Genomic DNA, 132,579 nt, shown 5'->3' on the forward strand with positions numbered 1-132,579 from the left:
ACGAGCTGTCTCACGGGACAGTGGCGCTACCTCCCTGCCAGCGTTATTTCCTGGACAGATTGCAGACTTATTGCATTTTGACCTGTTTTGCAGCCCCGTATTGATTTCTCAAGCATTACGGCAATATAAGGATGAAGGGTGTGGTGCGAGGGGTTCACTGTAATAAGCTCGCTTCGTCCCCTTTCCTTCCAGTCTTCTTGTGTCTTCCTCTCTGTTTGTTTCTGCTTCTCTATGGTCGATAAAAATATATTTGGCTTTGAAAGTCTCAGAAAATATTGCCTCACGCAACATGGCTTCTTATGTGGGAATAGAACATTAATCAAATAACAAGAATCTCATTTCAAGCGTGCGTCACTCTGTATCTCCCCCTAGACAAAAGCTCAGAGTCGATTTTTAGCATGGACCTGTTGCCTGTTTATCAGGTAAAAAACCTGCTGTCGACTTGTGTGCCTCCTCTGTCGATTCCTCCACTGCCCTTTTTGCTCATTCACTCCGTTTCAGTCGTCTGTGGGTAACACAATTGCCCCTAGACACGAGGGGCACAAATTGGTGTCTGTCTCCATGGTGCATTAGTTGGTCTCTAGCATGTATTATTGATCTGACTTTCCTAATCACCTTCTCCACTGTTACGAGCCTAATGTGGCCCTACAAAGTGGTGGAGATTACATTCGGTTGTCTTTGACTGAACGGCCTTTCAGAGAAGCCTGCTGGCAAACTGCTAAGCAAATTTTTGCTTTTAGGAATAAAGGAATAACACTTTTTTTGAATACACGGTTTTACTTTAAGTTTAAAGCAATAACACTTACAAGCATTACTTTTTTATATCACTCAAGCCAAATAATACTCAAATAAAACCCAAATAAAAACGTTGAAACACATTACAGTAGATATATTGCAAGAGCCAACAGGCAATTTCATTATTATTTCATCCCAGTCAGCTAGCTAAGTGGAAAACAGACAAACATTATTTTCCACAAAACAGTATGTGTTTGCAAATATGTGTAAATTAATAGCTACATGTTTTGTTTGTGCCATGGTATGATGTCTATGATCACTAGGTTAATGATTTCCATGGTGTAAGTTAGCTGGGTCTGACAGTGTGGTCACTAACCAACTGATCTGATTACCAGCCAGCCTGGCCAGGTCACGCAAGCAACCATTTTCCCAACAATTCAAACCAATAGAATCAGATGACTCTGTCTGTATCTTCGCCATGGCATATATGCTACAAATAACATAAGCCTTCTGCTTTATCATCCTTATTGTTGTCATCGCGTAATTATCACCACCAAAACAATCCTGCTCTCAGATCAGTATAACTTACAGTTTGGCCAGCAGTAGTAGCTATCTGCGCGCAATATCACATCAAAAGTAAAAGCTGTTTCTTTAGTTTAGTTTGGCTTTAGTATCACTGGGTAAACAGGGGGCGAGAGAGGACGTCAGTACTTGAGAGTTGAAGTGATCTGAAAAGCAGACAGGGTGGACGAGCTTGTGGTGCTGTGGGGCTTTAGTCTCAACAGGGCACGTTCCTGTGGAGGTGGGTTGAGTGGGTGATGCCATACATGCGTGATGTAAGATCTCATGACATCACCTTGCCCAGCTGGTCCTCTCCGGCACTAAGCGCTCAGTGAGTCACTGCGAGCCGAAGATCAATAGTCCTGTTAATCACTGCAGATGATGCGTCTTTTTATGGCAGTTCAAGAACATATATCCTCACTCACTCATCTGCTATGACAAGAGAGTTTCAAAAGTGCCCCTTCTCAAGGGAGGAGACATCAAAATGTTATCCAACACACAGGCTAGGTGCTGTAGCAGTGGAACCGACGCACAGGCTAGGTGCTGTAGCAGTGGAACCGACGCACAGGCTAGGTGCTGTAGCAGTGGACCCGACGCACAGGCTAGGTGGTATAGCAGTGGAACCGACAGGCTCCTGAAGTTCTGAGTGAACCTGTCATTACCAAACTCTTTTACGAAAGCTTCGCAAACCGCACATTCTCTGCCCATTGAACTCAGTGCGTTTTTTTTTTGGTGAGTTGCCGGAGATTGTGGGTTCTTTCAAATGCTTCCATGCTGATTCAATGATTCAAGGATGGAGACAGAGGTTCATACAACCAAGGTTATACTTTTTGTCTCATAAAGAAATGAAAAGAGACAGTTTGTTTTGTTCCTGATAGGAAAAAAAATTGGCATTCAACTATAAATTGAAAAGAATTTCAAGAGTAGGTATCCGAGGTCTAGTCTTGACGTTTAACAGCCAAAGTGAAGAAAGTGAGTTGTATGTGATGTGATGAGATGAGATGTGGGTGAGTTGAGGATATGGTCAGGGATGGAGGGTTCAAACAAGGCAAGCGAGTTGAGGGTATTAAGCACAGTAAAGAGCAGATGGCATATGGTTTGGGAAGCTGATGCAGTTAGCAGTTAATTAAGCAATTAATTCAGTGAAGAAATTCAGTTTTAGCTAGTCCATGCTTAGATGTGTTTTAAATTCCTGCAAAGGAACACATTTGCAAATCAGGATCACAAACGAGCCATGAACACCTCCAAAATGGCAATCAATTGCTGTCCCTATATGTAGTCTTTTGTAATAAACAAAAACTGTTTGAAATCCTTTCAGCAGGACCGGTACATGTTTACCAGTAAATCAGCTGCATGCTGACCAACCATCCTGCCCATTATATACCCACACATGTCTGCCAGCACGCAGTTGAAGTCCTCTACAGAGTCGTGACATTACAGTATTTTCGTGTGTTTTTTTAATAATTGTGGTTTGGCTTTTTCCGATGCTCTCTATGCTGGTGTTGTTGTTGTGAAGTAAAGTAAATTAAGTAACAGTTGACTGCGACAGAGAAGGGACTGCTGAGACTGGAGACACTCAGTATCTGGACTTGGAGATTGTCTGGTGAGTGTCACTATATGTATTTTTACAGAGTTATTTATAAAGTCTCCCCAACACTTTATGGACTAACATAACCTGAGCGGCCCGCCGGCATGTCGGAAGGAGCAGAGCTATTCAGCAGCAGCCGACACCTGAGCCGCAGTGAGATGAGAGCTTAATAAACTGTGTGAATGGTGACATGGCTTGGTGTCTTATGAGAGGGTCACACAACAGGAAGTAAAAATACTGACATAATATAAAATGAATCATTATCCGGCAGAAACAGCTGCGATTCAGTCCACACACCATTCATTATCTGGGGGCTGCTCTGCAGCCAGGAGGCGACCTGGGTGGACGCCTGTGCCCTTAGTATGTCTTATTATAGTCCGCGGGTCTCACGGATGTGGCTCATCTAGGCTATTTGTTCACTTGTTGACAGGGACCTACCCGCCCCAATGCAATCTCATTTCATTAACATTGCAGGTGACGAGTCTGCCACGGCCCTATTATAATATTCATGAGAAAGTCTTATGGCTACATTAACATTTTACAACCAATAAATTACAATGTGGTGTGTGTGTGTGTGTGCGTGTGTGCGTGTGTGTGTGTGCAAGACCCATGCAGTCTTCATAGGCTAGCCACCTGCTATAGTCATCATGAGGGTTGTCTCTGGCGATATGGTGATTGCACACAGAGCGCACAGTAGAGTTTGTAAGTTTTGCCTCTTTTAAACGACTTCTTGAATGAAAACCCAAAGACATCAAACATGCACGCCTGAACCACGAGAGTTACTGGGAGACTAAGACCTAATTATCGGCGTGCTATGGCTCTCCTCCAGCACCAGCCGGTACAACCAGAAATTACACCATCTCTCCATGTAGGCTTAATTAATGTGACTAGATGAATCAAGAGTTTTTCTTCACAGCCTCGCAAAAACTCACAGACTGGCCTCTGCTCTTTTGCAAAGATGCGATCCATTACCTCTCTATAAACAGCATCAAAAAACCTGCGCCTCGCCGAGTGCATCTCCCACACTTGCTGCTTTGAGGGGTCTTGGAAGCGCAAGGAGGAGGGTTTGCACACAAACAAACTGAGATTAAAAAGACAAGCGGCAGTTACCAGTGAGCCGGCGGAACAAAGGAGCGTTGAAAACACTGGTGGGCACAGAGGCTGCTGCCGCAGAGCCATTTGAACTCGGTCAGCTTGTGGGCCAATCTGTGGCGCGCGGCCTGGCCGGATGACAGAGCTCTCGGCTGCGAAGGAGCAGCTTTTCCAAGTGACTCACTGGATGACAGGACAGCAGCCTTATGCCACGGTGAGTCTGGTGCGACAATAGCACCAGCCAATTACCGAGAAAAACTCCATGTGATGGCTGTGGTCACTTTTTTTCCCCCCCGAATCTAGGCATGTGGATAAGAGCAGGACAGAAATGGCTTGCAGAGTTTCTTTTGATATTCAGCCTAATTACCCACAATTTCCACCTTTAATGGCCACCCAGGACCCTGTTCCTTTCTTAAAGATTAACTGTTGTACCTGTAATTACTTTTAAATGGCACACACATTCTTATCCACAGAGAGCTTGAATACACCGAAGTGGAAAGGTGACTCGGTGAGACATTTAAGTGCTGGAGGAACAGTTATGCTAATTGAATGAAAGAACAAATGTCCCTTGGGGAAAATTTGCTTCATTTAATCATTTAATGCAAGACCAATAACATCCTCTTGAAAATAAATGTAGGTAATGATTTGAAAGTAAAATATAAGAGCACCCCACCATTTAATCCTCACAATATGTGTGGTCAAACAGAGGTCTTAAATCCCCCAGAATCATTTGTCAGAATAGATAGATAGATAGATAGATGGATACTTTATTAATCCCGAGGGAAATTTAGGTCATCCAGTAGTTTATACACTTATGCAACTCACAGACATACATACATAAATCACATACACATAGGGAGAACATGAGAATAGCTATGCTATGATAAAAAAACGTTTCCCCACAAACAAATAAATGAAAATGTGTTTAACAAAAAGACCCACATGATATATCTGCCAAAACAAAATACTGAACAATGGGCAAATCCAGTCCCAGGAGATTAAGAAACGGTGAGGTTTGACAACGAGGTCATAAACAATAACCATGATCAAGGCTGTCAGAGAAGGCAGCACTAAACACCCAAAGGCCTTACTAATTACTTACTCATTAACAAAGAAGGCCTTTTAGGTTCATGCAAAAGGTCAGATAACCTGTTTTCTAAGGTAATCCATTCCAAAACACACCTGGATAACCTCTGCGCTGACCTCTAGACCACTACCTGCAATAAATGCAATGTCTGAATAACTTACAAGAGAGAGGTGCAATGAACATCATATGCTATCTAACATCCGGACATGACATCTTGATCTAAAACTTGACCCCAAACGAAACTATCCAAATTAAAACCAGAGCACATTCTTGGTGAGGGCATGGGAGGGCATGCGTTCTAATATGGCAGTAATAATAGCCAATGAGAGTGGAACTAATGGATTCTCACAGTGCTGACCCTCTAGACCTCAGATGTGTAGGTAGATATCCAGAGGCTTAGGGACTTTCCACACTTAAAAAGCAAAACTTTAAGCAAAGTTGAGGGCAAATCTTTGACAGAACATCTGCTCACCAAACTTTGGGTACCGCTGAAACAGACCCAGATATGGACAGTCACTCTATGCTGCCCAGTGTTAAATATGCCGACCTAAAGCTTTAGGCAACCATGATCAACACCCATGGCTTTGCCCATGATCAACACTCATGGCTTTGCCCACGATCAACACCCATGGCTTTGCCCACGGTCAACACTCATGGCCTTTGCCCACGATCAACACCAATGGCCTTGCCCACGGTCAACACTCATGGCCTTGTCCACGGTCAACACTCATGGCCTTGCCCATGATCAACACCAATGGCCTTGCCCATGATCAACACCCATGGCTTTTCCCACGGTCCACACTCATGGCCTTGCCCATGATCAACACCAATGGCTTTGCCCATGCTCAACACCAATGGCTTTGCCCATGCTCAACACCAATGGCTTTGCCTTAGAAGCAACATTTGGGTAGCAAGTGGAAAACTGGTGTTGGAAAAACAGCATTGCTTTAATAACTAATTACCTGTGATTCAATGTAATGATACTATGTTCTATTTATTGTCTCTACTGGCATATAAACTGGACATGTTTTGGTGTATATGCCGCTGCTCGCCGCTGCTCACTGAGAGCTGACAAGGTCCTTTGGAGACAGTAAATACTCTATTCTACACTTACACACACTCACTGAATTATAAAATGAAAGAAAGCAAAAGTTCAAAATGAAGATGCAAAGCCTTCTGTCAAAGGGTCAATCTTTTCACTTCACACATTCCACCATAAATAATAAAAATAAAAAAATAGCTAGTCACAAGACTTACAGCCCTGGATTTCAGCCTTGTGGTTGGAAAGCCTATCTTCCCCACGTTCAAGGGTCCAGGATAAAACATAATACAATAAAGGTTAACACATTTGCACCAAACTGAGATTTATGTTTTTGATAACAGAACCTAGGACAATCCTAGTGTTTGCTTTGCCTCACTACATCTTTTACAGAGACAGTTATGTGTGAAGACAAAATAGTTGCAGTATTTTTTTAAGGCAGGTTTAAACCACCAAGGAGAACACTGATCCTGAAAGTGTCAATGCCATGCGATGGAAAGTTACCAGAACAGCTGGGGCTGCAGAACACAGCATCCAAGTGAGAAAATCATAAGCATGTGGAACATGGAAGATGTGTTGTGTGCCGTGTTTTATGTTGAAAACTGTAAGCCAACAAGAGCGGAGTTGATATTAATACGCTGGAAAGACTACTTCAGGATTGCCTTCATGAAACTTCAAAACCAGTGTCACTGCAGGTACACCTCTATGTGAAATTCTGCATCTTATGCCCTATCTTATAGCCAATTAAATCTCTTTGATGATTGATAGTATCTTGCAAGGACCTAATTGTTTGAAAACTTATTTTCATTTCAATGTGTCTGCTAGGTTACACAAAATCCACTTCCAGCTAGCTCCATACAGCTTTATGCAAACAGTCAACTTCAGAGGAAATCATAACAGAGTTAGCACAGTTGAAAATCAATCAAGTGCTACCGAATGAAGTGTTTGAAAATAATATGTACACAGAAAGATTCCCCTGGTTTCCATTTTCCATATATTTGCGCGTTAGGTATTGAAAAAAGAAACCACATTCGACTTATCCCAGTTGAAGGCATTGACAAACAACGGATGAGAATGCCTAGGTCAGTAGACAATAACGAGACGATTGGAATAAATTGCTCTGATGTATACAAATGAATGCCACCATATGATATTGCAGATGTGTTCCGTTCCCCTGCTCTGCTCCAGAATAATCCCTTTCTCACGCCAATGTGCGTGATAAACCCGCGTCATCGGAGGCGCCGCGCACCTCTGGCAACAGGCCTATATTTTCATGAAGCTTCACTGCCCTCTACTGGCTTTATACCGCACAGAGTTAGGGCAGACGTGTGCTTGAACCGAAGATTTCTTCGGACACCGAAGTATAATTAATTACGTGAGATTCTCCACATCCCCAAAATGAATGAATACAAGAACAAGGTTTGGTTTTGCCCTAAAGAACTAAAGATTAATACAAATGGCGCACCATGGTCTAAATATAGTATCAAAAGGGATGAGAGATAACTGTGGCTGATGAAATAATTGGCTATGCGTGGTTTTTATGTGCATTATTCATATATAATTGTTCATATATATATTCATATATAATTGCCTTACACATCTTTAGAGATAAAAACTTAAAATTGTCTGTCAGCTTCGAACTATATATATAGCTATATATATATTCATAGGCCCATGTATTGCGTAGGTGTTTTGCTTGTCTCTCCATATGGAAATATAATACAGCTGGAATAACAGGATCCCTCTGAAATACTCCTTCTTTCCGAAAAATAAAAAAACTAAAAAACATCGGTATGACACCATGGTCCAGTGTAGTGAGACTTCCATAACATGGCCGTCATACATTATCTCACCACTGACTGACTGTTTTACCTCATCAGCTGAGACTAACAGGCTAATCAATGTATTTATAGGTCGAGATGTCCCATTGAGTAGGCTACTCTGAGAGAAATTAAGTCAGGCTCAATATAATTTCCTCTTGCCGAGAACCAGAATAACTTAAAGTGTGTCTCACTCACCCCCCTCTCTGTCCAGTGACAGGCGATGCCACAGTGTAGGCTATGGCGGAAACGCAGGAAATTGCGTTTCCCCCTTCTGAGATATGTCTTCCATTGCACCCTATAGGCCTGTCCATAGACATATATATGTCTATGGGCCTGTCTGTTACAGTCCCATCAGTTCACCCCCCCCCCCAAATCAATCAAGTTGAGCATGATACACGTCATTATTTAACCCTGCTAGCTAAAGTGTTTTCATTGTGCGCCCGGTAGGATAGACTACAATAGAAAATTACAATGAAGACATTACTTCATTCAGTGCCCAACATCAGATAATAGGCGATTAACAAAAGTATACACACTAGATGCTGAAATGCAATGTAATCTGACCATTAACAACCTGTTATGGCCGGAACAAATGAACTGTAACATATAAAGAATAGCGGAAAGTCGTAATAATTGCAGATGTCTCGCAACAAGGCGGGGCGGGGGTGTTTGTGAGTGGGGGGCGGGTGAAGTTTAATCACTCTAAACTACAGGCTACAAGACCTAGCCTACTGTTTTTTTTTTTAGAAAGGGGTGGGAGGGGGAGATGGGTGCACCCCTGCAGTAGAGTTTTCGTGCGCCACTAAACTTCCTTAAAGTTAGTTGGAGTTTCAAGCTGTTTTGATGGGCTCAGTGTCCGCTTGAATCTCCTACATTTGGATTAGTGTATTGCCATTTTAACTTTTTCCGAACTATTTCAAACTCTTTTTTAGCGAAGATGAAAAAACACACTTACTGTGGAATACAATGCTTTGCCTTCTGTTTTATGTCAGCCTTTACTTTAATTAATGCATCTCCGTCCAGCTTATTTCAGGGCAGCGCTTACTCAGGCGCAGTTCACAGGCACAGGAATAAGTAAGTAATGGGTATTTTCTTCGTTTTAAACATTTTCTATGTTTGTTTACGCACACATACAGCTCACAACCAAATTATTGTCTCTGAGGCTCAGTCGGGGTACATTTCAGATGGTGATATTTATAGGGTGATTATCTCCCTCACCGCCATAAGCTCAAGAAAACAAGGGGGTCAGATAAGCGCTTGATAACACCATGTGGAGTGGGATTGCTTCTTTTGCATGCATTGGTCACAGTCGTAGTGTCATTAAATTAGTTTAAATTATGGTCCGTTAAAGTCAGTGATTTGGCAGGCATTGTTCTGTGCCAGACACACTCCACGTTTACCTATCATGTGTCTTTTTAATGGAGGACCTGATAGCATCACGGGAATGTTGGAATGTGACATTTAATCAAAGCACAGGACTAGAGAGATTCATCGTAGGCACTACAGATGAACAAACGCCATTGTCTGACACAAGCAAATCCGATGAAATGGCAGGTTAATTGAAAGTTTTTTTCTGCACGTTCCTCACCTTGGTCTTTTTCACATGCTTACCTTGTCTCCGAACGCTCTACAGAAACTGGTGTGCCTTTATTGTGCAAAAGAATGTGAGCTGCGCAGTCCAGGGAGGCGTTGGGAGCATCCAAGAGCCTGGGGTGGCGCCCTGTCCACCGCATCAGCCGGACTGTGAGCAACAAGTGATGTAAGTACCCCAAGAGACCAGTGGGTGGAGGGCGCAAAAGTAACGTCCAAACTATGCAAATGTCACCTACCGCCTGATAATACATAGGACTCGGCAAAGATATTACAGAGTAACAACTGATTGACTGATTGGACAACAACCGATTCGAATCGGATGGTAGAATGTGATGGTTATCCATTGACCTATCAGGTGTAGTGCTAGCTATCAGAAGTTTCGAAGGCAGACTAGAATTGGTAAGGAGCAAAACAAGGTAATGTGTGGGTGAATAGAAATATGAGCCATTCAATACACATGCAGACATTGCTAATAGAGAACAATCATTGTATGTTGAAACGATATGGTAATAGAGAAAAGGCCAAATACTTCTTAGAACTAGACGAATTGGCCTACTCTGCTTGTATGGTTCTATGCATTGCACATAGTTACAGACATGAGAAGAGCACAGTGTGGGATCTAATTAATCCATTCTTTGCACATAGGCCCATAGATGAGCCTATAAGAGGAAAATCACATCAGGATGTACTTACAAATAAGAGGATGGGGGCATCCAAAGTTGTGATTTATTTAGTGTTGATGACAGACTCTGATGACAGAGTGGGAGTGCTCTTTCCAAGAGGAATGCCAGTGAATCATCCTAACATAAATGTTACTGCTCCAGATTTACAGTGTCCCAAGGCTTGAGTAGCAATTCTTCCGTCCCCCCCTGTATTTCCTAGTTGGTTTAGCGGTCAGCTGAGGTATAACACCTTTAGATAGACTAGAAAGGTTCAGCTTGGTATGATTCATTAAATAAAGAAGAGCCCATTTTTTCAGGGCTTTGCATAGAAATATTTTGTTTCTGGGTATGATCTCAGTGCTACAACTATTTGGAGGGCCTTATTAGGAAACAAATAGTTTTCCCCAAGAAATTGGCTCTATTCGTATTAATGGAAAATCTGATATCTTTTGTCTGGAACTGTATCGAGAACAGTGTACTATTATGCGATGAGTTCCAAACCTTGTGTAGTCATGTTTCCTTTGAAATATCGACCTCATGAACAAATGTTTGGTGATATCTGGTAGGGATTAAGTACGGCCAACTGGTGGTTGTTTTCAAACCTAATCTAAGCCACAGATGTGACAGATGAGGCCTGCCACTAAGGAAATGACGCCATATATTGTTCTCCTCTGAGAATGGGGTGGCATGATTCCCATTGAGTAGGAACACATGTTTTCAGATCTGATATACTGCAACACATCAAAAGTTGTCATCCCTGTCTATCTATTCTAAAAAGTCAGTTGATATTTCATATTGGCTTCAGCAGTAGAAACGTGTTATAATTCTGTTAACAATCGTGCCACTGTCTGCCATCATCAACAGAACATGAATACCATGTCTCGGATCTTCATGTCTATAATAAGTACTGCATTAAATATTTAACATGCTATATTCAACAATTCAGGCAGCATAATCAGATCACCGTGGCAAAAATTCAGTTGGCACTATGGGTATTTAAATATATCATGAATTTAAACATATCATGGCCAATGCATGGCAAATGATGACAAAGACATTCAGGAAATTTACCGTGAGCCCAATGGACAAGAATGTTCATATTTTAGTACCTGTGCGATTGACATGAAAAGAGAAAAACATCAGCATAGCTCTCATATTCAGCAGTAGTGATTTCATTTGAGTTAACGCTTATGCCACATATGAGTGAAGTACTCCATTACGATGTTATCACCAGAGAAAAAAAAGCTTTTACGTAAGCTGCGTTTACATTAGCAATCATTAACTGAAGATTGAGCTCAAAGGAGGAAACATGTAGCCAATGCACTGTGTTACTGAAGTTAAAGGAGGAAACATGTAGCCAATGCACTGTGCTACTGAAGTTAAAGGAGGAAACATGTATCCAATGATCTGTGTTACTGAAGTTAAAGGAGGAAACATGTATCCAATGCTCTGTGTTACTGAAGTTAAAGGAGGAAACATGTAGCCAATGCACTGTGCTACTGAAGTTAAAGGAGGAAACATGTAGCCAATGCTCTGTGTTACTGAAGTTAAAGGAGGATACATGTAGCCAATGCTCTGTGTTACTGAAGTTAAAGGAGGAAACATGTAGCCAATGTTCTGTGTTACTGAAGTTAAAGGAGGAAACATGTAGCCAATGCACTGTGTTACTGAAGTTAAAACGGATGCCTCTCAGAAGCTCTCAGAGGCTCAATTACATCAGTAAATCCATGGGTCCATGCAGATCATGGTGGGCACTGCACTATGGTTTAATCAGTGAACCACTGTTCACCAATCAAATTACACAGGTCCCCCATAGCATATAGCAATTGGTTAAATAGTTTGTACTGCACACAAAGAAGCAGGCAGAACAGTAATGAAGCATGTGGCCTGAAACCATTGATCTTCATATTTGTACAAAGACGTCTCAACATAGAATTTAACTTTATGGCCATGGAAGGTACACAACTAGGAGATTAATACCGCACATTTATAACCAGCAAGTAGTTCTGTTTTGTGTCCCACATCACATATCTTAACTCTCACTCCTTCCTCTTAGGTACCACACCCGATTCCGGCCCACATACAGGCTTGCGTATAAGACGGTCACTGGGCTTGAGTGGAGATGCTGTCCAGGTTTCCAGGGCCCAGACTGCAAAGAGGTCAAAGGCTCTCCAAACAGACAAACTATTCTGGAGCCTCAAGCTGACCGACAAGCTCAACCTGATTTCAGAAGATATGCTCAAAGTAAGCGGAAAAAAAAGCTGTAGTCCAAAACTAATGGTTGGCTGCATAATCAGTAATGACAGTGTTTTGACAAAGACAGTGTTTCAAGTTGTAAATAGGGAACTTATATATATTGTATATATATTTTATATTATTTTATATTTTTTCATTTTGCAACAGCAGGTTCTTATCCATGTCTCTCTATCCATGTCTTATCACAGGACCAGAACGAAGAGACTTACCCTCCCATGACGTGAGGCGCGCGGGTGTGGATAAGGCCCGGCTGCTGGAAGGAGAGGTCCAGAAGCTTTCTCAGGCAGTGCAGGACCTGCAGGCAGCGATGGCAGGCATGAGTGACCACCTGCGCACCAACCTGCAGGAGGACACCAGCAAGATGCTCATCACGCTCCTCAACAACATGCGGTCTCCAGACAGCGCCAGGTCAGGTGGCACGGAGGAGAGCCCAGGGCTCCTGGACGGGCACCTGGCTGTGAGAGGCCACGTTGAAGAGCAGAGGGGCATCGAGGAGGTGATGGCGAGACTGGATGGTGTGACGGACGCGTTGAAGAGTAAAGATGAAGCCCTGGAGGAACTGCGTGGGTCCGTGTCGGGGCACAGCGACCAGATCCGTATGCTCATGGACACTTCCCAGGGGCCTCCCGTTGGAGGTGCGTCGTCTCCCGACCTGGACGTGCTGCAGTCATACATCGACAAAAAGTTTGACAAGCTGACAAAGGAGCTCATGGACAACATCGAAGACAAAATGACGCGACTGAAAATCAACGACAGGATTACCTCTGTGGAGAAGTCATGCCATGAAGAGCACCAGAACATCTACACTACCTTGACGGAGATGATGGACAACAAGCACGACGACCTGAAGAGGGAGATCAGCTCGCTGCGTCTGGACATTGGCGTGGCAGACGGACCCATCCTCTTCAACCGAGACGCGTCGGCTCCGCGGCAGGACGACGACGACCACAACGGCCTGCGCCTAGAAATACAGCGGGTGGCAGATGCCCACCGCATGCTCAATGCTCGGATGGACAACGAGCTGGAGCACCTATCCATGCTCCAGCTGGAGGACGTGTTCGGCCCACGCATAGAGGAGCTGGAGGACAGGATGAACGTGACCGAGAGGAACGCGGAGCTGCACTGCCTGTTCGTCGAGGAGAAGCTGAACAAGACCATCGCCGACGAGGTGGCAGCCCTTCGTCTGCTCATGGAGGAACGGCTGAATGGCATGGAGGACCAGTTCACGACCATGCTGGTGGAGATGAGCAACAACTCCTTCCCTGGGATGTTCAGCGACTCCATGGACGCCCTGCAAACTGAGATCACCTCTAACAAGCTCCTCATCCAGACCTTGGATGATAAGATTAATGCCGTGGGAGGGTTATGCCAGACAAAGGACTGCAAGCCCAGCTTGGGAGGTTTGGATGGAATATTGAGAGACGTGCGACGCTCCAAGAACGATCTGGAGGTTCTGAGCACGGATGTCTCCGAAAATGCTGACAAGATCAGACAACTGGAAGGGGCTGTGGATAGGCTGTCAGCACGGAATCAGGTCCTCATGAAGAATGCACAGGATCTCCAGAACAGGGTCAACACCTCCACGGACAGTGCCGATCATCTGACGACTTCTGTTGCAGAGTTGAAGGACTCCATGAGTAAAATCAAGCAAGACTACCAAAGTCTGAATGCCACCTGCTGTAGACAAGGGCAAACTCTAGCACCGGGCCCCAGCGTCCACCTGGAACCTCCAAATGGAGCCAGCGGACAACAAATAGAGGAACTGAGGAGCGGGTTAGCGAGACTAAACTCACACGTGACAGCAGAGCTCAGTCGCTGTAATGACAGCAAGGCCCGCACAAATGAAGCCGTGGCTGACATGAACGGCCGGGTGTCCAAGCTGGAGAAGATCTGTGGAAAGGAGGATGGTGTTCTGGGCGCGAGGGATGGTCTGCAGAGACCCACGCTTGGCTTGTTGGATCCAGTCCGGCAGCTGAACAGCACTGTGAAAGCTCACACGCTGGACATCAGAAACCTGCAGAGCTCCCTGCACAACGTCCAAACGCAGCTTTCAAGCCTAGCGAAGCACATCGTCAAAGACGCCACAGCTAAAGAACAAGGTTAGTGCAGTGGCTTACATGGTTTGTGGATGTGAAAGGCGAAAAAATCTGAACCAATGCAAATTGAGCGTATGTGATGCAAACAATATAATCAGAATCTCGGGGTAATTGCACGGTAAATATACAGTAGTTGCCTACATAGTTACGCATTGGATGTCTTATCTTGTTGCTGGGCCCTGATACCCTCTTGTAGGCCACCAAGATGAAAGACTAGGGAATCAGGCAGTCGGGGATGAGTTGTGTTGGTCAACTCAGTGACAGTGGAGGAAGATGAAAGCAGCTCACTGCAGTATACGTGCCGTGAAAGACAACGATTCATAAGGTTATGTTGACCAATCCCCCCCCCCCCCCCCCCCCCCAATCCCTATGACACTGACCTTTCCGGTCTTGTCATACAATGAAGAGATCCAATTATCCCGTGACCCCCCCGGAGGCTTTCGCAGGGTGTATGTGAATCGAGTTGCCCTCCTGTGGTTCTGGGGTCATCATGCCCTACTTTCCCTGAGCGTTCATAATGTGGGCCCTGGAGACGGGGAGCGTTTGCAGAGCAGCGTGCGCGGGCGGGCGGGCGGGCGGGCGGGTCTGGTCCTCATTACGCTCCTGAGTCACTGCTGGGGCCCCTGGAGGTGGAGCGCTGTGCTGTGAGCAAGAGAGTCGGGGCCCCACACCCATCAGCAGATGTTCGACCTGTGACCGTAATCTGTGATGTCACACATGCTCGCAGATTTCCTAGGAGCCTCCCATTCATGCGGTGATGTCATCCAGTTTAGGGTGGGGGGTTTACGTCTCTCGTCTGTTCAAACTCCCTAAAGCCGTTTTAATGTACACAAGCCCCACAGCCTGGTCTACACAGGGGGGGGAGTAACATGTTTTTACACTCAAAACCTCTGTGTAAGACCCTAGAACACATTTCACTACATTTTTCTGTTTGCCATAAAATATTCCTCATTTTGTCTTGTTTTGTTTTGACACATTTTTTTAACTAATTGGAGTAACATTTGTAAAGACCACTTTTTGAACTTCTCCAGGTTAGGCTGAAAGGTATGATATATATACAGTATCCCAGAGAAACCAGTAAACAACTTTTCATCCTTCTTGCCAGGGGTGTGGTGAGAACACTGTCAAAGCTTTGCAGTCTGTGTCCGGACTGAGTTTGTCTTTGCCGTTAAACGGGGGCCTCGGGATCTTGGAACAGACGGGGTGTTGTAACAACGCAACAGCAAGCTCAAACCCTGAATAGTTATGCTGTTACTCATGTATTCTGGCTGATGAGTGTGGTCCAGATGCATTTCACAATACTGAAAGCTGCTCTCTCCACAGTGACAAAGCCTTTCAGAGTAACCACTTTAGAGGTTCCATTTAACATTCTCATCATTCACGCTAATGGCAGTCCATTTTAATCTTTAAGTCTTGAATTATTGACATCCTCTGGAGAGCAGGACAATAGTAACCTTTTCCAGGTTCTATGGATTGGTTTGCAATAATGCTAGGCTGACCTTTCTCATTTAAAGCCTTGTGGTTTTACCGGTCTGAGTTTCCTCTGAATGGAATTTTGCGTGGGGTATTTGATCCTCCTTTTCCTCCTTTAATACCCCTTATCTACCGTATCTCACCTCCTCTCTCCCACACTCTCTCTCCCCTTCTCTCCTTTCCTTTCTCCCCACTGATTGGAATCTCACTGGCTCTGTCTCCGTGTCCATGTGCATTCTGAACTCAGACAACCCCCCAGAGGACATTAGCTGGATCATATCAGAGACTTGGGACTCCACCTTGGAGAGGAGTTCAACAGATTTCCAAAGTGGAAAATTTGGATGTGACCTTCTCTCGGGTTTTGGCCCGAAGGTTTAGATTCAAGACTCAAAAAAGCATCTGGAAGTCCTCAGAGTGTGCAAGGCCCAAAGCAAGGCTCCTCACTCAAGCATACGGCAATTACAGTGAAGAGCAAGATGGCACTCATTAATCAACAGAAAGAGGGTGCATCTGTTAGTATTTGTGTGTTTACATTTGTCTTACAATCATTTACAATAATGCAACATATCCAGTTTTATTTAGAGGATAATTCATGTTGTGCATATTCATTTATTTTCTTGTCAGGTATGTGATCTCAGAGTATGTAAAGAGCTGTTCCCGGAAATCCTGGTGCCACATTTCGCACCTGCCCACATTTTATGTTAAGTTTTTATTTCCGTCTCTTATTTCTGTCTCTACATGAGGTGTTGGGGTGATAACGAGTGTTCCCCCAGGAGAACCCTCCCCTCCCCTGCTGTGGCCCTTGTTAGCGGTTTGTGACTCTCTCTACTTCCTGCTCCTCCACGGGCGTAGTGACGCTCTGGGCGTCCCCCAAGGATGCTCTCCGCGGCGGGAGAGGCTGCACGGAGGCGTGTGACTCAGTCATGGTTAGACAACACATCTGTGTGCGGCAGTGCTCTGACACGCCACTGTGAGTCTGTGCGGTTCATTCTCACTGTGAGAAAAAAACACAGGGCCAAGGGCTTGTGGGAAACCAGTCCCCCCCCCCAATCCCAGGGAGGACGTCAATGGGCCTTTTGTTTGTGTTTAATTTGATACACCAACGTGTGTAGGGCCCATGGCTTCCTTGGAGATGCTGCTGATGCGTGCAAATCATCTGATTTGCACTGATTGATTGGATATCTGGAGTGGCTCAGGGTTATGTGCTGTGATTCATGATCAGCTGACCCTGAGGTCATGTGAAGAGGGGATTATGGTGTGAGCCCTCTGTCAGCGCTGATGCAAATCATAGGGCAATGTAACCACAAGGTGTATAGAATCTCTTTTTTTTTTCTTTTTTCTTTTTTTTAACAAAACCTGAGGTTGATGGAGGAGCGTACGCCTCCACAAGAGTCAAAGGGAAATTTGAGGATATGCCCTAATTCCCTCTGAGACTCTCCGTGAATGACCTGAACCGAGCTGCTAAAATAGGGGACACTCAAGGTGTGTTTGCTGGTTCGGTCGTGCGTCTGAGCAAAGCTTGGGTTTTAAAAGTGTGACGGGGAAAAAAAATCTGATGGAATGGTGTGCGAGTGTTCTGGGTGTTACGTCAGCTTGAGTCATGTGCTCCGTGGAGACGCTCAGGGTCAGACTCCTTCACCTCAGACGTCATTGTCTCTCGCAGTCTCAGAATCCATACACACATCCACCCAAAGCATGAAAAGCCCTGCGCTCCTCTTTTAAACCTTGGCTTTTAAACCTGTTTTATTGAGTGAGATAATGGAAGTGGATGAAAGCAGAGCCTAGAACCTTCCAAGGTTTGTTTGGACCAACATACTGTATATGAATTTAACTGCCTTCGTGAAAATGAAGTGTGGATCTGGTGTAGAGAGAGAGAGAGAGAGGTTTATAGGTGGGTTGTAAAGATAAGGCACATAGACAATCACATACTGGTTGGTTTATTTTTTCATTCTTTTAATGTACTGTATGTAGAAATACATTTGTTTATTATTGGAGACGTTGGATGTATTCAAGTGGTTTTCATTTTGCTCCATTACCTCTGCTGCCAGCTTGCTTTTCCAGATAGACTGCCAAACTTCCCTTCATCCGAGCTTCAGTTGTTCATCCCTTTCACTTCCTCTTCCTCTCCGCAGTGCCTCTAAGGCCTCAGAGACCTGTGGATCCGTCCATCCAGATCCCTCCGCGTCCGCCTCAAATCAATCAGATCTTCACCATCCCCATGCGCATACCGATCCAGCCACGGCAGCCCGCCGTACCCCAGCAGCCGGGTCAGCCCCGACAGCCTCAGCAGCCAGGTGTACCCCGACAGCCATCGATGCGGCAGCCCTCGAGTCCCCTCCACCCCAACCAGCCTCCGGTGCCCCGCAGACCGGTGCTGGAGACAGGCGAGGCCGGACCCCCTGGGTATCAGCGCAGGGTGACCGTTAGGAGAGACCAGGACTCAGGAACTTCACAAAAGCCTGTCGTAGGATTTGCAGGTCGCCCAGGTGAGTAACGGACACATCAGAAGAATCCACGTCTACCACTATTAGATAATAGATGCCATGCAAAACTTCATCAGAGAATACTTAAAAGCTCCATGTTGTGTGTGTGCTCCAGTACGAGGAAGAGCCTTGGGGCTTCTTTAAGAATTTTCCCATAAAAGCTATATATACGAACACTTTCCTCTAAGAATGATGATTCAGATGATAGTGATGTACTGATGTGTCACAATCGTGAATACAATTCACACGCTGTTACTGTATTGTCGCTTAAAATAGAAATGTAAATGCAATTATTTTATGACAATATGTGATTTAGTAGAGCAGGGACTTATTGAGGCTATATTGATGAATGCTAACTAAAGTTTAATTTCATGTAATCATAGGGTACCAGCCAGTAAATCCTGTGGCCTTCAAGACAAATCCCTTAGCAGGTATATTTCACTCTGGCACATGGAGTTCACAGTTTTGACACAACAATCATCAAAGTCGTCACATAATTTACATACATCGTACACTATTAATAGATAATACCAAGGTTAATTTGATCTGCTTCTTTTTGCAGTGTCTCAGATGCCATATAAGCCTGCCGCACACATTCCATTTGTAACACCAGGTAAGCCTGTCCACAATCCAGAGACAGTCACCATTTTAAGAAACCTTCACAATGTACTGTTCTCCTGACATCTTCTTCCTGATGCCCTTACAGTTGCGGCACAGAGCCACAGTCCTGGAGACTCTCTCTCCTTCTCAGCTGGACTCACCAGCCAGCCGTTCTCAGGGGACTTCAGCGTCGTCCGCTTCAACAGGGTGCTGGTCAATGACGGAGGTCACTACAACCCCAACACAGGTAAATGTATTCTGAAGAGCAGTCAGCTGATGTTGGAATTTTCCATTTGTGTATGCATCTCTTATGAGCACTGCATGAAAACATGAAAGGGGCTATTGAAGGGTGAAAGTGTTTCATACTGTGAGATTATTAATCCTCTCAATAGGATGACTGGCTTTTTTTTTTTTTTTTTTTTACTTTTCACAAGTGAAAAGTATTTGCTGTGGCTCTCTGTATCTCTCATATAGCACTACCTCCTGCAAAGCTTTACACACATTCCACTAACGAAGTGATACATTTAGAACATATAGCACTCCCTCCTGCAAAGCTTTAAACACATTCCACTAACGAAGTGATACATTTAGAATATATAGCACTCCCTCCTGCAAAGCTTTACACACATTCTACTAATGGAGTGATACATTTAGAACATATAGCACTCCCTCCTGCAAAGCTTTACACACATTCCACTAACGGAGTGATTCATTTAGAACATATAGCACTCCCTCCTGCAAAGCTTTACACACATTCCACTAACGGAGTGATACATTTATTGTTTGATTGCTGTGGACCATATGCTGGAGGACATTTTACAGACTGCTATTTACTGAAGAAAAGAAATGCACTTTACAGACTGCTATTTACTGAAGAAAAGAAATGCACAAAGCTCCTTTGATACTTAATGCCAGCTTGTGTTCAGCCTCGTGCTTGGCATGGTAAAAGCATATTTGGAGATTTTACCCATCAAAACAAGCTCAGAGGGGATGGGGAGCGGGGGGAATGCCTGCACACCTGTGGTTCAGCATCAACAGCTTAAATGTTTTTATGGAGTAGTCCACCACCTGTTTCTAATTAGGAATCGCTCTACCTCTGACTCCACAGGGATTTTCACAGTACCCATGGATGGTCGTTACCTAGTCACTGCTGTGCTGACGGCCCAGCGCGGGGAGCGGGTGGAGGCGGTGCTCTCCGTGTCCAATCGCAGTGTGCAGAAGCTGGAGACGGCAGGGCAGGGCGACCTCCCCAAGACGGGCACAGACAAGGACAGATGCACGTGCGGTGGCTCTGCATCCTTCAGCGTCGTGCTTCCACTCCGAAAAGGCGACCGTGTGGCTGTGGTGCGAACCGCTGGAAAGCTGGCCGTCTCCGAGTCCAGGGAGATCCTCTCCACCTTCAGCGGCATTTTCCTCTACTCGCCTCAATCCAGCAGATAGCCCCGTCAGACAGCCAAGACCCCGTCAAGGCCCGTTCATCAGGCCAGGGCTATTCAGTTCAACTCCCTAATCAGACTGAAGTCCATCGTCAGGCTGGGAACAATGCAATAAATCCAGCTTGGCCTCACAAAATGGTCAATACAGCCAACCTCCTAAATTGAACAATGTGTTGACACTCAGCTTTTATTGCTTTGCTTTCACATGAATGTGCGCCAAAATGGTTTAGTATTTTGATGTTCATGTATTTTTTTCTTCATTAGAGATCACTTATCTCCCTATTTTTACAATGTAAAAAGTGGGATTATATTTTAACAACTTAAATTAACCTATATTTTAATGGTGTCTTGTCTGGACTGTAAAATTCATTATCTGAGCGATTCTGACCACACTATAGTCATTAAGTTTGTGGTTGTAGGCAATTTCATATCTGTAAAAACTATGGTTTTACAGTGTGGCAAAAAGAGATTGCAAAAGGACATCAGACCCAAGTAATATCCTTGTCAATTATTCACCATTTCTTGCAAAAGTATGTTGTGGATCAGTGAAACGAAACCACAACCCATTACAGAAAACACGCAAGCAGCTCCTTCGCGATCTTTCCAGGAACAGGGTGTGGACAGCATTTCCCTAACCCTTCCCCAAGGAGATCAGATCCATTATTTCCACACACACTCACACACACTTACACACACTCACACACCATAAATGGCCACTTCTTGGAATACTGCATCATATCCATTTGGACCTTTTCTACGGCAGTGTGAAGTCATCTGAACGTAATGCAACCACAGCCTCATCTGCCAGGTAAATGGTTGGGAAAAGACGGTGTGTATAACAGCCTGGTATCAGTGCAATGACGCACAGACAGTGAAGCACCGAAGCAAGTGGTCCCAAAGGCATTCTGTTGACATTTGGTTCTCAGAAAAGAAATTGAAATGACAATAAAATAGTTATTTTTAAAAGGCACTGAAAAAGCTTCTTCTATTTAAATGCTGATTTATTACCAAGTCAACCAAAGGACATGCTTCTGACTATCAGTGAGTCTCGTTCAAAGAAGAGAGATGATCCAGTACATATGTTGATGGAATACATTTTTATTAGATGTTGTTCCATAAAACCTTCAAACTCAAAGTATTGGTCAATATACTCTATACATCAAATATTGCCTAGACATTTAAAAGTCTGGTTACTTGCAAGCTTTTACATCATAACAGAAAGACAACCATCCTCCAAACAGAAGACAAAATGTAAAGAAATGTACACAAAAGGCATCAAGACAAAACCATGAGGGAGAAAAACCACCAATTTGTGTTTAGCATTTAAATCACAAACTGAAAAGAAACGGCATTTTAAAAAGGTAGAAAATGCCACATATCTCAGATTCATACCAGTTGAGTGTGTTCGTCCCACACATAGAGGTATTACTTTCATAGAAAGAATGGGATGGTTTTTGTTTACACACAGCAAACACAGAAAGACTGCTGACATACAGCAAAGATAGAAAGCACACACACACAGATCAAGCAAACCATAAGAGCCTACATTCTCTATGAAATAAGGATGGGGATTTTACACACAAACAATAAATATATTTCAACTATGTTGTGCTTTCAGTATATATATATTTATATATATATATATATATATATAAACTGAAAGCACAATAACTAAATATATATTTGTGATGTTTAAGAAATAACTTATGCGTAGCACAGATTCCTGTAAAATGCAAGCAGGCCGATACAAAGAGTCATATGAGAGCTTACAAAATGGCATCCCCTGTGGGCACAGATTGCTTTAGGAGCCGTTTTGTCCTTCAGATGATCAAGTTCTGGTGCTTCAGTCACACTTGAAACACACACACACACACACACACACACACTGGTGCCAAACGTCCCCCTGGTGGAAGACTAGAGCACCCCACTGAGTGTCTCTCCTGATCGCGGTGAACACCCTGCTTCCCCTTCAGGCCGTGTCTACGGCCTCCTCCTCCTGACACTCTTAACAGCAGCAATACAGACGCGCCACACACATCAACAACTGCTGTCACCAGAGCTTCGCTCTTCACAGATGCATATCTTGGTATATTGGTCAGGACAAGTAATGCTGGAATTTTTGCATCTCCAGGGGTGTACTGGAAGTCTGCACATCTGCCCAGCAGTGAACAAGGCATTCCGTCAAATAATTAATGACAGAATTAGTATACTAGCAGACATGTTGTTCTGGCTACTAAACTGATGTTATAAATGGGGTAGGAAGGGATCAGTCTGTATTAGTAACACTAGGATCGGGAATTAAACAGCATTGCCTGGACCCGACAGATGGGGTGGGGTGTGTGGGGAGGGGGGGGGGGTAGCGAGCACGTCAGCTCCAGCGTCATGCCAATACTGCACAGTTTGTTCTGTCTTAGTCACACTGCTCAACATACTTCTTCATAATGTTCTAAGTGCAAAAATATCTGTATTTCGTTTCCTTACAACCCTTGTTCAAAGTGCGTTCAGTAAGGCCTTATGAAGCCGCCGCGCTCCGGAGCGAAGGCCATAGAGTGTGCTGGGCCTGCTTCAGTACACCAGAGTCCTCTCTGAGGAGGTTCATCCTGGTTGGGTGTGGAGACGCTGCCGGTTCAGAGCACAAGGCTCCGACAGACACCAGGGGCTGAATGATTACACAGCTGGTCAGTGGGGCCCACACCCAACCAGCACCACCACACACACACACACACACACACACACACACACACACACACACACACACACACACACACTAACCTGGGGCCTTACACTGGAACCAGCACACTGCATTAGAACGGCATCTCCTTCCACACTACACAAAGGCAGCCGATACTGTTTATGCAAATGAATAAATTAAAATAAACAATAATTAAGACATATATGCCAATTTTTTTTTTTCAAAAATATGTTCTGAGAACTCCTTACAAAATACAATTATGTTAATTTTCACTCACTATTCAGCTGCACTGTACACAGGTGAGAACAGATTCACACTGCATTATGAAAATGAACACAAGAAATGGAAATCAAGCCATTGCTGTCAAAAAAGGAAAAGAAAGTCAATACTCTTACAATTACCACTAGCCACACGAACCACCGCTCACACACACTCTAGCTACCTAGCTGCGCTCTCCAGGGCCAGGCAGCGCCTGAGAGGTCTGCGGCAGCCAGGGTCTTTTTTAGCAGCGGAGACGGAATCACACCACACGGGTTCTAGGTGATTGGTTCATTGCTCTGTAACTGAACGCTGAGAGACACCAGTCAGCTGCCAGAACACTACAGGCTCGGCCCAAACGCCCGCTAATGGCGTGGAGGAGCCGTGGCACACCACAACCCGCCGCCAGGGGCCCCTGGGCCTTCACACGGGGGGCCACGGTGCAGCGCTCAGTCTCTTACTGCCTCTTACTGGTGGGTGAGCGAGTGAATGACTGCCGGGTTTTGAGTGGTGGAGCACATATCTCAAGGGTCCACTTAAACGTGCTGTCAGATGAGTGACGTTGTGTTCCCCCTTTTGCTTAGCAGCGACTCCTCTGAGGCTTTGGCTATGGAATGGATGTGGCTCTCTGCTGAGAGCAGCAGGGATTGGGTGTGGTCATGGTAACGCGGCGGCGGCCTATGAGAGCAGTTCTTCGGGGTTGATGTCGGGCAGGGGCTGTCTCCAGAAGCAGAAGGAGCTGAATTCTGGGAAAATGAAGGCGGAGCTTTGTTCTTTGCTCAGCAGGGGGAAAACGTGCTCCACCAGTTCACTCAGCCTGCTGTACCTAAAACAGTGGTGGAGAGAGAGGTGAGCGTTAGCAGGCAGAAGTGCAGTTTGTTGTTACTACAAAGAGCTGTTGTTGTTGTTGTTGTTGTTGTTGTCACTCACGAGGACTTGTTGCCTTTGGTCTGCTCCTGGATGAGTTCACCCTTGGGATTCACGGTGAAGATCCTGCACACCGGCACTCCCACCTCCTTGTAGGCAAAAACATCCTGCCGGGACAAATAACCACGGCGATAAACATAAACCATGGAAACAACACAGCTACAACAACAACACCTCCCTCCCAAAATCAGTGACTACGCAAACACTGAACAGAAACTTTCCCACTGAATGACGTTACTCGGGAGAGAATGCTTTTATGGTTACGAACACAGACACCCACTGATGAGGGAGGCTTCACTCCACCCTGCCACAGTTATGAACTCAGCTGAGCACCGCCTGTCTGTCTGTCTGTCTGCCCGGCCCGCTGGCCCGGTCCCTCTGGCTGCCGTCATTGGCAGTACTAGCAGGCCGCAGGCACTGGTGCTGGTGCTGGTGCTGGGTCAACAGTCTGATCAGGGTGAGGGTTCAGGGGATCACGCCACCCCCCCCCCCCCAGCATCCATCCCTACTGTTAGCCCCAGCCTCTCAGCCAAAAACATACACCTCCTATTGGGAGTGGTGTGCGGACACGACACCCTTCATAAATAGAACAGGTTAAGAACACAGAGGGTCTCACTCACGTTGGTCCTGTTTCCGAAGGCGGCGTAGAAGGGGTGCTTATTGTGCTGAAACAGGTTCTTGATGTCCGTAAGGCATTCGATCTTAAAGATCTCAGGCTTCTTCTCAATCACCTCCCTGCAGGAGCAATGGAAAGGCAGTTAGTTTCCTCAGAGTTCCTCAAGCATTTTTTTTTTTTCAGAACCATTTTGGGTTGAGGCGAGTTGAGGTGTTTGTAAAACTCCTTGAGTGAGCAGAAAGATAATGTCTCTCCTGAGGATAGTGTAGTCAGAATTCTTACAGCAGGATTTTATCTTTTTTTATTTGCCGTCTTTGGAGGGCTGATTTTAAGGCTAAGGCAGGAGCGTGAGGAACTGATCAACAAAAGGACAATCAATTGTATGTGGGGGGGGGTGTTTGTGTGTGTGCGTGTGTGTGTGTGTGTGTGTGTGTGTGTGTGTGTGCTGAGGAGGAAGGGTGGTTCATGCCTGTGGAAGGCTGAGAAGAGGCTGCTGGGGGAGAGCATGAGGGGCCCTCGAGGCAGGATGGTGCCCCCGTCGTTCACCCACTGCAGGTACCCCCGCGTCATGTCCGCCATGCCGATGGCCCGCGCCGAGCAGTACAGGAACTTGTACCCGTTCCTGCAGGGCAGCCGAGAGAGATGGGATACAGAAGATTACGACAAGCGTCTCAGTTCCGCTGGCCAGGTGCCGGCAAAGTCTGGTGTTTACACTGAGAAGGCGAGAAGGGAGCTGGCAGAGGTAAATGAAAATGCTATGTATGCTTTTGGAATCCTGCTAAAAGGTTAGGTGTGCTTTAGGATCTTAGATGATCTGCTGATGCACTAAGCTGTGTATTGATGAAATGCCAGTTAGGACATGTGAGAGAGCACTGTGTGGGTCTGCGTGTGGGTGTGGAGGAGAATAGACTTCTGGCTTTAAAGACTAACTAAGATCAACTCACTCCGCCACAGAATGGTACAGCTTGGCGATGCCCTGGTGAGTCCAGTCTTTTCCCAGCTGTGGCAAGATCTGTCCAAAGACGTCCGACCTGGGAGGAAACACATACAAACACCAAAATGAACTTAACCATGAAGGTAGAAGCACAATTGTAACCGAATCTGATAGCAGTATCAAACCGGCCACAGTAAATCCCTGCCCACACTCCCACCCGAACCGTTATATGTGGAAACCGTGCCGCAGTCTCGAGCACTAAATTAGCAGCCAAAAAGGCGATCGCAAGGATTGTTCGGCAGCATTTTACGGGGATTAAGTGAGGCCAGTCTCCCTCTAATGAGGATCCTTATGCGTGGCAGGGGCCGTTTCATCTTCCCCCGCAGCGCCGGCTAACACAGCATATCTCCTTCCCTTGGCACAATTAAACTGCCTCGTTACACCGACATCTTCCTGGCGACTGCACCCCCCACCCCCACCCACCTTCGGCCCTGTGCGGCCCTCACCGCCGGTCCCACATCACAGCCGTCTCTGCACTGGCACCGCTGCACCGGCTGGCTGGGTCAGACAGATAATAAGCGACCAGTCACTCTGCCTAGCGTTTGATGTCCCTACTGCGAATGGCCACCCAAACCCCAAAAGAAGCGTTTTTCTCCTGTGCTAATGTGACACAGCCAGCTTTGAAGGGAGTGAAAGTTTCTTTAAAAAGAAAAAAGAAAAGAAAAAGTGGGGGAGGAAAGAAAAATAAAGATGAGGCCGTGGTACTAAATTTAAGGACATGGATTCAATTTGGATGCACGTTTCATGTGATTTGGGAGAAACTACTAAGTTTGTGCTGCTCATGCGTCATGGTTGTTTTATTGTTGGTGTTTGCATTTTTACTAATGATTCGTTCTTTGGGCTTGGTTTGCTGTGACGGCTGAATGGGCGTACTGCTATCTAGAGAGCGGATAAATGAATCACTGTGCCTGCTGTTTTTTTGCCACTCCCAAGAATTGTCTGGCTCGAGTTTATAAATACTTGAAGTGTGTCACTTTGACAACACATGCCAATTGCTATACAGTGAGCATCCAAACCCTCCTGCAGCTTTTTCCTAAAATACTTCTGTGGTCACATTTCAAAGCTGGAATGGTGCGATGTGTGGCGTCATCCAGCAATGACACACCCAAATCTGCATCCGACTCTCAAGGAGCTCCTGTTAAGCAGGTCATCTAAGAAAGGTTCTTAAGAGGACAGTGGATAACACTCACAAAAGGGTTCTCACACAGGCAAGTTGTCTAAGTGCTCAAAATTAAGAGCTCATAAAGCGTTGCCCAATTCACTGACTAATACATCCAATTGAAATGAATGTATCCACCAGTCTGCTTCTACCTAATTACAAACACCTGACTACCTAACTATTGACTACAAACCTGACAGCCACAGACAACTGCTGACACAGCGGAACATACTTGGTGATGGTGCCATCGATGTCGGAGATGATGACTTTGTCATCCCAGTTCCACAGGTAGATGGTGCCCTCACAGCGGCATGTGCCCTGGTACTGCGTGGTGATACTGAAGGTCACATCGTTGGGACCCTCCTTCAACTTCAGACTGGCCTGTGGGTTTGTCAACACACACACACACACACACACACACACGTGTATGCAAAGACACACAAACACACACACATGGTCTGTGACTAGTCCTTAAAATCAGTCGTTGTCCTTCACATTAATCATGTCTCTGAAATATGTTGCCAGGAGTCAACTCAATTACCATACCATGCTGAGAGTAAAACCACACTCACAAATGATCAATTAACAGTTACCCATGGGCTGAACATCAGATTTCTACCCCCGTTTTTGGAATATTAATTTCCCCCTTATACTGACGTCGATTCAAATGCTAGTCTCATGCCTTGGTGTGAAACCCAACCCTTTGGCCGTTCATCTTCCCTAGGAACACAGTGTTCCAGCGCCCATCCAACTCATAGGTCATTTAATGAAACTGCGCCAGCCCCATCCAAGACTTATGGTCATGAGGCTCTGGAGGCCGGGGGCCCGCCTCAGTCTCGCAGGCTCTCCAGCCACCAGCGGGGGGCGCTGCTCCCTCATGTGGGACTGTTCATTAAAGTCTTGCCTCTGGCTGCTCTGCATAACGAAACACAACTTATGGAGTGACATTTTCGTCATTAATTCTACTACGGTTCTCTCTGAGTGAGTAGGGCACAGCAATCGGCCTGAGGCTTAAAAAGACCTCGAGCATCTAGGGATTAACAGGAATCAAGGTTACTAGAAGGGGTTAGCGCACAGCCCCCTCAGGCTAGCCTCTACACATGCTTTCAATAGCAACATGAGGGCATTGTTGTGAGTAGAGTGACCTAATGACACGAGACAAAGGAAGGCCCTTACGATCTGCTTGGAGGAGAGGCGGAGGGACTTCTTGTAGGAATGTGCCACGGGGTGTCCCGAGGCGTCTGACTGGGAACTCCGCTCCAGAGAGGCCGCTGCAGTGGCCGTCAGCTCCTTGGCCTCCTCGTCACTGGATGAGTCCCGCTCCTGCGACCTACGGAGGAGACACAAGCCGATGTCACATCATGGCACTCCTGTTCCTTCACTCGCTGTGTACGTATGTGTATGTGTAAGTGTATGTATATGTGATTTATGTATGTATGTCGGTGAGGTGTATATGTGTATAAGCTACTGGATGACCTAAATTTCCCTCGGGATTAATAAAGTATCCATCTATCTATCTATCTGTTATAAAGACGCAACTCGGACATTAGCTGTTCGGTTACACTGTGACAACAACATATCAGCTATTATTATGATCACTTGGCAAGGTGTTGATTTGATATATCACACCTTACAGCCTCTCGATTAATGCAGTAATGATGGCGTTTGTATGAGTAACGCAGACTTCATTACAGACTTCTGAAGGCTTCTAACGACCCGTGTGGAATATTTAGAGTGGTGCTCAAAGGGCTTTACCGCCTCAGTGCACCTGCTTTAAAAAGAAAGTTAGTTCTTCGTGACAAAGCTTTGAGCCCCGGCTCCTGGGGGAAGTGGACAGGCAGCGTTCCAGAATAAACAGCCTTCTTTTAGACTCGTGCAGTCAGGTGACGTGACAGGCAGTGACGCTCACTCACTGTAGGGCTGGGCTATCCTGGGAGGGTCCAACGTCTTCAAGCTGAGAGTCCTTCAATTCCAGCTTGCCTGAGCTCTCCGACTAGACACACGAAGACAGAGAGAGAGAGAGAGAGAGAGAGAGAGAGAGACACAGACAGACAGACAGAGAGAGAGGGACAGACAGAGAGAGAGAGAGAGAGAGAGAGAGAGAGAAAAGGAGTGGGGGGGGGGGGCAAGACAGAGAGAGAGAGACAGTCCAAATGAATACTTGGTGGTTAATTCTTCTTTGTAATTGACCAGACCTTGTCTATTTGCTTTTCCTTTGCTGCAGGGGAAAGCGCTGACCGAGGCCCATCCATGGCTCAGCCGCCGTGACAACACCGGCTTTAATTACCGCTCATTAAGGGACGGGCAGTGAGAGATTGAGCACTTATTAGGGCCCTAATGATGTGTCCGCATCCTCACGTCGGAATTGCCTTGACACATGACGCTGATGAAGGGCCCCCCGGGAGAGGAGCCGCGGCGCTCTGCGCGTCCCTGTCAGCTAGCGCTCGTGGGGCTGCTCGTGAAACACTGCCGCTCCCCTCCCCTCCATCACTGCCTCATTACACAACCGCAGGTGGGGGGAGAGGAATGAGCCTGGTATATGACGTGCGATGCGGACAAGCGGGAGGACTGTAGAACATCTGTGTGTGTGTGTGTGTGTGTGTGTGTGTGTGTGTGAGACAGGCAGCATCCTCTCCCCCTCCAAAGGTAGAAATCCTTTACATTGATTCCAGTCGATTGTGCAAATGCTTCCTCCGTGATGAAAAATGCAAGAGAAAGAGACACCAAGGCTCACTTAAGCCAAAGCCAAACAGGGCAATCAATGCGAGCAAAGCATTCCTGGAACACAGAGTGGGTGTTGAAGAGGTGTGGTGAAGCTCCTGCGAGCAGATATGGATTTCTTTCCATCGAGCTATTTTAATTCGGCGTGTGGACTCCTCTCACCGTTTTGATGGTGCTGTCGGCTCGCTTGCGCCAGAACCACCAGCGACCAGACTTCTTTGGCATCCTCTCCTTCACCCAAGCCTCCTCTGTGGCCTACGGCACGCAACAACAAAAATCAAAGTTACACAAGATAGATGCAACAGTAAAAAGACATTGACATTCGGCTAAGGAAATAGTAGTGCAATGTTTTCATTCTGAGGCGCAATCTCTCTCTCTCTCTCTCTCTCTCTCTCTCTCTCTCTCTCTCTCTCTCTCTCTCTCTCTCTCTCTCTCTCTCTCTCTCTCTCTCTCTCTCTCTCTCTCTCTCTCTCTCTCTCTCTCTCTCTCTCTCTCTCTCTCTCTCTCTCTCATGTTTATTTCCAGTGAGATGCTGTAGTTGTTATCAGACTGTATATGTTTGACTACCTTGGGCAGCGTTTTCTGAAAAGCCTGCAAACTCAGAATCAAGGGAGCAGCTAAAGTCCAGTTGTAGTATCTGAAAGACATTAAAAAAAATGATCAAATGTTAAATGATCAAATGTTATAACATTTCTGTAGATACCACTGTTGATTTTCGCTATTAAAAAAATTATAAGATGCTTACCTGTTAGCAATTTTTACAACCAGGTTTGGATTGTCTATTATGGCAGGATTTTCTGCAAATTCACTGTAGGTGATAATATGCTCCATAAACTTTTCTAGAAACATAAGGTAAAGAGAGGTAAAAAAAAAAAAAAACAAGCTGTAAGTAATATCCTTCAAGCATTTCTGAAGACTACTTCCATAACTTTCCTGGGAGTCCCTTTGAATACAAGTGTAAATGCTTTCAAAACAAAATGAATTATTATCTTATTATATATTATTATCTGACCCTACAAAATGCTAACTGGGGCGGATCGAAGCCCAAACCATTCCCACGGCACCTTAATGTACACATGGCCTACAACACAGACAGGTTGCCATTTAAACAGATTATCTGCTTGCCTCCTTGTTTGTTGGCTTAGTTGATTAAATACAAACACACACACAAAAAGAACAAGAAGAAGCTGTTAGCGGCTTCCCACAGCTGGCTCCTAGGCCCTAAGGCCCAGTGCTTTACCTTTGGATATCTCTGCGTTCTCGCTGAGCCCCCCGCACAGGGACAGGGTGACATCGGGCAAATCGCCGGCTGAGTCAGAGAGGCACTCGGTGCCACTGTCAGCCGCCGCGCTGCCCACCGACTGGGGCGACTGGGAACCGGAGCACATCTCGGAGTCAATCCAGTGCTTAGAGCCTGGGTCTGACTCACTGTAAACAGACACACACACACACACACAGACACAGACACACACACACACATACATTTCAGTTAAAATAAACCAGTAAAACATCATGAAAGGTGAATGAATAGCACGGTAGATATATTTCTCAAAACCAAATGACATCAGAGTTTCAGCCCCTCTTACTGTTTACCTAAAGCTCTTAACAGCCATTAATGTATCAATACCAAAGGTTATTGAAGACATTCCCTAACTAATCAATCGTTTTCAGGCACTGACCTCTTGGGAAAGTAGCGAGCAACAGCATCTGCATCAAGTACATTCAAGTCGTCCAGGTAGATATCTTCAGGTCCCTGGTGTTGACTCCTCTTTGGGACTCCTGTTCGAAGAGAAACAGAAAACGAAATACTGCAATGAGTGCACTATACAAGGACTTCAGGGACTGTATTCACAAAGCATTTGATCCTGCCACATGGAGTACATAAGTACATAAGTCGCACTAAAGGTTCCTGGCTAAAGGTTTTCTGAGAGCAAAGGTTTTTTTCTGAGACCAACTTTTACTAAGAAAAAGCAAGAACTCTGACGTCAAGCCTCAAGCACGAGCTTGCTTTCAAAGACCTCAGTGATTGGTTGTTGAGTGACAGGTCTGTGCTGGTGAGCAGGCATGCACTACATAGCCTACGGCAAAGAAGAGAAATTAATAAATATGACATGCTACCCGTAGACAGAGTATCTGCTCACAGTTTGATGGATCTGTACGATGACATGTTTGTGTAGACAGGAACATTACATTTAATTCAATTTCAGCACTGAATGGGTTGTTTTGGTTGGTTGGTGACATTTCATCCCTTACAAGCTCTATAATTATTCCCTTGTGATGGAGGAGGCATCTTTTCAGTAATTCTACATCTCCACTCCACTGCAACATGGAATGATAGAAATGGCCTTTTTGTTGGTGTTGGTGTTTGTGAGTTAGGGCTTCTCTCAACTACCTCGTAGTTCTCCCAGACTTAGGTGCTACTTCTAGTGCTAAGGGCATTGATGATTTACTCTTAGTACAAAAGATTAATCCCAAAATTAGGAATGACATCCCCATCCCCATGCCCATGCGTTTCTTATAAATTGGCAAGTTAGGAGCTAGTTTTAGCCTTAAGATGCTTTGAGAAGGCACACCTTTTTTCTTGGAAGGTGAGTCAGTCTTGGAGGTGTCGGCCATGTCCCCGGCCATTTGGGCAGCGGCGGCGGCAGCAGCTTGAGCATCTGTGGGGGTGGAGGTGCTCATGTCGTGCTCAGAGACCTCCTCAAGCTCCGCGGGGGTCATGGCGTTGTCGGGGGTCAGGGCGTTGTCGGGGGTCAGGGCGCTGTCGGGGGCCAGGGCGCTGTCGGGGGCCAGGGCGCTGTCGGGGGCCAGGGAGCTGTCGGGGGCCAGGGAGCTGTCGGGGGTCAGGGCGCTGTCGGGCGCCACGGTGACCACAGGAGCCACGGTGACCACGGGGGCCACAGGTGTGCGGGGCTGGGGCTTGACGATGGCACACACCGGGGCCTGGTCCTCCTGCCTGCCACCCCTGGCACCATCCTGCTCCTCAGCCTCGGTGTCCATGGCCTCTGAGCTCAGGATGACCCGGAAGTGCGTGTTCTCCGAGGGCGTGATGGTGACCATTTTGGGCAGCTCGGTTTTCTCCTTTTTGGGAGCCTGGAGAAAAAGCTGCTGTGATGAGTGACTTATCAATGTGTACAGACACGCACTTAAGCTGTAAGACTGACAATTCTTTTAACTCTAAAATCTCAATGTCATGTTTCACTTCAACAGTGAATGATCTACTACACAACACATGTACAGATTTAATGTGAGGTCAAACTATGAAAACTGAACCCCCTTCATGCCACTATGTGAATGGGCAAGCACGTCTGTGTGGGTGCGGGGCACGGATCGGTCCTCACCCGTGTTGGTTCGGGTAACTCCCCCCAGGTCCACTGCATGTGCGACTCCGCTCTGAGCATGCTCTCTGAGGCCCGCACCATCAGCTCCGAGTCACTCTTCGGAGAGAAGGCCTGGGATAGGCCATGACTGAACACATAACAAACCAAAACCACCAGATCAGCAGGAGAAATGTGAAAGTGAGATATGGTAAGGGGATTCTTTTTTTTTTAGATCAAGAGATGTTCTTGGTCTTGGTATTTAGAGAGCAAATACCTGTCTGAGGTAGTCCAATCTCCGTCGGAATAGGGGTAGTTGTCCAAAGAATGGTGTGCAGGGTATTTTTGCTCCACCTCACGTATAACGCTAATTGAAGAAGACCTGCACGACAGGACAACAATTAGACAACCATTAAGGATTAGGTGGACATTCTGCAAATACAAACATCATCCAGCAGCAGCAGCGGTGTCCCCCGCTCACCTGGCGCTGTGGGCTGCGAGGGTCTCCTCGTCGGAGCTCAGGTCCATCTCAAAGATCTCCTCACTGGGCTGGACGTTGGCAACGGAGGCCGGCGGGGTCAGCTCCTCGCGCCTGGGGTCACCCTTGTGCTTCTTCCTCCTCTTCCTCTTCTTCTTCACCGAGACGGTGCTGCTGACAGGAGCCTCCGGGGGGTCGTCCACCTCCTCGGGATCGTCCTCCATGCCCGGGGGCAACATGCGGCCTTCGCCCATCCAGAACATGAGCCCCTCGGTGGGGATGGGCGAGGTGGCCAGGTGGGCCGGAATGACTTCCTATAGAGGGGAAACACGACTGCGTTCAATTACACTCTTTCAGTACAGTACAGTACAACGACTCACAATGGTTCTCACTGCACTGAATGCACAAAAACAAGAAAAAAGTAAAGGAAGGAAATCTTAAAAAGAACCAAAATCACAGATTTTTGTCCAAACAGTTGAAATCTCATGGGCCTGTTCATTTAATGTTGTCATTGGCTGATTAATTGGGAGTAAGCACTTGCTAGTTTCACTCAGAACTACACATCGGTAGTATAATATCGGTAGTATAATATATATAGATTATTATTTTTATTTAATTTTTTTTTCAGTTAAGCCTGAAACGAATACCCGGAGGAGGCAAAGTAATTACTGTGAGTCATAATGAAGGTAGTTCAAAAGAATGGAATGCATTAAAGTTCAGTCGTGCCTTTGAGTGTGGTCACAAGCTACCTTAAGGAGCAATCTCTGCGCTCGTTGCCAAGTGTAATTGAATCAAGCTCATAGATCTCACAGGCATCTGATCATTGAAAACAACATGGGAGTCCATTTCACAGGCTCCTCATACATCTGAGCATAACCCTTTCCAGATCAGTGCTTAGGGAGACTGACATGAGGCAATGAGAGGGAGCGGATTCACTGATTGGCATTCAGTACTTGGCTAATAGCCTGCTGTGATGGATGCTTCGTGAGCAATAACAGATGTAGCGGTGTTAGTGCTCACGTTCCGCTCCTCCGTTTCCTGCACGAAGAAGGCCTCCCCGTTGTCGCCCAGCTTCATGTGCAACTCCACCGGCTCGCCATTGACCTCGATGTCGATCTGTGAAAACACGCGTGGGTGAAAAAACAGCTTTAAAATCAGGACCCATATTGGCAGCCTTAAATAAAACCACATGGCAGCGAGATAGTTATTTTCACCCGGCCTCCTCCTGATTATCACGCTTTCTGACCTTTATCCAAGGGAACCTCGAGAAAAGCTTTCAGGTGAAGCCGGGCCCCCCCATGGTTCCTTTGCACGCTGCCTGAGGTTGTATCTCCAGACAGGCCCGGCCCTCTTAGCGGGCCCCAAACCCAATTAGCCGACGAGACGCCTGCTGCGCGGCAGCCTGCTAACTGGGCTCCGCGGAGGGCTGTGTTATTTAGCGATACCGATACTGCCGCCGCATCGGGCTGCGGTGTGTGTGTGGGGCCTCGGGCGTTTGCATGGAGCTCATTTCATGCGGGAGGCCCCCCGAGGAAGCGAGAGGCGTCTGCTCGCACTGCTGAAGGGAGTGCCGGCAAGCTACCGTCTTAAACGACACACATTCAACACCATCCCTCAGTCTCTCTCATGTACTTTTTTCACCTCCCATCCAGTGAAAAAAAAAACTCTTACATTCAAACACATCCTGTACTCTTTTCGCTCTTCTCCTTCTCCCCTCTCCAAGCTGGCAGCTTGTTTGGTTAATTTGCTAGGTTGCTCAGTGATTTATGTTGGGAGAGAGCGGTGGGCTAGAATCTTAATGACAGGAGCGAGGATCAGGGGGTGAACCTCCTGCGCTGCTCTCCAGCATACAGAGCGGCCCCGGAGCCCGACACGCTCCCCGGCCGCGTGCATAAGCAGGGGTAGACTGTGCCAGCCCTGCTCACCGACAACATACATTACTCCTCGAAAACAGTCTGCTTCATGTCACGTTCACAGGGCACGCACACTTGTTTGAAAAGATTACCCACGGAACAGAGGGTGCATGGGGGGGGGGGGGGGGGGGGGGGGGTGGTAGTTGTACAACAGCAGGGCAGCTTGTTGAGAGTCACTCACATATAATTAGGTTGAACACACTACAAAACAGCCTTTGCCAAGGCGCAGAGGAGTCGTGTCCACTTGACAAGCTCAACACGAGCTGCGGGCAGTCCTTCGAGCCTGTGAGCCGTACCCAACACACCTTTAGTGCTGTGTTTGTTCAAGTTTCTGTCTTCGTTATGGATTGCTGTGGCCCACGAGACAAAGAAGAAAAAGGATGTCTCAACGCCCACAGGTATGCAGAAGTCTACGCGCAAGAAGAGTTACAAAGGATTCAGACATCCCCTCATCTCACAGGCAACCTTGATAAGACAATCCCTCCCACCTCCTTTTTAACGCCGGGCTTGACTCTGAGAAACCTGTTGCCATAGCGACTGCGCCTCTTTTCTCTCCTCTCTACACCTCTCAACAATCCTCTCCTCTGCACAGATGGTAGAAAAAGCACACCCTTCCCCCCGCCGCAAATGTTGTCCCTGCGTTAAGGCTCTCTGCTGCTGTGGCAGTCGCCCACACAGTAGAGTGTTGAACAACACTAAGGTCATTGTGAAATGTGACCAGCATTATTTTGGTGACAATTAAGCCCAAAAGCTACAGCCACAGCACTCCTTCTGCTGTGGGCGTAAGCCACCGAGTCGTTGATCAGAGCCAATGGGGCTTTCTCTGCTAATGAGAACAACACACAGTGCTGGGATTTTGTTTTTCCTGAATAAACAACATTCAGTCAGTGGGGTAAGGGGCAGCCCTCACTAACTAGGGGATGCGGGGCCACAGAGCCAACTGATAAAGGTCATTCATTTCGCAAGCCAGCACCGTGCCAAGATGAGCTCACACACACACACACGCCATGTGACTCTATAAAAAACTGATTGTTTATGCTCAGCTGTGAACATTCTTTCAGTGGAGTTTTCTCATGGAGAGATGGCGAGAACTAACACCAACTCAGAGATGTTTACAAGATAAGGGCTAACATAATGTACAGTCAATCAGCCTTTGCTTCTTAAAAGGAATGCACTGTTAATCCAAGGGGATGGATAAATTAGACCTATAAAAATTTAAATTGTGATCCCACCAGGATCTTGCCAGTGATTGCTGTGATTGTTGAGGTCTAAAGTGGGATTTGCTGCAGGGATTTTCATAAATTGAATTGAATTGAATTGTTTTTGACAATAGACTGTCAATTCAAGTGGGAACTGTATCAAGCTGCAGAAATTCACAAAACAACAGCGGATAATAACAAAGTTAGTTCCATCATGCCTTTTCCAAAACTTTCAATGAATTTACTGAATATCATGAGTTTTACAGGCCTGGAAAACTTCCATGACTTTTACAGACCGTTTCATGACTGTATGAACCCTGTTTAAAAGCCCAAAAAGTTATAAATTATGCATAAACGTGAGACAATGACTTTGTCTCAAATCACACCTCAGATTGCAGACTCAAATTTCCTTCACATAAAACTGGCCTCCTTAACAGGCCTCATTCTCACCTTACCACTCTAATAAACACTGGTGTCTGTTTACATTCACCCTGTCACCCAAAGCCTGCCCCCCTCACGGTGTCAATCTCACAGCCCGTCTGGAGGCACCGCGCTCCCCTCTGGCACTCACCACTTTCTCCTTGGAGCGCAGCACACCCAGCTTTCCAAAGCGCACGTGGAAGGGCGAGCACTGGTAGGTGCCATCCCTCTGCCGCACCACCACCACGTCGATGCAGCCAGAGAGGGTGGCCTGGTTGATGCCCTTGTACAGCTCCTTCACCGTCACCAGCACCTGGCCTGCCAGCTGGCCCACATAGTTCATGGTGTCCGCCTGAGAACAAAGGATTAAAAAAGCATTAGCCATCATGGTATCTTATGGTAATCTCAAAAAGTTCCTTCTCTAGTGAATATGTAATTATTCCTCATTTCCTATTGCTCCATCCTCCCAGTCATATCTTTGCTTCTCACTTCTGAGTCAGCCAAACGAGGCCCTTGTTAGCCACTCATACAGCACTGCTGTGTCTCTTTCACACAAATTCAGTTTTGGCTTGCACTGGCCACCTGCTCCCTGAAGCCCCTTATCTCACTCTGCAGACACAGACCGACCGCTGTGCAGCAGAGAGGTGGACGCTACGTAAGAGCAGAGGCCGATCCGGGAGGCAAGGGAACAGGCGTAAGGACAGACACTCAAGAGCAGAGGCCGATCCAGGAGGCATGGGAACAGGCCTAAGGACAGAGACACTCAGGAACCCTGCTAGCCTGTCCTCTGGCTGCCCCACACATCCTGTTTACATGCTGACCTTGAGTTCATTTACCAACCACAACAACTGCTGGAAAAAAAGTTAACTCTGGGGCAAAGGTGCCATGTGCTGTTTTTGTACTCTTGGAGATGAACTTCCACTTTGGCCCCAACCTATGATAAACAACTTAGCACAAATGACAGCACAAGGATTGGACATACAAGGCAACAGGAAAAAAAAGTTTTGAGTGTTGCAAACTTAGTACACAGCCGGTCACGAAATAGGGATTTGAAACGACACTTTGTGACCTCTGGGCGCTCACAGCATGGGGAATTTGGTTGTTTTGGTTTAACACGCCAATACTGGCCATCTGACTCAAACCAGAATTGATTTCAACAAAATGAAATCTCAAAGCCACAGAATGTACAGTGAAGCCCTGCGGGATATATGAGCATCTTGCAGAGCCTCACAGCGAGTGTGAACATACAACCGAATATCATCTTGCTCAATACTGTGCCATTTTGGAACACACAAACGAATATCATCTTGTTCAATATAGTGCCATTTGGGAACATACAAACGAATATCATCTTGTTCAATATAGTGCCATTTGGGAAATCTAATAACTGTTGTCCTGGCTAACGTCCTCAGACAGGACAGGAATCCACACAGAGACACTCGTCAGATATCTGAACAGTCAGAAAGGCAATAAAGGGCTCAGGCCTGGAAGGCCCTCATTGATGTAAGCTAACCTCGAAGCACGAAGGCCCTCATAGACATAAGCTAAACCAAACTAGTCTAAACCTAAACACTGAGTGGATTTCTTCAAGCAGCTGCACACACTAATACATACTGCTTTAATGCTGCTCCAGTGTTTTAAATGCGAGGTGCAATCTGACAGAGAAAATAATAATTAGCCTATGTGACATGAGCGAAGAGAAAAGCGTTTTAATCATAAGCTTATGTTACTCAATTGCAGCAGCCCCTTACAAACAACCTAAAGAAGCTGTACATAGATACAGTAATAACGGATGTAATCATTTCTGTGGTGCAATGTTGACTGGATATACTGTAGCCCATGATTGATTATGTTTACATTTTCCATCACCCAAACCAACAGAAGATTCCACTAAAGTCTTAAATTTGTGCTTTGTTTTTTTAATCAAACGAGCAGTTTCTCAAGTAAAAAGCGAACCGGTTTTAGCGTTCGAACCTAACCTTTCTGGACCGATTTACAAAAAATAGGGCCCATATCGGAAAATCCTAAAGTTTCCTTTTAACTGACATGTTGAATGTTGTTTCATGAACAAATTACTCAACTCATATATTTTTTTCTTTCATTAATCATAAAAATCTCAGGGGGTTGTATTACGGCTCAAAAGTAGTACTCACCTTTGAGAGGGATTGGGCACCCATTGTTACTGTTTGTGCTTTTTAAGTAATTGTGCTGTAATTATGCTCAGAAATGGTTTTGTTTCCTCGTAAATCCACAAATGGCTAACCTGGCATGGAGCCCACAGGTAAGGATGACTCACAAGACTGTTCTTAAGGGCCTCATAAAATGCTCCATCCTCAAGCAAGCAGACTTTGAACCACGGACCACACCTGATTATGAAAGCGGCCACCGCCTATAGGCTAAGGCTTGGAACCAAAGAGCACACCTTATCATTGTTACATGATAAAGGTTTATGATGTAAACGACATCACATGGCAAAAAAGGAATTCCATTCATAAAATAATTGAAAAAGAACATGCCATGCTTCTGTGATCCATACACAAACCTCAAAACAAGACACCTCATTAAATTTGGAAAGTGGCATGATGGGTTGCACTGGTGCTGATGTGAAACGTGCATTAATGAGACCAGGTTCGATGCTGCTCTTAGGAAGGAGTATCCTGGAATCCTTTGAACACTTTTCAAAGGCCATTCCTCTCACTCACCAAGGACCAGGAGGGCCTGAGGAATGGAGACTCATCCTGCTCGCTCGTGTCTTCCTCAGTCTGGCTGTCCAGAGAGTGTAATCTCTTCATCTCCACCTCTCGGTATCCAACTCAGTCCACAGTAATCTGCCTCTCACCAGCAGCCCATCTTTCTCCGTCATCCTCATCTCAATCTCAATCTCAAACAGTTGACTCCTCCCTTCCTGATCTTCAACTGACCCTCAACAGGTAGCCTAGGTATTGACAATAACAACTGATCACAGCGTGGAACCTCTTGACACTTAAATAACACTGTCCAATGTGCTACTCGTTTACTGTCCTTTGAGGTAATGGGTTCAAACAACATATCACCCCTCAACAAACTGCGCACAAGAGGCCACCTTGAGTTCAACCAATGAGGCAGCAGCATATGGACGGAGTCTCTGGAGCTGATAAGGAGGCCGTTTCCTGTAAAGGGTCTCCAGCGTTTTCACTTGATAAGGGGGTTGAGTCTGGAAATGAGCCAGTCCAGCATGCTGTTACATGTGACAAACTGTTCCTCTTGGCACATCACAGATGATGTACACTGCCAACGGTAGTTAATGATTTTACTGAGAGAACTCCCATGCCTCTGTGCTCAAGAGTAAACCAGACCGCTGCCAACAGTAGATGAACTCGTACTGAGTCATACCCATTCAAATGAGATGAGCCTGATGATGTTTGGCTACAAATTGTGGGATACAACGGGTGCTTTTTCACATGAGCTGAAACCTAAGGCTTGAAATACTTTCAGCTTTTTGCTTGCCAGCACTCTGTCCCTCCTGGGGCATTCAAACAGGCCACCATGTGGAGAAAAAGTGCCAAAATAAACTTCGTAACACTCAAACCTACTAAAATAAACTTCGTAACACTCAAACCTACTAAAATGTGTCGTTACAGGTCACGTTTGTTCACATGTAGAGCCCATGTGAATGCTTTAAAGGTGATCCATTGGTTTCGTTTTACAGATAAGCAGAGCCGTTAACATTTAAACATCAGATTTATTTTCAGCCCAGCCCAGTCTCCCTACCCTGTTGCCTTCTGATAGGTGAAAATCACATCAATGTTTTGTTTGACTAGCTGTCTGGTAGTGACATAAAATGCTGCACGTGTACCCAAAGCACACCTTATCAGCTTAGTTCTTTACGCACAACAATCATCAAAACATTTTCAAGGCTGATGTTTCTGTACAGGTCTTATACTAAGAACTGCTGGATATTGATTAACCTTCTGCCAACATCAGCCTGCCTTTTTTTTCAGATATGTGTAACATTAGCCCACAAAAGGAAACATTTGGTTTCGTCTGAAAATAAACCAACCGGTTTAGTTTCCAGGCGAGTACTTCTTTCTTTGGCATAATGGCAGTTGCTTGGTTAAAATTGAGCCTGAATCCTTGCTAACGTTAATGCCACCTGTTTCTAATTCTGTGTGGGCTAGCTTGCCAGCTTGTTAGTTCTCCAGATAACAAAGTAATTTAACCATGGAATGTATTGTTTTATCGAGTTCATACCACTTGTCATATTGAGAGAATACGTTTATTTTGTCAATTAATTTGCCTAAAAACATTCACTGTGCCATTGTGCCATTTACTATCCTTGTTATAGCTACTATTTGAACTTTCCAGATTAAACATTTCAACCGGATCTCCTTCATGTCTTGATATACACTATGACAAGAACTGAATGACATAACCAATCACAAAAGAAATAGTATCTTTGATGCTATTCGGCACGTGTGGAGGCGGACCCAGCATGGTTTGACCTGCTCAGAAGAGGGCCCAAAGCAAGCGGGGCACATTTTGGCGCCGTTCTTGTAATGGAAATGCAAATGACGTTTGCACAGCCCAGCTCGGCAGGAGCAAAGTTTCCACTTATAATAGGTGAGGGACAGGAGATCCGCCCCACATCAGCAGAGACTTTGCCAGGTGCCAAACCCTGATGATTCATGTATGCAACTACCGCAGTGTTGTCTTTGTACACCAGCACATGAGTGCCCCTCAGATATGACCATGAGAGAAGCACCATATACAACTTGAATACGTACATGTGAAACTGACTCTAGGCTGTTGACCATGTGGGTTACTCTGTTGACTGTTCGTCCCCTTGTCGACCCAACCTGCTAATGATGAGTCCATTTTTACAACCTTGCACATTACAAGCAAGCCCATCCCCACCTGTAGTGAGGAAATCAAAGTACTTGTGTGAGGGTGCAAAGTACTCGTCTCTGAAAGCCCCTCATGCGCAGCATGCCAAGGGGAATCGTACCACCAAGGCCATGAGACCGAGGAGGGGAAGACAAGTCACATAAACAAACTTTGCGGGGCCTTCGGAAAAGAGACAGACAGGAAACAAAGGTCTGGACTCTTTCCTCTGTCAGGTAAGCTCTGTAGGGGATTCTGTAGGGGACAGGGAGTCCTACAGACAAGCGGCTAGCACAAGGCAGAAGGGAAGGGACTGATATTCGTACGTCACCCCTTCAGAAAGAAAACCATACAGACACAATTTTGTCATGCCGTAGGGTTAGCCAACCTGCTTTAGCATGTTGAAGAAAAGCAGTTACTACGATGCCCCAGAGGAGTGTAGACTCCGAAAGTCGTAATTACATGAAGTTCTGGTAAGTAAGCTAATATAGAAAATCAGCGACGACGATGGGCAGTGGGTTATATAGCTTTGACAATGGCGGAGTTCGGCTCCTCCCCTGCCCAGTCGTTGCCTGCCTCAAGGCTTGATTGTAAGTGTGTCAGCGACTATTCTAGTTCCCCTGTGCGAGCTGTGGCTCACAAAGTAACAGAAAGAGAACTCCTCCATCCTGGTCAAAAAGGCGAGACACATCATGAAGGATGCCTCCCACCCTAACCATGGACTTTTCACACTTCTCTTATTTGGAGGCGCTACAGGGGCCTCCACTTCTGTGCTTCTGAGCTTCTTTCCTGAGGCTGGGACCCTGCTAAACTCCACACCACCACCCTAATAGCATCATTGCACTCATTTCTGCACTGTACTTTAACAAATGTGTTAGTTGCACTATTCCACCTACACTGTACATATAACCAACTGTACATACAACTGTACAAAACCTATGTTGTTTATACTCTGCATACATCAAATACATGCTATGTACATACAACCTTTCATCTGCTCTCTATTCTGTAACTCTGTCCCCTTCACATCTGTATATTTAAAATATTTACATATATGATATTTGTTTATTGTAACTCTCCACTGTCCATCACTGTACATATTGTAAGATACAGGCTAGTACATCACTTATGCTGTAGTAACGTTACTTACTTACTAAATAATATTTCTGCACTTCTGGTTAGATGCTAAGTGCATTTAATTGGCATTGGCTTCATCTAAACAGCCAGCTCACAGTCGAGCTCTGGCTAACTTGGCTAGCATTAGTTTCTCAAGCGAATGGTTTAACAGTTGTTCACTAACGTCCACTAACGTTCGTGGCGTTTGTCTTTATACACGTAAAGCATGGTCAGCCTACTATGAACATTGCTGTTGCTAATTAGCTGGGTAATTATCGCGTAATAGCACCAAATGACACCTACGAGGATGCACTGCTAATGTTAGGCCAATGATCAGTAGCCTATGTAGCTAACTATTTGCTTGCTGGCTAAGCAGCATATGCTACAGGCTAGCCAACCTCAGCTAGCCTACTGAACTAGCATTAGGATGTGTTTCAGATTCAGAAACAAACTCACCCGCTAAGAGCAACAACATGATTTACAATCACAACGTCACAAAACAACCGACTTACATAATCATTTAGATAACATAGGATATGTTAGCTATGTAAGTAGCAACTGCAATGTTCCCCACGCTAACTCAATTCCATTATACTACGGTTAGTTTATTATGGAGCAGCATCCAGCTGTCGTTGGCTAAGAAGCCGGTGAAACATCAGTGATGGTAAATTCATTTACCTGGGTCTGACAGTTGAAAAATAAATGTAAACAAACCTAAATCAACTAGATACATGCGAGCAGTCAACTTTATACAACTAATGTTAGTTGTAGACATAGACTTATAAGGAAAGGACTCCTGGCTTACTCGTTTAAGTTAGCCATCGTGGCTATCGTGTTTACCTTATATCTGGTTAGCTCCGTGTCAAGATGACGAAAACGTTGTTGTGGTGTCTTCTTTCCTGCTCCGCTATCCCAGTCTTTTCTCAATTACTCGTCATTTTTGAACAACCACTGTTCTCTCTCGCGAATTTCGTAACCGACTTTCTGACCCTACCATTGGGTGGTAAATAACCCTTCAAGATTAAATACAATGTCTAGCCAAGTCTGTGACACCCTTTCACCGAGACCATGACCGGTCAGTCAGAGGCAAACTCACTGTGAATGAGAAATTCCTCACGTGATCCAAAGTCACTTCTGGTTCTGTTATTTCTGTAGGCTGTCGGCCTAGAAGTTTCCATAGTTTCACTTTAAATGTTGTGAAGGGTGTGGTGGTGGTGGTGGTCTTTTGTTGTTGTTGTAATAATCATGATAATAATTAGGCGTACCGAATATGACCACCGCATTGAGATTGAGAGAATGAGCAAGAACTGAGTTTAAAATTGAGACTAAAAAGTTTGTTGTATATCTTATTGAGTGAAAATTTTAAGAATGAACGGTATAGTAAGCGGATGTGGTGGCTGAACGCTGATAGGGTGTGAAGTATGCTACCTGTAGCCTACATAATGGGGTGTGACTTTATAATTTACATACGGTATAGGCTATACATAAGCAACAATAGGAGCTTCATTGTTCAATTGTACCATTTACTGACAACATTATAAAAAATATATGCATTTAAGCCTATGTAGGATTATTAGTTGAAGGCAATACTATAATTGAATATAATATTAAATGTAGAGAAAATGCTACATATAGGCCTAGTATCAACATTTGTAACAAGACAGGGGTATGTATTATCATAATAAGTTTAAATATCGATCATCGGGGTCCAAGCAGTTTGTGCAAACTGCCCCAAGTAGCGAAAGGCTAAATTATTTGTCTGCTTCAACAGGTGAAAGAGGAACATTTGAATTTTGTAAATGTTATCTAAGGATTTAAAGACTAAATTAATTTTGATGATAGAAAATTCATTTTGAGGATAGACCAAATCATGTCAGAGGAACAGAGGGAAATGTGTTGTAGCTGGTTGTAGTGACATCTTAAAGCAACATTAAGTAATCATTTTATCTTAAAACAGCTTAAAAATCATTTTGGTGGTACACTGACTTGTAATACGGAGAACGGCGTCTGTGCCACTGCCACAGCATGTCTGGTGCACCTGGTATTGCACTGTAACTTTGGGGTACAGGGCAGCATGCCATTATGAATGAGTCTCCAAAATGTCATTAAAATTGGCCATTCAAACAGGCATGTATTGGCTGCAAATTTTGATCGTCCGTTGGTGGTGGTCATTTTGTTGAGTGAGTCGAATGGGAGATGTTAGGAAATGTAAGCAAATGTTGGCAAGTATAAGCATACCAAATTTCAAAATTTTAGCTTCAGTGGTTCTTGAGATATTGAAATGTGTCAGTTGCAGCTCCCCCTATGGAAAACCCAATCACATAATTTGCCACACATCCAAATGATGTGATAATGATGCAGAGTGTCACATTTCATGAAGTTTGAACCTTTACATCACAAGATAGGCTAGTGAAGTGCTACATTTTTGCTTTGAACATTATTCCCTAGGTGGCACCACTCCATAAATTAATTTGAATGAGTTAAGGTAACGCGCCACCTCCTAGAAGCCAGCTTGCCATAAACTATTGTGGCAAAACGTTTTTTGAGCTACTGCCCAAAAAGTGCTTAGACCCTACCCCAAGGGCATCAAGGGCAAAACACATCTAGGGCCACAAACCTTATATCCGTATCAGACATGTGGGGCTACAAGCATACCAAGTTTCATGTGGATTGGTGAAGTCTAAGTATATAATATCGACAAATATAAATTGGTGGAAAAAAAGCAGAAGAAAGAAAAACTTGACAAACACTACACAGCCGCGTGCCTGCGTGCATTGGCAGTCATAATTATAGATAAATAGAAAATGCGTGATTCTGGAGGCATGGTAGTATTTCCTTATAAAGCCTAAATGTTTATTTTGCGCATCTAAATGTTTATTTTTCTGCCTCTTGTTTGTCTACTGCCGGCCTTAATTGCATCTGGATACATTTTCTGTGCAAGATACATTGACAAAGTCTACTTATTACACAAGTCTTTAAAGTAAGATTATTCTTCAGAATTGTAATAATCATTCAGTTAATCTTCAGAATAAAGTGAGACGCTGAGGCCAAACAGAGAGGCTAAGAAGCATGGGATGTTTAATTAGTACAGTACATCCTATATCATAACAGAACAGCTTTAAACGTATTGATGTTAACCCATTTCTGTAGCCCATTGCAACTAGCAGTTATGTAGCAAGTGTTCCCCACACCAGTGTTCTGATACGACAGGAGAACTAATCTCATTTCATGTGTACTGAGCATATGACCTTTCCATGAAAGTAACAGGCCAACACTCAGAGCACAGTTCACAGAGATCTATGAAAGCTGTAGGCTACCTCTTCAAAGTAGTGAAAGAAAAAGGGTGCCAAGAGAAACATGCTGTGTGAACTGTATGGTTGGATTGCTTACAGCTGTTCATTTACCTTGAATGAATTACACTGCGATAACTTGGGATCAACACAAATACCTTAGGATACACCAACCGAATCAAACAATATTCAGAAGCAGACAACACTGACGACACATACAAGCACACAGGCAAGTAAGAGTAAACACACAACCCCACCAAAGAGGAAATTAGTAGATTGAACAAACAGGGAGGAAGCGAATTTCATACACTTGACTGCTTGGGCTAATGAAACTATCTTGTATCATTCTTATCTTCCTCTTCCTTTTGAGATGCTGTGTTCATCCAATTTATCCTCTGTGTCTTGGTTGGGCACAACAACACAGACTACACATAAGACAATGTATACAGCTAATGCAGGTGATACAAATGATGTATGCTTCAGATGAGGGCAACACTCAAAGCATTGTAACATAGAGCATGTCTTATCAGCTGCAATTGGGCTATTTTAGATGTATAATCTAACTTCACAAAATCTCAAGATTTTATGAGTTAGTCATGGCATGATTTCAAATTCAGTTGAATCTCTGAATTAGAGACCATGTGTAAAGTTCACCATGCCCATAAACACCACATAGATTCCTTCAGTGTGGGTTTCTTTATTTCTTTATTATATTAAGACATGCTGAGGGCTAGAATACTTTGAGAGTTTGGTCATGTCTTAGCCCCTCCTTCCATTTTTACTCTCAATGGCATTACTTTTTTTCCACCTTCTTCCTGTCTGCCTCGTCTTCTGGGAAGTAGACGCTGACGGTGAACGGCATTGCCTCTGTGCCGTATTTGTTCTTCACCTGCAGTGCGTATTTGCCAGAGTCGGCTGTGTTCACTGCTGCGATGGTGATGCTGGCAAACTTGCCGTGCTCGAACTTCAGAGTGTAATGCTCATCAGACACCAGCTCTCTGTCGTTCTTCAACCAGGTCACCTCAGGTGCCGGATCTCCCCATACATTACCAGTGAGGTTAAGAGACTGAGGAAAGTGGGAAAAGTTTAATTAGGTGGCCAAGACCTGCCCTTTAAAATCAGACTATGAATGTTGCTATAAAAGTTCATGAGAAACAATAAAACATTCGCCTCCAGTCACCAAACTGTGTGACAATGCAAATTTAAGGACACAGCTCTGTACATGGGCAATGGAATGGAGTCAGTGAAACAGTACACACATTCAGTACATTTCACTATAATTCATGTAATAACAAGAGAGTATTGGTGATATTTGCGTCGAACCGCTGTGAGCAATGTTAGCATTCATCTCTTCTGAAGCCCACTAATTGGTTTATATATTTGTGCCAAGTTGAACTCTTTAGTTGCAGAGCCCCAGATAGTAGTAATATTTTACTACCAGAGGCTTGTAAAAGAAGTTGTCAATTATGCTGGCTTTAATGAATCAACTCTATATCTCAGGCATATGAAAATAGGGTACAATATATCCTTAACAGTGATGAAGTGACTGGGAGATGCACACACAGTAGAATGAAGTGCTACAGTACATGTGAGAAGGACATCCAATAACAGTCTGAGAGGGAATTGAAGAGTGCTGAGAGAGAGGGATATTACCTTGCCCTCCTGGATAGTGACCACATCTGGCAGACCTCCAACAACACGAGCGCGGTCTGGAGGATGAGATAAGAAAACCAAGGTCAACGTTGTAACAGAAAAATGTTACTTTCCTTTTCCCTTTACTTCAGATCAATGATATATCAGCCAACTAAAAACATAACTCATATGGATGAATTAATTATTGCACTGATAAATAATGTATTTTATTGAAAGGTTTCCATTTCAGTGCAGGAGACGAATGGCTGCTATAGTAACATCTATTCATACGTCACTTGAAGTGAGATGCATTTTCACAGGTGGGCGCAGTGATAATAAAGTCACTTACTTCTTTCTGCAATAGCTGCAGCCCTGCAAAGGGAAGAGAGGAAAGACAAACAAAGAATAACATCAGTTAGCATCTGCAAATAGAATCAGAGACGGTGCGGTTTATCTAGGCTACTTCCACACTTCAATACCAGGAAGGGTTTCAGGATGGGTCTTTGTGCTGTGACGCACTAAGGTCAACAGTCTATTTTTGGATCTTTGTGTGGGGGTTACATAAATTACTTTCCAAACATAAACAAATATTTCAGTGCATTTGGGTATGGTTGTGTGTCTAAAAATGAGATCCTGCTCTAGCCAGATTTGACTAAATGGCGATCAATGCTTCAGCTATTGTTCAGCCAAGACTTGCACAAAAGCAAGCATAGACACATTCATCTGTGTATGTGGGGCTTAGGCGCATGGATTAAAAAGTGACTTACTTAAGTCTTTTGAACTCCTCGAACGCATCCTCCCATGCTGTAAGAAAACAAACATAAAAGATGTAAATCAGCTGAACTCTTTAGCACTCCTCTTTCAGTCAATAGAAATCTGAAATTACATATTAAGTATGTGGTAGACTACGGGCCGCCAGCAACACCAGTATAACACCGAAACATCCCTCAGTGATTGGGATTCTAGTCTCACAAAAGTCTGCCAAAACCCTTGAGCCCCCACCTTGTCCAGACAGGTCAAAGGCCCTCTTGACGCCACTCTGGCCGTCAAAGATGTCCATGGCATACTTCCCCTTGTCTTTCTCTGTGGGCTCATTGATCTTGAGCCACAGCTGCTCCCCAGTCACACCGCACTGCACTCTCTCCGAGTGGGAGATCTTAGACTCTCTGTAGGAGAGAGAGGGGAGGTCGTAACAAGGGTTATAAACAGAGAAATCACACCACTGAGACTCATTGGGACTAGATGTCCCCTCCTGGGGAGGTAAGATAGCATGCTAGGGGTCAGCAGAATGATGGATGGATGGATGGTTAGAGAGATAGGCACGCATACAAGAAGAGGGAAAGACAGACAAATAGATGGAGATGGATGGATACAAAAATAAACAGACTTATCTGTAGATAGAGAGAGAGAGATAGAGAGAGAGAGTAAGAGTGACCGACATATAGGCTTGGATATATGAGAATGGAACATACTTGAGCAGCCAGCCAACACGAAGTTCCTCAGTGTGATACACAACGAAAGAGTAAAGTATGATGCCGTGTTCTGTGCTCATAATACTGATTTCCGTGGAGGAGTTTGCTATGAGGAGGAAGACAAGAACAAATGAACACTGCTGGAGAGGAACCAGTACTCTCACATGGTGGGATTGTTTACACATTTACACAGTGCACAGACCTACCCACCTTCCCCCGTATAAAAACACATGAAATTGTGTACACAAAGGAAATTTGATACAGAAAAAGAACTCACCGATGACTCTGAACACCTCGTTCATGACCGCCTCATAACCTGTAAGGGGACAGCACAGCAAAGTCATTTTCATTGTCGAGCGGCCTTACAGCAAGCCGTGATGAATCACAGGGCACGGCTGACTAACCTGCGCCTGTCAGATCGAACTTGCTGTGGTCCTTTCCTCTCTCATCCTTCAGTTTGACCTCATAGGTACCAGCATCCTTCTTTGAAATCTAAACAGGAGATTGAGGGGAGGATATTGAGAGACACACTGGAGACCTCTATCAATAAAATAACGGTATCAGAATGGCTTCACACAGACAGGTAAAACAAATCACAGAGAGAACATAAATCCTGAAAAGGCAAGCTTTTCTCCTGCGCTACATGCTGCAGTTTGGACAGAAGACGACACATAGATAAGGAGAAATAGAGAGATGAGGACATGACGAGAGAACACGTATGGTGGCAACTTAGAGAGAAAAAAGCAGCTCCAGACTTTAGGCATCTTGGGGGCATCCTCAGCAGCGGGTTTCTTTTTTTCCTCTCTGTCTTTTTTAAACACACTCTGTGAATTAGACAGATAAGCCCATTAATCCCAAGCGCCCGCTGCAGGATCGGCGTGGGAGATTCGCCTCTCCTGATCACAAGCATGCCGCTCCTCTCTCTTCAGCCAATTACAGTGGGGACCCCGGCTCACCAGGGGCGGCATCTCAACTCTCATGGAGTTCAGTCCAACTGGGACGGGATGATGGGGTCTAACGCCACTTCAAAATAACACGGCCATCATTCTCACCCTGAGCTATAGTAGAGGTTTTACTTTCAATCAAATCATACCGTTCGTGTTTCAAATATTATGTGTGCGAGGGGCCATACCAGCACAGTTGGACTCAGATGCTTATTGTATTTGATATATTAAATCTTAACATTTACTTAACTTAACATTTTAATTGGTATGGACACAGTTCTGAATGTAATCGAACCTAGGCTACGGTACTTTATGTGACATGCAATATGTGTACGGTATGGACATTTTGTCTTAGGAATATGTTCCTACTGTGCACATCATCCGAATACATGTTTGAAATAGATAAGCATACATGTATTCATGTAATAGAGTACATGGCTGCCCTTGACATCTCATCATTTATGGAACCAAGGAAGAGAGAGGGAGATTAGCATCTAGTGCAGCTAGCAGCATGGCAGCTTTAGTAGAAGCAAATTTCTACTTCACACACATCTGCTTAAAATGCCCCGCCATTACATCGCTCATGACCCACGTCGACTTCTGACCTTGGCAATATCGAAGGTCAGCACCGCGTCTTCAGTGCTGATTTTCTGTGCCTCCTCATCGTCCTCCTGAATCTCGTGACTATCCTTAAACCAGGTGATCTCGGTCTCTGCTTTGATGTTTCCAATCTGCAGAGGGAGGCACACAGGATGACAGGGGGCACAGGGGTCATACAATCCTGATCAGGCTTGTCACGCCGAGAGAAGCCACATCAGAGTAAAATATCGCACGTACTGAAATTCGTTTTTTTTTTTTCAATTTGTTCAGTGGGCTTTTCCTTCAGCGCTGCGCTCTTACCTTGCATTTCAAATGCACATTGCATTCTGGGGTCACCTCGAAGCCAAGATACTCCACAAAGTGAGGGCCTATGAGAGATAACAGTGTCAGACTTCAACCCACCTCTCAAAGACTATGTAAGTTCACATTTCACTGGATATAAAGTAAAGAGAATTTTTAATAAGGCTGTACCTTGTCTTCTGACCCATTCTGCCCTCTCGAACTCTGACTTCTTCTGTAGAACAGCAAATTCTAGGAAAATAGGCATGATTTCAAGTAACTGAGCGGTTTCTATTCAGTAATATGTTTCTGATGTTAGCACCAAATTGTTAACACTGCCAAACATACACATAATGCACTTATTTCTTTCATTAATTATAAATATTTAGCTGTTGGCAATTGTTCAGAAAAATAGAACTACACATAATAAAACCCACTTTCTCCTCTCACAGAGATGCATTAGTCACTACAGACCCTGGGAAATTCATACAAGATGCCCAGTACATGGTCCTAGACTGCCCCCTGGTGGCCTTCTAGTGCCACTGTAGGGTTGAGGAACCTGATGCTGGGTGACATCAATTAAATTGGGGTGCTGAGGCCAACCTACCCTCTCCAATCAACACAAGGCTGGTGCGGCCCTTCGCTTTTCCATCGACCAGGTCGAAGGTGTAGGTTCCTTCATCAGTGACCTCCAGCGAGTCCATGTACATCTCAATGATGCCTGCGCTCTTGTCAAAGTTCACCGTGTATTTCTGATGAGGCAAACGTAACTGATTTGTAACAAAAAATGTAAGGCAGAGACAGATCCATGTATGAGAGTGTGAACGTCTGTTGTTTCAACCCAGAACGTCAGGTGGCATACCTTTCCCTGGGTGACGGTGGTGTCATTGAACACATATTCCACTTGGCAGTTTTCTGTAAACTTAGCCACTTGAGCCCAGAAGCGAACCCTGCCCTTCTCCTGCAGCTCAATAGCCATCTCAGACTTGAAGGGTATAACTGCAGATCAGACATGATGATGGTGAACACACAGATTTCACTGAATGAAGGAATAGAATGTTAATTGTGATCCGAGTTTGTTCAGTTTGTTGTTTTAAAGATGAACTCACCGGGGAATTTGTGGTCAAAGCTCATATCAAGCAGGCGCTTCAGTACTATAAGAGGGGGAAAAAACATCACCAATAAATGCTCTTTTTCTCTTTTCTAAAAGCCCTCTCTTTTTCCTCAAGTGACCTCCTCAGCTATTTTAACTGCTATAGACACATACTCTGTGACAAATGTCAACCAACATACTCCTTTAAAGTGACTGTTAATGAATCGAGTCCAGCTCTGTCCTTGAGGTTTCATGATGAAGGCCATCAATGAGGAATATGACTTGGCCTCCCCTTTGACTGTGCCAAGCTAAAAGCAGACATGACGCACCCGTTTCAGTCAACACCACATCGCCATCTTTCTTCTCCAGTTAAACTGAAGGACACTTGTCACCTCTGCAGTCCAACATGTCCCCCCCCCCTCCACCCCCACCTACACACCCTTTGTCCGGACTGGAGCGTCTCAGTGTCCCTATGAATGGAGCCCGGCTGACTCACACTCCTCACTGAGTGTATAGCTGGCTGACTCACCCTCCTCAGTGAGTGTGTAGCTGGCTGAGACGCCATCCGTGTTGGTGACCTTGCATGAGTAGATGGCCAGGTCCTCCACAGATGCGTTGTTGAAGATGGCCCTGGACCTGGAGGATGGTAGAGACATCAAATTGCAGACGCTTTAATATCTGAAAATGGCTATTCAGTGTGTTCTGATCATTGAAACATTTTGCAAACCATAGCGGTTCTTGTTGACAAAGCATGTTTTCTTTTTTATTTCTGTATTATGTTTATATATAACATACGTGATAAATATACAAACCATATATTCATCATTAAATGTCTTGAAATAACTGGGTTAAAAAAATGGAAAGACATAAAAACAGAAACTCACCTGCCCCCAGACGTCTCAATGGTGAGGCGAGAGGTGTCTGTGAGCTCCTTGTAGTTCTTGGACCATATGAACTCTGAACCCTCGCCCATTGCAGAGCACTCAAAGATCATAGAGATAACGCCGTCATCATCCACATCCATAATGATCTCGTTGGTGCCTGTGGAGAGGTGAGGCGAATCCGAACACGTCAAAACAAATGGCGATAAGCCATATTCTTAGTTCGATATCCAACAAGTATATTATCAAAACAGGCATGAAGCATGCAAGCTGCTGCTTACCAGGGCGTGTCTCTGCAACAACAGGACCGAGCCCCTTGGTAGGCTTGCCAACGCCAACCACGTTTCGAGCACTGACGCGAAGATGGTAGGCTGTACCAGCCTTCAGACCAGTGATCTGAGGGAGGGAGAGCGACAGGTAGTCTTCAGTCCTCAGCTGTCACTAACATACAATAATATAATATATATACAATAATACATACAATAATATATAATATAAACCCCCTTCAAATGCCAAGGTCTAAATGCTGCTTGGTGGCACCAAACCGTGTCACTGAAGACTGTCATGTGACTGGACAATTATCATCTTTCATAAGCCTTCTTGCTGGTCCTACTTCAGGTCCCAGTGATCTCACTTCTATAAATAGATGCGCGTCTTAAATACCTACTGGTGTGAGATAACCGACCGAACAGGCCGTGACAAACGGCATTTCCTGACCTTCTTGTACTTGAGCTTGATGGACCGATCGTGGACACACTTCCAGGAGTTATCATCAGCCGCGGCCTCTTTGATGTCCACGTAGTAGCCGTCGATTGGACTGCGTCCGTTGAATGTGGGGGGTTCCCACAGCAGCACCAGGGAGGTCTTACGCACCTCCAGCACATGGAGGCCACAGGGAGGCCCTGAACACACAGCCAGGGGGACAGAGAGCGACAACATCAACAAGAAACTCTGAAATCTTCTGACAGACATAGAAAAATGTACCAGCTACTATGATTGGGCACCATTATTCCATTTCCATGAGTGTAATATAAAGCCCTTGCCACCCACTACCATGACAACCACTATAAGAATGCCTTATTTACGGCTTCTAGGGTAAAACCTACTAGGTTTTTCAAGGATACAAACATTTTTCATGTCCAACAAATGGAACTCCATGACTGGGTGAAAATGTTTCAGAATAAGGATTAGTTACCTGGCACTGCCACGGTCCATTCTTTGCACTCCAGTCCCACACTGGGCAAGGAGGCTCCACTAACGCCTGCCATGTTGCCGGCACGAACTTGGAATTGATAAAAGACATTCTCCTTCAGGTTCTCCGCCTAGGTAAAGCAAAATAGACTTTGAGTCTAAGAACAACATAACTGTGCTGTGTGAAATTACAGGATCATTTGACAATAACAATGCCACGGTAATCCATGGTGATTGCTATGGTAGCGCACGCACTCACACACACACACACACACACACACACACACACACACACACACACACACACACACACACATGGAATTAAAGAATTAAAGAATTGTTGATGTAATGTAACTGCATACTCAGCTGAATAAGTAAAATCACAGGGAACGATCATTCAGTCATACTGAAGTGTTTACCAACACAGGCTCTCTTGACTCACTTTATATGAGGTTCCAGTGACCGCCTGAGTGTTCAGCTCATGCCACTGGCCGGTGACGCCTCCCTTGACTGTCCTGTAGTCCACATAGTAACCCACGATGTCTGCCCCGCCGCTCTTAGCTGGAGGCTGCCAGCTAATCACCATGTAGTCGCGCAGGCGCTCCGCCATCTTGACGCCGCTGGGAGGCCCAGAGATGGCTGCAGGCGGAGTGGCAGAGGACACACAGGTTAGCGACACGCCGCTAGCCCTCACTTCACCACGTATCCCCCCGGAGGGGTTTGAGCTTTTCTGAGCAACTAGTTCATTTTATCTTTTCACATCCTAGTATTGTCCAGTGGCTGGCATATTTTGGTGACTTTTCATTTGGTGTTTGGTTTGAGGTCTTAATGAATATCTAAGGACATTGATATAGTTGTTATTAATACGTGATGTCGGCAAATAGTTGCTGATGGATGCAATGGCTTTCAAGATCAAGCAACTATGACCAAACAGTCCTATAACAATGCAGACAGTAGTTTGTTTACATGCACAGGGAACGGAGAAATCTGATACTGCAGGCTATTTGCACAGCATTCAGAAACCTGGGTAAGGTGTATACATGCACCAGCATTCTGGTTTCTTTTGGAGTACTTCAGCTAGCATGTTCGGCTTTCTTAAAATCGGGATTAGGGCTTATCCAGGTTTCTGAAATAGGGATTGTCCAAACAACAAAACCGGATACTTGGAAAACCGATCAGAACTGGGTTACTTATGTCCATATAAAACACACACAGTGTCACACACATTACTATCCCATGAAGCAAAGCCCATGAACCTCTCACTAGAACTAGTCATGCAATGTTAATCACACAGTACCTCACAGCAGTCCCACAGTATTGGTTTCTCAGGTTGCTGTTTTTGACCTCTGGCCCAAACTGTAATATTCTGAGCTCTTACTCTTGTATCGTTTCCATCCTCTCCGCTCTTTCTCCCTCTCTTGGCTCTGCCTCGGCACTGAAGCATTCTTTTACAGTCCACATGCTTTTTCTCTCACTCACGTCATGCACTGCCTACAGAAATGGACAAAACGCGGCAGACAATTCAAGCATGCAGAGACGCACAGCAGCATCAACATTTAAGGCTTAGGGATATTATACTAAGATAATTATTTGACAAGAAAACATCTAGACTCTATGCTGATGGCATTAGTTTTAACTGTTAGTTTATATTTTCAATGGCAATACAGGGGCAACAGACATTTTCAGTAAAAGCACAAAGCTCATGCTCACTAACTACATAGCACTAATTACATAGCCGGGGAAAAATGACCAATAATTCACGTTCCCACATTTGAAATGTCCGTCAAAATGTCAAACAGAATGGGGCAAAAAGAGCTGGGAGGTATGTCAATTATAAACGTGACTTAAATAATTCAATGGTGAGTCAGATAAAAATGAAGAAAAACATTGTAAATTATTGTTATTTTCTACCATAGGGTCCTGGCCAATAATGACTATCCAGTCATATCAATGACCAGCTATAAATGAAAATGAATGGTGGTTTACTTTTGTTTTTATTAACAGCACAAACCAAAAAAAAATCCATCAAATTTACATTTAGTACTTTAATGATCAACACCCACTGAATTTTAATAGCGCTTCTGCACGTCATGATAAAATCTTATGCCTACTTACCAACACTGGCTTTCACAATAACAGCCTCAGAGAGAGCAGAGTGGGTGCTGTATCCTGAAGCGTTCACTGCCTTAACCCTGAACACCAGCTTGTCCCCAGTGTTCAGTCCATGGCAGACAAACCTGCACCACAAGATGTATAGACCTCAAAGATGTGACTTCGATTAGATTAGATTCAACTTTATTGCCATTGCACAGAGTATAAGTACTGAGACAACGAAATGCAGTTTAGCATTCAACCAGAAGTGCTAAAAAGCAGAAAAGTGCAGAGTATGTATATATGTAAGGTAGTAATATATAGATAAATAAGATGATACAGTATGAAGTATGACTTAGCTGTTCTGTCCCACTATACTTCCCAATCATAAAACACTCCACAGTAACGATGTTCAGTGGTTCACTCTGACCCTAATCAATGGCACCACATTCTTCTACACTAAATGGCCACACTTGACAGTAACAGTCCATCAAGTCTTGCAGCATGCCAGTGTGATTGGTGGTACCTTGTGCACTTGACTGGCTTGTTATTGCAGGGCACCCACACATTGCTGCCCTCCACGCTGGTCTCGATGTAATAGCCCACGAGGTGTTTCACGTCCTTGCTCTTGCCCCAGCTCACCACCACAGACGAGGCAGTGTTCCTAATGGCCACCACGGCACCTGGAGCTGAGGGGAGGTCTGTCAAGGAAACAAACATGTCAGTACGACAAAAATACACTGCCTGAGCCACAAAGGCACACACATAAACATTCACACTGCACACACACACAAAGTCTTTGTTTGGGTCCATAATTACAAAATAAATAAAAAGGGGCTCACATTTTTATGATTACATTAATTTTCCTGACATGCATTAAATCCCACATCTTAGGCGTAAACACAGCATCTTTTCCTCATAGTGTGGCACCATGCATTTATTGATGAGACCAAACTATTCTTTGCTTAGTCTAGTTTGGCATCTTCCAAACATGAATCATAAGAAGAATCTGATCCAAGTCTCGTGATGCCCCTAGTCAATACACGCGTCAGAACACACAAATACACAGATACACACACACAGAAACACTTTCTCTCCCCATCTACAACCCCCTACACACACACACACACACACTGGTCTGGTCAGCCCCTGACCTCTCACACAAACAGAACACTAGAAAACAACAGCTTTGTAAAAACTCCCCAAATCCCAAACCAGTGTCAATGCACTTTCAGAAACTGGTATGGCAAAAAAAAACCTGCACAGTGTCAGTAACTTAGAAAACCTCCTCACCAAGTTTGTCTCCCACAGTGGTGGCATCGGTAGGGGCGGAGGCCTCCCCGACACCAGCGGAGTTGGAGCAGCGGACGCGGAAGTTGTAGGACTTGCCCTCTGCCAGGTCAAACACGGCAAAGCGTGGGGACTTGGACGGCATGCCCGAGTTCACCCTTTGCCAGTTATCTGAACCGCTAACGCACTGTGAAAGAGCAGACCGTTGGTGTGTTTGTGTAATGGTTTTGAGCATAGAGCAAACACACACATAAACAAGGCACACTCATGAAGAGTAGAGTTCTTTGGATAAAACATTGTTATACAATATGCTGTTAATAATATCCTCACTGGCAAAAAAACAACACACAAACAACTATGTCATGTCACCTAATCACTATCATACACTTTGTATGACATGATGAAACCATATGAAACAATAAACACACACACACACACACACACACACACACACACACACACACACACACACACACACACACACACACACACCCCTACTCGTCTGACATGAATGCAAGTTCCTTGCAATAGCTAATTAGCACACTGCACAGAGTTTACACATTCTCCTCAGCATCTCCGAGTTGCTCATGGGAATCTGATGCCCCCCCTCTCCTCACCTTCTCGATGTAGTACATGACCCCCTCATGACCCCTCTGCGCTGGAGGCTTCCAGCTCAGCACCACGTAGCTCTTGGTGGCCTCAATGACCGCCAGATGGGTGGGTTCACCGGGGACCACTCCCCCTGCAAGGGGAAACAGAACGTCAACAGAGAGGCCGTGCGCACTACCAGTGACACCGAGAGACCAACACAGTCAGACACGTCAGAAAAGACTCTCTACTCTCGTTTGTTGGCCTCAGGGGTTCCTGTTTGATCCCTACCTGTGGGCTCCTCCTCAGTGAACTTGATCATCCCAGTCCAGGGAGCGGAGGGACCAGCTTCACCGAAGAAAGGAGAAGGGAGAGAGATTTCGCATCAACGCCATGGCTAATACCTGACAAACATATCTTCATAACATTTAAAAAAATAGTAGTGGAAGTGCTGCCGAATGGGTTGGAATTCCTATTTTAAGCCTAGCAATGCCTTAACTCACTGAATCATATAGCACTAAATCAGAAAACAACATGCACTTCTTTTCACATGGCAGATGACAATCACTTGGTCATCCAGGAATACAATGAGACCCAAGGGGCTTACCTCTCTGACGGGAGCGGTCGGAGGGATCCATGGCAACCACGGTGTCAGAGACGCGTGAGGGTCGGCTCGCGCCAGCCTTGCTGATGGCGCGCACCCTGAAGGTGTAGGAGCGGCCCTCCACCAAGCCCGTCACTGGGAAGCGGGCATACTTCACCGGAGTCTCGTTGCACTGAGCCCAATGGGTTGTGCCAATCTCACACCTGCATTACACAGGGGGGGAAACACAGGTTGTCATTATACTCACTTTTCAATATTTACTCTTGATTCCGCACAGCCCAGAAGGACTTGAAATATGTGTGATTCATTTCGTTTTTGTTGAAAACGGAAAGATGGCCGCAGTCCAAATGCAAATTAGAGGCCGACAGTGGGGAGGCTCACCCATAATTTATAATGCTGTCATTACGCAGTACATTATTCTTCTTCCCTAAATAGGGATCATATTTCAATATGTCAGGGCTAATAACCCTATTGTAAGTACTTAGAATACATTTTAATCCAGTGGGGTAAAAGATGTTGTCTGTGTCGATTTTTCTAATGTCCTTAGCACACTTATTTCTACAGCACAGAAGGAGAGGCGGGATTGCTGCACCAAGGGGAGATGAAGTGACCTGTCAATGAAGTAGCCCACGATAGGACTACTGCCCTCCACGGCTGGCTGCTTCCAGGTCACCACCACGTAGTCTTTATTGGCATCGTGGCATCTCACATCCAGAGGAGCAACAGGGGCACCTTCCACCTCCACATCAGCATCTGACACACACACACACACACACACACACACACACACACACACACACACACACACACACACACACACACACACACACACACACAAACACGCACGCACACATTAGAAGTGACATTGGCGGTTATTTCAATACAGAGGCCCACTCTTAACACACTGCTCTGCTTCTCTTAACTAAACTCCACTGAATTCATACTCTGCTTATTAACATGCAAGTCCACCTAAAGGCCCATGTAATATTGGTATTGAGCTCTGAATGAACTCCAGATCTCTTTAACAGCAGTTTAAAGGAGTAATGTTAACATGCACCCTTTCTGAGCAGCCTTCGGTGATGTGGGGTCCAGATATAGACACAGCATTCCCAGGGAGTAATTTAATAGGAGGGGGGAGATGTCACTTAAAGACACAGCACCCACAGAAAACCTGTCAGTGTGGGTTTTAGTTCGTTAGTTTAGTTTGTTAAGCTCCCCTTTGTTGTTTTCTTTGGTGCATTGGTTCATTTTTCACAAGATAAGTGGCCAAGATAATCAGCGACACAAACACCAATGTGTGAAAAAAGACTGTGAAAACACGTCCCCAAACTGTTTAACAAATAGAGATACAATCGAATGTGCAAAAAGCTGTTAATGAGCAGCGCGCTATCGCCGGTTAATAAGAGGAGACGCGTTTCTATGGACGACCTCTTCGGTTCAGTCACCTCACCTTTAACATAGACGTAAGAAGAGTAGGTCTCAAAGCCAGACTTGGTGTTGATACGCAAGGTGTAGAGGCCCTCGTCTTCCTTGTTGAGGTGGGCCAGGGTCAGCGTGGCCTTCTCTCCACTCCAGTGCATGTGCACCCATTTAGAGGGCTTCAGGAGAACACCTGACCAGACGACATGAGCAGCAGAGTCAAGCCAAAGACAGAAAAGTACATACTAACAAACACATACCGAAAGTACAATTCAGAGTCAAGCCAAAGTCGGACAAGTAGATACTAACAAACACATACTGAAAGTACAATTCAGAGTCAAGCCAAGACGGACAAGTAGATACTAACAAACACATACTGAAAGTACAATTCAGAGTCAAGCCAAGACGGACAAGTAGATACTAACAAACACATACTGAAAGTACAATTCAGAGTCATGACAAGATATGATGATGACGACAAATTCAAAGCCACTGCACACTAAGAAGACGTTTGATGTGTACGCACTATCTCTGTACCACAGCACTTCAGGCGTGTAGCGCTTGACGGTTGGGTAGACGATCACAGTGCAGCCCAGGCTCAGGGTCTCGCCCTCATGGCCAAAGGCCACCGCAAACTTATCAATGATAGTGGTCCTGAAGGTGACTCCGAACTCGTCAGAGAAGCCATCTGGAAAAACAACAGCTGATTCATTCTTCCACACAACGACAGCAAGGGTGCGGATGCAATTGTTTAGCACATTAATGCAGAATGTTACTATGGGGATTTTTGTGGAGGTGGTAACAACTGTTTGACTTACGTGGTTTGGCAACAACCTTTTCGCCCTCTTGGTATCCTTGAGAGATAATAAGATAATTAGTATATGTCCGATCGTTAAGCACATACAAAATGCTTTCTTTCAGGCATATGACATCCGTATCTGCTTTATGTTCCGCAAAAACATATCTATTTAATCATGTACTGGAATGAAGTACATAACAATTACAACGTATTTTTTTCTTTTTTAATGAACCAATATTGGAAACATGAGAAAAGAGACAAGACAGGGATTGTGCATGATTCACACACAAAAAACACACACAAGCATATGACCTTTAACTCTGGGAAACTAAAAGACCCTAAAATAGACTGCTGGGGAAGAGGCCACTGGCCACCAACCTTAGACTAAAGAGCTTAACACTTATTGAAGCTGCTCCTGTCAGTTAACAGCTACACAAGGAGCCTTAAAAACAACACTTAACCGCCTGTATGATGTGTATAGCAACAACACAATAACAAGATACTGATTCATTTATCAGTGTTATGTGTTCAAGCAATTAAAAATGTTCAACACTGACTGTGTTCAAGCAATTAAAAGTTTCAAATAAATATTTCAATACATTTATAAATGTATATGTTTTTTTTGTGCACCGTGTAGTGGCTGTTTTAAAAAGTAATTGAAATGTAAATACAGCAGACATACAAGAAACATTCTGGAACTTACTTTTTACAACAACATGGGCGAAGGAGGAACTCTCCCCCTTAATGTTAAGGCCTGACACACGATACTCAGCAGTGTCATTGAAATCACAGCTGGGAACACAAGTGGAGAGAGGTCAGAGGTCAGGAAAGGCATGACAGACACTACTGTAGTTACCGGATGGTAGTCCTCTACCGGATGGTAGTCCCGCACATCGCGCATGCTCAGACACAAACGGTTTACGGCAGAAGGCTCAACGTCAACATATGGGGTTGTCTTAACGCATAATGTGGGTATATTTAATGTAATATTTAATTATTAAAAGTGTGAAGACGGAGTAAGGGTAAAAGGCAAATAGTTTGTATTATGAAGAAGTGAGAAAATATAGCAGTAGGTAAAACAAATAAAGCATTGATGTGATAGCCAATATAACTTGACAGGGAGAACAAAATGAGAATGAGATGATGTACCTTTGAATCTTCAGAGAGTGCATGTTGTAATTGCTCTCTGCGGTGTACTTGTCAGGGTGAGCCTTGGCGTCGATGGGAACATTGTTCTTGTACCTGAGGAAGATTAAAAAGACACATTATACAAAACTGCATATTAATTCTAAAAACAACTGGGTGGTATGCAGTCAGTGATAACATAGTTGACCCGCAAAACAGATCTATTTGCCAACAGTTGGCCGGCAAATCATTCCATCGGTGATCATGGGTTGGGTAACTACAAGTGTGAGTGACGATTGAGTGGGTGAGTGAGTGAGTGGGTGAGTGAGTGAATGAGTGGGTGAGTGGGTGAGTGGGTGGGTGCATGAATGAGTGAGTGGGTGAGTGAGTCCATGAATGGGTGAGTGAGTGAGCTAGTGAGTGAGTGAGTGAGTGAGTGAGTGAGTGAGTGAGAATGCGTTTGTGTCAATGTGGGATCCTCACCAGGCCACGCGTGGTTTAGGCCACCCGGCCAAGGTGCAGTGCAGTGTCACGCTCTTCCCCTCCCACACGGTCTGGCCCTTGGGCTTCACCATGAACTCAGGGGGGTGGGTGAGGCTGTCCGCATTCATCTTCTTCGTGAACTCCTGCTTCTCATGAATCTGAGGGCAGACAAAGCATTGAGGGACACAGCTGTCAAGATCAGATGCTTTATTATGCCTGTGGTGTTTCTTTCAATTGTGCAACAAAGGTATTCCAGTTAATTGCTATTTCACTCTCACACAGACTGAACACTCAGGATTTCCCTAAAGGGGGAAGCCGTGCAGGATTTGCATCCCATGACCAAATTAACACTGCCACTACCGGCGACAGTGAGGAGTGGTGTCCCTTGCCACTCAGAGATGTTTCCGGGCGAAAGCCTTAAGACCTAAATCAAAGCAGTAGTCTCCACTAACCTTTTTGCCCAAAGTCAGGAGGTCAGCAGACTCCCTAATGGTCGTCTTTCTGGTCTTCGTCTCCACCTTCATCTTAAAGTCTTCTTCTTTGGAGAAGAGGTTCTTCATGACCACATAGCCGATCCCTTCCTCCTTGACCTCCTCCTGGGCCTCTGCCAGGTCTCTGGCCACTAAGTGACTGTAACAGACCCAAACGTACACATGAGGAAGACTGAAGAACGTGGCTGTTTAAAGCATAATAGTTGGCACGTTTACAGCAAGTCTTCCCAATTAGGGGTTTGCTAAGGCCAAGGGGTTTTTGCTAGGGGTTTGCTCAAACGTCACTTAAAATCTCATTTTAGAACAAATGAATATTGTTTTTTAAAGGGTGTTGAACGAGCAAACAGCTTGGTAACCACAGGTTTTGGTTTGGCCTGTTGTATTGCTATGCTAGTCCAAAAGGTCCTTAAGGGGTAGCCTTTTCAATAAAGTTACCTGCTTCTGAAGACAGGTACCACATATCCTATGACGTGACTGTCGGTGTCAACCGCCAGGTAGTTGCGTTTGGCTTTCTTGGATAGCGTGGTCAGAGTTTCCTCTGCCTTTTCTGCTACCGCAGTGGCTTTCACAGTGCTTCAGAGTGATAGAATGGGGAAAACAAACAAACACAGACAGTACAATAACAACATGCGACTGTAGTACATACACACATGGAAACAAAACCCTTTAGGTAAGCAACTATCAGAACACTATATACTCAATACCATTGTAAAATGCCATTGTATTGAATGCCTTTGGTAAGTGTAAAAGCTGGAGTACCACCACAGCTTTGGAGGATCAAAGGCTAAATCCAACATTGCCGTTCAGGCTCCAGTTTGAGCTCCACAGACAAATCTTTTAACTTGACCACCATGAAGGAGATAATCCTTGAAACACATACTGGCCCCTGACACACATTCAGGGCCCTCGGACGAATCCCATTGTCTAGTGGAGTTAAAAATAGAGTACAGTGTCCCATAAGTGACCAATAGCCCCAGCACTCATCATGTGTGATATCCAGCTTTCCACCAATCAGCCCTTCCCCTTACCACTGAACAACCCACTTCCTCTCAGGACTCATAAGTGGCAAAGCTGAATCTACCCACCAGGGAACAGGGACTATGGATGTAAATGACACACAGTACTAGACCTGATCTAAAGGATACACTGATTTTATTATATTTCATTGGACTATTTGGTTGGTCTTGTCCTGTGTTCTACTCTAGTCAAAAGGTATATTCAAGCATCAAAATCTCCCACTGTCTTCCTTCAGTTCATAAAACCAGCTAAATGTATGCTCACATTTAAAGTCCATTCGAAGTCCCAGCTCAGAGGCCACTTTACAGTTACAGTTCTGCAGGCAGCACTTCCATGATGTGATGCCCCAGCTACCAGAAATAGCTTCTCAGACCAATAATAACTCTTGGCACTTTTCCACAGAGGCTCAGATTCATGTCCCTCACCGTGGCACAGTGTAATGTGTGGAAGATGCCTAAAACCTCATCTCCGTTGTGTCCAGAACAAAAGCTGTATGACTGCCACTTATCCATTCACACTTTGAAGGTCGCGGCTGCATAACCCAGATGTGAATTGCGGACCTATCACATATCATTGCCACCCGGCAGGATGAGGCAGTGACATGTAATAATTGCATTCAACTGATTTGTATGCCGTGTTATCCCTTTCCCACTTCACCGAGACAGATAAGACATCTAGAACTTCACTCTGAATTAGTTTTCTTCCCCTCGCAGAATGACTAATTATGTACTTTATAAATAATTAATCATTTCATTATTCCAATGATGAGGTCATGTCATATTATTGCAAACAAAAGTTTAGGCGTTTCATCTTAGCTAATGACCAAAACAAACGAGATTTGCCAGCCCCAGTACTTTACATTCTCAGACATATCTGCTGCTGAAGACTATAGAGAACACATTCGATCACACTCAAGAACAACCAACACAAAATTGAGGGAGCTAGGAAAAGGCCTTGGCAACAATCCCATTAAAATTACATATTTCAACTTTATTTGAGCTCAAAAACAACTTCACTGTGGTAGCTTCAACTACCACAACATGATCCCTACATCCCAAAGTGACTAACCCATCTCAAACGGCATCATAGATGTCAAGCCCCATGAAATGAGTGATGGACAATGTCGGAACTCATCCATCTGTGCCATGGCAGTGATGTTGCAGCTTCTGAGCAGGAGCAGAACAATACGCTTTACTAAAACATTGTTCACGTCAGTCAGTGGTGTCAGTCAGTGTAGTCCCATCATATGGACATCGATCGAGCCTGTCGAGTAATTGCCTTTAACGGCCACAGATTTGTAAATCTATTTGGATGGCCTGAACAATTCTGTCTGATACATCACCAGTTAACAGTTGGTGCAGACTGCAGATGTCCAAGCTGTTATTGTAGGCCTATACATTCAAACAATTCTGATCATTCTGAGAAATGTATGACTACCCTATTGGTATATGCTGCGGAGAAAAGACAACTACCCTATTGGTATATGCTGCGGAGAAAAGACAACTACCCTATTGGTATATGCTGCGGAAAAAAGACAACTGCCCTATTGGTATATGCTGCGGACAAAAGACAACTACCCTATTGGTATATGCTGCGGACAAAAGACAACTACCCTATTGGTATATGCTGCGGACAAAAGACAACTACCCTATTGGTATATGCTGCGGAGAAAAGACAAATAGAAAATCTGCTGCTCAGCTAGAGTAGCAATAAGATGAAGTGGTAGAGACAGACCAACAGCAGAGTAGATATCAGACACCTATACAAGAAAACATAACAGATGTCAAGTCCATGTATTTACAGGTATTTATGAAATCAATGCTGTATATAGATAAGCGACTATATAAACATGGATCTAAAAGGAGTCTCTCCTGCATGGCTGGTGTTTAGGCCTGTAAAGTTTTTTAGCATCTCTCAACAGTGCCTTGCCTCCCCATCTCAGAGAACAAGGGGCCCTCTTTTCCCGTGAGCTCTTACCGGCGGATGCTCCTCTTCACGGTGTGACTCTGAGTCACGGACTTCTCCAAATGGCTGGTTTGTTTGTGGCTGCTCTCATGGTGGCTGTGATGCTGCTTGTGCAAGGATCCGGACATCCTGAAGCACTTTCGGTCAGACCGTCCTGTTGGGTCCCCTGATCCTCTTGATATGCTGCTTTAAACACACAAGTCATTTCATATCAAATGAATTACTTTGTCTGTACATTAACAAATAGTGCTGTGGGCTTAACATATGTTTACTGAAGTTTAGTGAAATAGGATTAAGGACATCTGTCATTACTTGGCGTATGGTGGTGCCACATTTACACCATTTTGGCATCAAATTCAAATTGCTGAAACTATATAAGGACCACCATTTGTTGCAGTGGAGAGATACGGGAATAGATGGCAGTTTAAAACTGGCACCTTTGTAACCGGTCTACTGAGGCTTCAGGGAGGTGCTGTATTCTAATACTGTATCTTGTAAACTGAGCATCTCCCACTGATTCTCTGTGTAGTTAAACTGTGTTGGCGCTCCATTGTCCCATGCTGCTTATGTCATGCATGATATCTGGTTGGTGAAATTTCCACCTGTGACATCAGGGCGGCAGTGGTACAGGAGGTAAAGAAGTCGGTTAGTAATCAGAAGGTTGCTAGTTCGATTCCCTGTCGAAGTGTCCTTGAGCAAGACACTGAACCCCTAATTGCTCCTGATGTGCAGTGTGCCATCAGTGTAAATGTAAAATGTGTATACTATGTAAGTCGCTTTGGATAAAAGCGTCTGCTAAATGACTAAATGTAAATCAGGCCATACGCCTGTCGATATCCATGCACTTCCCATTTCCTACTAATGTTGGTGATCATTCCTGACACAACTTAGGCCTGGTGTTCCTTTGCCCTAATAAGGCGCAAACACAGCAATGGGCTCATGTACTGTTGGAACATTTGGAAGTAAAATCAATGCAGATGACCAAGATGAATGGACATAAAATATTATTTGACCACACAAACACACGTAGGCATTAGTAGCAATACAAACATTAAAGAATTTAAGATTAAGTACAACAGGAGGTTAAACCTTCATATGCAAGAAAGTGACAGCAAGAACAGTAAAAGCAGAGTGAAAGCACCAAGAAACTCCATAGTGTTTCTGGTATATATTAATTTTAAATGTGTTTGTTTATTTAGGCAAAAGTGATTCATAAAAACTGCACTATCACAAAACATGGTAATTAAATAATGTTCACCATAGTGAAACTCATTCATCACCACATGGCCATACTCACCCAAACAAAGCGTTGGTAGCGGAAAGTAACAGAAAAGCGGCGCAAGTCCAAAAGTAGAAAAGCTAGTCCGAATACAGGCAAAGCTGCAGCAATGGGCAGCCAACAAGACGAGGGTTCACAGAACAAAAATAATGCTGCTGCTCGGCAGAATGTATCCCACAGTCACGACCTTGTATGGCCAGCAGGGCTGTTAAATATAGCTCCATAGAGAAAGGCCGTCTCAACGTGTCTGCGCGGATGAAGCGTAGGTCTTGTGGGTTGGTTTACGCAAATTGTAGCGTACGCCCGATGCAAAATTACTGAGAGTCAATTACCTTTTGTTATGGTTATATTTGGCTAATATTTACTCTGTGTGGAATTCTTTCGATTCTTTTTTTTCCAACAGACACGGTTTATTTCATTCAACGTTTTTTTTTGTAGAACTGTTATGTTTCTGGAAGTTTTAGGCCTAATGGCTAAAGCTTGACTACACTGAACGGAGAACTTCCAGTAACTGCAATTTTACACCAATGGTCTACAACCCAAAACGAACAGTCAGATTTACATACATTGCCTCCTACCCTCCTTCACTCCTTCCATCTTTCCACCAAGAAGGAATTTACTTGGCTGAACAGAACAATACATATTTCACTGAGCACTGAGCAAGTCAGAATTGATCATATCACTGTATCATCTGGCAAACCATAGGAGAACACTACATTATCTATTAATGACTCCTTCAGTTTCGAACGTTAGGCACACCTGATTGTTTTGACAGTCAGGGCCGTCAGGGTCAGATTGAGACAAGTAGAGGAAGATCCGGTCTGCAGACAGAAATTCTTGTCGCACTGTTGCTACCAGGCAAGATATATTTTCTCTCCTCATCTCTATTTTAACATTGCCTATAAATCACGCGCCTCAAATGACTAGAGAGCATCCATTGTTATTTACAGCATACCTTTGCACTGATTTGACACATGCCACATTTCCACTCAGCAGTAGCCTGGCCTAGGCAATAGCATTGGTGTGGCGGTCATTATGAAGAATAGGCTGTATGCTGGGAAAATGAGCAATATTTTCAAGAAAGGTTCCTGCGGCAATCATGCAGGTTCAGTAGGTTACAGCATGGCAAGAAATTATTTCAGTGTTGCAATACTGTTCTCTGCTGGTGGAAATAAGAAATTACATCAAGTCAAAGTAAAGCCTGAGAAGTTGTCTTTAAACATTTTATTCATTTGCAAATCACAAAGAAATCACAAGTTGGATGAAGATGATATGAGTATGGCACTAGATTGCCAAAATTGGATGGAGATTGGATTGATAGATAGATAGATAGATTGATTGATTGATTGATTTTATAATACACCTGCGACAGAATTTAAAAGCGTGCAAATAGCTGAAGCCTTAACTTTTTGCCTTGGCGATTAAACTGATAGGCCTGATGTCATAGTGTTCACACAAAGGGGGGCGTTGTTGAAACCGACCACTCAGAGGACTACAAAACTGGTAGCTGTGAACTGTAGTTTTTAAAAAATATATCCATCAAGAGATAGCATACACATGTCAAGTTTGTCGCGAAAGAAGGTGGAGATCACTACCCTGCTTGATACATATATCCCGCCCTCTTCAAATGTAAGCATTATGATTGGTCAAAAAGAGTTAATGCATAACCATGATTGGCTCAGTCATTCATGACATCTGTTTTGCCCTACCCCGGACGACTGGGTTCACGGGCAAGATGGCAATGGCGGCGCTCACAGCAGTACGGTGTTCCCGTGGGTTGCTGAATGGCTTTAAAGTTTCATTTCAGACCTTGACACAAGCAAAGAATGGGACAGCTGCAGCTATCAGGTCAGACCTCTTGCGCCATTCAAGATGTTATTCTGTCGCTCATCTCTCGGTTCAAGAGCGCATCGAAAAGAAACGAAGCGCAGCGCTTGTTGGAGGAGGTCAGATGAGAATTGATGCACAACACAAAAGGGCAAGTTAAACTTTTGTCAGAAATGCTAAATTTACTCTTGCAATATTTGCAGCGTAACCTGAATGGAACGGTTTAAGTAGCCTATTAACATCATTGGCACGTCTTTTGCTTTCCCAACAGGGTAAATTGACAGCAAGAGAGAGAGTTGAACTACTGCTAGATAAGGACTCTTTCGTCGAATATGATATGTTTGTCGAACACAGATGCTCAGATTTCGGGATGGAGGCAGATAACAATAAGGTTTGACTCTTCAACTGTAGACCTGCATGCTTTGTTCACCTGCTACATTGAAAAATGTCTGTGTCTTGTTTCATATCTCTAGTGAAGCCTATCAGAGAATGTCATCAGAGCAACTTGTATGTGTTTTGTTGTGGATGACATCGGCAGGAACACAATGCTTTCTAGATGAAATCGGGAATACCCACATTTAAAACGAACCTTACATGCACACTGAGGTCTAAATACATCACATTTCCTTCATCTTGACTGTTATTGGAGAAAAGTTTGGAGCTTAGGCCTAATTGTTTGGGCTGTCAAGGGACCGGGATCAAGGGGAGTCTGTAGATTGTTCTGACCTCATTTTGATTCAATGTGTCTTCCCCTTAATAACAACACACACACACACACACAATGTGGTGGCCAGTTTGTCTGAACTGTTGATGAACCCTTCCTTCATCTTCTGTGCAGTACCCCGGGGACAGTGTCGTGACGGGACAGGGTAGGATCAATGGCAGGCTGGTGTATGTATTCAGTCAGGTAAGTTCAAAATGGCGTGGACACGTGTTGATTTCTGTATGTGTATATGTCTCTGCTTAGTTCTTCATGTGTCTCATTGTATTGCTGTCTTCACTGACAGGATTTCACGGTTTTTGGAGGAAGTCTCTCAGGAGCTCATGCCCAGAAGATCTGTAAGGTGACTGCTGTCAAAAGATTTGAGTGCTTTCATGGTGTTGTTGAATCACTGTGGTGTCAAGGGACCTTCGGCTATGGTCCACGTTGGAAGATTTCTGTTTGCCTATACTAAGGTCATTACAGACACGTGAAACTGTGACTGAAGGCTGTTCTTGCTTTCTAAATCTTCCTTGTTCTGTTGTCATAGGTCATGGACCAGGCGATGATGGTGGGGGCCCCTGTGATCGGCCTCAATGACTCAGGTGGCGCCCGCATTCAGGAGGGAGTGGAGTCTCTGGCTGGATATGCAGATATCTTCCTGGTAAAGTGTTTCAAGGGCAGCTGGATTTGAAGTCATTAAAGGTTCAAAGTGTTCATCTGTTGCCACTGAGAATTTACTTCTAACCTCTCTCTCTCTCTCTCTCTCTCTCTCTCTCTCTCTCTCTCTCTCTCTCTCATATAGAGGAATGTAATGGCTTCAGGCGTAGTCCCTCAGATCTCCCTCATCATGGGTCCTTGTGCTGGAGGAGCTGTCTATTCACCTGCATTGACCGACTTCACTTTCATGGTGAAGGTGAGAATCTGCCTAAAGAAACCGAGAGTGTAGATACTGAGTAGATCCTCCGTATGTAATGTCCACTGTTCTGAGCATTTGAGTAAAGTCACTCTGACCACAGGATCACCAGGACCAGACTGATCAGTTTTGTCTTTGCTCTGATCCAGGACACGTCGTATCTGTTCATTACGGGGCCGGATGTAGTGAAGTCTGTGACCAATGAGGACGTGACGCAGGAGGAGCTTGGAGGGGCGAAGACTCACACTGCTGTGTCCGGTGGGTGTCTCAGACCACGGCCCACTGGACTTACAGTTGGGGGCCTTTTTTAAAAAAAATGGGTTCTGCCAAAACTGAAGTGAAGAAACATTGATTGTTGCCATTGAATTCAAAGGGCTCCATTCATATGTGTGAACCCACATCATGAGTGAGTGTGGTATTGTTCTTGTGGCTACAGCTGTACTCGCCCTGCCATCTGCTCACTGTTTTGCTTGCTTGGTTACACCTGAGAATAACACATCCATATGCTGTGACATTTCCAGGTGTCGCTCACAAGGCCTTTGAGAATGATATCGATGCACTGCTGAACCTCAGGGAGTTCTTTAACTTCCTCCCATTGAGCAATAAGGACGCTTCTCCCGTCATGGAATGCCACGACCCCAGGTATTTCTGCTCTCATGTTGTGTTCTTAGAATTTACCAGTCAGATCCTGTACCTTTTAGAAAAATGGCATTAGGATTATCAGTATAGGAACAAAATGCTTTTTTTTGTTACAAATGAATACCGTTTGCCAAGAAGTATTTTCCGCTTTCTCCAGTGATCGTCTTGTCCCTGGCCTTGATACAGTTGTTCCCTCTGAAACCACTAAAGCCTATGACATGCTGGACATCATTCAGGCAGTATGTATTGCTTTAACACTGAAAAGTGCAGACCAGCTTTGCCCCAAAGGATGGCACTGACAACTCTTTGTTTGTTTTCTGTTTAGACTGTGGATGAAAGGGAATTTTTTGAAATCATGCCAAACTACGCCAAAAACATTGTTGTGGGGTTTGCCAGGATGAATGGACGCACCGTGGGTATTGTAGGCAACCAGCCTAAGGTGGCCTCAGGTTTGTCATCAATGAGAATGAACATTTCCTGCAGTAATATACTGCGATTATTATGTTTAATATTTACCACAGTGATATTGATGCTGGTGTAGTCTCATTGTCTCTTGCTCTACATTTGTGTGACTGGCCACTGGTTCTGCATCCAAACCTCAGGCTGTCTGGATATCAACTCTTCAGTGAAAGGGGCTCGCTTTGTGCGCTTCTGTGATGCCTTCAACATTCCAATTATCACCTTTGTGGATGTGCCTGGATTTTTGCCAGGTATTTGCAGGGTCATTCATCCTTGCTATTTTATGTATTTATTTATTTATTTGTGTTGGTTTGTTTATTTATGTTTGTATTCTGTTTGTTGTGAATTATTTACTGTGCATTGGTGTCCTGTACAGTCATACTTTTTTTGTTATGTCAGAAATATAGATGCATACTGATGCATGCTGTGATTTCACAGGCACATCTCAGGAATACGGAGGCATCATCAGACATGGAGCAAAACTGCTCTTTGCATTCGCAGAGGCAACTGTTCCCAAAATCACCATCATCACCAGAAAGGTGTGTTGAGCGTGAATAAAAGCTTGTCACTGACGAGCCTGATGTCCTGGTGTGATGTGACTGATGTCCTTGTGTTGTGTGTTGACTGAAGGCCTATGGAGGTGCGTATGATGTCATGAGCTCCAAACATCTCCGAGGAGACGTGAACTACGCCTGGCCATCTGCTGAAGTAGCAGTGATGGGTGCCAAGGTAACGGAGGCGGCTCAAAACAGTGAATGTGTACTGCGCTGCTGTAGTTCAATAGATAGAGCAAAGAATAAACAAACATCTTTGTTATTCAAAATAAATTCAAAACACACCTTTCAGCACACTGTGTTTACTTTCAGCTCATATCCTGTCATACTGAGCATAGCTCTACAGTATTTCAAAAAGAAAATCTGGTGTTGTTCCACAATCTTATCTCAAAAGCCATTGTCGTGGTATCTGTTTAGGGTGCTGTGCAGATCATCTTCAGGGGAAAGGCGAACCAGGCGGAGGCTGAAGCCGAATATGTGGAGAAGTTTGCCAACCCTTTCCCTGCAGCTGTCAGAGGTACTGTTTACACCACCCCAAAGCCTCACTCGTTACACCACCCCAGAGCCTTGCTGTTTACACCACCCCAAAGCCTCACTGTCCCATGATATCTATGCTCTTATGGCTATGGCAGTAATGCTCTCCTCTTTTAATCATTTTTTTTCTTTTGTTTCTCAGGTTTTGTTGACGACATCATTCAGCCCTCAACCACCAGAAAGAGGATCTGCCGAGACCTGGAGGTCTTGGCCAGTAAGAAGCAAAGCAACCCATGGAAAAAACATGCCAACATTCCCTTGTAAAGCTGTCTGTCTGGTCTAATTGTTTATGTGTGTGTGCAGTTTTGTTCTTTTAGATAAAGTAGGATTAAGATCTATAATGTTATACCAGTTATCCAAAGATAACTGTGCCTTACCTTCAGAAGAACTTTTCTACACGGTGTTGAAATTAGGAAATCTAGTTCGCCCACAGTCCTGTGTAGTGTGACCCTTTGGGTTTATTGATTGAGAATAAACACAACACTAAAAAAAAAATATGATTATATGTTTTATTAAAAAAGTGACTTTCTATTAGTCCACAGAAAAAAAAAATCAGAACAGTTTCCATTAAAAGGGAAAGTGATACATCAGCTCTAAGTTGTACAAAAAAAACACTTTTTATATTGAAAATGTACAATTTACAGGGTTACTAGCAAAACCAATCAGGGAGCACAAGGGATAGAAAAAAGGAGGTCGACATGGAACACCTGGGAGGTATGATATGACACCGACAGTAAGTTTCTCTTTAATATAGGACCATAAAGCACTTAGACAATGTGGCAACTGATGAGCTTCAACCATGCTTTAATTATTGTAGCCTTTCACTTTTGAATTCCACTTAGTAAGTCTCCACAACATACTTTTTTTTTCTTTTTTTTTTTTTGCCTTTGTAGCAACCCAGTCCTGTTTCTGATATGGGTATGACATGAAGGTTGTCCACAATTTGGCAACAATGTACATCCAAACAGACCTGTACAAACATCTGACAAAACTCACTAAAATTCAAAAATTCATACTAAAAGCTACAGATTCAAAATATTGTTTTTAGGCATCATATGTTTTTTTTCTCTATAAGGTTTTAAAAAGCCAAAATACATGATTTGTGGTGGTATTTGGACATCCTCAGGCTGTTATCGAAGGCCTGAGTTTTTGGAATGAATTTATCCGGGTGGAGTTTCCAATACTGACTGCTGATTTTGCTTAGTTATCACCCTCACTGACTTCGATGCTGGCCAGTACAGTGAGTGCCTATGCCAAAAACCAGCCTTGTGTATGATCTGTAGACCTCCATGGTGGCCTGAAGATAGCTGTGTTATCTGTCTGAAGCATACGGTCAAAGAAAATGGAGAGAATGGCTAAGAAAGATTTCCCATTAGATTCAGTTCCATGAAGAGCCATGGATGCCTGTGACCTGATAGAAAACCACACCACAGTTAACTGTACAGTGTGCCTACACAGTGAGGAGCTAAAACATAAATATGTACATCTTTAAAATGTGGGACCATACATTCCTATGAGATAAAAGCGTACCACAATGTAAACCCAATCCAGTGTGAATCACCTTAGCTGAGAGTGTGATGGTGCGACCAGGCAGGATCTCAAAGTGACCCCCAGATACGTCCCCCCACCCCCCTTTACCATTCTTTTCAGATTTAGTTTTGTCACATAGTTTGAAATCCCCTATTTAGCAATAACACTCTTCCGGTATACTGTTCATAGGAAATGAGGCACCGTCATTCTGAAACGGTAACATCTTGGCACCACACAAGTCTCTATTCCCCCCCCTTCCTCCTCCTCCTCCACTTCCTCCACTTCCTCCTCGCCCGTCACTGGATGAACAGGCACCATCTGGATCTTTGACAAGTGCAGGGTCCCTGGGGATTCCAAAGGGGTTTCATTTTCTGCCGTCTCCTCATCTCGGCGCGTGGCACTTCAGAACATGGGCATCGTGAAACCCTAGAGGGAGAGGTTTGAGGTTTTCAATATTTGTTCGCTTACCGTTCGCGAGTCATGCAGCCGCGTTAAAACATGTTAATAGAGTTAGGAACATTAAGGCTTTTCCGGTAATCAGTAATTTAGTATCGGATATCAGGATTAGTTGCTTACTGATTCATCCTCAATCATAGCCGCTGAGTCGAAGAAGTCTGGTCTCAACTCTGCGCGTTCACGTCTGTTCCTCGATGGAGGCTGAAGCGAAAGGGAATAAAAGGGTTATTTCAGCCCAAATCAGATTGAAGAGGATGATTCATTCAAGGCCGTTTCAGTCTTCCCTACACAACTTCAGCTCTTTCACCTTAACTTTGAGAAGCTCAAAAAAACACGTTATGCAAGCGCACACTTGCTGGCTTTGTTGAGAGCTTTTGTTGACGTGATTCGCTAAGGGTTGAATCCTTGGGATAGGGGCATCTATTTTCTGATGCAAATGCATACGCAAGAGCGGTGCTTTAAAACATAATACCCACCAAGTCAATGACCATAGTGTCCTCGAACTCCTCGTTCATGTCCTCCAGCTGCCCACGCGATGACATCATGACGTCCTCAAAAATGGGCTCGGCGTCATCCTCCATGAGGCCGCGTCTGTCGGGTGAAGAACGCAAACACGACCCTCTCACAAACAAGCGTATTCAACACGTCAAGTGGCCATCATCGACATCAGCAAACACTTGCTATCTTTCTTTTGTTAATTTGCTAGACAGCAGATCGTTATCACCTCAGTGTATTAACAAGAGATGAAGAGATCTGTGTGGAATTTGCCACAGCAATACTGTCCTGTGCTGACATTTATTCATTTAACGAACACCTTTATCCAAAAACGACTCATGATATAATACAGACACACGGTATGATGAGCACGTGTGCTCCCTGGACATCCAACACATGACCTTGGTGATGGGCTCCCTGCGCTGACAGCTGAGCTCCAGGATCATGATGGGCTGCTACACCTGTTTTGTAGAGCTGTTTTGTGTGAAGGCGGTGACTTACACTGTCTGCCGTACCCCTCCGCTGCGGGCCTTCATGTAGTTCATGGCCGTGCGGTCCTTCCTGCCCACCTCCTCCAGCTTCTGCTGGCCCAGCCACGACATCTGCATCTGAGGACTAGTACACACACACACACACACACACACACACACACTCATTAACAGGAGCTTTACGCATTACTTTATGCTTTAGGGAATTCTAAGTTCTACGCCCCACTGGACTGAGTATGGTGGTTCAGGTATGTGGCCCTTACTTGTGGACGAAGTCTGATTCGGAGCCGGGCTCGGAGTCCTGGTCGGGCATGTGCTCGGCGGCCTGCCGCGGGTTCTCCCTCAGCACGGTGGAGGTGAGCTGGGGCGTCTGCAGCGCCCCGGGGGTCTGCAGCGAGTCGTTGCGCAACATCCACGAGCCTTCCATGCTCTCCTCTGGAACAACCCACAGGAGGGATCATCATCATCATCATCATCATCATCAGCACGCAACAGCTCATTACAACACCAAACGACTGAGTCAAAGAGTACACGGTACAAGTAACAAATACAAAATGGTCGAATTTGGGTATAACTTCAAGTTGCAAGTGATAGTGATAAGGTGACATTTGTTTGTGATAAAGATAAAAAAAATGAAGTGATCAGATCTGGAGATAATCCTTCTGTCTTTGCTTCCCTCTTTCCCTATCCATCTCCCCAGCTCACCCTCGATGCGTTTCTTGTTGATCGCCGGCCGGCCCTTCTTGCTTCGTATGGAGCCGGCCTTGCTGCTGCTGCTCCCGCTGGTGACGGACATGCGGTCCTCGTCTCCGCCCGTCAGCAGCGAGTTACGATAGGAGATGAGCGGCAGCCACACGTCCTCGCGCCTCTCCATCATCTGCTCCGTCAGGAACTTCTCCAGGTACGAGTGTCTACGGAGAGACCGGAGGGACAAAATTCACACACACAGTCCTCTCTCCCAGAGTGCAAATATACCACAGTTACACATTCAAGTCAACCATAAGGATGGGATAATACACACACACACACACACACACACACACACACACACACACACACACACACACACACACACACACACACACACACACACACACACACACACACACACACACACACACATCAGAAGAATGCGGTAAATACATACACTGTTTTCTTGTCTTGTCGAAGCAGCTTAGAAGAGAATTCACTCAGCACTTCTAGGAAAGCCAGATTAGTAGGGGGGCACTCTGCCCCTTTGGGATTCTGGTACTTGAAGGCAAACTCTATTCCATCCCTGTGAACAGAAGCACCCCAGAAGCATCCATCAGACCACATGCAATCCATCTCACAGTGAACCATTCCAATGGCCAACTCCAGAACGGGCCTCGCTCGCTCAGAACCAAAAGTTTGCTCGTCTTACTTGTGCAGCGTGGCCACGGCCTCGCGGGTCTTGATCTGGTCCAGGCCGAAGGTGAGGGCGAAGCGGCGGGCCAGCTCCTTGATGCCGCTGACGTGGGATGACGTCCGGTCCAGGTTGGGGCCCTGGTCCTGGAGGAGCTCATTAAAGAGCTGGAGAACAGGGGCAAACGAGCTAGTTAACACTCACCCCCCCCCAGAGAGAAGGGCAAGAAGGCATCTAACCGACCTGACCTAAACAGCCAGCATGTACACAGTAGAAGCTGTGCAAAAGGATCATGTGGATTGATTGGAGATATAATTTGCTACTGGTGAACTGGAGGTTAGGGTCAGAGGTCGGAAGTCATCTCATTATATTTTCCGTAAAGAGAACCCCTTCGAGGGCACTGACCTGCTGCAGGCTGAGGATGAGGGTCTTTGCACACTGGATCTTATCCGTCTGCCTGGTCTTGCTCAGAGTCTCCTTAATGATGTCACCGTAGTCGTTATAATACTGCAAAAGAACAGACATGGTTTCTGAGCCTTTAGTATGGCCAGTGGACGCTATGAGCAATCTTTTACATTTTCCTCTGATTGTTTGGCTCTCTTTTCATAGCTAGTGCCGTGTACCTTCATATAGTGTTTGAAGATATCTGCCGCTGCAGGCATGTCTACTATGTCAAAGATGATGAGTTTGCTGAAAGCAGCCAGCAAGTTCCTCCTCTTGTGTAAGGCCTCAATCTTATTCGCTTCATCCTCTTCATCACCCTCTGAACATTGCAGAATAACAGATAATCAAGCCAGGGATGATTTATGACAGTGTGACACTTTAAACCAGTGGGAGTTGGTTTATGCCATGTATTACATGTTTTTGTGATTATGTAATGTCATTGCACAAAAAGTAGGTGTAATTAGGCTAAGTTACATAAAATAAATGGATGGTTATTTAAAATGATTTTTTAAATTTTATCCTTCATGTACTGTAAGTTTTTAAATATATTTGAAATGATTTTTAAGAAACTGTTAAGAAAATAATGTTACTAGACCAAAGTCAACCAGAGACTACATTTTAACGTAATCTGACCCAACCCTGTTAGCCATATGATTCTGTGAAAATAAGTGAAGTGATTTAGTCTATCTATTTAATCTAGTGAAGTGATTTAGTCTATCTATTTAGTCGAGTGTAGTGATTTAGGATACATCTGAGATTGGAGCTTAGTGTTGCTCCTGGAGCGGCTGTAGGCCACGCTCCGCGCAGGGGAAGCAGGGGAGCGTACCCATGCTCTGGTTCTCGTCGTCCTGGTCGATGAAGACGTGGTCCAGCACGAAGTTGAGCAGCTCGTTCTGCAGGTTGCTGTCGGGGTTGAACACCAGCGGCTGCAGCGCCTCCCGGCTGCCCGAGGTCAGCTGGTGGCTGAAGATCATCAGCAGGTCACAGAGCAGCATGAACGCCTGAGCGAGAGGAGGGGAGATATCAGCAGACAAGTCTGACAGACAACATGGATGTCCTAAAAAACAAATATACTCACACACACACACACACAAACACAAAGACAAACACAGACAAACAAACAAACACACAAAGACAGCTGTGGAGGATAGAAAAAACTTAATTCTGCACATATTTGGCAGATGTTTTACCTGCTCCCGGACTGGAGTGTTGACATTGGATAAACACTGCTGGCAAACTGCCAGGAAGGACTTGCACACTCTCCTCAGGGCAACCAGATCATCCTGCACGCACGAAACACGGATCAGGATATTTCACACGTAACACAACCTTCTCCCACTTTCACCTTTAGCCAGCCCACTAGAGACAGCACAGCAGGCCTTAAGGGGAGGGGCCTCTATCCCTCTGTGTCGTGAAAACACACCGATACAGAGCACTGGACTGTGGCCAAGTTTGTTTGTGTTTGCAATGCTTCACACCTTGGAAGGAGAGCCATCTGTGATCTTCACCAGCTGCCAGAGGATGGAGTAATGGGAGCACTGCAACGCCTGCACGGCAATCTGGGGGAGCAAAAGAAAACGTTGACATCAGATCGGCACACAAGTGACGGCGTCGTATTTACAGATAGCGCTAATGATGAGGCCGCTGTCTCTCGCTCGGCTGCCAAAGCTAGCAGGAACCTCGGGCGATCTCATCAGTCTCTGCCCGGACGAGAGAGACACGAGCTGGCAGAGGCCAATGGAGAAACAGCGTGGCAGGCACACTGAATCATACCTAATGATGATGGCGCCAGGCTGCATGAATATGCTGCTGCTGCTGAGAGTTTTTTTTTTTTGAAGTGCAGAACAAGGACACGAGACGTTGTTCATCTCTCCCCTCACCTGCTCTGGCATGGAGCCCTGTTCGATGCCGGTCTTCAGCAGTCTGTAGCAGTTCCCAAACAGATCCCATCTGGTCAAGTCATGGGCACTGAAGCAAACCAATAGGAAAGGTTATTATTCTGGGGACACATGGACTAGATTGATGGGGGGGGGGGGGGGGGGGGCAAAGGAGAAGGAGGGGAGAGGTTCTTATTCTGGCGACACATGGACTGGACTGATTGGGGGGGGGAGTGGGGTGACCAGAGGAGAAAGGAGGGCAGAGGTTCTTACTTGTGAAAGGCTGTGAGTCTTTTGAGTGTGGAGAGCACATTGTAGATGTCATCGTCATCTGCCTCCTCCCCCTGAAACCGACACACAGCTTGAGTTTGGTGAGTCACACTCATACTTATACAGACAATACAGGGGGGGGGGGTAGGACAAACAGCACACGAGTAAAAAAAAACAAAGCAAAAACATGTGTGAGGAGTAAGGGGTGTGAATGATTCAGGCCCGATGACTCATTCTGCACCACATGCTCAAGTGTGCCCGTTCTTTTATTCATAAACTGCTGCCTTTGATGCCCATTCGCAGCGTCACGTCTCCACACAAACACAGCACCCCTGTGCACAGACACTTTCATGCATTGACGTTTATAGAGGCTGGCATTTGAAAGGATCAATACTGCCTGCTATTGCAGTAGAGGGAAAGAGAGTGCGTGCCGAGTTTGCCCTTAAAAGGATGAAAGGGTTCTGCTGTACGCCCGCATCATGTTAAATGAAATCTCTGGCCTGTCTGGGCAGCAGAGCCGCCGCTCATGAAAGACTGTTTACACACCGGAGAGCTTTCACTCTACAAGCTGCTCACTTTTGTTGCTTCAGAACTTTTATCGAACAGCAGATAATTCTCATTGACATTCTTTTGACGAAGCCCAGTGGCATAGCCACATTGCTATTGTATATATTATGGTCCTGTCCACCTTCCAGTTAACCCCACTTGCACATTTCACTCGGTGAGAGTACAATCTACGTGCATAACATTGTATTCCATGATTAGAACAAACATGCAAGTCAGTGTTATGAATCGTGTTACACGGAGATACCAGATCCATGTTCTGATGCGATTTGACTCGATGACTAAAAAACTAAAAATCCATCCAATGTCAAAACAATTCTGCTCCCCCAATCTACAGATTAACATATTTAACACCATATCTGTTGCTTCAGTTAGTGAGCCCTGTATTAACTTAGGGTGTGATGTCATGATGTGAGTGATAGGCATGGCTTGTTCCCCACACATTCCCTGCCCTGCCCTATCAGCATTAATAACGACAGGGAAAGGTCATACATCTTTCAGACCCTGTATATATAGTATGTTCAGACACACACACACACACACACACACACCTCCTGCAGCAGGTCCTCCACGGAGTGGCTGAAGCGGTCGCACATCTCGTCGATGAGCTGGCTGCGGGCGATGTCCACGCGGTTCATGATGGTGTACTCCTCGCTGCACAGGATGCTGTAGGTCTTACTGCAGGCCTCCAGCACGTCCGTCTCCGTGTGCTTCTCCACCACAAACTTCGTCTGCTTCAGCAGGGCGTCCAGGTGCTACACACACACACGAACACACACACACACACACACACACACACACACAATCATCAGTACAAACAAAAAAGAGCAGTTTATCTTCCTACCCACGTCTTAAATTATATTGCTATATCCCTTTATAATGTCAGGATAGCAAAACCTCCCAACACCCTCATAACTAATTCTGTAACAGTAGTGCCTGAGCCTGACCTTCTCCATGCGTCCAGCACTGTACACATCCAGGTCAAAGAACTGGGGGATCTGCAGGAGGTTGCCCACCTTCTCCGAATCTGTCTGGTACTGAGGCAAAACAGACAGAAATAAAGGTTCAGGCATTTGTGTCTCACGAAAAAGGTTAATGAAAAAACAAATAAACACAAGCTCCGAGCCCAACCTTGGACAGCAGCATGGGCAGAGCCATGATGAAGTGCTCAGTCAGCTTGTTTTTGTCATCGATCTGAGTCTTCCTCTCTTTGGCCGTCAGCACCTGCACACACAAAACAGGCTCGTCACTGTCAGGCCAACAGGGATTCACTGACGCGGGCTGATGTGTAAACACAAGCCCCCCGTAGCTTGGAGCGATGCCCTGATGACGTCCTCTTTTCCCTCTTTATCATTCTCAACGTGCCATCTCCTCCGCCGGACGTCATGAAAGGCTTCATAAGATAAGAGAGGAAATGACCGCTCCCTACCGCCACCCGTTGGCTGACTCACTGGCCGCCTGGTGTGAGCTGTGCCTGTGGCTGGGATATGAATGGGGGGGTGGGGGTGGAGGGTTGAGCTGTGATGGACAGGGGCCCTTACCCTTTTCCCTGTGCCTCTCCCCACGGGCGGGTGGGCCTCTGCGGCCTGCCGGATGGTGCAGACTGTCAGCTCGATCAGAGCATTCTCCTGCCTGTCAGACAGCACTGAGAGTTGAGGGGGAGAGGGAGATGGAAGAAATTGAGAGAATACACAATTGAGTATTAATATTCAGTGTCTCCAGTTGCCGGCAATCAGCTACAGCCCCTATGGTTGTTTCTGTGCTAAAATACACGTGGGGTCCTGTCAGGCTGAGGCCAATCAGTGCATGCGGTGCATGCTGTGCGTGCGTGCTGTGGGGGGGGGAGACGTGAGTGATGTTAGTGAGCTGAGTGCTGCTTACCCTCCTCTCCCTGCACAGGCTCCTCCAGCAGCAGCTCCGTCATGCACTCCCAGTCCTTCAGCAGCTCCTGTGAGCTCTCCCACAGGCTGTCCACCAGGTAGGCCGCGTGCTCGTGCAGCTGGGGAGCACAACACAGGTACGTGAATACAAACACATGCACACACACACCACACACACACACACACACACATGCACACACACATGCACACACACACCACACACACACACACAGGCAAGAATACCAATAGAATATAACACAGAATATAATATAACATAACACTGAATAAAATATAATATAATATAATATAACATATATTAGTAATTTCAGTCATGACAAACAAAATATGAATTGTAAACTGCAGCGTGATTATCCTTCTCTGCATGATGTTCCTAAGCAAAAATCCCCTGCTCTGATCAGGCCCTGTGAATGTGCACTGCGTCTGCGGGAGGCGCGCGGTGGCCTCCGGGTCAGTGTGTGCGCACCTCACTCTCGAGGAAGAAGAGCACCAGCATCCTGAGGAGGTTCCCATTGGGGCTGCTGCGCCCGCGCCTCTTGGCCAGGGCCTCCTCCGCCTGCGGGTCGTGCCTGCTGAAGAGCCTGGGGAGCGCAGGCACACAGGCACACAGGCACACACACACACCAACCACACACACACACACACACACACACACACACACACACACACACCCACACACACACCACACACCACACACACACACACACACACACACACACACACACACACACACACACACACACACCACACACACACACGCGCACCAACCACACACCAACCACACACACGCACACCACACACACACACACACACACACACACACACACACACACCACACACCCACACACACCACACACCCACACACACACACACACACACACACCACACACACACCACACACACCACACACACACACACACACACACACACACACACACACACACACACACACACACACACACACAGGTGTGAGGTGAGAGGTGACACAAGACTCACATCTCCAAAACAGCCAAACATGATGGTTGTTGATTTATTAATAAACAGCAGATGGGAAGTAGACAGGATGCTATACGGTACACTACTGCCACCAAGTGAACAGTAAGGGTAGTACATCCATGTGTCAGCATTTGACAACTGCTATTAATTAGCAGTTAATACAATTCATTTCAAATCACTACCAGCTTTGTTTAAGAAATTGAGCAATCATTTTCTAAAGTGACAAGGACGGGAAAACATAAAATTTCGTTAATGTTATAGTGAAATAACATCAGTACAGGAGGCCCAAGCCAATAAATAAACATAATCTAATTAACCGAGAGGATAGAGGAATGTGGTTGCCATGGTAAGGGAGTGAACAGCAGTCTCACTCACTTGCGGTGGAGGAACTCCCCGGCTGCCACTGCCACAGGCCGATGGGCCGAGTACACCAGGTGGTAAACATTCTCACAGTCCTCATTGGACAACGCGTCCTCACTCCCCCTGAGGAGACAGGTCCACCCAGTTAGACACTATGCTCAATGGAGAAGGCAATGCAGGACATTTTAGAAACGATTCCAAAGATGGCTTCACAAAGACAAAGTAATTTCTCTCCTCTCATTCACAGTTAGTGTCCTTGTTGCCTAAGGCGTCCCAAGCTTCACCATGAATAACCTTCTCATACACACATGCAGAGTCTACGGAGCGACACAGTAGACAAGACAATGGCAATATGAACACACTCCACGGGTCATAGACACAGGACATAAACACAGAGATAGCCGCAACAGGCTGGAGGATACTCACTGCAGGATTAGTGTGACCAATCGGATGGCCTCGACGGCCACGTCATACTCTTTGTCCAGGGTCATTGACACAATACGGTCCTGTGGAAAATGTTCCAGTTGTGATGTAACAAGAATTCAATGTAACAGGAATGCAATTAAATGACAGAATAGATGTTCAGACTGTGATGTGTGATGTAATGCAATCTTCAGACTGTACCTTGAACCTGTTTGTGAAGAGTTCCAGCTTAGGAAAGAGCTCTCGGTTCGTGTACAGGTTCTGGAGGGCCTTCAAACATTTCAATCGCACCTCTCCTTGCTAGGGAAAAAAAAGCATAATCATTTCCACAGAAGTAGCCAGAATGCATTTAAGCCAATTTTTTGAGAGGTTATTCTGCAGATGAATCAGTCTGGAAAAGCTGATAAGCTTCTCAAACAATAAATGGCAGAGTTTATTTAGCGTACCCGATCATGTAATGTCCATCCCACATATTTTAGGTAGCTGTCATTCAGGAAGGCATCACTATACATCTTCATCCACACACCAATCTCCTCAATACAAATGGCTCTGATTTCAGCTATGGCATCCCTGAAAAAGAGTAACCATTTACATTTACATTTAGTCATTTAGCAGACGCTTTTATCCAAACAAAGGAGAGAATAATGGACATTAGCCTTTAACAATCAACATTAACAATTAACATTAATCAAGAGTAACAAACATTATTATTGTCAAGTTATTGCCACTTGTCTATCCACACTGACCAAACAAGCATCAGCAGGTTCCAGACATACCTGTAGCGATGAACGAAAATACCCTTGAAGATTGAGTTCATCATGTTCTCGATTTCGTCCTGGTTTTCTTGAAGCTGTGGGAAAATACAATAGTACACTATTACCACAAGGACGCCTGTCTGCTATAACAACGCCGGCCAGCCTGGCTGATGAAGAGAGAAGATTCCGGGCCCTGCAGTACCTCCTTCCTCTTCTGCAGCAGCAGCTCCAGCTTCTCGTTGGCCCGCTTGCCCACCATCTTGTTGCGCTCGGCCTCGTACTGCCGCTGCGTGTTGTCCTGGTGGATGCTGAGGTTCAGCGCCACGTTCACCAGCGCCGTCATCAGCTTCATGGCTGCAGGGAGACACGGTCCACAGAGCTCAGGCCTCAGGCCTCAACCAGGAGATCCATGACTCATTCGGTCCAGTAATGTGCAACATGAACGCCCTAACTTCATTAAAATACTCTCGTTATGTTTTGATGATGACCACACTCGTCGCCAGACCCACTATAAAGAGGCACCAAAACCGTTTTTGGCAGCTCAAGCATAGTTTACATGGAGCATCTGGGGCCAGTCTATCACTTCCCTGCTTCGTACTGTCTGGTTCTTGGACTGCCAAAGACACAGATAACGTTTAGAACCTATGGGATCCTGTCTGAACGTCCCTTATAGTCCCATCACCCTACCCATGGGCTTATAGTCCCATCACCCTACCCATGGGCGCCTCACCTGCCAGTGTGCTGGTGTGCCTGAAGGCTCGGACCTGCGAGTCAGACAGGCCGGTGAGCAGCGAGATGACCGTGTCCATCATGTACTCGTCGTAGATGATGCTGTACTGGCACTGCCGGATCAGAACCCCGATGAACTCGCAGAAGTTGTAGCGGAACTTCTTCCACAGAGGACCAGGCATGGTGAGGGGGTAGTCACCGCTGTCCTGTGGGGGGGGCAATTTCAATGGGGGCATTTCACAGAATGAGGGACTGACTGGGTGGCAAAGTCACATATGTTTGTGATTCCACTTGGGAAACATTTACTCTAATACACTGTACCTCATCAAATTCCTCTGTCATTTTACGGATGATCTCAGCATTTTGCATGTTACGGAACATCTCAATTCGTACAGTACCTGGTTGGACACAGAAAGTTTTAAATGAAAAAAAAAAAAACATCCAGAATATTCAATATATATTTTTTGGAAACTAGCATAGGGTAATAAAAAAGAAAATAATACCTTTACATCCTGAACACTGTATAAAGAAGTTAATCAGGTCTAGGAGAGCAAGATCTCTATCTTGCTTGTAGGACTCAATCCAGTCATCAACGACAGACTGAAAGAACATACAAAGAACAGATAGCTTATTGATACATTAGAGAACAGCTTTTAGTGGGAAGCCATTGCTCAACATTCTTAACCAATGCCTGCACATTCCCAGCGTCTGTTTATTTCATTTCTTGTCTTGAGTGCGAGAGGCTTGCCACTGCTTTTCTGTCTTATTCCTGATCATAGTCTCTGGGCTGGGTCTGCCAGTGGGAGCTCAATCATGTTGTCAGAGCATCCTGTTGCCTGCTGTGCTCCTGCTGTTTGTGTTGCTATATCATCTGTCCCACTGCTGTTCGTGCCTACAGGCTCTCCAGCCAAGAGCCGCGAAATATCAACAACAACTGCACTCCCCAGCAACACAACTGCACACCCCAGAAACACAACCACAATTAGTTTTTGGTAAACTAAACATCTATTTAACCTCTGGCAGTTTACTGCTAACCTCTGTTCCATTTCAGGTCACTCACTGGACTTGAACTGCTTAAATGCCGATACAACTGGAAAAATGGTGGTGTTGTTAATCTTTTGAGCGGTGGTGTCTTAAGTGAGATTGTCTCAGCTACACGGAGAAGCTCGATGCACTTCTCTTCAGTGAAAGTCACTGCCAAGGATAACAAGTGTGGGGGCAATATAGTACGACAGGCTGGCAGACCTGTGTATGTGTCCGTGTCAGGTGTGCAGTTGTGTTGATGGTTAAAAAACTAAATCAAGTAAATCAAGCCCTGAAAGTTGATGCGAAATATTTCTACAGGTGCTGCGACTTGTTGATCAGGAAGAGATCCAGCAGACCCAAAGCCACAACAGAATAAGAAGACGAGTTTCTGAGAGTCAACAGCTTGCATGACAGGCTGGTCACAAGACAACAGCTTCAAGCACAGCTTAACCGTGGTCGTAAGTGGAAGTAAGCAAAAAGTTTCAACTGTGAAGAAAGGACTGTGTGCCGCAGGTTGGACAGGTGGCAGTAAGAAAGCCATTGCTAACATGGTAAAAATGTTAACTTCTGCAACAGTGTTGGGAAGAAATCCGAACAATATTTGAATTCCATTGCAGAGAAAATGCCATGAACGTGTTCAGCTGTTATATGTACTACTTTGATGAGTCAAAAATGTAGATGAAATTGTGTTAAACAGAACAGATTTGTTAAGTAAAAAAAAAAATACAACATTTGTGAGACTAACCAAATTTGTTAAGTAAAAAATTAAACATTAGAAACATCTTATAGCCCTCGGCTGTACCTGCATGGCACTCTTGCCCAGCTTCACCACCTCGAACAGCGTGACCGGGTCGCCCCCCTCTCCGTTGTGCTGTGCCAACCCGTTAGCCTTCCTGCCGCGTGGCGGCCCCATCTGGCCCTTCTCTATGGGCGACTTCCGAGGTTTCTTATTGGCCGCCTGAAAGTGGGAGAGGAGCCAGAACAGGACACTCAATAAAACACAAAGCTAACGCTAACGCTAACGCATGCTGGGAGCATTTTTTTTTATTTACATTTTACATTTAGCAGATGCTTTTGTCCAAAACGACGTACAAGGGAGAGAACAGTCAAGCGACGAGCAATAGAGACCTAGCGTAACAATAAATACTATTTTACATAAGAAATAGAAATAGAAAAAAAAGTGCAGATGTGTAAGTGCAAGTTATGAATAATGAAGTGTCCGGTGCAACACAACAGTGTTGACCGAGCAGGTAATCAGAGGCAGCCCCTGTGAGGAAACCCCAGTGTTGCATGCTTGACGTACCGGAGGTCTGCCAGGCCTGCCCCTCTTCTTCTTGCCCTTGACCTCGGGTTCGTCCAGCTCGCTCACACTCATGCTCAGGCTCACGGTCTCCGCCTGGCCCGACTCGTTGGAGGAGTCTCTGCAAAGCCCACACAACAGGGATGGCATCCAAGTTCGCACGCAGATATATAAATATTAACACACACATAACTACACAGACACCCATGGAGGAACCGAGACGTGGCACTAGACACCTACAATCATGACGTGGGTGTATTAACATGGCTGAAATATGGCCTTTTTGTGTGTGTCTGAATCATTTACAAACATCAAACAACAAACAACAACAACAACATATTACAACATATCCAGAATATGTTCAGCCATTTGCACATAAAAGCAAAAAACACAGAAATGAGAAAACAAAATGTCATCATGGAGCCTATGTCCTATAACACATCTCACATAAAATATTTGACTGCATGCAGAGGAACCACCAATAAGAGTCAGTGCTTGTGCGCGCCTGATAAACGTTTGTGTGTGTGTGTGTGTGTGTGTGTGTGTGTGTGTGTGTGTTTAAATTAAATTAAATCTGGTGGATGAGCGATCAGCAGTGCCCTCTCCCTGGGGGGAAAGCCTGTGAGACTCACTGCAGGACTGGGAGTTCAGAGGTGATCATGATGCCTGGGGGGGAGTGGAGTCTGCTCTCAGAGAAGGCCTCTCTCACTGGGTCTGCAGGAACAGCGTGGCGCGTCACGGCTCGGCACGGCACGCCGGCTGGTTGTTGTGAAGGGGCCTCTGTTTGCCCAAGACAGCCCCCCGCAGGCGTGAGGTTTCTCTCCCGCCTCTCAGTGCTGAGGACGATACCGACACAAACAGCCGTCTTCCCCTTCACCACAGGTTCATGCCATAAACTGAGAGAAGAGAAAAACAAAACCACAACAAAGACAGATGTTCAGTCAGATAAGCTTTCTCCAATTAGACATGCTGTGTGTTGTCTGTTACCTACAGAGAAAACTAAACAGGCTAGGGCTCCTCTAAATAACACCGTATAGACCGAAACCTATTATTCTATTCGTAGTTTATGAATAATTTTACAAAACATACTGATGGGGTCTCTGTTGATACAAATTAAAGTGCAACACGTGGTACGTCACCTGCACAATCTACTGAGCCATTGATTTAATAAAAAGGTACAAAATGAACAGAGCACAACAGAACAATGATATCATTTCTGGAATACTAAAAACAAAGTGTTCTGAGCCTGTCACTCAGACAGAAACATGCAGAAAGGAGTAAGGGACTGATGCTGACACCAACTGGCCATTATATGAACTGCAGCACATCACTGAGAGAGATGTCACACACTGCAGGAAAGAACTACAAGGAAAGTAAAAAAAATATGTGTGGATGTAATGCATACAATTACAGTATATTTTGACAACAAATATTAAGCAGCCAAAAGAGATATCCGCTGCTTGACAAAGTGTGCTTTGCTACCATTGAATTACTAAAGTTTACTAAAGGAGTGATGATTGCTTACTTTGTTAAACCGACAGTAAGCAACTTAAACCAAATACAAAATTATTCGTAAAATAAAAAGAACAAGTGCAGTTCTGTTAATTAGACATCTATATTTTCTCATGTCTCATGTAGTGCTGGGAGCTTATTCAGGCGCACCGTTTTGCTTTACCACTAGGGGCAGTATCAACCATGAAGTATTCCACCCCCAGTGAATATGGAACAGCATCATTAAAGGAGTCCCAAATGGACATAAGAGCCCCTTTTAAAAACTACTTTAATCAGTCATTAGGTCTAATGTGCTACTTCCCACACCCGTGGGCCTGCTTTGGCCACTGATATCAGATCAGCGTGGCGGCTCAGTCTGACTGAGAGCAGAACTGTGCCTGGACAACAGTAGGGGGCAGGCTAAGAAAGTTTTCATTCAAATGTCAGCCCAGCACTGAGACTCACACAAGACCAAAGGCAGAAAAGTGCATCTGCCAGTCCCTGCCTGTTTTCCCCTGTGTCTCCCCATAGAGTTTCCAGTGAGCTTCAAACACAAAGGCAGCAACTGAGAGAACACACACAGTGTTAACACGCACACACGCACAGGCTGTTAATTGTTAAAACTAGCCAGAGCTGAATGAAGGAAATTAACTGGAGAGGATGACTCAGACTGATTCAAACTTTAGCCAGAACCAGGCAGAACAGAGCCAATAAATGAGATACTTTAACGTCCCGGGGCCCAAGGCCCACACAGGCAGCACTGAGGGGGACGGTGACTGTCACATAACCGTTGAGGTTTTCTTTCCCCCCCACTCCCTCGTCCTTTCCCTGATCCCTTCTCTGTGCAGCCTGCCTGCTGGTGCTGAGGCTCAGCCCCTTTGGCCTGCCACTAGATGGCTGTACACTGTAGGTGGAAAAGTTTGGAGCACTTGGCTCTCCAGGTGTCGGCTAGTGAGAGGCTTCAGTCTGGAGGTCTAGATGGGCTCCTGTCTGCGGCGACTGTAGCACACAGCACCAGAATACCAACGACGAGCCGCAGCAGCAGCAGCAGCAGCAGCAGCAGCAGCAGCAGCAGCAGCCAGCCTGTGGGCTCTGAGGGGACCTTCATTCAGATGGGCAGGGGGGACACGTGGATCACATGAAACCTGACACCATACACTGCCACCGCCACATCTTTGCTTTCTGCGTAAGAGTGAGGGAGAGGAAGGGGTGGGGGTAGGTGTGTGTGTGTGTGTGTGTGTGTGTGTGTGTGTGTGTGTGTGTGTGTGTGTGTGTGTGTGTGTGCGGTGGGGCTGAAAGAGAAAGGAACAAAAAAGTGTGAAAGGAGGGAGAGAAGCAGTCAGGAAAAGGAAGGAGGGGTAGAGACGGGAGAGTGGGGAAGAAGCAGAGAGCTGTGTGTGTGTGTGTGTGTGTGTGTGTGTGTGTGTGTGTGTGTGTGTGTGTGTGTGTGCTGCCTCCTGCTGAGCTGAGACTTGCTCTCTCTCTCTTTCTCCTCGCCTGACAGCAGCAGATGAGCAGACAAAGGGCTCAGATGACGGCCTGTTGCCGTAACGCCCCGTCACCTCTCTCCCTGCCTGTCGCATGAGGACAGGGCTGCAGTACCCCCCCCCCCCCAAGAGCCACTCTCCTCTTGGGCCACTGTCAGCCACAGGCAACGCTAAATGGCTGAGGGAAGGGCACACGTCAAACACAAACACACACACACACCCGCACAGAGCAGAGAACGGCATGACAATATTTAGATTACAGGAGAAAAACTCAATCCTGTTTGGAGTCTGACTGATGGCATTGTTTGGGAGTCATTCACCGACGGGGGGAGGCAGGAGTGACACAGAGAGAAGAATAGTCAGGAAGAGAGAAAGTGAAAGAAGAAAGTCTTTATATAAACATGGACACATGCGCCTGCATTCATGTGTGTGTGTGTGTGTGTGTGTGTGTGTGTCAGCATGCGGGAGTGCGCATGCTTTTTTGTGTGTGTGGGGTTGACGCACAACTGCTTTCTTGAGAGGCACGTGTGTGTGTGTGTGTGTGGGGGGGGTTAACGCACAACTGCTTTCTTGACAGGCACGTGTGTGTGTGTGTGTGTGTGTGTGTGTGTGTGTGTGTGTGTGTGTGTGTGTGTATGTGTGTGTACTGACGCCAGGGTTGCAGTGCAGGGTTGACTCAGAGCTCGTTGTTATGACTCATGCCTGTGGCTCGCTGCAGGTTCCACTACCCACCTCAGGCAGGAGCCGACTGACACACTCACTCAGACGCTAGACACTGGCTGACGCCGCCGATGACGCAGGGCACTGGAAGGGGGTGCGTACGGGGGCCCCAGAGGAGCCGGAGTATGGAGAAGAAGCGGAAGGAGCAGACGTCAGCAGACAGGAAGGCCCACACAAAGACAGCAGGACGTAAACGCAAATAAGACTCCTCCTTTCAGAATGTCTCTCCAGCTTTTTAGGAGATGGCAAAGAAGCAAAGAGTTTCTACACACCTTCCACACCAGAAAGAAGTGTATCAATATGTAGCCTACTGAGTTATAAAGGCAGAGGACACCACCACAGTCCGCACGCACACACACGCATGCACACATAAGCGCGCGCGCGCACACACACACACACACACACACACACACACACACACACACACACACACACACACACACACACACACACACACATACACACACACAGTCTAAATTTCCACTGGGTTTCCTGTATGATGTTTCAGGCTGTCCTTTACTGCCTTCACTGGGGGAAGATCATGTAGCGCTATCGTCTTCATGTCTCAGATGTCACATGATCTTGAACATAACAGGACTGTTGAACCCAGCAGGTTTTACAGTACCACTGAGACTAACAGCAGAGGAGGGAACAGCAGTCTTCACATGCACTGGTTAAGAGAAATACAGCTTTTAAGTACTCCTGACGATGTAATATGATTTTATCTGACACATAAATGCCCTACCACTCACAGGAACCAACCTTACTTTGTCTTAGCCACTAAATTAAGGATGGGGTTATGATTTGTTCTTGGAGGCTCGAGGAAGAGTGTCAGATGCTGCTAGGTGCCAGGACTAAACGCCAGCCAAGCAAAGGGGGGCAGATTTTGTTATTGATCACAAGCTCAGTGTGAACGTCAGACACTGTGAACTGGAGGGAAACTCTTCAGAAAGTCCCACGGCACCTCAACCCTGTGGCGCGCCTGATGGCAGCCCTGAAGGAGGCACTGCAGTACACACACACACACACACACACACACACACACACACACACACACACACACACACACACACACACACACACACACACACACTCTCAACCTGCACAGCAAGACTTCACAGCTACGCGAGATCCCAATCTCGTCCCTCTCCAGCGCAACTGGAGCCTGTGGAAAATCCCATTAAACATAAATAGTTCACCTGACACACAGAAGCACACAGGGCTGTCTGCGGTAACTGAAGTGCAGTATTATGCGGACCACACTGAATGACAGAAAACTTCGTAACAAATGCCTTTTTATTTCTCCCATATGCCAGGCTCGCATTAGCGCCCGGCTGAGTAAAGGGGTGTGTGTCTAGCTGGCGGTATTGACAGGTGCGGGGTGTGATGTAACACAGTGATGTAACTATGGCTGGGGTTTGGAGGGGGTGACGAGGCTTCATGGGTGTTGGTTCAGTTACTGCCAGAGCTTGTGGGTTGTTTTTTGCCCCTCTCAGATGTAGCCTCAGACCAGAATGTGTCTCTTCCAAATTGGCATTCAAGCTCTCAATACAGCCTCAGAGGTCTGATTTCCAGCAGATATTCCCTGATGCCTTTATTTTGCCCTACAGAAATGCTCTTACACAACAGAGAACAGCAATAACAACACTGCTCTCCATCCACAGTACTACATCATTAATCCTCTATGCACCCCTTCCAATCATTGCTATGTCAACATAAACATGAATACTCTTCTAAGGATCACAGAGGTCTGGTTCCAACAACCGGCTTATATTGGGACAGGAGCGTTCAGCTGAACTAACCCTTCAACCAGAAACCTGTATCTGCGTGGAGATGATAACCTACTCTGACCCAGTGGGAGACTCAACATAACCATGTCCCTTGAGCCTGAGTCAATGAGGGAAAACAACACAGATCACATGGTTGACTTCCCTTCCTTTGACAGCCTTGTTGTGTGTCTCTGACACTCAGACTCGCACACATGGCTGGTCAGGGAGGGGGGGAGGTGGAGGAGGAGGAACGGGGGGGGGGAGTGTGTCAGTTAGGAGAGAGAAAAAAAGGTCACTGAAACCAGAGGAGAATCACAGGGCCGATCCATTCATCGACACTTCAGTGGCACAGCATTGAAATCGTTATCCTGCACTCAAAAGGCTGCAGCACTCTGCGTTCTATTTGGAGATGGGTCTGTGTTGGAATGCGTGTTCTGAAAACACCACCAAGTTTTTTTCAGAGCATGGGGGCATGAAAATATGCAATCACATTGCACTTTTTCTTGCAACTCTTTTGCAATGTTCAGTACATCCTGCACCAAAGTTTGGCCAAGCTTCAGGATGTACTGAACATTGCAAAAGAGTTGCAAGAAAAAGTGCAATGTGATTGCGCAACAACAGCTGCAGAGGAGCAATAACAGTAACTGCACAGATCAAAGCAGTGCACAGGACATTGTGACAGCATTGTGTCGAACGATACAAGAAGACACATTTATGGATAAAGAGACATCTGTCATCATTACATTACCATCGTCATTCAACATCATTCAGCATGTCCTTACAGGGATAAGGGTGCACACATATAATAATAATAATAATAATAATAATAATAATAATAATAATAATAATAATAATAATAATACTTTAAACTTATAGCGCTTTTCTAGGTACCCAAAGACGCTTTACATAGGGCAAAGACAAACAAAACAAAACAAAACAAAAAAATTAATTGTGCATTCTCAGTGTCTGTTTTTTTTTCATTAATACATTTCATATAGGTGTGAGAGCAATCTGTCGGTGTGTTCTTAAATATTTTTTTTTAAACAAAGTATGTGTGCACATGTGTGGTTAGAAAATAGATGGGTGATGACCGCAGCATTATTAGGCAACAGGCAAAGTGTGACAATTAAACAGAGTTAGCAGTGAGCTAACACACATAACTAACAAAGTCACCTGCCTTTGCTTTTGTTGTAGCGAACTAATCTCTTCAAATCTTAAAGTAGGTACTTCAATGAGAGGAAGACGACGATGAACTGAAGCAATGCGATTAACTGAAGTTTATTCAATCTTGCAGACTTCCATCCTATTCGAGCGGTGGTCCATGGAGCATCTCTGCCAAAAATCATTGCGCTTACTTTTTATACTACAATTCCTGTTAGGGCTCAACGATTTGGGAAAATAATCTAATTGCGATTTTTTTTCCCCCAATATTGCGATTGCGATTTAATATGCGATTTTTTTTATTTTATCCTCTTTTTTTCCCCAACAAAACGTAATGAATGATTTAAATATGACCAACACAATATTAGATACATTTAGTGTAAAATATTCTTTCCCACATTTTACATTTTTATTGAACTGCTCATTACAGAAACAAGAACAAATCGGTGGCTTTGCCACTGTGCATTTAAGTAATTTAAACAAAGTCATTGTAAGTATAAACACAAGGCATGCTTTTTTTAAACACTGTGTGCAAAATTTACCATCTTACCATCTTTTTTTTATACCACGTTGTAATCACGCACGTTGCGTTAGAAAATCGCGTTTTTATCACAAATGAAATTAATCGTTCAGCCCTAATTCCTGTCGTATTAGCACTATGCTTTTTCAGTCAAAAGCTACACACTTATCCGAGTTAAGTCAATCACAATATTCTGCTCACTTATTGCTCACTATGACCACTCAACTGAAAACATTTCCACTATTCAATTTCATAACTGACTTTTGATGTAGTTAGTGTCTCATGCAAAGTTTATGCAGTTGTTCTGACACAAACAAATGTGCCATAGGTGGTTCTCGGGCTTTGGATAATTTAACTGAGGTCAGCTGTTGGCTTGTAACATTACTTAATGTACTGCTAAATACCAGCCGACTTGCTGCCATTCTGCTATTAAGAAAAACCATAATCCCCCTGATTGCAAGTCTCCACTATAAAGTGATAGGACAGGAGTTTTATATTAAGACAGCAGTTACAGAGTAAACAGGAGATAAGTGTTTTATCATAAATACCAAAACTCTGTAACATCAGTAACAGCTAGGTAACTTATGTGTTGACTGGTATTTCACAAAGCTATCGACAGCTAGCTATCTGGTTTGCGGAGTTGGTTTGTCGCTACTTGAATTGGTAATTTGCTTATTACAAACCAAAATGAGAGAGACAAATGTTTGTGATTTAAATGTTGAAGTGTATTGTAGGATCCTAAAGGTTAAACATGAACCGATATGTACACAGACAATTACATTAGTGCTTGCAAACAGCTTAAACAGCACATGTTAAGCGGCTAGCAGCTTGTTAGTAGCTAATTTACAGTTGCTCGCTAGTGAACTAACAAGTGAGCCACTTCGATTTACCTTGTCATGTTGAATCACCTCAAACTAAATATCTTCTGAAATATGGCCTTTAATTAATCCACACAATGACAGACTGACCCACACTTTCACAAAACCTCTCAGTCTTCACAAACATTATTTAACCCCATCTCTCTATGCATACAGATATTTACACAGTATACATATTTCATACCCATGGAGCAAATCAATCATCACTGCCCCATAGCCTCTCTGCCAGTTCACCCTCCAAGGGCTTAAAGGTTTAAGTCAGACCGGTGCTGAAGGCTGAAACAGTCAACTTTCGCATCAAGCTTTGCCAGTGATGCCATAAAACGTCCCCAAAGCCACATACTGAGACCCATTCTTCTCAAGCCACAACACTTTGGCCTAATATTTCAACATCTGAGAAGATATCCAAGGACTCTGAACTCCTGATTTGCTTTGTTTCACCTGACTGCCTGAATGGAAATGGTTTATTGGGGGATATCACTTGCGCAACTAATAACGTTGGTCGATTGTGTATAACACCCAGGTACATTCCACACCTTGAATCTTGAGCCTTGGAACACATTGAGTGAGATAAGATGGACAGATGGACAGATGGAGGTGATAATCTTTATTAAACTCATTAAGGTGTAATTTATTTTTTTGGTTACTCTAAATGACTGTTAATGAGCAAATCAGCCATCTTACCAACCTTTTTTCTGTTGTTTAATTGACGATTACTTGTTAAAATGTATGTCTGAATTATGTATTTGATAATGATACCCCGAGCAAAGAAAATTATTTTTATTTTTTTATTAAACTCATAAAGATGGAGCTTTCTTCAGTTGCAGCGTTGATCCTGATAGACATGGAATTTCCAGCTCCTTTGATATTTAGACGTTTAATCATTTTGTTTTGTTCTCAAATAGGCCGACACCAAACAAAGACCATTGCCTTGTTCAGTTTCAAATAATATGTAAAAGGATCTTATTTAAGTTTTCAATTAATCTCCAATAATTTTTCAAAAGAAGGGGGAGGTAAATTAGTCTCATTCAAAAGATTTCACACTCACTACTACCTTCCAAAAAAACAAAAAAAACAAACACACACACAAAAAAAAAACAGAACCCCAGCCCACGTGAGGAATCCATGGAGATATTTGACAGATAGATGGTGTACTCCGGCAGCGTGAGCCCCGCAGCCCTGCGCGCCTGCCGCCTCCCCTCGCCTCGCACTGCTCAGCCAATCCAATCACATGCACAGCTTATGACCTACCCACCGTTGCCATGGCAACGCCTGCCTTCTGCAGTACATGTCATGCATGTTAAGTGCCTTACAGTAAAGAGCTGCGCACGCGTGGAGGCGACTCACCCCCCCCCCCCCCCTCCTCTACCACCATGTCTTCCCATATGCAAACATGCGCACACGCACTCATACACACACACACACACACACACACACACACACACACACACACTCTCTCACAGACACACACACACACACACACACACACACACACACACACACAGGAGTGTGTGATTAGTCTGTGGCAGGTCACAAATGACAACAGAGACAATGGTGAGGCCGACGTGAACAAAGAAGGAGGTTATTCTGCGTCTCCATTACAGGCCGTATAAAAGCTGGCAATGTATGGGCCTATTCAATAATGACCGGGGTTTATCAGATAGAGGATATGACCTTAACGTTTCTGACACAGCAAGTAAGACAGCAAAACATACAGGAACAGAAATAACACTACAATGACTCATGGCTCCTGAAGGGTTTAAAGAAATAGCAGTAGGCTGTGTTATTATAGCATTTAAAGCTAAACCAAAAATAAAGATATGTTTTCTAACTTACAGTATATATATAAATTACAGTATACTATTTATACATAGGCTTAGATATATTCATATTGCAAAGATGCTATCTTGCAGAAATGCAGGATTCTTTCATCCTTGTTAAATATAAGCTATATTTAAAAATATTTAGAAATCCGGGATTCTTTGTTGTTGTTCTTTGTTACGTGAGTGGGTTCCTCTCCGTCGACTGAGGAAATGCAACTCTATTCTTAAAAAATAATTAGGCTAGCTCTATGAATTTTTTACTTGAATTTTTTTAACTGCATCTTTTTTTGAGGTCCCTAAGGATGTCATCTTTTGATGATCTTTTGATGAGTGGTGGGCAACAGCAGGAGAGCGCATCAGACAGGATGACAATTAGGCCGTTGAGAATTATAGAAGAAGCCATGGACCACTGCATTTGTAAAACACAGCACAGATCTCAAACCGCAGTTGGATGTAATGATTGCTCAGGAATTACAACCATTACAAATGTGAAAAAGAAAAACCACACTGCTTGTTTCTGCAGAGCCTGTGTGACACGTCAGCTGAGTCAGCCTTCCGCTCTTATTTGTGTGTGGAACTGCAGCCTTACCCTGGGAGACTGTCAGCGCAGCGTAGCTGGGATAGCGCTGCCTAAAGCCTGTTTCATCACATCAGTGGAATGATGCGAGCAGTGAGCTTAAGGGCTCTTTAATGATCCCTACACAGATGGACTGGGCTCAGCCAGCCTAAGAACACAATCATTTTCTCTTTTTAATCTACCCAGCAAGACTTCTGCAGTTGCTGAGGGTGCTTGTGTGTGTGTGTGTGTGTGTGTGTGTGTGTGTGTGTGTGTGTGTGTGTGTGTGTGTGTGTGTGTGTGTGTGTGTGTGTGTGTGTGTCTGTGTGTGCGTGTGTGTGTGTGCTTGCATGTGCACGTGCAAACACACGGGGGAGAGGCTATGTCACTAAAAAATTCAGCCACAATAGAGAAAGAATCCCCAGTTGTATCCTGCTCAGATTTCCTTTTTTTATAACCTGTCTTCTTTTTTTTTTTACGCAGTCACACAACGGAATCTGTCTCTTTTTACACCTCGACAGGTTCTCGCTAATGACCTGAGTTCTCTCTCCTCTCTGAGCTCACAGTCCAAGGGGGAATAATGACTATAGTCTAAGGATTGATCACCCACATCTCAAGGCTATAATTCCTCCACTGCAACGAATGTGAATACCCACTAACAGAATCAATTTAAGGTGAGCGGAGGACCCACCACACACCACAGGCAGCCAATGTGCAGATAGAGGCAAAGCCAGTTGGACCACGTTCTTTGCAATAATGGCAAAATCTAAAACTGACTGTGGACAGTCAGTTTCTGTTTGTGTTGTGCTCTTTTGAATTCCCCCTCATGAAAAGACGGGAAAGAAATGCGGCCAACCGAAGTTCCACTGTGAACTAAACCTGGGATCGGTAATGAATTGTTAAAAAATGCTCCTCTTGAACTCCTCGAATCAGTCTTTGAGGACGACACACTGCAGGGGCTCAAAATTTACATTCACATTAAGTCATTTAGCAGACGCTTTTGTCCAAAGAGACATACAAGGGAGAGAACAGTCAAGCTACGAGCAATAGAGACATAGTGTAACAATAAATACTATTTTACATAGGAAATAGAAAAAAAGTGCAGGAATGTAACTGCTATAAGTGCAAGTTAAGTACTAATAGAAGTGCTAGTTAGGAAGGGAGCAAAAAACAGCTGAGGGTACATGTTTAGAAGATTCTGGAAAGACTGAAGAAACCTAAACAAACCCAATTAAACTGTGACAACCTATGCAGCAACACACTGCTCATTTATCGGTTTGTTTATCCATAGAAAAAAATATCCCTTGAGAGGCTCTTTCAAAGCAAATGTTTCCTGGGTGTGAGAAATTGGAATCTATTTGCATACTACGGCTGAAGAAGATTTCTGATCACTTCAATACTACTATACATGCCTGGAATAAATCATACAATTGGAAGCATGGAAACATTAATCCTTCAGATTAAATGGTTTAGAAGTCTCCTACGATCAACAACTACTGTTAAAAAAACAAGCTGGAAAGGGTAAGCTTTGTGTCTGTAGCCTGGGCTGCTGAAATGGCTGTGAGACCTGAGGCTGTGAACCTTTCACTGGTGTGAGAGAAAAGGTCCATTCACCTGAAAGAAAGGAATCTGATTCAGGGGAGATGGGGCTGGGGGGGACAGTGAATTGGTCAGGAAAATGACTACTGTTAGGCCAGCACTCAACAGCAGGGGACCTGACATAGGGGAGTGACACTGAACAGCAACAATACCCTCAGTGAACTAAGGTCACAACCATCATTTACGATTCTCTTTCGGTCATCTCACCCGGCATCTCACCGTTGAAAGATCTAGAAAGTGCCTGCCGAGCCAGTTGACTGAAACAGGCCCAAGGCAGAGTTGCAAGGTAATGCATCCTTAGGTACCCATCCGCAGAACGGCATGCGCCAAAGGGGGGCGCTGTCACGTCCGGGCAGTAAAGCCTAAATGTGTCGGAGCTCGTCCAGCGTGCAGCAGAGCACACATCAGACACAGACAGGGACCCTAGAGTGCGCCTTGGCAGACAGAGGGGGCTGTAGCCCTTTGCTTGTATAGGCCTCTACAGGCCAATGAGACAGCCTCTGTTTGGATGAAGTCCAACACCACATCGGGTTGACAATACAAACAAACAGCTGATCACTTCTCTTACTCCACTTTAGGTCATATGTAAGGGATAATGTATAGTCCGGCGGTCATTATCGAAAAATGAATCCCAATGGGACGAACAGGAACAACAGTCTTGTTTCGTCCTGAAGGGATTCATTTTTTTTATAATGACCGTCGGACTATACATTATCCCGCTTATTATACTGTTACTTGCCAGATGAATAGAAGACATTCCTCCAAAATACCTCTTTTTAAAGATTTAGTTGCTGTTTCGTGATTTCCGCTAAGAAAAAATTGTTTCAGGTGTTGTGTAGCAACCCATTACTTGCTGACTTCAAGTTAAATAACTTTCCGTTACGTTAAATGACCGCACTATTTGAGGAATGAAATGATGTGAATTAGAAGCACAAAACCCGTTGGCTATGACAGCGGTCATTCATTTTTGGCACCGGTGAATATAAAGAAATATCAGACCTGTGAACGTTGGGGTGGCCCATTCAAATCAACTGAACCTTTTGCAAGATTCTGAGGAGCCGTATAATAAAGGGTCCTAATGGCACTTTGAATGGTAACAATCAAATTCTGAGGGTAAGCCTGCTGAGCGTATGATAAACCTTTCACAGGCTAGGCCCATAAAGCTCAGATTGGCGGGTGAAGATGAAAAATCTCCGCCCTCGGTGCAGCCTGCCAGAGTGCAGCAGCCCTGGTGATTCACATGGGCTATCACTGTAGTGTGGTTCATTCTCACTTGGACATGATGGCCCTGGAGATGTGGACAAAAGTGTTTCAGACGCAGGAATACAGCAAGGACTTTGAGGTAATTGATCCCGAGGTGAAAGGGGCCACACCCAATCTACCCCTCTAGCAAACCACCCCAACCGGATGCAGATGCATCCATTGTCACTACTTTGCGTATCGTATGGCAACTCTTTCCATCAGTGCTCCTGATGTAGACAGAGTTCCCACTGTCTTAGCGCATGCAAACATTCCACCATCACGCCCACTCTACAGTTTAAACGAGAAAAGGGGCTGAGGCGGAGAGTGGCTATCCACCGTTGAAAATCCCTAATAAACAATAATCCCAGTGGCACTACGTTTATGACAGTCCGACATGTCCGCAGATGCTGCGAGCAACACAGAGTCCACTTCCTGGAGAAACAGAGGCTGCTCTGTCTCAAGGGAGCAGTCGCTCATGTCCCCGGCTAGCTCAGCAGAGGGAGTTAGCTGGTTAGCCCAAGCCTTGCTAGCCACGCCGTCAGCTTCCTCCTGGTCCGAGAGAGGCTGCTCCAACATCGGGTCTGTGACGAAGCACTGGTCACTCCCCGTGCTAAGGTCGCCCACTGGCTAAGACGGCGCATGCTATCAGCAAGGTCAGCACCTGCTTAACACGTGGGGAGCCGGGGCAGACTGGTCACATGGGGTCTGTGTCGCTGGCAGCGATGCCAACGCTGCAGCCACTGGGGGAGGGGTGCGGAGGGACCTTAACCTTCTTAGCGGGCGTTTTCTGTCAAGCCTGCATCACCGGTAAGCGTGGATCAAGGAAATAGAAACAGAGGAACAGAGGCTGGTAAGCTGGAGAAGTAGGCAATAACTGGTTAGCTGGTATAGTAGGTCGCTAGAAAAAGGGCTGGCAAGCATAGGATGGTAAGCATCACACTGTCTATGAAGCAAATTGGACACCTGGTGAAAGAGTGGTAGCTTATTCCTTAGACAGTTAAGTCAAAGCTTCCAAGAATATGCAACGCCAACCTATAGGGCTTTTGAAGGGCACGGCGAATGAAGAGGTGAAGAATGAGAGATTGGGTCTGTGCAGTAGGTTTTGGAAGGAGGAGGCTCATTGCATTGACCAATTAGCCCAGGCCTAGCAAACAGTGTGGCCCAGAGTGAGATGTCGAGCGTGTCGACCGAAAGATAACTCAGTGTACCCTGAAAAGATAAAGTAATGCAAGGACTATGGGGAGAGCCTTAGTTCATACTTATGTGTAGTTTGCAGGGAATAGGAGGTCTGTGAATATTTTCCCATCCTGGGACAAGGATGTTGGCTGTTAGGTAGTTAGATCAGTAGGCAGAAACCCCTTCCTACCACTTCAATATGGAACTTGAGTTTTACAGCCTACTACTGACACCTTCCAGGATTAGATTCATGTATATTTACCAGATCACTGTTTGGTCTAGAATCTTGCTAATTGTACGCTTAATGCAAACAAAACCTACAATGGCAGAACTGGTGAAATTTGCTCTACTTACAATGGAGGGCAAAACAATATCCATTATACCACAGTAGAACTCAAACTCAGTGTGTTACAATGGAGAGTTCTAATCCATGTGATTATGAAGTCTGATAAGAACATACCATATAAGAAATTAGAAATTAGAAATGTGTAGTTTGTCGTCACACTGCTAACCCACTTTAGATATGTAACCTTCAACTGTAACAATCATTATATACAACATATTTCAGCCTTCTTGTCTATTTGACTGTCTGGTCAAAGATTCTGTTACGTCCTTATTAATTTAGTTTTAAAGCAGCATAACGAGATGCTAGCGGCTAAAACTAGCAAAACCTCTTGAAATGTGCTTACTTAGACACTATGACAAACTAGTTAGTCAACAACTGTCCTAACACAGTCAAACATCAAGCAAGTGCAACACAAGACAAAGCAAGACGGCAAATAAGCTGCATACTAGTTCGGCAGACAGTAGAAACCGGGCGGCTTGAGGGCAAACCTACATTACGCAGTAATATGCCTACGGACCCTGGTATGGCAATGGCAAGGCAAAACCTTGCACACACCAACAGTTGCACAGTTAGGGGTCACATTCCTATCTTCCCAGGGTCCTATTTTCCCTAGTTGTACATAAGTGCTCTCCCAGGGTCCTATGTTCCCTAGCTCTTTATAGCACATAATAGGAACCTGAAAATGATGTTCCCCAGCTCTGTATTCGCTTATGACAATATGACAAGGGGCTGTTGTTGTGTTTTGAAGCCTTGTTCCAATAAAAACTGGATAATATTTATAAAATATTTGAACTTGAAATGGGTCAAATTTCCCCCGATCGCAATGGGAAGGTTAATGTGTAATACAAATTTTTTTTTAATTAACTAATTAATGTCACATTTCGAAATTCATTAATCTAGATTAATCGCGATTAAAAGTTTGTTTTTCTTCTAAAGACTACATCTTATAAATGATCGAGTAATCACTTCAGACAGCGTGTATTTTAGACACTGTTGTTTAATTATTTTTTTTTAAACACAAAACTACACAGAGCAATTTGAATAACCTCAGTCAGCCCACCGTCCTCAACTATGTTGATGGGCCCGACAGTCACCGGCAACCCAAACTGCTAAAGCGTTGGTAACCTTTTCATGGACTGGTCTAGTTATTTTCCTAGAGAAGTCGTGGAGTGTGGGTTGGCGACCATGTAACCTGGGACTGCTTTCTGTCGGGTTCTTTGCATTAAGGTGATAACTTAAAGACGAGCTGCTTCTGTGATAGCTAAGTTCATCTTGACAAATGCTACATACAACTTTAGTTTTGTCGATTGTTCTGTTATTTTGCCTCTTAAACAGAAACTTCCCGCCCAACAATCCTTCAGCTCTCTCCATCTTCAACTACAGTCTCGGTCTCTCCTATCTAACTGACTGCAGGCATGTTTCGTGTCAGGGGTCAACGCACACCGGAAGTAAACAAAGTTGTGTTAACTGCGTTAAAATATATTATCGCATTAATCTCGGCCACAATAATCTCATAGATTAACGCGTTAACTTTGACAGCCCTAGTAATACCAGAATATTGAACCGGGGAACTTAGGACATTGGGAACATTTAGGACTCTGATGACATTTATAGTACCCTGGGATATGTTAGCTATGGTACTGATAAGAGGATTTTAACATGCTAACTAGTGTTTTTTGGCGATATAGCGGTTCCATGGCAATGTTCCGAAGGCCCATTATTCCGACAGCCCGCTGTTCCGAAATTGTGAGCACAGTAACGTGAACCACTATAGCCGACATGCACATCCCAATGAATCACACAATCATAAACATATAAATGCATTTATTTCACAAGCATGAACTTTAATTCATAATACTATTATACACACATGGCATTTGCATCGCAAAAATACTTTTATGATTGCCAACGCATGCATGCTTTGTCAGTGCTTGACAAGATCTGCATAATGTCCTGCGACAATCTGCCGGTGATTTCCTTTGCATGAGTGGTAGCCTACCCTATATTCAAAACCAGAGTAGGCTAAGTTAACAAATATTGCCTAGGAAAAGTTATAGGCTATGCGTGATAGCCCGGTGAGCGTCTCCGCTGCGCAAACTAAATGCTATCTGTGTTTTGTGCCACTTAAAATATTTCGGAATATTGACTATTTTTCGGAATATTGAGATTTCGGAATATCAGGCTTTCGGAACACTGGGCCGTCCCCGATATAGCATAGTAGTGCTGTAAAATCTTTTCTTGAATTCTCATTCTCTGGCCCGCCGAACTACATAGTGTAGCCTGGATGGCTAGTGGTAACGACAGGAGTGTTTATATGTCCTTCACATGACCAAATACTTTCATAATGAATTTGAAGATGATGCCAAAGCTAACATACCTCAAAATGTGGTAAATACTTGCACACTGTAATTTTGTATTCCTGCATAAGAGAAGCTAACCTGAAGAATCAGAATCCCTGCCCAGTGGGAACCAATGTTGCATGGGCACTACAGAAGGAGGGATGGGCATGGTGATTTTGTTATGTTGAGGCCCAGGCTAAAACATGGTCCATGTTTTGTTATGTTGAGGCCCAGGCTAAAAGATGGTCCACGTTTTGCATGTCCTATGCCCTGTATAAACCCCCATTTCCCTATCATGTAGCAGTGTAATGTGCTGTCAGCTTTTCAAAGGGCGTTCAAGCAAATAATGTGTGTGGCCTTATGAAAGGATCCTCATAAAACAATAAACTGTTACCAGGACTACAGGATAATGTTCCCTTGAACTTGCTAAGCTATGCTTTGAGAAATACTGGCATAATTAGGGCTGATCTGACACAGTTCATTCCAATAAAAGGCTTCACCTTACATATAGTGTAGTTAGGCATTACATTAAAAGTAAGCACAGATTTTCCTTTGACTCTTTTTTTATTTCATTTGGGGAGATCAATGACATTTTTTTTTTTTGAAGTATCCAATTAGATTTTTTGATTTGAAGAACAGTTTGAAGAAATGTGTCCTTGGGGCCTTGCTGCATACCTGATGTGCGCCTGATAGGCTCATCACCACCTGCTGGGCCAAACTCTCCTGTGCTTGACAAGAACAAAGGTACGTATAACTAGCCATTGACACCTTTACATGCACCACCTCCATCCATACTTATGAGGATACATCTCAGAGGTATATAGGACTAATTGAGAATCTAACTGAGATTGAGAGCAGTTATAGCTCAGATATACTACTGTATTTTACTTTTGGCTTGACTTGTTTGTTATACTTGACCTTTGTTGCTGTATGTTATCATGTAAGGCTAATATTTTCTCGTTGGTCCAAGACCACTGACTTCCCATTAAACAAAGACAAACATCACAAAGATTTTATCAGTGTTATGCAAAGCATAAGTGCTGATATAAAGAGCATGTCAGAACAGACCATACATGATCAAAACTAACAACAAAGCCTTTGCATATTTAAAGTGAAGGAAAGACCCAAAAAGTCCACACTACCAAAAGATATCGCACCATAACTATTCCAGTATGGCTGAGCATTTTGTTTTGTCTGAGCATTTTGCCAACCATTTCTGCTTTAGTGCACCCCGTATGTTCAATAAACCTTTTGGTTTTAAAAGCCATACTTACACCATTTATGATTATAGAAGTTCACTGATTATGATGCTAGTCGAATTTTCCCTAAAGCTAACACTAATAATAGATAAGAGTACTAGGTGGTTAGTAAGAATGCACTGAGTTTGTTTAAAACTGTTCCCGTGTGCTGTGTAAAACTTGCACTGGTCTTTCCTGAAGGCAATACAGTGATTTAGTGTGTGTGGTGGGTATGTGATTACAGTATGTTTAATTTCGCCTTTGGGGTTTAGCCTCGTTGCTTTTCTTCTGTAAACAGATTAAATGCTGCTATGTGATTACGTTTACTTTTAGGTGGGCATGTGGTGTTCTAAAAGTTGATTTATCATCACTGTCTACACCAGTCTTAGCTCAAGCCTTCACATTCACTCAGGATCTCAGCTGCAATAAATTATGGAAATCTCATGTCAAGTGATATCAAGTCTTCCAGTGAATCTGCTATGCCAAACGCATTGCAAGCAGTCGAAGCTACGTGGCTCTCATGCAACATGCCCTTATGAATGCCTTCTTCCATGTTAAGCCATCATGTTTCAGGGAGGCAGGTGCTAAGTGACGTAAGTGAACACTATGCTATTTCTGCCTTAGGCAAAGTGGAAACATACTCTATCTTTCAGCTGGCTGTCACTGGTCAACTGTAAGAACATACTGTACTACCATGTGAAGATGGGATCAGGAGGACAGTGCCAGAAAAGCCTGGGAGAGAGAGTCATGGATATGTTGAGACCAAGGGTGTAACGATAGACACATTTCACGATTTGGTACGGTTCGGTACAGTAGCCTCTTGATTCGATACTTTTTCGATGTAACAAAGTTACAGTTGAGGCTACTAAATTACGCAAATTTGTATTATACAGCCTTTACACTTAGGGTACAGTCCACATAAATAAGCATCTATTTAGGATGAGACCAGGGGTGCAAAACAACCTTTTTGGTTTACCGGCCATTTGAAAATTTGAAAATGTTTACCAATAATTTTTTAAATTTTGTAATATGTTAATAGTAAATATTACATACATCAGTATACAGAAAGTCTATCAAAGTCTATCAAAATGTGTATGGGAACATATTTTACTCTTGGAAACATAATTTACAGATATCACTTTAAGAAGCTTTTGAAGACCCAACTCTTCAGAGAGCACCTCCCCTCCTAACTGGCACTTCAACTAGTGCTTAACTTGCACTTACAGCAGTTACATTCCTGCACTTCTTTTATTCTTTTCTATTTTTGTCTTTCTATTTCTTATGTAAAGTAGTATGTATTGCTACACTAGGTCTATTGCTCGTAGCTTGACTGTTCTCTCCCTTGTACGTCGCTTTGAACAAAAGCGACTGCTAAATGACTAAATGTAAATGTAAATGTAAATTACTGTTATGCAGAGAACAGGTAGGGCAGTTGATAAAGAAACATTAGCAGCCCCAAGGTCCTGAGTCCAATACCTGAGCCATAATGCTGAAGTCTAGGCCATATGTTTCTTGTACTTCCCCTTTGTTAAATAAAATAGACTGCTACATTCATGAACGCCAAAGTGAGCACAACAGCGATTTTGGGATACAAATTCCCCTGTAAATGCCCCAGCACATGGCCAGCTTCATCCCTTATTTATAAGCTCATTCAAAGACATGGTATTCAAAAACACCTGTACTTCTCCACAACCAGATATACAGCTTAAGATGCATTGTGCATCCATTTATATTGTCAAACGTTTGAGTGCTTTGCTGCTAACACGTTTGCCCATCATGGGTCATGGATCAAAGCAGAGAAATTATATTAATGATTTTATTAACTTAAAGGTTAATTTTAGGATTTTTCCTCCTTCTTCAATTTCAATTCAAATCAATTGCATTTGTTTATTTAGTGCCATTAAAACTTGACTTTGTCCCAAGGAACTTTATAGAGGCCTGAACCCCCTAGAGCAGGCTTGTCACAGTAAAAGGTTGTATTTTTTTCACAGTGCAATGGTGGGATACACAGTACTATGCAGGATATCACATCTACAGTAAGATACTGTTTCAATGTACAAATCACAGTAAAAAGAAAAAGTGCAGATTTCACACAAATAGCAAATATTAGACCTTATGACCAGCTATAAGACCAAAGAATCTAAAATTCAGGCAGATGGCGAGAAGACCCTGCTATGAACGAACGAATGAATAATAGATTAGTAGTTGCACATCAAACTGGTACTAGTAGCTGCAGATGTTTGACCCGTGTGTGGAGTTGTTTTATTGGATTGGGGCCGTACACTCGACTGGCCCCCACCCAGGAGGTGTCTCATCAAGCTGACTTGCCTCCAAATTCATTTTTAATTGCCACTTTAGCCAGAGGCCCACAGTCAAGACTACACCCAGAAGTGCGGGGAGACTGCGAATGCCTTTTGGACTGCATCACATCAGCCCTCCACAACCCCTTTTCTGTTGAAAAGCTCAGATTTTTTGCCTGTTCCTCTTTTTCCCCTTCTTTGTCTAGCCAATCTCTCTCTGTGTGTGTGTGTGTGTGTGTGTGTGTGCACGCGCGCTATGGGGCAGCAGCTGGTCTGTGTGTGTGCAACAGTCTAATAATCAGTGGAAGACTAAGGAGTACTGCTGGGAAATGGGATTTAAAGTGGCATGAGAGCCGTTGGCTTTTATTTGTGGGTATCACACAGGCGCAGACAGGACTCATCTATCTTCTGTACTCCAACATTTCCCCACTTTGCCAGTCCTACCCAGGCTATCCTCAGACCCATTCACACAGAGCCCCAAACAGTGTGTGTGTGTGTGGGGGGGAGAGACACAGAAGAAGCTGTGAAAGGCTTCAGCAGAGTGCCGCTACTCAGCATGGCTGCTGCGACGGTGTTCAACACAAAATGGTGACCAGGGAAGGGCCAGAAAAGGGCGGGGGGTTCCAGTATCCACACAACAGAGAATGACTGAGGCACTGATTCCCACTCTTTGCCCTCAAATCACCACATATCCTTGTATCACCTTTTTTCTTTCTCTTTCATCCTTCTTTTTCTCTTTCAATTCCCCTCTGACATTTGTTTTTAACAGGCAGAAGTTGCTGGTAAGATAATGAATGTGCACATGCTCAAACACTTCTCTGTTCCATCGCACACTGAAGAAAAAATAATTGGTTATCTCACAGCTGGCTCAAGAGGGCTGCAGAGGTGTCAGACTGGGCTGCCGGTGGTTAGTCTGCCTCTTTCCCCAACTCAGTCTGAGTTCACTTGGTAACACTGAGCCAGCCAACCAGCCCTTAATCTCTTAAACACTCGTAAACACCATCTCCCGAGGTTACCACAGGGCAAATGCACAGGCTTAGCATCTCAATCAGCCTTGCCGGATACTAGATGCTGAATCTGTTTGGTGTAGTCGGTGTTGTGAACTTGTTCAGGTTCTTTTTCACATTTTGGCCTTTGTTCAATTGGGACTGAGATTTATGGGCTGAAGCATAAAAATCACAGATTCTCTATAAAAATAAAGAAAGTAATAAAACAACAGTTGCAGAGCCCGTATACCGCTAATACTTGTAATGAAACACTGGGACGACCCAGATTTTTTAAGCATACTAGTCAGCCTTCATTTATAACTTCTAGTAAGCAGGCACAAGCTTTTCATCAATGCAATTCTTCCTCTCAGGAACCCAAACTTGAAGCAGTTTTTTCAATGCACACCACATAATTAAATATCATATTTACAGTAACTCATTTTGCTGACACTTTTACCTGAGCATTACTAACTGCCATCAGCCATCAGCATCTTTGAGTCCTTCCCAAGCCAAAACCATATTCTGCCAATCCAAGTCAATGTTCACCCGAGGGAACACAAACATTGGTAATTGTTTATTTCACACAACAAATTCCCACACTGTACAGGCTATTTGTGCAGGTGGCTCTTTCTCAGTCAACTCGCTACTTTAAATGGAGTGTGACTGAGCTCAGGACATCAAACACAAATCACTTCAGGCTTCTGTAATTACACACACAGGTACAACTGGGACAGACTGAGGGAAGACGGCTGCGGCACATCTGAATAACACTGGATGAAACACTCCTGCGGTGTTCAACAGTTTACACCCCTGAAGCTCGTCTGCAGCCTCGCCGCCAATCACCTGAGAACAATAGGCTGTGCTATTACTATTTCGGTACATTGTCCAGCTATTTCACTTTGTCACCTCTAAGAATGTGCTTTATGACCAAGATGACCTGCCTCAGAATACGCTCGTTGTAACGTACTGTGGAGTTAAATCAGTGAATACGCCCGTTGTAACGTACTGTGATTGTTTAGTTAAATCAGTGAATACGCTCGTTGTAACGTACTGCGTAGTTAAATCAGTTAATATGCCCATTGTAACGTACTGTGTATTTAAATCAGTGAATACGCCCGTTGTAACGTACTGTGTAGTTAAATCAGTGAATACGCCCGTTGTAACGTACTGCGTAGTTAAATCAGTGAATACGCCCGTTGTAACGTACTGCGTAGTTAAATCAGTGAATACGCCCGTTGTAACGTACTGTGTAGTTAAATCGGTGAAATCAAAGGTGTTGGTTCAAAGATGGAGGTCAGACAGAAGTAGCTTTTGAAGCTTTGGAATCAACAGTTAACAGATTCCCACTGGCTTACAGAGGCGGGTCCGTAGATCTGGCATAAAAATGTAACATTATTCTGACTTTTCTATTCACTACAAGCCATTCAACTGGAAAGAAGACACATTGTCATCAACAGCATTTGTGTCCGTGTAGAGCCTACTGGAACTTTAACTGCCTTCCAATCTTATTCAGTATAATATGGGTTAAAGCTCAAACTGCAGTTGCATTGGTGTTTAAAGCTGCAAGCTCAAGTGTCCAGACATTCATCCAATGTGGCCAATTCCAACCTGCAGAACAGCTTTAATCTGAATACTAATGTCTAAGAATGCAGTTAGTCAAAACTGCACACAGGAAGAAAGAAAGTCTGTGTCTGACGCAACAAGTCTAATTTAGAATAGGTCAGCGTCAACAATACAAAATACACAACCGTCATTAAAATCCCAATTAACATTTTAAAATCCTGAATACATAAAAAAACAAAACCAGTCAAGCTGAATAATTAGCTCAGCCATGACTATTCCACTGCCAACTGCTCTCTCTCTCTCGCTCTCTCCCTCTCTCTCTCTCTCTCTCTCTGTTGATCTTGCAGCTATGATAAGGACAAGGCCAAACAGCCACTCATAATTGCCTAAGGACTGCATTGGGCCTGTCAAGGCTGCAGCTCCTCATACTAACAGGAAAGACGTCTCCCAGAAACACATCATTTTTTGACTTGGTTGGCTACATGTTATTTATTACCACTGCAGCATTGAAAATGTGTGGGAGTTTGCAAACTCAGCCAGTGTGAGTACAGACAAAGCTGTGGCATTGTCTGTCAGTAGTTGTAAAGACCACTGCATTGATTTAATTACATGCTTTCCTCTATCACCCTTCATTTATAATGGACTACGTGCATTTCTTTAGAGAATTCCAGCATCACGATCATAATAATGTTGGGCACCTGTAAAAGATCAGCAAACAAGTAGGCTACACAATAAAATGGCACGTCCGGCCCTGGTGGATTCTAATCTGCTGTGTGGCAAACATAAATAAGCCTCTACAAGCAGGGATCCCATTTGCCCATACTGTGTTCATGAAAGACCAAATACCATTTATGTATGGCTTGTTCTGTGTGTGTGTGTGTGTGTGCGAGCCAAGGCAAGGCTATTTAAAGCTGTGTTTATGCACAGGCATGCAGGTCGCAAGTAACTGGCAGTAGCACACTCTGTATGAAGCTCATAGCAAGTTTTTAAAAAGCAAGGTCAGCTCCACAGAACAGTGGTTCATGTGTAGCCTGTCTTTGTGTGGTGAATAGTTTTGGACTTTGCATGGTGGGATTGGGTTGGCTATTCTCAGTTACACATTCTGTAATATATATATATATAAAAATAAAAAAAATGCACTTATTATTGTGAACCACTGGCTGTATATGTGTTTGGTTCCATTGTCTGGATGTTTCCAACCTGTATGTCTAAAACCAGGATAAATGTGCTGTTCTGTGGTGTGTGACTGAAGAATGACTTGACTTCCCCCTGTAGCGTTTCTGGCAACTGAGTTTCCTCGGAAGGCCCGTCATTTTATTCAATGCTGCTTCAACAGTCGTTTCATATTGAGAAATGTGCCAAAAAAAAATGAAACCTACCTCTAAACCTAACTCTAGCCACATTATGATTAGTGTGGCTAGAGTTCTGCCTCAGAATGTTGGTCTAGATGAATGGTCACAGGTCACACTGCACAACAATGGCCACTTATTTGTGCTGCGCATGATTGCAGTCTGAAGAACAGCTGGCAGGCTAAAACAACAGTGTGTGGCAGATCATTACGAGATGTTTGTAGGAGGGAGGGCGCTGACGGCAGCACAACAGTCACACCTCACAAGTGAACCAATTTACCTCAGAGAATAACACCCCCACACACCCCACACACATCCTCTGCTTTTAGAGGGCTTTGTGGTATGACAGTGAGCACGGGAGGTTTTGGGGGAAGAGAGGTTCTCATAGCCATCGTGTCATTGTCTACCTGTAGCGTGCCTATCATCTATCATCTGAAGCCAGTGTTCACTTTTGGAGGGACTGATCACAGGAAACAAATACATTTCACAAGGAAAGGAAAAGAGGACGGCGCTGGTAGAAAAATCAACACACACAGAAAGTGCTGGTTTTAAATACAAATTGATGCAATGATCAATAGTGGGGTTGCTGGATAAGTCCCTGCAGCTGTGAACATCATACTGAGCTCAATTGACTGAGTCAAAATACTGTTGAGGTTTTAATGGTCCTGACTGCCAACAAAAACAGAGGCACGCACGCTGATGTCATAACAGATCTTACAACGACGATCGCACGCTTACACACACATACACACACACACACACACACACGTGATGATAATGACGGGTCAGGTTAGACTTATGTGTGCTAGAGGAACAGTGTAATGGTGAACAGCTGGTCAGCTCCACACAGACCCAAACTCAGGTCTCACTGGAGCTGAAGGAGGCCCTGTTCCATCTGCCTACGACAGGAGACATTCGGCTTAAATCAGCGCACCCTCTAAGTGTGTGTGTGTGTGTGTGTGTGTGTGTGTGTGTGTGTGAGTGTGTGTGTGTGTGTGTGTGTGTGTGTGCGTGTGCAATCCATCCACACACAGGAACACACACCTCACCTCCAGTTCTCACCAGAGCGCACAGGCATGTGTCAGAAAAGGATCTGCTGCCATGACAGTGGTTTGTGGTCAAGTGTCAGATGGAATGAGCATTGGTCGGAGCGTGTAATTGACTCAGAACAATGTCAGTGGGAGAATTAAAGAGGCTACCCAAGACAGCCTTCCCAATGGAGCCTTCTCCAAAAAGGGCCAACAAAAATGAGTCAGGTTAGTTTTCAACAGCTCACATTTTTCCAGCAGTAATACTGCTGAAGACCAATATGTTAAGGCCAATGAGTTTGACCCTTTTAAGCAACACACTGCCTGCAGATGTCACAAAGTGGAAAGCTACGGAACGGCTTTGCTTGTGTCCATCCTACAACAAATGCTATGACTATTGGTATGGTATGAGCTCTGGTACTATGACTATGACTGCCACTAGATCTGATGGTTTCACTCACGGTCATCATTATGAAAAGGAGCCAATTATGTACAGTAGCTCGCCCAATTAAAATCCAAGTAAGTGTGGTGTTTGGTTATGCAGGGCCTGCTGCTGTGCCCTGTGGCGTAGCGCTCAAGTCACATGGCACCACAACCTGGGACATCCCTCCAGGGATGGAGTGTGGAATGTTGCTGCGTGTTCCAACAGGCTTCCATTTTTCCCAACTGTATGGTGAGCTACAAGAATGACAACATGCCATTACTGTCTTGAAATGCTGCTTACCAGTCCAGGTGACAGTTGCAGGAGAGTTTTTGAAAGAGGGGTACCAATTGAAACAGCTGTGCCTGCATGTTTATAAGGGACGTGCTGTACTATGCTATCACAACCAATAACAAGCCCGTCCCCTGAGAGTTAGGAGCTGTTCCATGAGAGACTGAAATCACTGTTGATAGGATTTTCAACTACAAGCCAGAGAAATAGGGTGTAAACTCTTTATTCGTCTTATTTCAATTAAGGAAGATATAAAAACAAATGTGAGGTGAGACATGGTTATTCAACATTTCAGTACCAAAAGGTAACGTGCCAGCATCGCAATGTTTGTGTAAACAAAGACTAAGCTGAAAATGTAACTGAAAATCTCAGAGCAGGACTAGCGTAGATCCACTTAAGTCAATTAGGCCAACATCTCCAGTCACAGGCAGACGTACATTCTTGCCTGCAGCCCATCCCCCTGCGCAGATTTCCCGGGTAAATTTACCATAAACATGTCATTTTTGCTCAGCCAAAAACTGTATCCTGGTAGCATTACAACACATATACAGAAACAATGGTTTCCAATACATTATCATCAGTTCTAGAATTAGTGTTTTGCCATGGCAACAAAGTCAACAACTAGGCTGTAAAAAAAAAATCAGAATATGGTCGCTGTCTATTTTATTTACATAATTCTTGCGACAACATGCCTGGAAATTGCTGTTAATGTGATTCGCTTTTTAACGTTATTCAATCGCTTTGGATGATACAATTATGCTACTTGAAAATAAACCCATTTAGAAAATCCACTGCTAAAAAGGCTTAGTTCCACGTATGCTTCGGCACAACGTTATATAATTAGCTCGCTAGCAGAAGCTACCCGACACTGTACAATGCGGCTCTACCAGCCAGACAAGGCAATGCATAGACTTTCTATTATTGCACGTCTTCCACTAACGTTAGCTAAACAAACGTCTCATCCCTATGATTTGATGACAAGACAGAGAACACAAAGAAATAACTGCTGCCTGGCGCTGTCCCCACAGAATGTTAAAGTCAGACGTGTTGCGAGAGTGGCCCGACGAGAAATTCTCGCATATACAGATAATGTAACGGGGGAAAAGAAAGCATTCGCTTCTTCAAGCCTCCGTGTACCCATCCCCCACCAGTTCTCTTTGCCTGTCCTCCATCTTTAATCTGCACCCCATCAAGCTTTCCACAGTACCAAAAATGCCCCAAACCGAAAAAAACTTACCTTTGTCGGTCATTGTTGTATTGATAATCGACTTTGGAGTTAAAATTGCAAAATATTTTTTTTAGTTTAAAGATTTTTTAATTGAAATTTGGACCGAGAATAGGACCGCGCCTTTCAGAAGAGCAGCAATCCTAAGCCGCCATCTGGTGGCATTTTCCTCAATCGAATGGCGGATGGCGCATTTACAGACCGGGACCAGAGTGCCCTCTGGCGGACACAAAGTAGTGTAGCAGAGGAGCACCCCGAGGGCGGGGGAGTGGGGGGTGGTGGGGCGGGGATCCTAATGAAGGAGCTGAGTCCTGTACATCAAATCATTCTTTCTCTCTAGAACTCATCTTAAAAACAAATTAAACTGTGGGTTTTTAAATATATTGAAGTTCCTGTTTTGTCTGGTTTAGCCATTTTAACAACTGAATTTGTGTATTCCTTTGATGAGAGGAGGCAGGTAGTAACCACCGAGCACATGAGTTGATCATCTGTATATTTGCTTTCTGTGTATAAAGATGCTTAGTGGAGTGTTTTGCTTCTGTTTTTCTATTTGATTTTATATTTTATGGTGATCTGATTGTTTTGTTTCTGTTTTCTATTTGATTTGATATTTTATTGCGATTTAATTGTACAGCACTTTGGTCAACGTGAGTTGTTTTTAAATGTACTTTATAAATAAATTTGACTTTGACTTTGCCATTATCCCATTGTGCACTTGGCAGCAAGAGCTGAGCAGCATAGCCGTTCACAGTTCTGTCACTTTTAGTGACTGGAAAAGAAACAGCAGTTCATAATAGGAATTCATTCACATGTGAAATATTTATGTGCACTGCTTTCAATGACTTTTTAATCCCCAAAACATCTAAGAGCCTCATTAGACTTCATTTATCACTGACCCACAACATCAGATTAGAGCTGAAGTGAAAGCCTTGTGGGTTCTAGGACCATTATCATCTGTCACATATTCCATCTGCACACCCACACACACACACACACACACACACACACACACACACACACACACACACACACATACACATAAAGAGCTGCATCCAAATGAAATTAAACGTTGACAAATCACAAACAGCTGATGTTTAAGACAATGTTAATACACAATTAGTAAGAGTATTATAACATTTATTTTCAAACAACCCATCAAACTTCTCTTTCTTTGTTGTTTTCAGAGTACACATAATCCAATTGCTTTTATTTCAATTGCTTTACTCCAGAATTATTGGCCCTTGTGGCAAACTCATGGGAAGATTCCAACTCGGAAGGGACGGAACACAGAGATAAGGACTCCACAGACGGACACAGCCCCTGCTATTGTCTGGAGTGGCGTGGCCTGCACTGGACATCTCTGCAGGCAGGGATCGGAGGGGTGTCTCTGTGTGTGTGTGTGTGTGTGTGTGTGTGTGTGTGTCCGGTGTGTCCGGTGTGTGTGTGTGTGTGTGTGTGTGTGTGTGTGTGTGTGTGTGTGTGTGTGTGTGTGTGTGTGTGTGTCCGGTGTGTCCGGTGTGTGTGTGTGTGTGTGTGTGTGTGTGTGTGTGTGTGTGTGTTGAACTGAGATGCGAGACCCCAGTGCTCTTCTTCACCTCTGTTATGTTGAACATGGCCAATGTTTTCCCCATCACATTGACATGTGCATACTGATTGTTTTTTTTTAAGCTAGAAAGAAAAAAATGTGCATGCAGTTCCCCAACAGGTGTACCTTCCCAACAGGTGGCTGTATTTTGAATGTATTTTGTTCATCAAGCAAGTGCTAAATATCACCTTTTGAGGTGAATCATCATATTTATCACATTAGATTGGACCAAAATCATAAATCAGCTGCAAAATCAAGTTAGAGTCAAGTGTTCTTCTTTTCTGTTGTGCTATCCATGTTGTCAACGGATCTTCGATAGCTTTCAAGTGGAAAAGACTAAAGGTGAGAGGGATGACTAGGATCAAGCTAAAGGCCCCGTCACACCATGACGTTCTGGTCAACGTTCTATGATGTTAGAGGAAACGTTGGTAATCATCCATGGTCGCTGGTATTGCGCCAGAAGAGCTTTGTGTGAAAGCTGGTGAACGCTGTAATCGTCGGTAATCGTCGGTGATCGGAGGAGAACGCTGGTCCAAAAAAAAAAGTTTTGAACATGCACAAAAGTTCTCATGGAGATCAGCGTTCTTCAATGTTTAATTTAAACGCTGGAGAACTTTCGTGGAACGTTTTATTAACTTTGCACGCGTTTGGCTATGGTAGTCAGTCGTTGGTAGGGTAGACTGAGTAGCCTACAGTTGATGCACCCGAAACAACTTATGTGCGCAGCAAAAAATCCTGAGACGTGAATTTTAGTTTGGACATGCCTAACATCCTCTTTGATCCAGGGAAATTTGAGCACCTAACCCATCTCTCGTAGGAAGATATCGGGGAAAGTTTTTTCACCAAGGGAAGATCTTGATTTTATCATGTCCCTTCTACAATTAATATATTATTAACCATACGTGATCAACAAACGCAACTTACATCATTGCAAACGTTATTCTGTGCACTATACATCTACATATGCAATGCTATCATGTCATGCAAGGTCGTTGCATAATCTAGCGAAAAGCGGAGTGGAGGGTATGCTTGCTTGAGCCCAGCATGAAGTAGATGTACTGAACTAGAACATAGCTGAGCACTGTTATAGCTGGTGCTGTTCCATGGCAGATGGATATGATACGAAGACTCTTGTGACATGGACAATGTGTGTGGATGTGTTGATGTTTTCTAATAATAAACATTGAGAAACACAAATTCAGTGTCAAATTTAAATCATTTATTTTAATAACATAAAACCCCAGGAATAACGCCCGTTATTTCGTAAATCACAGTAATAATTAGCCTACAGTAAATCTTCGTCCGAAGACATTGCTAGTGAAAGAGGCTTTGTATTCTTCTTACTTTCAGCAGCATTTATCATCTTCTTACCTGCAGCAGCGCTAGTAGCAGACACGTCAGCACACGTTTGTCGCGCACCAGTGTCGCTGTTACATGCTCCTCATGCGTGAGTCCCACGCTAGTAGTCATGCGTCAGTCCTACGCTATTCTTTCGTTAAGTCACACGCCAGATGTGTCCACATCGCCCTAGAACGCTCGAAATTGAACGATTAGAAAGTTCAGAGAACGTTGACCAGAACGTCATGGTGTGACGGGGCCTTTAGCTTGGTGTTTTAGAACAAGTGCTTTTGAATTTGCAAAGCCATCCATACTGTTTGTGTACATTACACCCAGTGAATATATGAATAAACTATCAATCATAATTAAATCATATGTAACTCAATTCAATCAATTAAATTGATTAATGAATTCAATATTCATGAGGCACAGTCAAGCCTAGTTTTAACCCGTCATTTTAACCTGTCCTTTTAAGATCATTCAGAGACAGGAGGCTATCAGGCCTCAGTGTGATGCAGTCCAGAGACAGGGCCATAGGGGTGGGATTATTCTGCAGCCCACTGCTCAAAACAGCTAATGCGGCAGAGTTTAGGGCATTTTTTGGTATAAGGAAAGCAAGGCCGGTCAGTGGCATAAGCCATCCTATAGGGCCCTGTGGCTACCCAGGGGAACCCCATGTGCTATACATTTTTTGTTCAGGATTTTCTTTTTGCCTGTTGTGTTTTTTAGGCATTCAATGACAATTTATCTTTTGTGGGAGTAAAAAACGTTTTGGGGGTTATAGGGGTATCGTTATAGGGGTATCGTGTATAAATGCCGACTTTTCAAGTTGTGACAAAAAGGGAATAAGGTTATTGTTGCCAGCCAGGTCATTTTGATCTAGCTTCTTGCATAACCTGCCCTATTTTTTTCTACCAACAACCAAATAAGCGTATTATCAAGGATATTATTATAAAGATGAGATGAATCATTTGAATTGTTTATTGGTTTAACCACAGAGACCCAGAGCGTAGACAGGCCTGCAGTACAGCTGAGAAGACCTTGGTTGAGGACGTCTGCTTTATATAATGACTGCCTCATAAATTGAACAATTTTATTGGCGGATATGTATAACATTAACATTACTGGTAAACTGCTGAGTCCTTAGGGATTTGTCATGGTAATACATTTTTTCTCTCTTAAAGCTGTGTGTGTTGTCTAAATCTGCATAAATGTAACAAGTGCCAACTTGTGTGCTGATTTAGATGTAAAGTCCTTTTGGGATAGGGCTAATCAACAAGCATTACATTAATTCTCTATTTAGAATGGTTTTGTATAGTATACAGCATGGTGTCAAAACAGTAACCAGCAGCAAGAAGCATATTGTGATGAATAATAAAAGCTGGATCAGTTCTAAAAGAGTTACTTTAGTTGATGTTTTCGAATCCTTTTCTTCTTTTCTTCTTTGTTCCTCTTCACTCTCAGCACAGTTGCCTTGGGGAAAAGAGAGAAAGAAAGAGAGGGGGTGTGTGTGTGTGTGGGGGGGGGGGGGCTGAGACCCCGTGCAGACGGACTCTAGTTTGTCTGGACCCGGTGAACCCCGAGTCCGGATAGCCCTATCGTGCAGACGAACGCACTGTATTTGCACACTGTATCCGCACTCCCTCGAATCGGGGGTCCAAAGTGAGTAAGCGATTGCCGATTGTTGTTGGTGTTCGTGTTCGTCTGCACGCTATCCGCATACCTAATCGGATTGCCCCACGTAATTGCATCATTAGACCAGCCAGAACAACAGACACAACCGGCATTATTTAATAACGGAATGGGTTGCCATGGCGCAGTGAGTGTGGCAGCCAGTTATAACAGCTCTCCAGTTTAAAAAAAAAAATTCTTCCTATTACCTTGCTCCTTTTCCACGTGAATTTCCCTAACGGGATTAATACAAATGTATCTATCTATCTGTTGTTAGGAAAGGGATGACATTAACAAGCCACACTTTAATCTATCACTGTTTAATTTATTTGCATCAGACCATTTTTCAAAAAACAGTTTTTAAAAGTGTCAGCAATAGCCTATATGAGCAAATCTGACGTGAAAAGATTTTTTATTATAGACGGAAGTTTCAAAACAGATGAATGCTACGTTAGCTTTAGTCCTGTCAAACAACGATAGCGATAGCTACTAGCTAGCGTTAACGTTACTTCAGAGGTAGCCTACAGTACGTGAAGGACAAAGCCCTCAACAATAGCCTACATTTGTTGTTAGTAATAAAACCATGAAATTGGAAGCAATTGTAAACCATGAAACATCCAGGATCCACAGCACTTGCATTGTGGTCTCTCGTGCTCAAGCTCAGCATCTCCATAAAGCACAGGCATTTAAACAACTCAGACATGTCATGTTGCACTGTTCTAAACTCTTTATTATCAATAACAAATACAATTATTTTTCGCTTAACCTACAGTCTGCTCTTACCACTGATTTTATAAACCACCATAATGTGTTACTGTGCAGATCAAATGTAGGCTATGCGGCTAAGCTAAAGGTTGCTAGTTGGAGCTCAACTACTGTCATATGTTATTTTGATAGCATGCTCCTGTCTTCTTCTCCGTTTTCTTCAGTTGTCTGTAGCACCAAAGCGCCACCAACAGGCGTGGGGGATGTACTACAGCTGAGTCAATCGGATTCACTGGGTTCATGTGCACGCGATGTAAAAAGTGGGTAGGTGTGAAATAGGTGTGAAAACTGAACCCGGGTTCAGGCAAACTAGAGTCCGTCTGCATGGGGTCTCAGCCCCCACACACACACACACACACACACCCCCTCTCTTTCTTTCTCTCTTTTCCCCTCCCTGTTGTCTCTTGCCACTGCATACCCATTAAATGGTGCTGCCCTCTGCCTTGCTTGACTGGGTGCAGAGACAGCAGTATTTAGCCCTTGAGTCTTGGGCTTTTTTTAAAACCTGCGGCAGACTTCTGGTCCTTGGGTGACAAGATCCTAATCTGACACATAAATCCCACAATGTGGACCTCACACACACACACACACACACACACACACACACACACTGCAATGACATCCTCAGATAGGAAATGAGGCCACCCAGACAGAGAGAATATATCTTTCTCTGTTTCGAGAGAATCTCTAATGGCCTCAGTATTGTTAAAAATAGAAATGTACTTGAACAAGAACAATAGATTGACAGAGATTTAGTAAATTACTGATGAGAACAGTGTACACTGAATTACAGACAAAAAAAGCAAATGACAGTAGGCAGTAGGGAGTAGGCACAGGGAGATGAAGACCAGGGGGTGTGAGGTGATGAGGAGGGGAGGAGGGGAGCAATGGGAACCAGGGGGTGTGAGGTGATGGGTGGGACAGGGTTGGGGAGAGGAGCAATGAAGACCAGGGGGTGTGAGGTGATGGGTGGAACAGGGTTGGGGAGAGGAGCAATGAAGACCAGGGGGTGTGAGGTGATGGGTGGGACAGGGTTGGGGAGAGGAGCAATGGAGGGCTTCAGGAAGCTTAGGGGTTGAGTAATGGTCTGTGTTGGTAAAGAGAGAAGATCTTTGGAGATCAATATTTTGGAGGCGAATGAATGAGATATTCACAATGAAAGAAATGTCGTTTTAGTTTCATTTGTTTTAATGTACAGTTTGAATTTTATTGAAAAGGGCTTAAAGTTGTTGCTTAGGGGTTTGTGATCTGTATAATTTTATAGAGTATGTCATAGCCACGTTATTACAGCTTTTTTGTATAGAGTACTGCTACAGCTAGAGTACTGCTACAGCTGAACACGTTTCATCTTTCAGCTTCTGACCTAACCAAGTCCTCTGTCCCCTGTCTAAGTACTGCAGAACATACTGCAGTTAGATGTCCACAGAGTCTATCTGCCACTGGAGCCTCCAGTGAACTTCCATTCACACTCCCGATTTCACAAGGAGCGCCGTTTTGTTCACGACTCAAAATAATTTAATTTAATCACGATGGGATTGTTCAAGGAACTGTTAAATTACATCTTAAAAGTAAAAAAGGGTATATATTACACATCAGGACCAGTCAAGAGAAAACCTAAGGACAACTTTCCATGTCAAGATCACAATTTCTCTCACCTATATGTGGACCGTTCTGGCAGGTCTGCTAAATGACTAAATGAAAGAGCCCAAACCAGTCTGTGACATTCTCCTCCCCTCAGCTATAACCTGGTCTGATACCTGATGGACCTTCTGCTGCAAGAGCCACCGTCATCCCATGATGATTTTTGTTGGTGCCCTGACGGATGTGAGAGGCTCTTACCCAGTTACACAGAGGCTGTAACAGAGAGAGAGAGAGTGTGAGAGAGAGAGAGAGCGAGAGAGAGAGAGGGAGAGAGAGAGAGAGAGAGAAAGAAAATGAGAGAGAGAGAGACAGAGAGAGAGAGAGAGAGAGAGAGCGGGAGAGAGAGGGAGAGAGAGAGAAATAATCTGCTTTGTTTCTCACCCAGAGCACCACTGCTGAATAGAGGGAATGAAAAGAATGAGGTGCATTAATGTTGACAGACACATTGCCTCTATTGCACCCCACACGTCCTCATGTACTTAAGTAACGCTGCCTGTACATCTACACATCTGTCTATCTCCACACGACTCCATAAAGCCTCATATGCACCTTTGGAAGGCTTTAGTCCAAGTTATTCTATCATCCTATGGTATAAGACATTGCAGAGGTTTATCTAGTGATGTTATCACTTCACTTAAAGCTAAACGTGTTTATAGTGGTTTATGAAACCATAAGCATAGCCATGGTATTTCCTGTGAGAAGTAATGATTTTCATAAAACCTGCAAGATCATGAGTGCACATTAAAGAGGTGACAGCCCAACTCATTATAAGACTCTCATAAGCACATTAGAATGCATTATGCATTACATAATGTATTGTAAATGTGCTTGTGATGCATTATAAAGAGGGTATTTATTGGAGGCATTAACTGTATTGCACTAAATGTATCTCTAATGTAATGCTGTGTGTAACCAAATGTACACATGCCTCCTCTCTGAATTAAAGTGTACGTAACCGTTGCAAATTCATTCACATTTCTCAAATGTACTGTTTGTGGTACTGTAGCTCAATAGCTTGTCGCTTACAGAAAATTAAAGGGTTTAGGTGTTTAGGGTTTATAGAAAAAAAGTTGATATCATTACAGCTAAAAGCACACGTACATTTCAGAGTTGGAGAGCCACGCAGTGCAGAGCTCATATAATGGAGTATGAAGGTGACCTTTGCCGTCTATGAGATGATAGTCAGTGATTCACCATTTTGGCACGGCTGCTTCTCACCGGCTGTAAATATCCAGCCTCCTCGTCCTCCTTCCTAACCCAGGGGCAGGACAGCCTTAGCCACTTTCTCACACTATATTTCAAGACACAGGGCCCCAACATGTCCTGTCAACACCTCAGCGAAGACCATGGAGATGCTCATAACACAAACACATCTCTGTGACTAAGCAGGACGGGGGTCACTGGGGAAATCTGGGTGGCTGTGCCTGGAGGGCTCAAATGTACTCACCAGATCCCCTCAGCCCTGTGGTGGAAATGGTTCATTTTCATATTCAAACACTGGGGAGGACGGGGGGGTTTAATGAAACCAGACAACACGCTTTCTCTCTTTTCACAATCCCATTTTCCTGGTGTCATGTGGAGATGGCAAAAGACTTCATCATCCGCCCCAGCAGCTGCGAGAGTAAACGAGAATTTACAGTGAAATTTTAAATGAACCTCTAGACACTTTTAGGTAAAGATCTTCATCAACTACACACAATCTAATACAAGAACTATACTACAAATAAAGGTCTGGTATTTAGCAGATGCTTTTACCCATAGCGCTACAGTAGCCAGGAACTGAACCCGAGTCAACTACTTAGCTTGAGGGCAGCAACCCTAACCACTTTACCATCAACACATGTAAAAATAGCCTACACCTTGTGTTGATACACAGAAGATCCGAATGCCCAATGCAATGCAGAATTCAATTACAAATAATACTATTAGATGGCCTGGACAACATTACAAGATATTTAAACCATACTGTTTTCTTGTAGGCTACAAAAACCTATTTGGAACTGAGCTCTTCAAGAGCATGTGTTAAATGACAATATGGCCATTTAATGATTAAATGTGTAAAATGAGAAAAAATGAAACGAAAATCACAGCAAATGAAACCATATAAATGATGCCTCAGTCCACTCAGGTATAGTCCGTGATTCTGATCCCATAGACCTTTTGTCAAATTCCGTGAATTCCTCCTCATGGTCCTCTAGCTGTGTGTTCCGTGTTTGCGCTACAAAAGAACTCCGGTGTTCGCACACAGTCCTGGCTCTGTAAATGAGAAACAAACATAGTGGCTTCGATTGAGCCAAAAACAATCCCTGCCAATCAACATGGTGCTTAAACAATACGGAAGGAGTAATCTCATTGGCTGTTGAGCTGAAATATCAACAAGCTTTCACAAATTGCTGACTCTACCTATAAATTATGCTTATTCTTCCAGGTCTCAGGAGGTGAATGAGTGTATGTATAAGACATTTGAGTTAAAATCACGAATGGCACAGTTGGCACTGATGAAAGCTAGTAAGAATGCTAACTGATGAAAGATAACGAATGCTAGATAGATAGATAGATAGATAGATAGATAGATAGATAGATAGATAGATAGATGGATACTTTATTTATCCCAAGGGAAATTTTAGAACATTTTGCTAATGTTTGTGTTTAGCACCCCTTCACATGACAATGAATCTGGGGGTGTTATAAAAACTAGTTAATGTGGTATAGGCTCAGTTGATGTATGTTAAACTAGTTAATGTGGCATAGGTTCAGTTGATGTATGTTAAACTAGTTAATGTGGCATAGGCTCAGTTAATGTGGTAACAATTTGAAAATCATTGCAGTGACATGGTGAGATGTTTTCCAGAGAATTAGCCAGATAAAATAGTCCATGGTTCTCACTGCAAATGTATATTATGCCTTTGTCCAAGATGTTCCACTCGCAGTAGCAACTGTGCTCAAAGCCTCTTGAGGTTAAAGACCTTGCCCAACCTTGCATCACACACTCAGCCATACGAGTCTCTTACAGGAGAAAGCAAAATAATTATTTTCATGTAGGTCAGCTTCAGAACAAGATGTACTGTAATTTTCCCAACAGCCGCTCCTCATTAGTTCTTCAATTCTACATTTCAGATGGAGGTTGTGTTGCCAACAATCACTGATCACTGTGGTCTCCATAGCAACTTGACGTAAGGGATATAATTACACAGCGCAAGTGTCCTTGTAGGGAGTTTCCTTCCTCCCCCTGTCCTCGCCTCATGGGCTTTCACCAGAGGGAGAGCAGATGCGCATGCTAACGGGGTAGTGTGGCTCGGTCACACTGACACCACTCCTGACACTACCAGAAGTACACCGGTTAGTACCCAATAACAGAGGGGCATCCCCTTTCCAAAACACATGACAGCATTCAAAATGATGCTGTATACATTATCATTGTCACGCAAAAACAATCCTTGAGTATCCAGATCAATTTAATTTAATATCCCTCAGTATATACATATGGATATATATGGATTTTCTACACAATATCCAAGACACCAGAATTTCCCCACGGGATTAATAAAGTATTTATCTATCTATCTATCTATCATGCTTCTGTTTACAGCTTTACTGGCCCCTGAGCTACACCGTAGGAGCATGTAAACATCATATGCACATTAAATTAACAGATCTGAACACAAGAAGAAGGCCACCGGACCAAAAGTATTCTGATTCTACATTTCAAATGTGGCAGAGCAGACACCAGCGTGTCTCTTTGTTACAGTCTTAACCTCACTTGCTCCAGCACCTGCGTGTAGGATGCCCACCCAGTCTCTCAACGGTACCCCTGCATTTGGGCTCCTGTGCTTAGCAGCCTGCTAGTGTTTGAAGGGCTGCAGTTACAGTAATGTCTTCCATGTTCACTAGACACAGACTGTGGACCAACCAGAGCCCCCTGACTAATCAATCTTCATACATAATGGAACAGTCCTCCCCTTGAGCATTATGCAGCACCTAATGTCCAACTGCCTGAGTCCTTATCCACACTCAGTGCTAACTGTTACATAATCACCATTCCCGCCGGACACTGTAAGAGCAGTGAGTGTTGCCCGCAACCCTTTTCTATTTTTAATGTCAGACCAAGCACTTCTGTGGAGAAAAGCCCACTCCCTCTTTCCCCTCCCCCTCCCCCCTGCCTCCTCCTCCTCCTCCTCACTCTCGTTTTTCACTCTGTTTTTCTCTCCATCTCCCTGGTTGCTGAGGCGATAAAAAATGAATGAGGCTGGGGCTGGGGCTGGGGTGGGGTGAGATGTGCTCTGTTCACAGCCAGGGATCATGATGTCCAATCATCAGGCGCCCACGTGCATCCAGGCAGTATCATCCTTCAACCGCTCAGCTTAAAGCCCCGCTGTCCCAGGAGCACCTCTCATTTCACTGCAAGGGCTCCGGAGTGACATCTCTGAGACTGTAAGCTTTTCCACCTGTAGGCGGGAAAGCAAGAGAAATAGGCTGTGCCCTCCACTGAAGGGTAGGGCTTTTGTCACTGAACGGACTGGAGGGTTTGCATTTTCATGTGCCTATGGTCGCAATTTTTACCTTATATGACTCCAGCGCTTGCAGCCAACCCTAACCCAGCCAAAGACTGACTAAACTAGGCTATGTGTGTGTGTTAATCTATGTGTTTTGGTTGTTGACTCTTTGTCTGTTTGTTTGTTGATGCTGTTTGCCGAATCCTGATATCCTGTAAGCTCATGGTTTTGTAGAAATTCTACATACTGGCATTAACACAAAGAACTGCTTTATATGCCAAACTACAGACACCTCACCTCACCATTTTCAGCTTCTCCCAGCTTTGTTTGCCCAGTGTGTGTGCGCGTGTGTGTTTGTGTGTGTGCGTGTTTGTGTGTGTGTGTGTGCTCGTGTGTGTGTGTGTGTGTGTGTGTGTATGCGTGCGCGCGCGCGCGTGTGTGTGTCTGTGTGTGTGTGTGTGTGTGTGTGTGTGTGTGTGTGTGTGTGTGTGTGTGTGTGTGTGTGTGTGTGTGTGTGCGCTTTGGGGAGCTGTGGGACTTGCCTGTCTCTCATTGTTCCCTTTATTTGCTGTGTCACTCCCTGCCTTGTCAGCCGAGTGGGTTTGTGTCTGTATTGTTCGACCCAGAATGCATCTGGCACGCTTGCAGCTGCTCTCCAAGCCCTAGGCCGGTACACACTACAGACAACTGGTGCTGAGCACTGCTGAGACAGTCTCATTGGCTGTTGATTGACATAATCTTGCTCATCTGGAGAGCCTGAGATAAACTAAAGCTTGTTTATCAGGTGGAGTGACAGCGACCAGCCAGGAAGTCGTGATATAGTGGACAGTGGTCTGTTAGGAGGTTTTGTTTAGGAAAATCATATTAAAAGCTCAAATCCACATCATGTTATAACCTTGCTCAAGCACCACATGTTCTTTAGCAAACAGTGAGTGTGCTCAACCATTTAAAAAATGGATGGGGAAAACACAATTACTAGACCACACATTTCCTGCTGGGTCTGGGAAATATCATTATCTTTAAACTGCTCTGTTGCTTTAGAGCTCCTCCTCCACTTATTCCTCTCCCTTGCCATGTCTTTTTCTCGTACTCACTCTCTCCCATGTGTTCAGTTTACCGATGAGAAAGATGCTGTCCTCAGTGATAGTGTCAGGGATGGGTCAGATATGGACAATGAAGGGGAGACAGGCCATTTGCCAACCAGGCTGTTGAACTTATGCAAACAGATCATGACATGAAAATTCTCAGTGATGAAGACCTCCCCTTCAATATGTAAAATTGTCACAGTAGAATGTGATAAAGCAATCTATTGGCAATGCCAATATGTGTTAGTTCAAAAGTTCCAAATGTGTTAATAACTGGGCTTGTATAGATAAGAATGTTGATGCCTGCATCAAAGATAAATATGTTCGCTTTAACTTTATTATGTGTTACATTAACACATTATCTTATTAGTCAAAATTGTGACCGCCCATAAAACTCACCTTTTCACCTACTTTTCCCTGAAAAAAAAAAAGAATTACGATGTATTATTTCAAAGGGTTACCAATGACACATGATTTGGATATTTTCATGTCTGTGGAAAAATGTTGGATTAAACCGGTTAAGGAAACCCTGAAACAACTGAATGAACAAATGAATGAACAACTGAATGAACACTCGCACATATTCCCTGTAATGGCCATCTTTATCTGGATCCTCACAATCAAATCAAATCAAACTTTATTTACGCAGCGCATTATTTCATACCAGGAGGTAACACAATGCGCCTATTACACAATGCCTACTTAATTTATCTACTCTCTGCAGTTCACAAAAGTACTCCGTCCAACACCTGGCCTCACTGATTGTTATTGGCAAGCAAATTGGCCACCACAGCAAATCAATGAGGGAAGACAGGGGCTAGTTTGAACCTGTGGTGTAACTCCAGAGAGCGGACCTCAGTCTTCACTCTCTAAATGACTGAAGCAAGACAGCCTGCCCCTGTTAATCCTGAGTGGCTAATCTTTTTCACTGAGCTAATGCACCATCTCCCCCCTTCTCCTACCCACCAAGAGCGGCAGATTTGTCACACATCCACCCTGTAATTACTTCTGTCCTTCACACCAGGCAAGCTTAATGCTGTGCAGCACTCTGAAGATGCTCCGAGTCACAACACTGCTGCTCGTGTGGATATCTCCTCTTTTACTTCTCTGCTGTGTTGTGTTGTGCTGTGCTCCTGTGGTGTGTGCTGATCAAGTCCTACAGTCTCAATCTCAATCACACTCTTTTCCTCTGCTGAGCTGGCTCTGTCTGCTTGGTTGCACGCACCCTCAACCATTCATATTTTCAAGGGTCAGCAACAAGCGAAACCGTGTCAGAATCTATCATGTTTCAGTTGGTGGCTGTGGTGTTGTGTAGCATGTAAAATATCACACCCTACATAAGACAGGCCTGTATAGAATGTATTTCAGGGGTGAGAGAGTGTCATGCAAAGTGTTTTCCAAATCATTACATTTTGACAGGTCAGGTCAGAGAGGTCAGAGACTCTAAGGTCAAGAGGTCAAGAGGGCAAGTTCTTCTTTGGATGTTTTCTTATGATGTGGGAATGTGTTTCTGATCTGTGAGATGGTGTGAGGAAGAGCTTTATGGTGTGTGAGACGGTGTGAGGAAGAGTTTTATGGTGTTGTTAGGTCATGAGATGCTTTATCTTTATGGTGTGTGAGATGGTGTGAGGGAGAGTTTTATGGTGTGTGAGATGGTGTGAGGGAGAGTTTTATGGAAGTTTTGATGTTGTGTTGTTTTGTTATTTTAATTTGTGGGGGGTGGTGCCCCCTTTCCTAAGTGCATGGGTGCTGGTGGGTGTTGGTTCTGGGAGCGTGCTCCTCCACCCCCCTTGGCGAAACAGCAGATAAAAGGAGATAGCTGAGAGAAAGAGATAGCTGAGAGAGAGAGAGAAAGAGACAGAGAGAGAAAGAGTGTGTGTGGTTAAAAAAGCAGGTCCCACAAAAATATAAAAGCTGAATACCGAATGACGGATCCTGGAGGCGGGTGTGTGACCAAAGCGTCTGAGCCTTGTCTCTTGACAGAGGTCTTTGAGGATGAAAGCTCCCCTTCAGCCGTGTGTGAATCCTTTAGCCTCCTCAGTGAGAATGCAAGGCAGCCGTGTTGTACCAGCCTGGTGGCACCCTCAGTGGGAATGCCAAGCAGCCGTGTTGTGCCAGCCTGGTGGCACCCTCAGTGAGAATGCCAAGCAGACGTGTTGTGCCACCCTGGTGGCACCCTCAGTGAGAATGCCAAGCAGACGTGTTGTGCCACCCTGGTGGTACATTCCTCTGGTCGGTGGTCGTAAGCTATTGTGGCATTTGCTGAAATTGTGACTGGAGTTTTGCCACTTCACTCGTGCCTGTTACAGCCTTATCAGAATTGTTTTTATTGCCAAGTAAGTTTACACCTACCAGTAATTACTTTGGCATATTGGTGCAGACAATAAACATAAAACATAATAAGTACTACAGAACATAAGAAAAACAATATATAAAATATATAAAAATTATAAAAAATATATAAAGTGAAAAAATAAGGATTTTTACAGAATATGAAATATGAAAAGAGAGTGAATATGGCACCCTACAGTAGACTCTCATCACTGGTTGGTCGTTGGAAATTGGTTGACTCCCTTGGATTTCACCTTTGCGGTATGGATGTGTACAAATTTTGTGCCACGAATGAGACAGTCCAGAAGGCCTTGGTCCCCTGTCCGCCTGTCCATTCACAGCCTGGATTTGCACACGCTAGCAAATATGTTGCATCTCCAAAAGAGTTTACTCAAAGAATCTCCAAAAGAGTTTACTCAAAGACTCAAAGACTATGGCGGTAGCAAGAGACACGGTCAGTCTTGGGAGGTCTTGGATGTGGAGATGGATGAATTGTGTGATTCTTTTGCATGTTTGAATTGTGAGGAAAAAATTTAACATGACAACGTAAATAAACAAAAAATGTCACCAATAAAAATAATACAACCAACCTAATCTTTCTCTGTCTAACCTTCTGGCCCCTTATACAACACAACACTCTCAAAGCACCAGAACAACAGAGATGGTCAAAGGTTGAGAGATAAACACAAGGTGGGCTGCGCTAAAGGAATGGGTCCTCCTGTTTAGCTGTCAACTTTTTATCAACATCCTCCGCCGCAATGTGCGGGACCTGGGTGACTGATGCCAGTGATGTAACGCTCTGCGGGGATGAGATGCTTGAAGTTCCTTCCTTGTCAAAAACCTCATGTCTCCTTTTAAAATAGTCTCTCAAAATCGGCCGCCGAGGTGGCAGCGGTTTCTGCAAGAGGTGGTAAAGCACCATATCCAACTCGCAGATGCTCTGAGTCCTTCAAGCTGTGGAATGTAAGTGGGAAGTGGGTTTTGACACACCCGTTTCCCTTTCAGACCTACATAGAATTTTAATCCTTTTTGTCCCTAGTAAAAATCTGGACCCAGAAAGATAAAAAAAAAAGGGCCCAGGTTGAAAATATCCAAAGAAGAACCTGACCTCTTGACCTTAGACTCTTGACCTCTTGACCTGACCTGTCAAAAGGTGATGATGAGAAAACCCCACTCTCTGGCATGTTATTCAATTATTTCGACCTTAATGTGGGATTCTAAAATCCCTTTAGTGCGTGACTCATGGGGGCCCAGATGAGCATATGCCTTCTCTCAAAGGACACTCATGGGGGCCAAGATGAGGATGTGCCTTCTCTCAAAGGACACTCATGGGGGCCAAGATGAGGATATGCCTTCTCTCAAAGGACACTCATGGGGGCCAAGATGAGGATATGCCTTCTCTCAAAGGACACTCATGGGGGCCAAGATGAGGATGTGCCTTCTCTCAAAGGATGCCAGTATTATGCCTGCATGTCCCCTTGTTTGTGCCTATTTATAGAAATGACCCTCAGAGGCTCCCTCATCCAGCACACAATGACAAAATGTAATTTAGTCACCAAGTGAAGTGATCTACAGGAATACAAATTGATGTGTCTATAAACTATAAAGTCTATAAACTTCCAATTTGTAACATGGCTGCCACCTCCAACATTGATCTATGACGCTATCACAGAAGAGTCCAGCAGCAAGCAGCACGACTGCATTCTTTGGCCAATGTTCTTAGGACAGGTTGGCTAGACCGTGGGACTGTCCTTGGGATCGGCAGCAGAATGCAGAACAGCAATGACTGAGCCAGCTGGCCATCCTTGATA

The 132,579-nt window shown here is 44.5% G+C and overlaps 5 protein-coding genes across 9 annotated transcripts; 2 read left to right on the forward strand and 3 right to left on the reverse strand.

Moving 5' to 3' along the window:
* Positions 1-8,467: 8,467 nt before the first annotated feature.
* emilin2a (elastin microfibril interfacer 2a) lies at positions 8,468-21,490 on the forward strand. Its single transcript, XM_012828008.3, has 9 exons — positions 8,468-8,999; positions 9,559-9,684; positions 12,237-12,424; positions 12,625-14,535; positions 18,138-18,491; positions 18,872-18,919; positions 19,051-19,101; positions 19,195-19,335; positions 20,197-21,490. Exons 1-9 carry the CDS (start codon positions 8,863-8,865, stop codon positions 20,526-20,528), a joined length of 3,288 nt encoding a protein of 1,095 aa, XP_012683462.2. The 5' UTR covers positions 8,468-8,862; the 3' UTR covers positions 20,529-21,490.
* A 2,296-nt stretch (positions 21,491-23,786) lies between these two features.
* lpin2 (lipin 2) lies at positions 23,787-44,335 on the reverse strand. Of its 2 annotated transcripts, XM_031563391.2 has the most exons (21): positions 40,817-41,153; positions 39,921-40,786; positions 37,370-37,570; positions 34,707-34,802; positions 33,690-34,000; positions 33,486-33,590; positions 33,233-33,359; positions 32,465-32,984; positions 31,571-31,670; positions 31,132-31,319; positions 30,637-30,730; positions 30,459-30,528; positions 30,054-30,146; positions 29,084-29,163; positions 28,347-28,500; positions 27,403-27,551; positions 25,962-26,048; positions 25,487-25,639; positions 25,022-25,136; positions 24,405-24,508; positions 23,787-24,300 (listed from the first exon to the last, which is right to left on the reverse strand). In XM_031563391.2, exons 2-21 carry the CDS (start codon positions 40,008-40,010, stop codon positions 24,153-24,155), a joined length of 2,985 nt encoding a protein of 994 aa, XP_031419251.1. In that variant the 5' UTR covers positions 40,011-40,786; positions 40,817-41,153; the 3' UTR covers positions 23,787-24,152. The 2 variants fall into 2 exon arrangements, with proteins under 2 accessions (XP_031419251.1, XP_012683440.2); XM_012827986.3 differs by lacking the exons at positions 39,921-40,786; positions 40,817-41,153 and adding an exon at positions 44,035-44,335.
* Positions 44,336-46,246: 1,911 nt separating this feature from the next.
* myom1a (myomesin 1a (skelemin)) lies at positions 46,247-67,919 on the reverse strand. 4 transcript variants are annotated; one of them, XM_031563097.1, is made up of 38 exons: positions 67,746-67,919; positions 66,461-66,631; positions 63,902-64,039; positions 63,428-63,605; positions 62,976-63,133; positions 62,517-62,609; positions 62,071-62,159; positions 61,387-61,422; positions 61,095-61,256; positions 60,600-60,761; positions 59,761-59,902; positions 59,153-59,352; positions 58,837-58,893; positions 58,575-58,699; positions 57,961-58,144; positions 57,194-57,368; positions 56,692-56,813; positions 55,019-55,215; positions 54,581-54,707; positions 54,103-54,287; positions 53,667-53,781; positions 53,389-53,545; positions 53,034-53,140; positions 52,521-52,565; positions 52,274-52,410; positions 52,019-52,163; positions 51,604-51,663; positions 51,433-51,500; positions 51,138-51,263; positions 50,344-50,412; positions 49,993-50,080; positions 49,866-49,904; positions 49,589-49,694; positions 49,119-49,282; positions 48,884-48,920; positions 48,466-48,488; positions 48,138-48,193; positions 46,247-47,550 (listed from the first exon to the last, which is right to left on the reverse strand). In XM_031563097.1, the coding sequence occupies exons 2-38, from the start codon at positions 66,574-66,576 to the stop codon at positions 47,278-47,280; spliced, it is 4,461 nt and encodes a 1,486-aa protein (XP_031418957.1). In that variant the 5' UTR covers positions 66,577-66,631; positions 67,746-67,919; the 3' UTR covers positions 46,247-47,277. The 4 variants fall into 4 exon arrangements, with proteins under 4 accessions (XP_031418957.1, XP_031418956.1, XP_031418959.1 ...); XM_031563096.1 differs by having other exon boundaries at positions 66,461-66,634; XM_031563099.2 differs by lacking the exon at positions 63,902-64,039 and having other exon boundaries at positions 66,461-66,634.
* Positions 67,920-69,417: 1,498 nt separating this feature from the next.
* pccb (propionyl-CoA carboxylase subunit beta) lies at positions 69,418-73,851 on the forward strand. The gene is made up of 15 exons (XM_012827932.3): positions 69,418-69,705; positions 69,826-69,945; positions 70,393-70,461; positions 70,562-70,618; positions 70,805-70,918; positions 71,060-71,170; positions 71,320-71,428; positions 71,692-71,812; positions 71,967-72,048; positions 72,135-72,258; positions 72,412-72,519; positions 72,707-72,807; positions 72,899-72,997; positions 73,240-73,339; positions 73,499-73,851. The coding sequence occupies exons 1-15, from the start codon at positions 69,463-69,465 to the stop codon at positions 73,618-73,620; spliced, it is 1,680 nt and encodes a 559-aa protein (XP_012683386.1). The 5' UTR covers positions 69,418-69,462; the 3' UTR covers positions 73,621-73,851.
* Positions 73,852-116,036, reverse strand: stag1a (stromal antigen 1a). Its single transcript, XM_031562852.2, has 34 exons — positions 115,872-116,036; positions 88,984-89,247; positions 88,355-88,472; positions 87,854-88,009; positions 86,529-86,625; positions 86,347-86,423; positions 86,027-86,231; positions 85,499-85,650; positions 85,318-85,391; positions 84,988-85,111; positions 84,743-84,841; positions 84,545-84,624; positions 84,134-84,241; positions 83,229-83,343; positions 82,746-82,863; positions 82,406-82,509; positions 81,996-82,088; positions 81,812-81,901; positions 81,416-81,619; positions 80,304-80,374; positions 80,034-80,121; positions 79,632-79,712; positions 79,344-79,436; positions 78,980-79,154; positions 78,333-78,472; positions 78,115-78,216; positions 77,728-77,876; positions 77,473-77,601; positions 77,031-77,236; positions 76,589-76,760; positions 76,339-76,452; positions 75,819-75,933; positions 75,463-75,543; positions 73,852-75,312 (listed from the first exon to the last, which is right to left on the reverse strand). The coding sequence occupies exons 2-34, from the start codon at positions 89,010-89,012 to the stop codon at positions 75,289-75,291; spliced, it is 3,783 nt and encodes a 1,260-aa protein (XP_031418712.1). The 5' UTR covers positions 89,013-89,247; positions 115,872-116,036; the 3' UTR covers positions 73,852-75,288.
* Between the last annotated feature and the right edge of the window lie 16,543 nt (positions 116,037-132,579).

Source organism: Clupea harengus, chromosome 25, assembly GCF_900700415.2.
Source record: "Clupea harengus chromosome 25, Ch_v2.0.2, whole genome shotgun sequence".
NCBI classification, from domain to species: domain Eukaryota; kingdom Metazoa; phylum Chordata; class Actinopteri; order Clupeiformes; family Clupeidae; genus Clupea; species Clupea harengus.

What these genes read in the sequence shown, in the direction of transcription:
- emilin2a (XM_012828008.3), top strand. Translation starts at nt 8,863, where the DNA reads ATGAAAAAACACACTTACTGTGGAATACAATGCTTTGCCTTCTGTTTT. An exon ending in TTTCAGAAGATATGCTCAAA is followed by an intron (nt 12,425 to 12,624) that starts GTAAGCGGAAAA and finishes GTCTTATCACAG; the next exon opens with GACCAGAACGAAGAGACTTA. An exon ending in CATTCCATTTGTAACACCAG is followed by an intron (nt 19,102 to 19,194) that starts GTAAGCCTGTCC and finishes ATGCCCTTACAG; the next exon opens with TTGCGGCACAGAGCCACAGT.
- lpin2 (XM_031563391.2), bottom strand. Translation starts at nt 40,010, where the DNA reads ATGAAGAGATTACACTCTCTGGACAGCCAGACTGAGGAAGACACGAGC. An exon ending in CTCACCTTCCAAGAAAAAAG is followed by an intron (nt 31,671 to 32,464) that starts GTGTGCCTTCTC and finishes CTCTTCGAACAG; the next exon opens with GAGTCCCAAAGAGGAGTCAA. An exon ending in ACCAAAGGCAACAAGTCCTC is followed by an intron (nt 24,301 to 24,404) that starts GTGAGTGACAAC and finishes CCACTGTTTTAG; the next exon opens with GTACAGCAGGCTGAGTGAAC.
- myom1a (XM_031563097.1), bottom strand. Translation starts at nt 66,576, where the DNA reads ATGTCCGGATCCTTGCACAAGCAGCATCACAGCCACCATGAGAGCAGC. An exon ending in AGAATGGGTCAGAAGACAAG is followed by an intron (nt 51,501 to 51,603) that starts GTACAGCCTTAT and finishes TATCTCTCATAG; the next exon opens with GCCCTCACTTTGTGGAGTAT. An exon ending in TGACCTTCGATATTGCCAAG is followed by an intron (nt 50,413 to 51,137) that starts GTCAGAAGTCGA and finishes TCTAATTCACAG; the next exon opens with AGTGTGTTTAAAAAAGACAG.
- pccb (XM_012827932.3), top strand. Translation starts at nt 69,463, where the DNA reads ATGGCAATGGCGGCGCTCACAGCAGTACGGTGTTCCCGTGGGTTGCTG. An exon ending in TGGTGTATGTATTCAGTCAG is followed by an intron (nt 70,462 to 70,561) that starts GTAAGTTCAAAA and finishes CTTCACTGACAG; the next exon opens with GATTTCACGGTTTTTGGAGG. An exon ending in TGTGCCTGGATTTTTGCCAG is followed by an intron (nt 72,520 to 72,706) that starts GTATTTGCAGGG and finishes GTGATTTCACAG; the next exon opens with GCACATCTCAGGAATACGGA.
- stag1a (XM_031562852.2), bottom strand. Translation starts at nt 89,012, where the DNA reads ATGATCACCTCTGAACTCCCAGTCCTGCA. An exon ending in TGGGCAAGAGTGCCATGCAG is followed by an intron (nt 86,626 to 87,853) that starts GTACAGCCGAGG and finishes ATGTTCTTTCAG; the next exon opens with TCTGTCGTTGATGACTGGAT. An exon ending in CTATGATTGAGGATGAATCA is followed by an intron (nt 75,313 to 75,462) that starts GTAAGCAACTAA and finishes CTCTCCCTCTAG; the next exon opens with GGTTTCACGATGCCCATGTT.